A 144,179-nucleotide genomic window follows, 5' to 3' on the forward strand; every position below is an offset into this window, starting at 1 on the left:
TGTGTATTGACATTGCTTGATTCTAAAGTTCAAGGGAAATTTGGGTTTCTATATGACATTCTTGTCTATTGGATTGCAGTCCATTGGTCAGATCTTTTCAACTCTTAAGTTTTAAATTTATGCTTAGGATTAGTCTCTTCATCTCCTACCCACTTCTTTAATTTCAAAATCTCCCCCTCTTTTAAAAATCTTCTTTGCTTGTGTCTTTTTTCTAAACTTTGACCATATTGCAAATTAGAAACCTTGGCCTTATGCCATTGCATTTTCAAACTTTTTCTTAATCAAACTTATAAATAAACTTAATTATACTTGACTTAAAATTTCAAAAGCCAAAAGAACTAACACTCATTCAAATTAGTTTAGGCCCTTTTGTGCCTTTGTTAAACTTAAATTTTTGTTAAAAGCAATATACTCACTTTGAAATTGATACCACGAACTACGAGGTTTTGATCCCTCATTTTTATGTTGGTACGTAGGCACAAGTCCGAAGGTCTTGTCAAACACAAAAATATAATTAATGAATTCTTTTCTCATCCTAACACTCTGTTTTATTTGCAAACATCATTTGTACAAAAAACACATATGCACACAAAAAAGGGCTCCCTAGGGCACTTTGGGTGCTAACACATTCCCTCTGTGTAACCAACCCCCTTACCTGTAATCTCTGGCATTTTATTAGTTTTGATTTGAAAACTTCTTATCTTTTGGGTTTTGTTCGTACTTTCCCTTTTCCCTTGGAAACAATAAAAGCGCGGTGGCGACTCTGGTTTTATTGACGTCTAGCTTATCCATAGCTTGATGGTCATGAATTTACCGCTACAGATGGTTATGTTGTGTATTAGAAGCCCCTTATCCTCTCTTGTGATGTATGATGCCTTGTATGAATGGGTTTATCCCTATAATCTCACGACGAATTAACAAAACTGTTATAGCCATTTCCCTAGGTCCAACATATAAGCTACGGGTAAGGAATCCATATGTGTCCAACATTAGATGAACAGAGTATCTCAAATAAGAAAAATTAAGAATAGGAAACAACTGAATAAAATTATAATTCAAAGGATACATACAAAGTTAAACCAACATATAATGTCAACAAGATTAAATAAGGTTTATCATCACACAACCTAACCATTAGGAGCTTTAGCTGCTCATAATGAAAATTACATACTAATTGAATAAAGAAGAAGAACATAAGAATTACCTTGAAGGATTGGCCTTTAATGACTTCCAATGCTCTTAAAATCACCCTTTGATGCTATAAAATCGTGCTTCCAGTGTACAAATTTGTAACGCCTACGAAACTGCTGAAAATTCCCTTAAAAAGCACTAAGAACGGGTTATAACGCATTAGGTAAAAAAGCCTAGAAAATGCTCCATCGCATGCATTATATCAGCATCGCGCACGCGATGCATCCTAAACAGCCATATCACGCACACGATAGTGTGCATGATTTTTATAGTAGCTGCATCAAAAATCACTCATTTTCACCAGAATTTTCACTAAGTCCTATTCTTCCATACTTGGTCATTTTTCATTCGTTCTTGGGAATTTCTGCATTTTGGCTCATTTTCTCTTGTTTTTCCCTTATTCTTGGACTAATTATATGTAATGACAGATTGTTATCACATCCCCAAACTTGAATCTTTGTTTATCCTCAAGCAATTCACCTGCAACTGCACATTTTAACAAACAACAAGTCGTACAATAGAAATTAAACATCACCATATTTTTTCGTTACCTGACCATTGTTCCAACTTCCAACTTCTATTCGAAAAATTTAGAAAATGTACTCAACATTGACGAGTAATCAACCTAACTCTCAACTTACTTTAATCGCTCAATGGATAGGGTTATCACTCAATAAACATGCAAAATAAATTATACTTAGCTTGATCATGTTATAATATAGTTCATCATATAAATTATAACACACACATATGAGTTCTTTTCGGGTTGTAATTTGACTTATGTTCGGGTAGGATATTTTTAGGAAAGTAGGTTTAAACCTTAGGAGTTACGTTCCTAGTTCTCCTTTTGTTGTCTTACCACTTTATTCCTTCTTGCTGGTACTAGAGTTCCAGTCATTCTTTTTTTTTTCTTTCTCTTTTTTTTTTGAAGAAGTAATTTTTTTCATTTCTTATTTTTTCAATTATTTTGAAATTTTTGATCACTTGAATCTAGTACCTCAATCCCAAATATAGAACTTTGCTCACTTCCAAGAGTAACCCCAAACTTAATCTTTTTCGTTTAACTTTAAGAACCAACATTCTACCTAACTCCAAAGAGAGGTTGCAAATAAAAACTATTTCAAGTCAAATGGTTAAGAGTTGTAGGCTACGTCACCGAAAGAAAGACTTAGTCTCAAAGTGGCTAGCAAAGGATGGTCCTAATACTACAAGGTGTTATTTGAGATCTAGGAAGGCTCAAAGTTATAAACAAAGAACATGCCACAATGTGTGTCAATCAATCTAGAAAACTTAATCGGAAATAGATTAAACTAGATAAAATAAAATTGTATGGATACACTCTAAGAAAGAAAAAGTGAACAATAGAAATATTTTGGCTCAAACCTTACCAGATGAGGCATCTGAAGGTTGAGCACAAGTCCATTGATTCTTTTCTCTTCCTTTGCATTCAAGTTGTCAGTTGCTTTCATCATGATCAAGTCCCCTTTTTGTTTTCTTGGATCATTTGTTCAATGTTAAAGTTAGAACTTGCAATCTAAAAAAAACATAAGCAGCTACAAACTTGTTAATCAAGAACATAGAGATTTTCATGGAAAATTTGATGCTTGAGTAGCTACTTACTCTTAGGCTGGCCTTGAATAGAAATAAAATAAATTTTGCAAAATAAAAACTGATTAAAAAATGATGGGTTGCCTCTCATCCAATGCTTCTTTCATGTCAATAGCTTGATGATCAATGCTCAAAACACATTAGATGCAAGGGATACCCTTATGCCGGTAAAAACTCATTTTTTCATCCTCTTGTGAACTTTACTATCTTTATCTTCCAATTGATAGCATGTCTCAATATCCTCTACATATTATGTCAATTGATATGCATGAAATACCCCATTCTCTTTATTAAACTTCAAAATTAGCTCACCGGTCTCCACATCTATTTTTGCCTTCCCGGTTGCCAAGAATAGGCACCCAAGAATCACAAAACCTTCTGAATCATTTTTCATGTTGATTACCATAAAGTATGCCGGGAAGGTCATACCATTTACATGAACTAGAAAATATTGTATGACACCAAGCGGACGAGTCACAGATGAGTCAACCAAAGTTAGTGTCGTGTTGCTTGGTATAATCTCGCATATCTTCAATTCCTTGAATTTACTCAGCGACATAATATTGATGCTCGATCCTAAGTCACATAAAGCATGTGGGATTTTTCATCTCCCCAATGGTGCAAGTAATATTGAACTCTCCTGGATTATTCATCTTTGGTGGGACTTCCAACGGTTCTACCACTTCCTCTTTTTCAGCCATGTTGACCTGTTCTTGAGTCAACTTTTGCTTTCCTCCTTTAAGCAATGCCTGCATAAACTTAGAAAACTTTGGAATTAATTCTAAAATTTCATTAAAAGAAAGACTTACCTAAAGTTTTTTTAACATATCTTTAAATTTATCAAATAGTCTGGCCTCATCCTCCTTTATCGGTGTGATACGGTGAACTGACTTTGTGTTTTTGCTTTGAAAAGCAATGTTGTGGATAGCAAGAGTCGTCGCCACCGACTTTTCTTTTATCCAATAAGGAAAGGCGGAAAAGAACAGGAAAGACCTTGATTAGATTTTGAGTTCGGGAGGTACATTATACAAAGGGAAGGTGTTAGCACCCTTTGTATCCATGGTTATCCATGGGCTCTTAATTGCTTAACTCACTTATGTTTTCCTTGTTTGAGAAAGTGTTTGAGAAATGTGGTGTGTTTAGAAAATATTTTGAAAGGAGAGTTTAACTTTGTAATGATTCTTGTACGAATGTATACAAAGTGTTTATCTCGTTTGATTTTGAAAGATGTTTAGAAAAATATAACTCGGCGATGATTCTGGTGCGAATGTATACCAAGTGGTGATTTTCTAAAAGATGTTTTGAAAAGTGTGAGGTGTGAAAAGTATTTTAAGCTGTGAGCAAGCATTTAAGAGTTATACCTAACCAAGGTCTTTATAGGTATTTCCTATCCTTAGGAGGGTAAAATTATCCTTACTATTGAGAAGTAAGTAGTCTTATCCTTTGGATGTAAAGGGACATCGTGGGGTCGTCGATTGGTCATTGAAGGCAACATTTGTAAGGATACCTTAGCATTCGAAGGGACGATCATCATTTAATCGTAGGCTACAACGAAGGGTCATCGAGGGACAAAGTCATATATTCGAAGGCAACGTTCGAGGGACAAGGTCATATATTCGAAGGCAATGTTCGAGGGATTATGATTTATCTTTTAGGGACATTGACCTTTTGATCGAAGGGACTATGACTTATCTGTTTAGGGATGATGATGATTTAATCAAAAGGGTCCTTGGTAAGGGTATCCCCACATTCGCGGGACATGACCGTAATATCGTAAGGCAACAAAGAGAGGGTTACCCTAGAGGTGCAAGTGTGGAAATAATTGGATTCAGATATATTATCTTGAATTAATTTATCTAAATTCGATTATTTATCTTTCCATGCAATCCTATTAGCATACATCTAGACAGTTATATTCACAGTATGGAAAATTAAAGTGCAAAAAATAAGACTACGCTATTACATGGCTTCGGGATGGGGGATACATAATTTAAAAGGGGATATAAAATATCTAAATCTTAATTAAGGAGTACAAAATTAAAAGGGCATACAAAATAATAAAACCTAATTAAACTAAAAAGAAAGAAATAAAAAAAAACTAAATAAACTAAATTTAAGAATGAATTAAGAATGTTTTTAGTCTATATATATTAATTAGAAAATTAATTAATGGGTTTTATTTTAATAATAGAAAAATAGTGGTGAATTAATTATAGTGGAAAGGGGGTAAACATATCAAACCACACACATAAAATAAGATCATATGTAATCATCATGCAATAATAAAAATAGCCATGCACAAATCGAGAAACTTATATTATTTTACTCATGTATTAGTTCTCTTTACTGCAAGTGATAATGATAAAACAAACCTTACACATACATGTTAAAGACAACCAAGGATTTATATTATCACCATTATATCACCATCATCATTATTATGTAATAACAACATGTGAAATAAACATAATCATGCTAGAAACAACACTCATATAATAATAATTAAATGGCAGATATAATTCTTTAATCATGCAAACAGAATTTGTCTAACATGCTATGACATATCAAGAACAGATGCATACTTGAATAAAGCAATATCAACATCCACCAAACCATGAATATATCATCTCAGTATAGATATTAAACCAATATTATTCATGCATGAATTAAGGAGTATTGCAAGGTAATCATGCTGGATGCAAATTCCATAATGAACACTTACTGGGGATTTGATTCTTCTAGCTTCTGTCTTGCCTTGTGTATCTTCTTCTGCTGTATCTCTCCTCTTTTTCCCCTTTTCGCCGCATCCATATGAAGTATTTATAATGGTGTGGATTATGGTTTAACCTTGCTAAATATTTGGATCCCTTCCTATACTTTAGGATCTCACCCTATAATTTAGGAGAGTTAACTCTAACATTTTGCATGGACTGGTATTTCAAAAGTTCAAATTCCACGTGAGGCATGGAATACTCATTCAAACTTCACTTTTCTAAATTATAATAAAATGCAATTTAATAATAAACCAAAAATAAAATTAATTTAAAGCTTTAATTGCACAATTAAAATTTAAATTTTTGTTATTAAATTAGAGCCAAAATTATTTTTATAAAACAAAACCATCATATGATAAATAATACTATGATTATTTATATATTTTTGGTATGGATTTGGTCTTAAATATCTATTATTATAAATAAATACTTATTAAATACAAATATTATTATAAATAATGAATAATTTAAATGACTTTTAACAAATAAAAATTAATTTAAACTTTAGTTACATAATTGAATTAAAATTTAAACCTATTTCTATTTTTACTTTCATCATTTAAAAAAAAAAATCAAAATTATTCTTACTTATATCAACCAAAATTATTTTATAATTTATGGGCTTTTAAAAAAATGTTACCCTTATAAATAAATTTTATTAACTAAAAAACGTGAATTACTAAATAAATACTATTTATAAATAATGAATAAATGGAACATGAGTCACTAAATTATAAAAAATAGTTATTATAATTTAATATGCTTTAACAAATAAAATTAATTTAAAATTTTAATTATACAATTAAAATTCAAATCTATTTTTATTTATCATTAAATTAAAACTATTTTATTTATATATATAAAATTTATTTATATATATAAAATTTATTTATATCATACAGATAACCAAAATCATTATTATTTTTTATATCTGTATCACATAATAAATAAATTAAAATTTATAATTTATATGAGAATGTATGCTAATGAATGAATGCAAATGTGAAATGAATGCCATGCATGAATCAATTGATCATAAAAATTAACAGGCAAATTTTGGGGTATGACAGCTGCCCATGTTCAATATTCTTAAACCAAGAGAATTAGAATGGTATGTACGCCATTCGTGATCTGGAGGTGGAAGATTATTGAACACTTAGAATGCCCCAAAAATTTGCACTTGTTGATTAAAAGATAGTCTTGATGGAGATGGGCTTAAAGATACCATCCAGAAAGTTTGATGATGAGAGCTTCAGAGTGCGTCGTACATTAGACCATATCTGAAGACATGGGTGTCACACTGGGTCGTACGCTAAACCGTATAATGAGTCATCCATTAGGTGATATTAGGGTGAGCTGAACCTGATGAGATAAGGATCAGAGTGGGTCATACGCTAGACCGTATCTGAGTAGCAGAGTGAGCCGTCCGTTAGGCTGTATCTGGAGAAATAAAGATCAGAATGGATTGTATGCTAGATCGTATCTGAGTAATAGAATGAGTCGTCCGTTAGGCTGTATCTGGTGATAAAAAGTAGTCGTACGCTAGACTACATTTCAGAATGTACCGTACGCTAGGTAGTATTTGATGAGAAGAGCCAGACTGGGTCGTACACTAGACCGTATCTGAGTTGCAGAATGAGTCGTCCATTAGGCTATATATGAGGATAAAAGATCAGAATGGATCATACGCTAGATCGTATCTGAGTAGCAGAATGAGTCGTCCATTAGGCTGTATCTGATGATAAAAGGGGTAGTCATACGCTAGACTACATTTTAGAATGTACCGTACGCTAGGTAGTATCTGAGGGGATGAATATCCAAATGGGTCGTACGCTACACCGTATTGGAACAGTTGAAGGAACCATACGTTAGGCTGAATCAGAATGAGTCGTACATTAGGCTATATCTGATAATATTTGTATATGTTGTATTTGCAATAAATGTCTGGGATGGGCTTAAAGATGCCATCATTAGGAGGATATCAGAATGCTTGTCAGAATGAATATTCATATGGATTATATCTAAAAGATGTATCTGAATCTTGAATGCAATCGATAAAGATATCCGTCTGAATGAATCTTTATTTTGATTGTATCAGGAGGATAATTAACCTGGAAAAAAAGAGTTAGCCTCATGCCATGTCATGATGCATGAGATGTTTTATGCTCTTGAAAATAAATGCGAACATTGCATGCATGTATATGCTGTGAAATGATGCATGAATGAATTATGCGTCTGAAATTTTTTGCCATGGGAAAATAAATCTCGATATTCTGGTTGAAGATATTTTTATTAATGACCCTTTCTTAGCTGGGGATATTTGATTTCTGTCTGATGGTAGAAATATTCAACAGAACCTGACTGGGGATAAAAGAGATGACTAGTCTGTCTAGTAGTGTCAATTTCTTCTGGGAATAACTGGTTTTGCCGGGGAATAGGATTTGCAACCGAATTTGTTAGAACGCATGGTTAAACCTTATCCTTGATCCTAAAGTCTTTTAGTAATTGCTATTTCTATTTTATGCATGTACTTTCGGTAAACATCAATCATATTCAAATGCATATATTAAGTCGAATTAAATCAATGGACGTTTATGCAAACAAAACGGAGAAAGTAAAACAAAAGTATCTTTTTGGAAATAAAATTGTATTGATTTTGAAAGAGGGCCTATAAACAAGCAATTTTAATACAAGGAGACAGAAATCCTAGTAAGAGGAAATTGTCAAGAAAGCAAAGAAAAAACAGCTATGAAAAAAAAGTCCTATTGATTTTAATTCTACTACTGCTATTATGTCTTCAAGCATCTCATCTCTTGCTGTCGGATAGAAGTGATTGGCTTGTTCAGTCTCTTTGACTTTGGTGAAGCTGACCGAGAACGGGACATAGTCATACGCTTTAATCCCTAATTTTTGCCTGGACCGCCTTTTCAGGTTTTCAGTCCACCAGGATACCCTTTTTTGGCCAAGCCGCCTTTTCAGGTTTTCGACTTGCCGGGTGTACATTTTTATATGTTTATCCCTAATTTTTGCCGGAACCCTTTTGGTTTGCCGGGATGCCCTTACTTTTGCCTAGATATGTCGACCTAGCGGGTCTCTTTTATGCGTAGTATTTTTTAACTATGTCCGCGTTCACGGGATGCGGGAAATCTTCGCCATCCATTGTAGCAAGCATCATGGCTCCACCAGAGAATACCTTCTTAACTACAAATGGCCCTTCGTATGTGGGAGTCCATTTGCCTCTAGGATCACCTTGTGGTAGAATGATACGCTTTATCACCACGTCGCCAATTTGATACACCTGTCTCTTGACTTTTTTATTAAATGCCTGGGTCATGCGCTTCTGATATATCTGTCCATGACAAACAGCCGCAAGTCTCTTTTCATCAATCAAATTTATCTGATCGAGTCGAGTCTGAATCCATTCACCTTCATCTAAGCCTGCATCTTTCATAATTCTTAGAGAAGGAATCTGAACTTCCACTAGTAAAACGACTTCCATTCCGTAGACTAAAGTGAAAGGAGTTGCCCCTGTCGAAGTGCGTACTGAAGTGCGATAACCATGAAGAGAAAATGGTAACATCTCATGCCAGTATTTGTATGTTACTGTCATCTTTTGTATAATCTTCTTAATATTCTTATTAGCAGCTTCTACGGCGCCATTCATCTTTGGCCGGTACGGAGAAGAGTTATGGTGTTTTATTTTGAACTGTGTGCAGAGTTCAGTAATCATCTTGTTGTTCAAATTAGTACCATTATCAGTGATAACTCTTTCAGGGATGCCATACCGACAAATAAGACTATTCTTGATGAACCGTGCCACCACATTCTTGGTGACAGAAGCAAATGAGGTTTCCTCTACCCACTTCGTAAAGTAATCAATAGCAACAAGAATGAAACGATGTCCATTAGAAGCAGTAGGTTTAATCTCTCCAATCATATAAATTCCTCACATTGCAAAGGGCCAAGGGGCTGTCAACACGTTCAATGGAGCAGGAGGTACATGTACTTTGTCCGCATAGATCTAGCACTTGTGACAAGTTCTGGAGTGATGGTGGCAATCAGCTTCCATGGTAGACCAATAATACCCTGATCTCAGAATCTTCTTGGCCATCGTATGTCCACTAGAATGAGTCCCAAAAATACCGTCATGCATGTCTTCCATAATCTTTTCTGCTTCCTTTTTATCCACACAGCGAAGCAAAGTCGAATCATGATTACGTTTGTATAATACTCCATTACTCAAAAATAATTTAACGGAGAACTTCCTGAGAAATTTTCTGTCATTGATGGATGCCCCTTCAGGGTATTCCTGAGTTTCTAAATAGTTTTTCACTTCGTGGAACCAAGGTTTCTCTTCTACTTCATCAGCATTAAGTTCATAACAATATGCTGGTTCATCTAATCGTTCAATGGTGATCATGGGAGCTTCATTGTCCCATCTGACTCTGAACATAGATGACATAGTAGCCAATGCGTCTGCCAACTGATTCTCTCCTCGTGGAATATGTTCGAATGTAATCTCTTCAAAGTATGGGATTAATGTCAACACCCGCTCTCGATAAGGGATGAGATTCGGATGTTTAGTGTCTCATTCTCCTTTGGTCTGACTGATTACTAAGGCTGAGTCTCCGTACACACTCAAAAACTTGATTATTAGGTCTATAGCAACTCTGAGTCCCAAAATACATGCTTCATACTCAACCATATTGTTGGTACAATCAAAACATAGTCTAGCAGTGGAAGGCGTATGACAACCCTTGGGAGAAATAATTACAACACCAACACCATTGCCCAATGCATTAGAAGATCCATCAAAAACCATAGTCCATCGGGATCCCAGTTCGGGTCCTTCATCCGGTCCAGGTTCTTCATAATTAGTAACAAGCATAACATCCTCATCAGGGAACTCAAAATTCATAGATTGGTAATCATCAACTGCTTGATGAGCCAAATGATCAGCTAACACGCTTCCTTTGATTGTTTTCTGGGTAGTATACTGGATATCATACTCTGTTAAAATCATCTGCCATCTTGCTATTCTTCCGGAGAGAGCAGGTTTCTCAAATATATATTTGATAGGATCCATCTTAGAAATCAATAAAGTGGTATGATTCAACATATACTGTCTTAGTCGGCGAGCAGCCCAAGCCAAAGCACAACAAGTTTTCTCAAGCAGTGAGTATCTTGTTTCACAGTCGGTAAACTTTTTGCTAAGGTAGTTAATTGCATGCTCTTTTCGACCAGACTCGTCATGTTGCCCCAACACACACCCCATTGAATTTTCTAACACGGTCAAATACATGATTAAAGGTCTTCCTTCAATTGGTGACATCAAAATTGGAGGTTCTTGGAGATACTTCTTGATTTTGTCAAAAGCTTCTTGACATTCATCATTCCATATTATCTCTTGATTTTTCCTCAGTAATTTGAAGATGGGTTTGCAAGTAGCAGTCAAATGGGAGATAAATCGGGCAATGTAATTCAAGCGTCCCAAGAAACCTCTGACTTCTTTATCTGTACGGGGAACTGGCATTTCTTGAATAGCTCTCACCTTAGCCGGGTCAACCTCAATTCCTTTACCACTGACAATAAAGCCCAAGAGTTTACCGGATCTTACTCCAAAGGTGCATTTGTTCGGGTTCAATCTCAACTTGTATTTCTTCAACCTCTCAAACAGTTTGTATAAATGATCGAGATGTTCTTCTTCAGTATGAGATCTGGCTATCATGTCATCCACATATACCTCTATTTCATGATGGATCATATCATGGAACAAAACCACCATAGCACGCTGGTATGTTGCCCCTGCATTCTTTAAACCGAATGGCATTACTTTGTAACAGAAAGTGCCCCATTGCGTCACAAACGTAGTTTTCTCCATGTCTTCAGGTGCCATCTTAATCTGGTTATAACCTGAGAATCCATCCATGAATGAGAATACCTTGTGTTGAGCGGTGTTATCTACCAGAACATCAATGTGCGGAAGTGGAAAGTCATCTTTGGGACTTGCTTTATTCAAATCTCTGTAATCTACACACATTCGCACCTTACCATCCTTCTTTGGCACTGGTACCACATTAGCAACCCATTGAGGATAAGAAGTAACAGCTAGAAAACCTGCATTAAATTGTTTCATAACCTCGGCTTTGATTTTCTCAGACATTTCAGGATGCATGCGACGAACCTTTTGCTTAACAGGATGACAATCTTCCTTCATCGGCAAACGATGTACTACTATATCAGTATCCAGTCCTGGCATGTCTTCATAAGACCAAGCAAAAATCTCTACATAGTCATGTAACATCTGAATCAATCTTTCTTTGACACTGTTTTCCAAGCCTGCTCCTATTTTGACTTCTTTCCTGTCTACTTCAGTACCCAGATTTACAATTTCAATTGATTCCTCATGCGGCTGTATAGTCTTTTCTTCTTGCAGTAACAGTCTGGCAAGCTCTCCAGGCACTTCGCAATCTTCCTCACTTCTATCCTCGGCTTGGTAGATCGGATTTTTAAAGCCATAATTAACAGTAGCAGAATTATTATCAACAGGATCCAGAGTGGATATGGATCTGCAATTTGTTACGTGAGTGTGTGTAAGAAAACATAACTTATTTGAAAGATGACAGGAAAGATAAATAGCGCAATATTTGAATGCAAAAAGTCCATTGATTTATTGAATGTGAATATGCTTATGAAAATGACAAAACCCTTAACAAATTAGCTATTGTGCCCCGGGCATAAACACAATGCTTTAAGAAGTTCAATTGTTCATAATAAAAATTACAAATTTGAAACACTAAAATAAGCAATAACAATTACTCCTGACTAAAGGAAATCGGGATAGTGTCTTCAGCCTTCCAATTATTGAGTCCGTCACCAATTGTTGGGAAAATCCAGCCATCCAAGTCGCAATCGCTATCAGCATCTTCTACAACATTAATCTGATCTTTGACTATCTTTTCAGAGCTAAACCCCAGGCCAAATTTATCAGACTTGTACGGTACATCGATCAGTTGACCCCAGCCAGTACGACCACCATCTTCAACCACGGCTTGAGCATCTTTCAGAGAAATCATAGCAGGAAGAGCACGAATAACCTTGGGCACACGGGAAGTTGGCTTAAGGACAGGACTGGTCGGAGGAACTACTTCAAATGACTGAGAAGGAGTCTCAAAGAATTCACCATCCATCTCGACGTATCTGAAGGTATGCACACTACTGACAATATACTCTTCTTCTCCACACAAAGTGACAATCTTGCCCTCTATTGGATACCTCAGCTTTTGATGGAGAGACGAGGCTACAACACTTGCCCCATGGATCCAAGGGCGTCCCAGCAAGCAGGAATAGGCAGGACGAATGTTCATTACGTAACAGGTAGTGTTGAAGACTTGAGGCCCTATCTTGATAGGGAGAACCACTTCACCATGGACAACACTCTTCGCACCATCGTAAGCACGCACCACAACGTCACTAGGTTTCAGTTCAATGCTTTTACAGTCAAGCTTATCGAGCACAGCTTTCGGTAGCACATTCAAAGAAGAGCCATTGTCGATCAACACATGAGACAAGGTGATCCCCTTACACTCAATGGAGATATGCAGAGCTTTATTGTGATTCTTTCCTGCTGGTGTCAGGTCAGCATCAGAAAAGCCTATGCCATTATCAACAGCCAAGTTAGCAACATAATTTTCTAACTGATCGACAGATGTCTCCTGAGGTACATGAGCGGTCTTCAAGAATTTTATCAACGCATTGACATGAGATTCAGAAGATAACAACAAGGATAACATCGAAAATTTAGACGGAGTATGCCCCAGCTGTTCTACCACATCAAAATCACTCTTACGGATGATTTTCAGCATTTCTTCCATTTCCTGCTTGGCAACATCTTCGGTAGTAACTTCGACTGGTGTCTTTGACTGAGAAGGATTGATTACTGGTCCCTTTCCTCGGGTTTCAGGGGCGGGAGGTGAGATTTTTGGAGAGAAGATCCTTCCACTTCGAGTAATGTTACTAGTCCCAACAATGTCAACGTCATTAGGATTAGCAGAATTATCATCTTGCTTTATGTCGTGGATGTAAACATCACCTCCATAATTCCACGGAATGGCTTTGCTTGAGGAATACGGTACTAGGCCAGGTGCAGTAATAATTAGGGGAGCTACCTTGGGCTCAGCAGTAATTTTCACAGGCACTCTAGTAGCGGTAATCTTCACTGGAACTTTGGACCTAGCAATCACAGATATTTCTTCAATAGGGTTTTCCACCTTAGGAATCTTTTCAAAGAGAATTATACGATCATCCATCAGCCGTTGAACACCATTCCTCAACTTCAAGCAATCATTGGGTCGGAGTATACAGAGATCGCAATTTTCAGCATAACCTGGAAATAAACCAGCTTACAATAAATTCTTCTTGATGATCAGGAGAGGAGATGCTAAGTCAACTACATTAGTAACGTGAGAATTGTCATCCACAACATTAACAGTCTTGTCATGATTAGGCATAGGAGCAATGATGACATTAGGAGTCTCTGGAGGATCAAATTCAACTTCTCCAGCGTCGATCATATCCTGAATCTTATTCTTCAACAACCAACAATCGTTTGTATCATGCTCGGGGCTATCAGAGTGATATGCACACCTGGCATTAGGATTATAACGAGGAGAAGTAGTGTTGGGATTTGCAGGAGGATCTCTGAGGGTAATTAAATTTGCTTTTAGCATACCCTTCAGTGCTTGTGCTAAAGTCATATTGATATTGGTAAACTGCCTTCTTGGCCTGTCTTGTCTGTGTTGGAAGTTTTGAGATGGCGGTGCTGCAATCGTAACTGCTCCAACAGTATGGTCACGATTTTTCTTGTTATGACCTCTTTGACCGTACACATCATTTGATTCATTCTTCCCCTGATAGGACTTTTTGGTGCTTGCAGAGGTAGCCACCTGTATGTTTCCACTTTGAATACCGCTTTCAACACGTTCACCCGTCAATATAAGTTCAGTGAAACCCGAGGAGAAACTTCCCAATAGATGGCTGTAGAATGGGCCAGTCAGTGTACCCATGAACATGTCCACTAATTCTCGATCAGTCATAGGGGGTTTGATTCTGCCAGCCAAGTCTCTCCATTTTTGAGCATATTCTTTGAAGCTTTCTTTAGAGCCCATAGTCATATTCTGAAGCTGTATCCGAGTAGGCGCTAATTCAGAATTATACTGGTGTAGCGGGGTATTCGTTACCATTAGAGATATTGACTAAATCCAAGGTAAATCATACAAGTCGAGTCGCCACCGCACTTCAATTTATCCAAAGGAATGGTTAGAAAGCGAACAAAAACCTAAAAGTTTTATCGAATAAAAAACTAGTAAAAATGTCAAAGATCTGGGTAAGGAGGTTGGTTATGCAATGGGAAGGTGTTAGGCACCCAAATCATCCTAGGTACTCCTAGGGAGCCCTTTTCACATTTGTTGCAAAGGTTGTTGTTTTTTGTGAAAATTTATTTGTGCGAACATGATTGAAGGGATGAGAAAAACGTGTATGTTTATCTAATGTACTACTTACTGAAAGAAGGGTCAAAAGAAAATGACTCGCACGGATGTCGCATCCACTGCATACGTATCCCATCTGAATCTGAGAATCAGAGTCTTCGTAGCTCGGCTACCTATGGGTTAAGGGGGGAGTGTGCTCGGTAAGACATCGCATCTTATGCCTACATATCTCATCTGGAATGAGAATCAGAGCAAGCCGTAGTTCGGCTAACTACGGGGTAAGGGTTGAATGAAGTTACTACGCAATCTACCGGATGCTCGACCTTTGGAGACTTACTTGCCTGTAGTAGAAGGAGTAAACGTGTTCTTAGGAGAAGAAAAATCAATGAGTTTGGGGTGTTCAGGGATGCTCATGCAAAAAGGCAGTCCTAGATGAAGGAACCGCGCTACCTTAAATGACATGCCACGAGAGGCTATACGAAACCTAAGAAATCGGTAACATGCGGGAAAAGTAAAGGGATCAAGAGATCTACCATACGGATAAAGATCCGAAGTAACAACAATTAGATAAATAAGAAACCTAAAGACTCTTCCAAGCTAAACACCATCAAAGAAAGCGAGTCAGTACAGGTAATCGGAATAGACCTTCAGGTGGTGCCCCACAAATAAAGTGGAACACCAAGCAAGCTATCCCTGCAAGAGTATGTGAGCCCTCACAAAAACTCAACAAACAGGTTAGAGTAATATGACGGAATTAGGAGAAAACAATGCCCTAACAAACACAAAACAGGTTAGAGCAAACGGGAAAAAACAACTACTGTCGCGATCGCTGCTGCATCGCCTAGCGAAAGCTTAGCGAAGCTTCGCCGCGTGCTCGCCTAGCGAAGGTGCTAGCAAGCGCCTGCGGGTTTTGGTTTCTTCATGGATAACAGTATGATCTCAGAAACCCCAAACCCTATGGCATCCATCTCAGAAACGAAACGGTTAAACATTCAAGGTATTGTTTACACATTCATGCATATCTAAACCCGGGGGCAAAACTGAACGATACCTCATACATTCAGAGCATTCAAATTGAAAGTAGTGGGAATAAGGGCAAACCTGATTAGAGAGACCGATAAAAATCGAATGGCACGGCTGGGTTTGCAAGGCAATGTTAGGGTTTACGTGAGGCGGAGGTGAAAAAGTGTGTGAGTCTGGGTGAACTTCTCAGAGCTGCCTGGAGGTTGCTGCAGATTAGTTCGCCTCTCTCCTTCTTTCCATCTTTCTATTCTTTCTGTCCTGTTTTTGTTTCACTAAAGCTCTAGTATTTATAGCCTGATATTGGTGACTTGGTGGGCTTCAAATGAGGGCAACTCAAGCCCATGAGTTTCTGTTGTTTTCTGAAATGCGCGCTCTTCACCTAGCAAAGGATCTGCTTGCCTAGCGAGCATGACAGTTCTCCTCGCTAAGCGAACCACTCTGCTCGCCTAGCGAGCATGACAACTCAGAGACAGACTTTTACTCTTTCCAGATTAGCATTTTGAATGATGAATAGATCCCATTGGAACATGTTGGAAGTAACCCACGTCATTCCCTTGTATTGCCTGATCACCCGAATAGAATCTACGAAGTGTCTTGGATGACACTCAAGCTTCAAACAAAAGATGTTAGTGACACATTTTTGTGCTTTTGGTTAGTAAACAAAAATAAGAGAAACAATGATATATAATTCAAACATGCTTGGTGATCTCAAACCAATCACGAGGAGTCCCACCCAAAGGCAAAGGGAACCAAGAAGCTTATGATCCTTGAGGCTATACAAATGCAATGTTATGATGCCATGGGGGATCTTAGGGTCAAAATTGGGGTCTTACAGATGCCCCTATTTAAGGTCATTCTAGCCGGAGAAGTGAAGGTTAAAATCTTCGTCTCGACGGGGTAGAATGGGCTTAAATAATAACAAAGAGACGAATTTTGGTCCCTAAGAGACCTCATGATGCAAATGTAGATATGAAAAATGGTAACACTCTGTGGAGATATGTGTCCACAAAAGCAAAGAAATCAGAAACCACTGATAATCCATATGAGCAATTCACTCCATGGGACCAAGACCCTGGGGACTCTCCTGGGGATAGAAAAGGGATAAAAATGCGCGAGTAAGTCACGACTCAAAGCTTGGGGAACAGAATTCCAAAGGGAAAAGATCCAATGGAAAGACTCGAGCTGACTCGAAGATGCATGTATTTGGGGAATATGCCAATACAGCAAAAACTATCCACAACGGATACTTCGGATAAAATTCGGATGAACACAATCCACTAAGGGACTTCGCTGGGGATGTCTAAAAAGACTCTCCTGGGGAGGCAGCGAGATAAGGTATTACCGGTTACTGGGTAATAAGCTCAACAAGACATGGGATCTGAACACTGACGAAAGGGCGATAGATACAACATGCTTGGGAAGAATGAGTAACTAAGACCGGTATAAGGGTGAGAGATATCAAAACTTCAAAACATCTGAGGAAAACCAGAAAGGTATACTTCAACTCAGGGATTCTGACTCCACAGGGGACAAAAAGTCATAATAGGGAGCAGAGAGAAAGGAACACCAGGGATACCGGTTACTGGGCATATAATAGGTGACCAACCAAGACGTGAATTAGGGAATATTCCCAAGACATTCATCATCCATAAGAGGGCTAAAAGCAAACTCGATTACAGGATGGATATTCGACTCCACAAAGGGGATACGAATCTTACTCAACTAGGGAAGGACAAAGCTTCGACCAAAGAGTGCATGAGATACATCATCTATTACCGTCAGAACGTAGATAATATACTCGCATGGGCGATTATCCACAACCGGTTACTGGGTTAATAAAGGATGAATCGACCGAAAAGAAAAGGCACTGGGATACCGAAACTAGGTATATAATGATGACCAATTCAAGAGAGAAACAATCGTCACCAACAATAACAGGGTAGACGAGAGATGACCCGCTGGGGATAAATTGCGTAATCAGGGCAATTATCCAAGCAGATGAGGGGATATCATCACCGAATATTGGATGAAGATAACTGTCACCAATTAAAGATGAGCAAAAAATAGTTACTCTGCAAAAAGGGAAGAAATAGGGTTTACAACTACCGGTATGAGGGTAGAGAACCACAGACTCCGTCGGGGATAATAATTACTAATTATTGAGCAATTATTCATTTACCACGGGGAAACAGGAAAAGAGTCTCCAGAGACCGATCTAGAATCAAACTAGATAGGCACACCAAATTAAGACTTGTCCCAGTGAGGATATAACTCAATGGGGAAAACCATCCCAATATATGTGTTGGGAAGGAACAAAAAACAATCAACATCCACGAGGATATAACCCGGTGGGGAATATGGAAGAAAGGATAGACGCTTTCTGCCTATGGAGCTGACTCTATATGGAGAGATCAGACACACACATCTGCTTGGGGAAATATATCACCAAATAGCAGGAGACAACAAACAACGATATATGGCGAAGAATGCAACATGAATATCTGAGTGTTATTATTATGCATGTATATGCGTGGTTTATGTATGATGTATGCTGACAAACAGACATATCTAACACAACCAGGTCCAGGAATCAACCACCCGGTACTACATCTCAAGAGAGAAAGCCAAGTTCACCGGAGAGTATCCAATCTGCTAGGGATCAAAGATACCAGGAAGCAAAGAACTCTGCAGGGGATGAATCATCAATCATTCCAGCTGGGGACGAGAGTTATCACAGACAAGGTCCATCACACCAACAACTCTACTGGGGAATCTATCCGAGGAGATAAAGGATTTATCGGGATCAACCACCAAATACCGCTCTTGCCCAAAAAGAGCCAAGCTGCTGAGGAAGAAAGATTGCTACTCTGCTGAAGGGAAGAGAGGTAACTCTCAACAAGCAACCCACTTGGTAGGATAAACCACAAAAGGTTCCAGAGGGAGGAGATACAGTCATGCCAGGAATATGGACAAAAATCTTACCCTGTTAGGGATCGTACCATCCTTGGGAGAGCACTGAGGATCTCCTAAGTATCCTTTCATCATTGTGAATGTTCACTTTGTTTAAAAACAAATTATGAAAAATTTGATTGTTTAAAACAATGATATTTTCTTAATCAAAACATGCAAAACATTTGTTGAATAGAAACAGATAAGAGTGCCAATAATTGGATAAAAGACTCAAATTTATTTGATAGAATGGTAGTCTGCGAATGACAAGACTCCATAGATCTTTACAAATTTGAAATTGGTGATATATATTGGAAAAGGGCTACATTTAACATAATGACCATTTCTCCACCAATTCTGGATCCGATGTATTTGAAGCTTTGATTGACAATGAGCAAGAATCTCTGACGGACGACAGTTGTAGAACAAAGTCTTGTCAGGATGCAGTTACTTGCCAAATCCCTAATTTTTGCCTAGATTGCCCCAGGATGAGGTACTCAATCTAGCGGGATACATATATCATTATTATATATTTTTTGTGTCTCTAACTTTTGCTTGGATCGCCCTTTCGGGTTTTCAATCCACCGAGACGCTCATTTTTTCCTAAGCCGCCCTTTCGGGTTTTCAACTTAGCGAGCTATTCAGTTTTTTTTATTTTTTTACGCGAAGTATTTCTTGACTGCATCTGAATTCACAGGACGAGTGAAATCCTCCCCATCCATAGTTGTAAGTATCAAAGCACCGCCTGAAAAGGCTCTCTTAACAACATACGGGCCCTCATGATTTGGAGTCCACTTGCCCCTGGAATCGGGTGCGAAAGACAAGACTTTCTTGAGCACGAGGTCACCTTCTCTGAACACACGAGGCTTGACCTTCTTATCAAAAGATTTCTTCATTCTCTACTGATATAACTGACCATGGCACATGGCAGTCAATCTCTTCTCTTCAATCAGATTAAATTGGTCATAACGACTCTGAACCCATTCAGCATCAGTCAACTTGGCCTCCATCAAGACTCTCATTGATGGGATCTCCACCTCTACTGGGAGTACAACCTCCATGCCATAAACAAGAGAGAAAGGGGTTGCCCCTATTGAAGTGCGGACAGACGTACGATATCCATGTAAAGCAAATGGCAGCATCTCATGCCAATCTTTATACGTAACAACCATCTTCTGGATAATCCTCTTGATATTCTTATTAGCAGCTTCAACAGCCCCATTCTACTTGGGTCTATAAGGAGAAGAGTTATGATGCGCGATCTTGAACTCACTACACAATTCTTTCATCATCTTGTTATTCAAGTTAGATCTATTATCAGTAATGATCTTATCTGGCACACCATATCGGCATATGAGTTGATTCTTGATAAACTTCACGACCACCTGCCTGGTCACATTTGCATACGACGCCGCTTCAACCCACTTGGTGAAGTAATCGATTGCTACGAGAATAAATATGTGTCCATTGGACGCTTTCGGCTCTATCATGCCAATCATGTCAATTCCCCACATGGAGAAAGGCCATGGTGATGAAATCACATTCAAAAGTGTCGGGGGAATATGAATCTTATCCGCGTAAATCTGACACTTATGGCATTTCTTCACATACTTGCAGCAGTCAGACTCCATTGTCAGCCAATAGTAGCCTGCTCTCAATATCTTCCTAGCCATGGCATGTCCATTGGAATGAGTACCAAATGAACCCTCATGGACTTCAGTCATTAACAGGTCTGCTTCGTGTCTATCCACGCATCTGAGCAGAACCATGTCAAAATTTCTCTTATAAAGCACATCACCATTGAGGTAGAAACTGCCTGACAATCTCCTCAAAGTCTTCCTATCTTTCATACACACCCCGGGTGGGTAAGCCTGGTTCTGAAGGAAACACTTGATATCATAATACCATGGTTTATCATCTTTTACTTCCTCTACCACAAACACATGAGTTGGCCTATCCAAGCGCATCACGGTAATATTGGGAATTTCATTCCAAAGTCTGACCGCAATTATTGAAGCAAGTGTAGCAAGTGCGTCTGACATCCGATTCTCATCTCGAGAAATATGATGGAAGTCAACCTTAGTAAAGAACATTGAAATCCTCCTCGCATAATCCCTATATGGAATGAGACCAGGCATATTCGTTTCCCATTCACCCTTAATCTGATTAACAACGAGGGCCGAATCACCATAAACATCAAGATGCTTGATCCTTAGATCAATGCATTCCTCCAATCCCATAATACCGGCCTCATACTCAGCCATATTATTCGTGCATTTGAAGGTTAGCCTTGCTGTAAAAGGAATATGTGTGCCCTGAGGAGTAATAATCACTGCCCCAATACCATTTCCGTACTAATTTACAGCGCCATCAAATACCATACTCCATCTGGAACCAGGCTTCGGCCCTTCATCAAGTGTGGGTTCGTCACAATCTTTCATTTTTAAATACAGAATCTCCTCATCTGGGAGTCATACTGAATTGACTGATAGTCCTCAATTGGTTGATGTGCCAAGTGGTCAGCCAAAATACTACCTTTAATAGCTTTCTGAGCTCGATACTCAATATCATACTCAGACAACAACATCTGCCAACGGGCAATCCTTCCAGTTAAAGCAGGCTTCTCAAATATATACTTGATCGGATCCATTTTGGATATCAACTAAGTTGTATGATTCAACATATACTGACGTAAGCGCTTAGCGGCCCAAGCCAAAGCACAACATGTCTTCTCAAGCATTGAATATCGAGACTCACACTCGGTGAACTTCTTACTCAAGTAGTAGATATCATACTCTTTCTTCCCTGATTCATCTTGCTGGCCAAGAACACAACCCATAGAATCTTCAAGAACAGTCAGATACTTGATCAATGGTCTCCCTTCCACGGGCGGAGACAGAATTGGAGGCTCAGACAGATACTCTTTAATACTATCAAAAGCTTTCTGGAAATCCTCGGTCCAATCATGAGACTGATCTTTCCGGAGGAGCTTGAATATTGGCGCACATGTGGCAGTCATGTGGGATATGAATCTGGAAATGTAATTCAAGCGGCCAAGAAAACCTCGGACTTGCTTCTCAGTTTTGGGCGTAGGCATCTCTCGTATTGCTTTGACCTTTGCAGGATCAACCTCAATACCTTTTTCACTGACAATAAAGCCGAATAACTTGCCAGAACGGACTCCAAATGTACACTTGTTGGGATTCAGACGAAGCTTGTACTTCCTCAAACGCTGAAAAAGCTTCAACAGGTGCTCTACATGTTCAACTTCCGTTCTTGACTTAGCAATCATATCATCAACATATACCTCAATCTCCTTATGCATCATATCATGAAACAAGGTAGTCATAGCTCGTTGATACGTGGCTCCGGCGTTCTTCAAACCGAAGGGCATCACTCGATAACAGAATGTTCCCCAAGGTGTGATGAATGTTGTCTTCTCCATGTCCTCGGGTGCCATTTTAATCTGATTGTATCCAGAAAATCCATCCATAAACGAGAAGACTTTGAATTTAGTTGTATTATCTACCAACATATCAATATGTGGTAGAGGGAAATCATCTTTCGGACTAGCTTTATTCAAGCCTCTATAGTCCACACACATCCGGACTTTTCCATCTTTCTTAGGCACGGGCACAATATTGGCCACCCATTGAGGATATGTGGAAGTCACCGGAAACCCCGCATCAATTTGCTTCTGAAGTTCCTCTTTGATCTTCACTGCCATATCAGGATGAATTCTTCTAAGCTTCTGCTTCACAGGCACACACTCAGGTTTCAAAGGTAGGAAATGCTGCACAATATCTGTATCTAGACCAGGCATGTTCTCATATGACCAGGCGAAGACATCAACATATTCTCGTAGCAACTTAATCAACCCCTTCTTAACAGATTCTTCCAGAAGTGCCCCAATCTTCACTTCTCGCACACAATCTTCCGACCCCAAGTTGACTGCTTCCAGATTCTCAAGATGCGGCTGAATGATATTCTCTTCATGCTCAAGTAGCCGGGTGATCTCGTCAGGAATCTCTTCAACATTATCTTCCTCTGCCTCAAATACAGGGAATTCGAAATTGGGAGATGGTGTTGGATCATTATGTTCCATGGGTCTAGAAATCAACCTGCATAATGATTTTGGATATGAAAAGCTTTAGAATTCAAACAAGGAAAATCATTATGCATATGAAAAAGATCGATTTTATTCTATTTTTTTAGGGTTTTATGTGATCACCAATTTCATGCAAAAGCAAAAAGGGAAAATAATTGGAAAACAAACATTTAACATGAATTTATTGAATGAAAATATCATTGTATTTATGTGCCAACAATGTCATCGCTCCTCCTTTTGGCATGGGAGAAGGGTTTTCAAACAAAGTGATTATTACGTTGACTTATGGGCAACTGTTGGAATATCCACAACGACCCAATTGTTGCAGACCCCACCAGGGATAATGAAATTGCCAGAATCCTCTGTATCTTCTTCCAAGACAGAAACAACTTTTTCATCTTGACCAGCGTGGATGAAACCTCCACTCTTGAACAACCCTTGCTTGTTGAAAGTACCAGAAGAAAAACCTATGCCAGCCCGGGACCCGTTGTCTTCTAACTCAATCATTTTTCTTAAATCAGTGGTTGCACCACACTCAATGGCCAGCTTTGCATCTTTGTAGGAAGCAAATGAAGGAGCTCTTTTCTCAATAGGCTCAACAATAGATAACGCTTGGAAAGGAGTTCCAACTTCAACCTCATCATCTATATAAGAGAAGGAAGACAAATGGCTAACCAGGAGAGCCCTTTCTCCCCCTACCACCACCAGCTTCTTGTTTTTCACGAATTTCAATTTCTGGTGTAGGGTGGATGTCATGGCGCCTGCCTCGTGAATCCATGGTCTGCCCAAAAGACAACTATACGATGGGTGAATGTCCATAACTTGGAAGGTAATCTGGAAATCACTTGGTCCGATCTTGATTGGGAGATCAACTTCCCCAATCACAGTTTTGCGAGACCCATCGAAAGCCTTCACAACTACTCCACTCTGCCTCATGGGAGGCCCTTGATATGATAGCTTTGAGAGAGTGGACTTTGGCAATACGTTCAATGATGACCCAGTGTCCACCAGCACATTGGACATGACGTCGTCTCTATAACCCATAGATATATGTAAGGCCAAGTTGTGGTCTCTTCCCTCCTCAGGGAGATCAGAGTCACAAAAGCTCAGGTTGTTACAAGCAGTAATGTTTGCAACAATGCTATCGAATTGCTCCAAAGTGACATCGTGATCCACATATGCCACATCCAACACCTTCTGCAGAGCCTCTCGGTGTGGTTCTGAATTTAAGAGTAAGGATAACACAGATATTTTGGATGGCGTTTGTAGAAGTTGGTCTACAACATTGTACTCGCTTCTCTTGATGAGCCTCAACATCTCATCACAGTCTTCTTTCATATTGCCACTCGGGCCATTAGAAGTAGGAGTTTTCAGTACGGAGGAGGGCTTAACAGCAAGTGCCGGATTCGGAGAATTCACAACGTTCCCAATCGGGCGTTCAACAAAATCAGCATTAATTTGAGGCTTCGGCGGTGCTGAAAATACACGGCCACTACGGGTCAAACCGCTAACATCGGCAATATTCACAACAGAAGAATAGGGCAAGGACATCTCTTTCCCATTCTCTACTGCTACAGCGTTGTAGCGATAGGGAACTGTCTTTTCAGAAGGGTAAGGCACAGGACCAGCAGGCTTAATGATCAGAGCGGGAGAAGCCTTTTGCTTGCTACCATTGTACTTGACGATAACAGGCTCGGGTATCCGGAACACTGGGGCGATCACATTGACCTCAGGCTCATCTTTATCAACATTCCTGTTTTGAAGGATCTCAATGACTCCTTCATCCAGCATTTCCTGAAGATCTTTACGCACCTGGCGACAACCCAATGGGTTAACAGGGCATATTCGGCATCTATCATGGTCATGCTCATAATGACTGTAGTTACATAACAAACGGTGCGTCTCGACCAACGATTGTTGAATATGACTGACATATTTGACCTTGTATTTGCCAGGGCAACCCTGGACCATGTTGACAGATTTCCCATGCTCGGGCAATGGGTTCTTCTTCACATTAGGGCCTACGTCCTCAAAACATAGAATACCACACCTCACAAGATCTTGAACCTTGGTCTTCAAAGGGTAACAATTCTCCATGTCGTGGCTGGGAGCACCAGAATGGTAAGCATAATGCAATTCGGGCTTATACCACCACTGGGGGTTAGTAGGTATAGCCTGTGGGTCTCTCGGAGTAATCAACTTCCTCTCTATCAAAGAGGGATATAATTCTGCGTACGTCATCAGAATAGGATCGAAAGTGACCTTTTTCCTCTCGTAACTCGTATTGGTTTGATTACTGTTTCGAGGTTGGTAGGCCTGCTGTTGCGGACGATGCTGTTGTTGTTGATATTGCTGAGGTGGTTGCTGATTGTTGCTGTGATGCTGGTACTGTTGATTATCTCTAAAGACAGGTGCTATATGAGCCACCTGGTGCTGGTTACTGGCGGGACGCACAGTCTTCCTCCTCACAGAAGGTCTTCTTGGTTTCTCATGGGAGGTCACAGCATGTGCCTCTCCATCTTTCTTCTTTGCAAACGCCCCATAACGTTTGGCCGAAGAGCCTTCTTCTCTGGTTAACCGTCCTTCACGGACCCCTTCTTCTAGACGCATCCCCATATTTACCATCTCGGTGAAGTCAGAAGGAGAGCTAGCAATCATCCGCTCATAATAAAAAGAACTTAAAGTCTTCAAAAAGATCTTAGTCATCTCTTTCTCTTCTAGCGGAGGCACGATCTGTGCTGCCACCTCTCGCCACCTCTGGGCGTACTCCTTAAATGTTTCTTTATCCTTCTGGGACATGGCTCTCAATTGATCTCTATTGGGAGCCATATCCACATTGTACTTGTATTGCTTGACGAAGGCTTCGCCGAGATCATTGAAGGATCGGATGTTCGCGCTGTCTAAACCCATGTACCAACGCAAAGCGGCACCGGACAGACTGTCCTGAAAGTAGTGGATGAGTAGTTGGTCATTATCGGTTTGAGTCGACATCTTCCTGGCATACATGACCAGGTGGCTGAGAGGACAAGTATTTCCTTTATACTTTTCAAAATCAGGGACCTTGAATTTCATAGGGATCTTCACATTTGGAACCAAGCAGAGTTCGGCAGCAGACTTGCCGAAAAGATCCTTCCCTCTGAGAGTTTTCAATTCCTTGCGAAGCTCAAGAAATTGATCATTCATAGCGTCCATCTTCTCATAGACATCTGGGCCTTCAGACGGCTCAGAATGATAGATGGTGTTGTCTACCCTTGGCATGGTATGCACGACAGGAGGAGGAACAACAAGGACCGGGCTAGATGCCAGCATAGAAGCAAAAGTGGGCACAGGACCCTCAGGCATGAAATTGGGAGGCATCCCCCACGGGAACCCGGTTGGCATGGCTGTTGGAACAAAGTGTGCACTGGCAGCAGGCACAGTAGAGGAGACAATCTCGGAGATAACTGTCCTCTGGGGAGGAGTTGAAGATGTCGGAGAAGACTGGCTCTGGGCAGCCGTGAATGACTCCATTAGGGCAGTCAATCTGGCCACTTCCTCTTTCAGTTCGCGGTTCTCTTGCTCTAAGTGATCCATTAGTCTTGAAATATTGGCTCTAGTGTAGTACCGGTGAGTCAGCTTGTCTTCAAAATAAATGAAGGATACAGAGTTAGACCACAGGGCAAGGGACTGGAAACAAAACCTGCTTATGCATATGATGCATGCAATGCTTGTGCATATGATTTGTTTTTTATTTCAAAGGAACTTTAGAGTTTTATTTGCAAATTTTGGAAATATTAAGCATTTTATCACATATGGAAATATCTCATCAAATAATATCAGGGAAAAGAAGTGCATCATCGTAAATCATACACAAGAGAAAAGGAAAATAATCGTCCTATGGATCCCTAGAAACAATCATCTAAAGCTCGGGACACAGGAAGATAAGATGCGCGAAGCCTCTTCACCTCCTTCTCGTAGGCTGCCTCCATATCGGCCTTCTCTTTGGCGTATTGATCATACTTCCTCTTCCAGAACTTAGAAGACTGAGGAAGTAGAGAAGTCCATACATCATCAGGGTCATCAATAACCTGATGCTCAAGAAACTCAATCAACGCATCCTTCTCCTTAATCTGCTGAAGCAACTCTTCACGTTCACGGATCCAGGCACGTGAAGGCCCAGCCATAATCATAGGTGTAGGTCTCGGATACTCGTAAGGCATGAGATACTTAGACGCCCTTTTCCTAACCCAAGCAGTGTAAGGCTCCAAAGCGATGCAATTCTTAGGACCCAACTCTTTCCTTCCTTTCTTATGAATCTTGCGCCAAGCGCGAACCATCCTAGCTTTCAAGTTTTGGGGATCTTTACCCTCCTGAAAGAACACACCCTCTAACAAAATGTTATTAGGTTTATCCTTTAGGGGGAACCCAAGCTGCCGACGTGCCAAAACAGGATTGTAGTTAATCCCACCACATGTACCAAGAAGAGGTACATTGGAGAATTCGCCACAAGAGTCAATAATCTGCACACCGTCATACACACGGTTATACCAAGAGATATCATCATTAGTGAGAGACATAAGTCTCGTGGACCACCGTAGACATTCCTTGTTCTCCTTGAAAGTGATCGTCTTAGGTAAGTGAGAAATAAACCACTTATACAACAGAGGCAAACAACACACAATGGCGCCACCACCCTTCGCATTCCTCATATGCAAAGAGAAATAGGTATCGCCCAACAGAGTCGGAATGGAATTAAGAGTAGAGAAAATCCTAATAGCATTCACATCCACAAACTTGTCGATGTTGGGGAATAACACTAGCCCATAGATGAGAAGTACAAATATGGCCTCAAAGGCGTCCTCACTCATGGCTTTCCCATACATGGTAGCTTGAGCAATGAGGAACTCAGAACGGAGACCTTGAATTCCACCTTTGGTAGTCATATGAGCATCAACCAGAGATTCATCTATGTGTAACATGTCTGCTATCTCTTGAGAAGTAGGAACCCTTTCCAAGCCACTGAATGGCAACTGATCTAGAACAGGTATACCCACAAGATAAGCATACTCCTCAAGTGTAGGCAAAAGCTGAAAATCCGGAAACGTGAAGCAGCGGTACAAAGGATCGTAAAACTACACCAATACACTCATCAATCCTTCATCCACCTGAGTAGTCAGAAGAGGAAGAAGCTTCCCAAAACGAGCTTTGAAACCCAAGGGATCTAGTACATAGGATGTCAAATTCCTTAGCTCTTTCAAGTCTGGTTGTCTAAAGTTGTACTTCTTTGTATTCCTTCTTTGTCTTTCCATGTCTGGAAATTTTGCAAATAAACCCCTTAAGTTCCTTGAACATTTTCTTTATTATTGATGATATGAATGCAAATGGGTGCATGACTGCATGAATGCAACAATCACACTCAAGGATCAAGCAAAACACACCAAACAAAGGTCATGGGATGGATCATGTTATCCTTAATATCAATCATCCATTTTGGTGGATTATGGTTTACACCTTATCGACACCCAAGTTCCATTGATATTAAGGATACCTGAACGGATCAACCATGAATCAGGGTTTGTTGCAAGTCACGAGCATGGAGTCTTGGTTTAGAACCACCCAAAGGAAGTGTACTAAGGTTTAAACCTGCCAAACATGTTCTACAAGAGGTTCCCATATTCATCATTCCATCTTTTGGATATTATCGGAGAAACGACTACTCGTATTCCAAAAATATTCTCAAGAGAGACTCTTATGAGTGTAGTATCGCGTAACAATTGTATCAAATCTTACACTTGAACGACTTTCGCACTACATCCTAAAAATAGGCCAAGATGGGTTTGGTAAACTAAGGTCCTTGGCTTCTAAGGTCTATATTGGAAAGAGTAATGTCTAACCACAACTACTTGTGTGACATTATTGATCCTAACATGACCTCCACCAAGTGAATGGGCTTGCAAGTCAACTTGCTAAGGAATAACTCCACACAAGTCGACAAGACTATGCCATTCTCCTATCCTAAGTGCACTTGAGTCCGGGTATAGAACTCATCTCACAAAGATCACCACGCATACAAGGAATTAATATCAAGCAAATCAATCATTACATACAATACAGTAATCCCAAATTGCACAAAAATATGTCACATAAAAAAAATATACAATATAATACAGCAAATATGAAAAGTAGGCAAAACCTACTAGGATACGTATCCCCAGCAGAGTCGCCACTTTTCTGTAGCGGGGTATTCGTTACCATTAGAGATATTGACTAAATCAAAGGTAAATCATACAAGTCGAGCCGCCACCGCACTTCTATTTATCCAAAGGAATGGTTAGAAAGCGAACAAAAACCTAAAAGTTTTATCGAATCAAAAACTAGTAAAAATGTCAGAGATATGGGTAAGGGGGTTGGTTATGCAATGGGAAGGTGTTAGGCACCCAAAGCATCCTAGGTACTCATAGGGAGCCCTTTTCACATTTGTTGCAAAGGTTGTTGTTTTTTATGAAAATTTATTTGTGCAAACATGATTGAAGGGATGAGAAAAACGTGTATGTTTATCTAATGTACTACTTACTAAAAGAAGGGTCAAAAGAAAATGACTCGCAAGGATGTCGCATCCACTGCATACGTATCCCATCTGAATCTGAGAATCTGAGTATTCGTAGCTCGGCTACCTATGGGTTAGGGGGAGTGTGCTCGGTAAGACATCACATCTTATGCCTACGTATATCATCTGGAATGAGAATCAGAGCAAGCCGTAGTTCGGCTAACTACGGGGTAAGGGTTGAATGACGTTACTACGCAATCTACCGGATGCTCGACCTTTGGAGACTTACTCGCCTGTAGTAGAAGGAGTAAACGTGTTCTTAGGAGAAGAAAAATCAATGAGTTTGGGGTGTTCAGGGATGCTCATGCAAAAAGGCAGTCCTAGATGAAGGAACCGCGCTACCTTAAATGACATGCCACGAGAGGCTATACGAAACCTAAGAAATCGGTAACATGTGGGAAAAGTAAAGGGATCGAGAGATCTACCGTACGGATAAAGATCCGAAGTAACAACAATTAGATAAATAAGAAACCCAAAGACTCTTCCAAGCTAAACACCATCAAAGAAAGCGAGTAAGTACAGGTAATCGGAATAGACCTCCCGGTCGTGCCCCACAAATAAAGTAGAACACCAAGCAAGCTATCCCTGCAAGAGTATGTGAGCCCTCACAAAAACTCAACAAACAGGTTAGAGTAATATGACAGAATTAGGAGAAAATAATGGCCTAACAAACACAAAACAGGTTAGAGCAAACGGGAAAAAACAACTACTGTCGCGATCGCTGCTGCATCGCCTAGCGAAACCTTAGCGAAGCTTCGCCGCGTGCTCGCCTAGCGAAGGTGCTAGCGAGCGTCTGCGGGTTTTGGGTTCTTCATGGATAACAGTATGATCTTAGAAACCCCAAACCCTATGGCATCCATCTCAGAAATGAAACGGTTAAACATTCAAGGTATTGTTTACACATTCATGCATATCTAAACCCGGGGGCAAAACTGAACGATACCTCATACATTCAGAGCATTCAAATTGAAAGTAATGGGAATAAGGGCAAACCTGATTAGAGAGACCGATAAAAATCGAATGGCACGGCTGGGTTTGTAAGGCAATGTTAGGGTTTGTGTGAGGCAGAGGTGAAAAAGTGTGTGAGTCTCGGTGAACTTCTCAGAGCTGCCTGGAGGTTGCTGCAGATTAGTTCGCCTCTCTCCTTCTTTCCCTCTTTCTATTCTTTCTGTCCTGTTTTTGTTTCACTAAAGCTCTAGTATTTATAGCCTGATATTGGTGACTTGGTGGGCTTCAAATGAGGGCAACTCAAGCCCATGACTTTTTGTTGTTTTCTGAAATGCGCGCTCTTCGCCTAGCGAAGGATCTGCTCGCCTAGCAAGCATGACAGTTCTCCTCGTTAAGCGAACCACTCTGCTCACCTAGCGAGCATGACAGCTCAGAGACAAAGTTTTACTCTTTCCAGATTAGCATTTTGAATGATGAATAGATCCCATTGGAACATGTTGGAAGTAACCCACGTCATTCCCTTGTATTGCCTGATCACCCGAATAGAATCTACGAATTGTCTTGGATGATACTCAAGCTTCAAACAAAAGATGTTAGTGACACATTTTTGTGCTTTTGGTTAGTAAACAAAAATAAGAGAAACAATGATATATAATTCAAACATGCTTGGTGATCTCAAACCAATCACGAGGAGTCCCACCCAAAGGCAAAGGGAACCAAGATGCTTATGATCCTTGAGGCTATGCAAATGCAATGTTATGATGCCATGGGGGATCTTAGGGACAAAATTGGGGTCTTACAACTGGTAGTGCTTGTAGAAAGTTGTCGCTAAATCAGTCCAGGTGCGGATGTTAGAGCTCTCGAGCTGATAATACCACTCTAACTGTGTGCCAGACAGACTCTCTTGGAAGAAATGGATCCATAGCTTCCTATCCTTGGTATACGGCTGGATCTTTCTCACATAAGCTCTCAGATGCATCTGAGGACAAGACGCACCATCATACTCAGTGAAAGCGGGGACCTTGAATTTGCGAGGAATGACCACATCAGAGACCAGACCTAAGCTTTCGAAATCCAGACCGGGCGCCTTCTGACCCTCCATAGCTAGCATACGTTCTTCCAGCAACTTATACTTATCATCTTTCGGAGAGTACTGTTCATTTTCATAATTTTCATAGTCGTCCTCAGGGTTGAAGGGATCAACATTCTTATCTTCCGAATCATTTTCTGTGTCATCTTCTTTATCCTTCGGAACTCCAATCTTGACTCCTAGAGCCTGTCCTTTAAGCCTTGTTCTCGGGTTAATGTAACTCACAGATTTCTTGTCTTTCTTCTTCTCGAGCAATAGAGTCTTCAGTTCCTCCTGCCCCTTGGATAAGTTCAAGATCATCTCCTGGAATTGAGTATTCTGAGCCTGGAGATCCTTGACAGTTTGTTCGAGGGCCATTTTTCTGTTTGAGAGGAAGACCGTGAGAACATTGATCCTTTAGAGTACCTGTTATGCAATGTTATGTTATGTTATGCAATGTATGAAATGTTTTCAAGGACTTTTGGAATTTAACTTTGCGTAAACCACCAAAAAGGGGAACTTTTATTAATAATTTCTTTAATCAATGTTCATTACAAGAAAAAATGAAAGCTCAAGTCTCCCAGGGACGGCTTCTTTTTGGGTGGAGATATGCATTGAGACTTCGTTCCTCATTAAGCTGGTTGGTGAGCTCTAATACTTTCTTCCTTTCAGCATAGAACTGAGCTTCAAAAGTATCCCTTTCCTCTCTCAACTGGATCCAAGATTTCTTCAATTCTTCAACATTGGTAGGCATATCTGGATAAGGAATGATCTGAGGGGTACCTTCTTCAACTTTTGGTTCAACAATCAGAGGTCTGATTGCAAGATATGGCATGATAAGCTCACGAGCTCTGGCGCGTACCCATCTGAGATAAGGTTCCATAGGATTAGAGTTTTTCTATCCTAAAGTACTTCTTTTCACCATGCCCCAAGCTCGTACAAACCTTTGACGGAGACCTTGAGAATCGTTGTCATAGTCAAACACAGTACCTTGGATAATTATTTCATGTGGACCATCTCTTCGAGCATAACCAAACTGATGTAGGGCTAAAGCAGGATTATAAGTAATACCTCCTCTTATCCCCAGGAGTGGTACGTTAGAGAATTCTCCACAACGGTCAATGATGATAACATTTTCTTTGGGTTGGGGACACCAATGGATGTCTGAATGGGAGAGCGACATTATCCTTTGAGACCATTTCAAATTTTGCTCATTCTTCAAGACTGATTGAGGAAGGTGCGAAATAAACCACCTAGATAATAAAGGTACGCAACACATAAGAGTCCCTTGCCTTTTCATAGTACGAGTGTGAAGGGAATGCAAAATGTCTCCAAGCAAGGTGAGCACAGGGTTATGAGTGAGAAATATCTTAACAGCATTCATGTCTATGAATTGATCCGGATTAGGAAATAACACCAAACCATAGATTAGTAATGCTAGAACATATTCAAAAGCGTGGACACTCATAGCTTTTAGGAATTCTCGGGCCTTATTTATCAGAAATTTGGCAAGTAAACCCTTAACTTCACTTCTTGTTACCCAATTAGTTTCAATGTCGGACTTTGTCATGTGTAAAGCCGTGGCAACCTCTTCAGACCTCGAAATCTTTTCTAAACCACTGAAAGGTGTTTGATCAAGGATAGGTATCCCAAGAAACCTGGAAAATTCTTCTAATGTGGGTACCAACTGATAATCTGGGAAGGTGAAGCAATGATGTTTAGGATCGAAGAACTGGAATGGAACTCTCATCATATCTTCCTTGAAACCGGTGGTAACTAAATTGAGGAGATAACCATGTTTCTTGATGAACTGAGCATGATCGGGAAGTTCTGACACTAAATCCTTGAGTTGAGGAGAGGTAGCTACAAAATTGATCCGGATGGTCTTCCTGGAAGCCATAGCCCTACAAAACAGAGCAAAGTTAAATCCCTAAGTCCTCGAAATGGTTAGTACAATACCATGATGTTATGATGTTATGATGTCAAGTAAGTAACAAGCACAAACAAGTCACACCACAATCATTCCTAGGTTTTAAGGCTTGCATGAGTTCCATAGGTAAGTACCCTCCCCACTGAAGTTTGGTTGGTTCAACCTGTCCTAGAATAGTAATCGGGTTCTAGAAGGATCTCAAATTATTGACCTTTTCTTAAGTCCACTTCAGTGCAACACCAAGCGGTTGACCAAAATTTCCCTAAAGTCCAATCTCAAAGAGTGTAGTATCGAGTATCAACCAACCCCAGTCGGAACCGAAGTCAGTTATCTCACTACTTTCTAATGGCTAGGATGAGTCAATTAGGGTTCTAAAGGTCTGGTTAATGCTTTGATGACACCACGCAGACGCCAAATTTTTCCTCAAGTAAACATGAGGAACATCAAGACATCCGAAGTGTCACATTAACCGTAGCCATCATTTTAACCATTCCAGTATACGCCGGACAATCGCGATGATCTCTTGCTACTTACCTAAGGTACACTAGATCCGGGTGTAGGATCTTTCACTCAAGCATAGAATACCCAAACAATCCCTTAAAAGTAAATCAGACAAAGAAACAATTCGAAAACATAAGTGCTCTTATCTTTAAGGTAACCTCTCTTTTTAAGATTCCCCAGCAGAGTCGCCAGTTCTGTGATACGGTGAACTGACTTTGTGTTTTTGCTTTGAAAAGCAATGTTGCGGATAGCAAGAGTCGCCACCGACTTTTCTTTTATCCAATAAGGAAAGGCGGAAAAGAACAGGAAAGACCTTGAGCAGATTTTGAGTTCGGGAGGTACATTATACAAAGGGAAGGTGTTAGCACCCTTTGTATCCATGGTTATCCATGGGCTCTTAATTGCTTAACTCACTTATGTTTTCCTTGTTTGAGAAAGTGTTTGAGAAATGTGGTGTGTTTAGAAAATATTTTGAAAGGAGAGTTTAACTTTGTAATGATTCTTGTACGAATGTATACAAAGTGTTTATCTCATTTGATTTTGAAAGATGTTTAGAAAAATATAACTCGGCGATGATTCTGGTGCGAATGTATACCAAGTGGTGATTTTCTAAAAGATGTTTTGAAAAGTGTGAGGTGTGAAAAGTATTTTAAGCTGTGAGCAAGCATTTAAGAGTTATACCTAACCAAGGTCTTTATAGGTATTTCCTATCCTTAGGAGGGTAAAACTGTCCTTACTATTGAGAAGTAAGTAGTCTTATCCTTTGGATGTAAAGGGACATCGTGGGGTCGTCGATTGGTCATTGAAGGCAACATTTGTAAGGATACCTTAGCATTCGAAGGGACGACCATCATTTAATCGTAGGCTACAACGAAGGGTCATCGAGGGACAAAGTCATATATTCGAAGGCAACGTTCGAGGGACAAGGTCATATATTCGAAGGCAACGTTCGAGGGACTATGATTTATCTTGTAGGGACATTGACCTTTTGATCGAAGGGACTATGACTTATCTGTTTAGGCATGATGATGATTTAATCGAAAGAGTCCTTGCTAAGGGTATCCCCACATTCGCGGGACATGACCCTAATATCGTAAGGCAACAAAGAGAGGGTTACCCTAGAGGTGCAAGTGTGGAAATGATTGGATTCAGATATATTATCTTGAATTAATTTATCTAAATTCGATTATTTATCTTTCCATGCAATCCTATTAGCATACATCTAGACAGTTATATTCACAGTATGGAAAAATTAAAGTGCGAAAAATAAGACTACGCTATTACATGGCTTCGGGATGGGGGTACATAATTTAAAAGGGGATATAAAATATCTAAATCTTAATTAACGAGTACAAAATTAAAAGGGCATACAAAATAATAAAACCTAATTAAACTAAAAAGAAAGAAATAATAAAAAACTAAATAAACTAAATTTAAGAATGAATTAAGAATGTTTTTAGTCTATAATAATAGAAACTTTTTTTTTATGAATTTATGGAAAAACTTAGACTAAATTGATAGAAATTTTAAAAGAAAAGAAAAAAATATAATTAGATTTTTATTATTCAAAATAGCCCATTTTAATTAATTAAGTGATATATGAAAATTTAATTAATAAACTAGATTAAATTATATCCGAGTTTAAATAACTAATATAATATATTAATTAGAAAATTAATTAATGGGTTTTATTTTAATAATAGAAAAATAGTGGTGAATTAATTATAGTGGAAAAGGAGTAAACATAGTAAAAACACTGGGGGAGCTACCAACGAGCCATGTTGGTCCATTCATTATTTATTCTCCTTCATTAAAATATATATTAACTCTACATGGATTTTTCCATTTTGACACAACACCACCATGCATGTTACAACTTTCTCTCTTATGGCAAGCTACTTTATTTTTTCTCATGTTGTTTCTTTCATGTGAATACAACAAACCTGTAACTTCATCTTATATCAAACCACATACATAAAATAAGATCATATGTAATCATCATGCAATAATAAAAATAGCCATGCACAAATCGAGAAGCTTATATTATTTTACTCATGTATTAGTTCTTTTTACTGCAAGTGATAATGATAAAACAAACCTTACACATACATGTTAAAGACAACCAAGGATTTATATTATCACCATTATATCATCATCATCATTATTATGTAATAACAACATGTGAAATAAACATAATCATGCTAGAAACAACACTCATATAATAATAATTAAATGACAGATATAATTATTTAATCATGCAAACAGAATTTCTCCAACATGCTATGACATATCAAGAACAGATGCATACTTGAATAAAGTAATATCAACATCCACCAAACCATGAATACATCATCTCAATATATATATTAAACCAATATTATTCATGCATGAATTAAGGAGTATTGCAAGGTAATCATGCTGGATGCAAATTCCATAATGAACACTTACTGGGGATTTGATTCTTCTAGCTTCTGCCTTGCCTTGTATATCTTCTTCTGCTGTATCTCTCCTCTTTTTCCCCTTTTCGCTACAGCCATATGAAGTATTTATAATGGTGTGGATTAGGGTTTAACCTTGCTAAATATTTGGATCCCTTCCTATACTTTAGGATCTCACCCTATAATTTAGGAGAGTTAGCTCTAATATTTTGCATGGGTTGGTATTTCAAAAGTTCAAATTCCACATGAGGCATGGAATACTCATTCAAACTTCACTTTTCTAAATTATAATAAAATGAAATTTAATAATAAACCAAAAATAAAATTAATTTAAAGCTTTAATTGCACAATTAAAATTAAAATTTTTGTTATTAAATTAGAGCCAAAATTATTTTTATAAAACAAAACCATCATATGATAAATAATACTATGATTATTTATATATTTTTGGTTTGGATTTGGTCTTAAATATCTATTATTATAAATAAATATTTATTAAATACAAATATTATTATAAATAATGAATAATTTAAATGACTTTTAACAAATAAAAATTAATTTAAATTTTAGTTACATAATTGAATTAAAATTTAAACCTATTTCTATTTTTACTTTCATCATTTAAAAAAAAATTAAAATTATTCTTACTTATATCAACCAAAATTATTTTATAATTTATGGGCTTTTAAAAAAATGTTACTCTTATAAATAAATGTTATTAAGTAAAAAATGTGAATTACTAAATAAATACTATTTATAAATAATGAATAAATGGAACATGAGTCACTAAATTATAAAAAATAGTTATTATGATTTAATGAGCTTTAACAAATAAAATTAATTTAAAATTTTAATTATACAATTAAAATTCAAATCTATTTTTATTTATCATTAAATTAAAACTATTTTATTTATATATATAAAATTTATTTATATCATACAAATAACCAAAATCATTATTATTTTTTATATCTGTATCACATAATAAATAAATTAAAATTTATAATTTATATGAGAATGTATGCTAATGAATGAATGCAAATGTGAAATGAATGCCATGCATGAATCAATTGATCATAAAAATTAACAGGCAAATTTTGGGGTATGACAATCGGCTTCCTCTTAATGATGGGATATGGTAATTTCAAGTAGTCTAGTAGAGGTGGGTTTAGTTTATTTAGAATTTGACCTTTAGTTCTCTTCCAAGGAGAATTTTTATCAATGAAGTAATCAAGGGCGACTCCTTTCTCCTCTTCATCGCCTTGATTTCTTCTTTCCTCCTTTTCAGTTTCACCTCCCTTTTCCTTGATTTTGTCCTCTTGAACTTTTTCTACTTCCTCCTTTCTAGTAACCAACCCAAAATCCGCTTCCATAACTTTGCAAGTTTCATTCTTGGGATTATCAACGGTGTTCTCGGTAAATCCTCCACTTGATTTTGGCAAAGCCGCTATTTGTCTAGATAATTGACCAATCTGAGTCTCCAAATTCTTGGTTGATGCATTCTATCAAAAATTTCATGGTTCCTATCTGCTTGCTCCAAACCAATCTGAGTGGTCGTCATGAAATTTTGTAAAGTCTCTTCCAATGATGAAGGCTTCTTTTGGAAATTGGAAGCTTGTTGGTTTTGTTGCATAGCTTAGTTACCACTTCGGTTTTGGTTGTTTCTCCAACAAAAATTCAGATGATCCTTCTATTCTGGATTGTAAATGTTGGAATAAAGGTTATTTTTCTAAATATTTGCAAATGCCTCTTCACTTACCCCTTCCAAAGAACACCTTCCGTTTTCATGTCCACCTCCATAAAATTCACACTTAAATGATTTTACCTGGCCCACGTTAGCTTTATTTAAGCAACCTTCAGCTAGCTTCTTATTTAACAATTCAATTTGAGCTAATAAAGCAGTATATGAGTATCAACAATTAACATACCTTTGGGTGTGCCACTAGTTTCAAGCTTAACCAACCTTTCACTTTTAGAACGATACTCATTCATGCACACCTTTTCAATGAGGTCATTTATATGTGGTTTGGTCATTTGTCTAATCGTGTCTCACGTGGAAGCATCTAGAAACATGCATGTTTGACTCTTGAGGCCTTTTATGAAATTTTGTATCTGCTCCATATTGTGTATATTATGATTGGGGCATCTGTGTAATAGTAACCTGAATCTCTCCCAAGAGTCATACAATGACTCAGTGTCTTGTTGCTTGAAATTTACAATTCCAGCTCTCCTCTCAATAAACTGGCTAGTGGTGAATAATTATTCCAAGAACTTATCCTCCAGCTCCTTCCATGTTCGAATGGTTCCATTTGGAAGGCATATTAACCAATCTCTTGCCCTTTCGATGAGTGAGAAAACAAACAATCGTAATTTTACCCAATCGCTTGAGACACCATTAGGTTTTCACATCGAAGCGATTTCATAGAAGCGTGAAAGATGAGCCCATGGATATCTCATAGCGTTCTTGTCAAATGGATTGTCTCTTACACCTGAAAGCACATAATTCTTAGTATCAAAGTTAACAGGGTTTGCCGGTATAAACCCTCTAGAAATTTGTCCTTCATCAATCAATTTGCAATAGTCCCCCATAGTGAGGGGTTATGGTGCTGCCATGTTATCTTCCTATTCAGAAACCGAAGAAAGTATTGGTGGATCTCTTTCGGTCATACTCACTTCTCTAGCTACTTTTCTTTGAGCACATGCAGTTCTTTCAATTTCTGAATCAAATGGTAGTAATGATGATCTTGAACTGTGCATACTGTAACACGGTGGGAGAACTGACTTTAGTTAAATGTTGCGGATAGCAAGAGTCGCCACCGACTTTTATTTTATCCAAAAGGAAAGGACATAAAAGAACAGGAAAAACCTTAAAAAGATTTTGAGTTCGGGGGGTAGGTTATACAAAGGGAAGGTATTAGCACCCTTTATATCCATGGTTATCCATGGGCTCTTAGTTACTTAGCTCACTTTGTTTGTTTGCAAGAGTGTAGTGTGTGATTAGAAAAATTTCTTTAAGTACTTTGTAATGACCCTCGTATGGGTGTATACAAAGCCTAGTTTAGAAATTGTGAGGTGTAAAAGTAATTTTGAAAAGTGTGAGCAAGTAACTATGAGATACCTACCCTAGATTAAGTCTTTCGTGTTCTCGTATATTCTTTCAATGGTAAGACTGTCCCTATTATTAAGGAATAGGTAGTCATTACCTTGGATGTGTTTAAGGGACGGGCGTAGGGTCATCGTATGGTCAATGAAGGCAACATAAGGGGTGTCTTTAACAATTCGTAGGGACTATCATCATATTTACCGAAGGGACAAGATCATTATATTGTAGGCAACCTCGTAGGGACTTGATCTTTTAAGTTTATAGGGACTTGATGATTTTTCTGTTTGAAGGGACTTTGCTTAAGACACCCCTATTTTCGAGGGACTTGACCATTTAAAGAAGGCAACCAAGAGGAATACCCTAGGAAGTACAGATGGCGATCAAAGATCGACCTACGTGTGTGAGTGTTATTTTTCAGATATTTGTCTTGAATTTAATTTTCTAAGTTCAATTATTTACAGTTAGTTTTTTGCACTCCCTAAATTACTAACCACGCAATAAATATTTACAAAAATAAAAGTAAGAAAAATAAATTCCTAAACTATTACATGGCTATGGGACAGATACATAATAATCAGGCGAGAAAGAATAAATTTACAACCTATACATTTGTTCCTAATATTATAAATAAAACAAAATTAAAATAAGGAAAGTAATGAAGCAAAAATAGAATAGATAAAAGCAAATAATAATAAAATAATAAATAAACAATCGTAATAAAGCAATAATAAAATAACAATAATAATAAAGTGATAATAAAAAGGTTAGAATTTTAAAAGAAATTATTTTAGGTTAAACAAGTTAGATTTTTTTAGAAGTTATTAGAAAAATATAAGTTTAAAATAAATTAGTAATAATAAAAGAATTTAAAATACATTAATGTACAAATTATAAAATAAAAGAGTTATATGAAAAATATTAAGTTAGTTATTTACAAAATAAATAAAGATTATAGAAAATATAAAATTATTAGATTAATAGGTTTATTATTATTATTCAATTAGAAAAATGGTCAATTAGATTTTATTTACAAAATATATAAGGATTTATTATTATAAGTAAGTAATAAAAAAAAGTTATTAAAATAGTTAGTATTTATTATTTATTTACAAAAAATATAAAGGTTATATGAAAAATATTAAGTTAGTTATTTACAAAATAAATAAAGATTATAGAAAATATAAAATTATTAGATTAATAGGTTTATTATTATTATTCAATTAGAAAAATGGTCAATTAGATTTTATTTACAAAATATATAAGGATTTATTATTATAAGTAAGTAATAAAAAAAAGTTATTAAAATAGTTAGTATTTATTATTTATTTACAAAAAATATAAAGGTTATAGAAAAATATTAAATACTTAATTTAGTAGGTTTTCACGCCCTACATTACTAAACCACGCAGTTAATATAGGATCAATGGCAGGAATTTAAATGGCAGAAAAATAAATGGAAGAAAAATAAAATGGCAGAAAATAAATGGCAGAAAATAAAATCCTAATTATTACAACGCTTTGGTGCAGTTACATAATAAAGATGGCGAAAAGTAAAACTGAAAATATTACAAGTTAAAACTTAAAATATTACAAGGGCGAAGCAGTTACAGTATATGAATAACATAAATATGAGCGAAAATAGGAAATAATAATAAGGTTTGTTAAGATTTAAGAAAAGGTTTATGGTTGAGAGGAAATAACACGGTTAAAGTTTTAGGTTTGAAATTTAGAGTTTGTGGCGAAATTGTCAGGGTTTAGGAAAAATCAGGGTAGTTAGTTATGAAAAAAATGTGCAGATCTAAATATATGTATATATATAAAAAAATATGAATTAAAAAAAACAACGGCGTTGCTAGCGCAAAATTGCGATCATCGCAACTGGATCGGATAACACAAATGTCACGCCTCATACACGTATATGTGAAAACGGCGTATTGACACGATCCGATCCGAAAACATAATCAAATTATAACATAAAATAGAAATATATATATATTTAACACACTAGTTACATATTATAAATTATATATTATATGATCCATATGCATTTTATTAACAACAAAATTATTATTATATTATATTATATATTATGAGACATGTAAAACTTATATAAAAACAAACACATCAAATACATAATACCATGAACCAAATTATTATACATGTTATACCTATGTGCATAAAAAGCAAAACGGCGATATCCTGATATATTTAACCAAACCGCATGTATCAAACTGTGTGTACAATAGTATAGATCAGCCACTCTCAGTTTCTCTTTTTTGTTCTGTCTTTTTGCCTCCCTCTATCAGTCATGCTAGTAAATATATATAGGAACAAATTAGGTTAATGATAATGGACCTAAGTTTATTTTGAAACCCAATATTAAATAAAAAACTGAATAAAGTTAAATAATTAAAATAGTTAAAATTAAAATAAAAACTAATTAACTTATTTATTTATTCTAGACCCAATATAAAAATAAATAGACTCAAAAAAAATAAAAGTTGGGCACCAAAATGCTCGAAAAAATAAAATGAACACGTAAAAATAATCAGCGCGAAATAAATGACTCGGAAAAATACAGCGTTTGGTCGGATTTTGAAATAAAAATTATGACCGTTTAAACTGCTCAGACTGATCAACATATGACCAAAAATAGTCGTAAAGATATTTTTAGCATGTCAAATTAAACCACGTGAACCGCAGATTAATGTTACCGACATTTGCAAACTTAAACTTGACATTTTTTCGTTGACTAATTTTAGGCACAGTTAAAAAGTTAATTTGACCAGTCTGTTTGTAAATTCCGAGAAATTATTCCGGCTAATATTAAGACAGAAAAAAATGTTATGCTATGAAGATGATGCAAATGAATGTGAAACAAAAAATTGGTTAGAGTTAAAAATAGAGGACAAATTTTGGGGTGCAACAGCTGCCCCTGTTCAATTTTCTGAAACCTGAGGAGTTAGATTGGCCTGTGTGCCATTCGTGACTTGGAAGGTTGAAGGGGATTGAACACAAAAGCCCAAAAATTTGCACTCGCCGGTGCGTAAAGTAACACTGATGACTGGTTGTATATGCTTAAGTGGGCTTGAAGATGCCACTTGGAAGAACTGGAGATGGGCTTATAGATGCCATCCATAATATCAGGAGGTGATAATATCTTGATGTTGATACTGGATATCAGTACTAGGTCTTCGTATAGGCCGTCTCTGAATCGTATCTAAGAACATACTTTTAATTTAAGTGTCAGAACCAAATCTTCGTGGCGATTTCTTTCTGAATTAAGTATCAGCACTAGACCTTCGTATCGATCGTCTCTGAACTGTTTTGAATTGTTGAATAGACCAGTAGAAATAAATCTTCGTGATGATTATCTCTTCTGGAAATATCCTGGATTAGGGAATAGATCTTCGTATAGACCGTTTGCCTACTATCCAAGAACAAAAGAGTATCAGGATTAACTCTCCTGAAAACATCCTGGACTAGGGAATAGATCTTCGTATAGACCGTTTGCCTACTATCCAAGGACACCTTGAGTAATGATTAAGTATCAGCACTAGATCTTCGTATAGATCGTTTCTGACCTGTTGTGAATTGTTGATAGTATTTTATCTGTATATAACCATCCTGCAAGGAAAAGGTTAGTTTATGCAATATGTATGCATGCATGGCATGGTGCATCTAAGTAAATGTATTATGCACTTATGGATATGCCATGGTATGATGTAAATGATGTATGTATGAATCATGCGGCCTGAAGCGTCCGGATATCTTTGTATAACAACTGCTGGCTAGGGAAAATAAATCCTGATTCGTTGCTGAAGAATATGAGGAACTCGTTCCCGTCTTGTTTGATAGTATAGTATTTGTCACTTCCCGTATTCGTTCGTCGTACTTCTATTGAAGGAATAAGTTCCTGAGTATCCCGACTGAGGATAAAAGAGATGGACATAAATTCAAGGGGAGACGTAATTCGAAGCATCTATAAAGATAGATTTGCTCTACTGGGGATTTGTAGTGGGGATGAACCGGCGAAGCTTCGTTGAACTACTACCCTCGTTCGTCCTTAGTAAATACTATTACTGCATTTTATGCATTTCTGGTAAACATCAATCGTATTCAAAAGCATACATACATTCAAACACAACCAATGGACGTTTTCACTTATGTAAATAGAGTAAAAGTAAATCTGGATTCAAAGACGAAATTTTATTTATATCACAAAGTGACCTATACATAGGCAAGTTTGTACAAGGAGACAGAAATCCTAGTAAGAGGAATTCGTCGTAAATTTTTTATAAAACAAAGAAAACAGCTATGTGAAAAATGATCCTATTGAGTTTCAATTCTACTATTGCCATTATCTTCAAATATCTCATCTTCTGCTGTTGAGACAGAAACGATTGGATTGACCTTTATCTGTTTGAACTTGATTTAGGTAGCACCATCAGTTGAAGTTACATGAGTGATCCAAACGAGACATAGTCATACGCTTTAATCCCTAACTTTTGCCTGGATTGCCCTTTCAGGTTTTCAATCCACCGGGATACCCTTTTTTGCCCAAGCTGCCTTTTCAGGTTTTCGACTTGCCGGGTGTACATTTTTTTTATATATATCCCTAATTTTTGCCCGAACCCTTTTGGTTTGCCGGGATGCCCTTATTTTTGCCTAGGCCAGTCAACCTAGCGGGTCTCTTTTTATGCGTAGTATTTTTTAACTATGTCTGCGTTTACAGGCTGTGGAAAGTCTTCACCATCCATAGTAGTAAGCATCATGGCACCTCCTGAGAATACTCTTTTGACCATAAATGGTCCTTCATATGTAGGAGTCCACTTGCCCCTAGGATCACCCTGTGGTAGTATGATACGCTTGATTACCAAGTCACCAGCCTGATATACCTTTGGCTTAACCTTCTTATTGAAATCTTTGATCATCCGTTTCTGGTACATCTGACCATGACAAACAGCTACCAACCTCTTCTCATCAATCAAATTTATCTGGTCGAGTCGAGTCTGAATCCACTCATCTTCATCCAAGCCTGCATCCTTCATGATTCTTAAGGAAGGGATCTGAACTTCAATGGGCAGAACTGCTTCTATACCATAGACTAAGGAGAATGGGGTTGCCCCTGTTGAAGTACGTATTGTAGTACGATAACCATGAAGAGAAAATGGTAACATCTCGTGCCAATCCTTGTAAGTAACAGTCATCTTCTGTAGAATCTTCTTAATGTTCTTATTAGCAGCTTCTACTGCCCCATTCATCTTCGGACGATAAGAAGAAGAGTTGTGATGCTTAATCTTGAACTACATGCAGAGATCAGAAATCATGGTATTGTTCAGATTAGAGCCATTGTCTGTGATAATCCTTTCAGGGATGCCATACCTACATATGAGATTATTCTTAATGAATCGAGCCACAACATTCTTGGTAACAGACGCGAATGAGGCTGCCTCTACCCACTTTGTAAAGTAATCAATAGCAACTAGGATGAAACGATGCCCATTAGAAGCAGTAGGCTTGATCTCACCAATCATATCAATGCCCCACATGGCAAAAGGCCAAGGAGCAGTCAACACATTTAATGGAGCCGGAGGTATATGCACTTTATCAACATAGATTTGACACTTGTGACATGTCCTGGAATGTTGATAGCAGTCAGCTTCCATGGTAGACCAATAGTATCCTGCTCTCAATATCTTCTTTGTCATAGTATGACCACTAGAATGAGTGCCAAAAATCCCATCATGCATGTCTTCCATAATCTCTGTTGCTTCCTTCTTATCCACACAACGAAGCAAAGTTGAATCATGATTGCGTTTGTACAAAATTCCATTACTCAAGAAGAACTTAGCAGAAAACCTCCTCAGAAACTTCTTATCTTTGACAGATTCCCCTTCAGGGAACTCCTAAGTTTCAAGATATCTTTTTACTTCATAGAACCAAGGCTTTTCCTCTCCTCCTTCAGTATCAATCTCATTGCAGTATGCATGCTTCTCAAATCTATCAATAGTAATCTTGGGAGCTTCATCATCCCAGCTAATCTCAAACATAGATGCCATGGTGGCTAATGCATCTGCCAACTGATTCTCTCCTCGTGGAATGTGTCCAAAGGTAATCTCTTCAAAATGTGGGATCAAAGACAACACATGCTCTCTGTAGGGAATAAGATTTTCATGCTTGGTATCCCAATCTCCTTTAATCTGACTCACTACCAGGGCTGAATCTCCATATACGTCCAAGAACTGAATTTTCATATCAATGGCAGCTTTGATGCCCATGATACATGCCTCATACTCAGCCATGTTATTGGTACAATAGAAACAAAGTCTTGCAGTAATTGGGGTATGACAACCTTCAGGGGAAATGATCACAACACCAACACCATTACCAAGTGCATTAGAAGCTCCATCAAAAACCATAGTCCATCGGGACCCTTGTTCAGGTCCGTCATATTGTCCAGGTTCTTTGGTAATGATCATAATGTCTTCATCGGGGAATTCAAAACTCATTGACTGATAATCATCCACTGCCTGATGAGCCAAATGATCAGCTACAACACTTCCTTTAATGGCCTTCTGAGTAGTGTACTGTATATCATATTCTGTTAAGATCATTTGCCATCTCGCTATTCGTCCGGAGAGACCAGGTTTCTCGAATATGTACTTGATTGGATCCATCTTCGAAATCAATAAGGTAGTATGAGTCAACATATACTGTCTTAGTCGGCGAGCAGCCCATGCCAAAGCGCAGCAAGTTTTCTCGAGCAGTGAGTATCTTGTTTCACAGTCGGTAAACTTTTTGCTAAGGTAGTATATTGCCTGTTCTTTTCGACCAGACTCGTCATGTTGCCCCAACACACACCCCATTGAGTTGTCTAATACTGTTAAGTACATAATCAAGGGTCTTCCATCAACTGGTGGCATCAAAATTGGAGGTTCTAGGAGATATCTCTTGATTTCATCAAAGGCTGTCTGGCACTCATCATTCCACTCCATTACCTGATCTTTCTTTAACAACTTGAAGATTGGTTCACAGGTAGCAGTTAATTGGGAAATAAATCTTGCAATGTAATTCAATCGTCCCAAGAAACCTCTAACTTCCTTCTCAGTACGGGGAGCTGGCATCTCTTGTATAGCTTTCACTTTTGCAGGGTCTACTTCAATACCTTTTCCACTGACAATGAAATCCAGGAGTTTACCAGACCTAACTCCAAAAGTACACTTGTTTGGGTTCAATCTCAATTTGTATTTCTTCAACCTTTCAAACAACTTATGCAGATGATCAAGGTGTTGCTCTTCATTCTGGGACCTGGCTATCATATCATCCACATATACCTCTATCTCATGATGAATCATATCGTGAAACAAAGCCACCATAGCACGCTGATATGTTGCCCCAGCATTCTTCAAACCAAATGGCATCACTTTATAGCAAAAGGTACCCCACTGTGTAACAAATGTAGTCTTCTCCATATCTTCAGGTGCCATCTTGATTTGATTGTAACCAGAGAAACCATCCATGAAAGAGAATACTTTATGCTGAGCAGTGTTGTCTACCAGAACATCAATATGAGGCAGTGGAAAGTCATCTTTAGGGCTGGCCTTATTCAAATCCCTGTAGTCTACACACATACGTACTTTACCATCTTTCTTAGGTACCGGTACCACATTGGCAACCCATTGAGGATAAGAAGTCACAGCTAAGAACCCTGCATCAAATTGTTTCATTACCTCTGCTTTAATCTTTTCTGACATTTCAGGACGCATGCGACGAACCTTCTGCTTCTTTGGACGACAATCTTCTTTTACGGGTAAACGGTGAACCACAATGTCCGTATCCAACCCTGGCATATCTTCATAGGACCAAGCAAAGATTTCCACATAATCACGTAACATTTGAATTAATCTGCTCTTGACACCATCTTCTAATTCAGCTCCTATCTTCACCTCTTTCCTGTTTTCTTCAGTTCCCAGATTCACAACTTCGATTGGCTCTTCATGTGGCTGTATAGCTTTCTCTTCTTGTTGTAATAACCTAGCAAGCTCTACAGGTACTTCACAATCTTCATCCTTTCCATCTTCAGCTTGATAGATCGGATTCTCGAAATTATAATTGGCAATAGTAGAACTGTTATCAACAGGATCCATAGTGGATGAGGATCTGCATTTTAGTGATGTGGGTGTGTGTAAGAACACATAGCTGATGAAAATAAAATAAAAGAAAAACAAAGAGCCCAATATTTACGAAAACGAAACGTCCATTGATTTTTATTGAATGAAGTATGCAAATGAAATGACATCCCGAAACAAGCATACCATTGTGCCCCGGGTAAGGCACAAGGCTTAAAAGTTTAATTGTTCAAACTTAAAATAACAACACAGTAATAGTATTTACTCCTGACTAAAGGAGATAGGAATAACGTCTTCAGTCTTCCAATTGTTGAGCCCATCACCCACAATAGGAAAAATCCAGTTATCCAGATTGTAGTCTTCATTATAGTCACCCACAACATTGATTTGATCTTTCATGTTCCCTGGATTGGTGATACGAACAGCACGAGCACGACGAACACCTTCTGGGACTCTGCAGTGAAACCCAAACCAAACTTGTCAGACTTGTAAGGAATGTCGGGAAGCTGACCCCAAATAGTGCAACCACCTTCTTCAACCACAACTCTAGCATCTTTGAGGGAAGCCATTATAGGAGGTACTCTGGTAACCACAGGAACTCTTTTAACCACAGGAGGAGCTTCAGTAGCGGGAACGACCCAAGGAACTACTTCAAATGTCTGGCAAGGAGTCTCAACATATTCACCTTCCACTTCAACATACTTAAATGTATTCACATGACTGACCATATATTCTTCCTCTCCATAAACAGTTACGATCTTTCCCTTCACTGGATATCTCAACTTCTGATGTAGAGTGGAGGTCACAGCACCTGCCCCGTGGATCCAGGGGCGCCCAAGCAAACAAGAGTACGCAGGACGAATGTCCATTACATAGAAGGTAGAATCGAAGACTTGAGAGCCTACTTTGATCGGGAGATCTATTTCTCCATGCACCACTCTTCTTGAACCATCAAAGGCTCTCACCACTATATTACTTGATCTTAACACAACATATTCAGGACTGAGCTTGTTCAGAACCTCTTTGGGAAGTACATTCAATGAAGAGCCATTGTCTATCAACACATGAGACAAGGTAGTGCCCCTACATTCAATGGAGATATGTAAAGCTCTGTTATGGTTTCTTTTGGCAGGAGTCAAGTCAGCATCAGAAAAACCTAACCCATTATCATAAGTCAGATGTGCAACACAATTTTCAAATTGATCCACAGAAATTTCATTTGGTACATGAGCAGTCCTTAAGAATTTGATCAAGGCTTTAGCATGAGCCTCAGAACACAGCAACAAAGACAACATGGAAATTTTGGGGGGAGTATGCCCCAACTGGTCAACAATATCATAATCACTCTTACGAATGATCTTCAGCACTTCTTCCATCTGTTTAGAGAGATTTTCAGCAGTCGGTGCTTTAGCTTGCACAGGTTTAACCACAGGACCTTTGCCTCGAGCATCAGTACTTGGCTCAGAAGTGGAGGTAGTAGTTGGAGGAACTGTATTTTTTGAGGTAGCTGGAGGAGAGAAAATTCTTCCACTTCTGGTGATCTTACTAGATCCAGCAATATTATCAACATCAAGGTTATCATCAGTAACAGGTGTATCAGTCAAAGGTTCCTGCTTAACACCATGGATATAAACATCAGAACCGTAATTCCAGGGTATATCTTTATCAGAAGTATGAGTAATAGGGCCAGGAGTGGTAATAATCATGGGAGGCACTCTAACTTCAGCAACAGTCTTTACCAGGCCTTCAGCAGTAATTTTGATAGGACCCTTGGAAGTGATCTTGACAGGGCCTTTGGAGGTAATCTTCACTGGCACTTTATCAACCATATCCATATCTTCAAACTTCTTACCTCGAGTTAGGTGTTCACACATACTTTCCACAGAAGGAGTTTTCTCAAACAATATAGTGTAATTGTCCATGAGGCGTTGAATACCATCTTTCAACTTCCAGCAGCTATCAGGTTTGTAGGCACAATAAAAACAGTCTTCGTTGCAACCTGGAAAGAATCCAGCCTGCACCAGCTTCTTCTTGATAATAGATAAGGGAGTAGTCACATCTGCTACTGAGGAAACATATGAAACTTCATCAACAACATTAACAGTCTTCTCATGATTGGGCATGGGAGCAGTAATCACATTTGGAGTCCCAGGAGGGTCAAATTCAATCTCCCCAACTTCAATCATATCTTGAATCTTATTTTTCAGCACCCAGCAATTGTTGGTGTCATGTCCCGGACAATTAGAATGATAGGCACATCGTGCATTAGGATTGTACCGAGGAGAGGAAGTATTAGGATTCTGAGGAGGGTCCTTCAAAGTAATGAGTTCCCCTTTCAACATGTGTTGCAAGGCTTGGGCCAGTGACATGTTGATCTTGGTGAATTGTCTTCTAGGCTTCTGTTGATTACTCTGTGGTAGCTCTGGTGTTGCAGGAGTAGGATTAGAAATGTGAACTGTTCCTACGGATTTGTGACTTCTGTTACGGCCAGGTTGACCATACACATCATTAGATTCCTTCTTTCCATTAAGGGGCTTCTTTGCAGTGCTTGATGAAGAGGCATCCACCTGTATCTTACCACTTCTTATGCCACTTTCCACACGCTCTCCAGTCATTATCAGCTCAGTGAAACCAGATGATGAGCTTCCAATAAGGTGACTATAGAAAGGACTATTCAGCGTACTCATAAACATATCCACTAGCTCCCTGTCAGTCAGAGGAGGTTGAACTCTGCCAGCCAGGTCTCTCCATTTCTGGGCATACTCCTTGAAATTCTCCTTAGCACCCATTGACATGCTTTGTAGCTGCATGCGAGTAGGTGCTAAATCAGCATTGTATTGGTATTGCCTGTAGAAGGCCTCAGCAAGATCATTCCAATCACGGATATTGACACTCTCCAATTGATAGTACCATTCCAATTGAGCTCCAGACAAGCTCTCTTGGAAGAAATGAATCCATAACTTCTTATCAGCAGTATGTGGTTGAATCCTCCGGACATAGGATCTTAAATGCAACTTGGGACATGAGATACCATCATACACCACAAAAGCAGGAACCTTGAAACCAATAGGTATAACCACTCCAGATATTAAACTCAGATCTTCAAAATCCAGCCCAGAAGATTTTTGTAACTCCATAGCATTCATTCTATCCACCAGCATCTTGTACTTATCTTCATTAGGATCATGATAATAATTTGCTTCAGAATCAGAATCTCCCACAGTATCATGGGACTACCTCCCTCTTTCTCAGAATTTTCAGACTCATAATCATCAACCTGTTCCTTTGTCTTGATAGGGCCTCTGAATCTTCTTCCCAGATTGATAAGGCCTCCTGATCTTCTAGTCTTCTTCTTCTTCTTAGCCAGCAATGTCTTCAACTCATCTTGCCCCTTGGACAAGTTCAGAATCAACTCTTGGAATTGTGCATTCTGAGCCTGGAGATCTTTGACAGTCTGTTCAAGAGCCATTTCTGCTGAAATAAACAGCGAGAAGATAAGATACCTGTTCATAAGAAACCTGTGATGCAATAATATGGTATGTAGATGCTTATGCAATGTTTTCAAGGACCGTAGGATTTAAATTTGTTTAAACCACCAAAAAGTAAACTTTTATTAGTAATAAACTTGTTTGCCCCTTGGGCTTACAATAAAAATGAAATGAATACAAAAAATGGGGTTTTAAGTCTCCCATGGACGTTTCCTCTTTGTGTTGAGGTATGAGTTGAGATTCCGCTCCTCGTGAAGTTGTTTTGTTAGCTCCAGGATTCTTTCTTGACTTGCCTTGTAATGAGTCTCAAAAGTATCTCTTTGCTCCTTCAACTGGATCCAGGACCTCTGTAACTCTTCCATGTCAGTGGGCATGTCTGGATGAAGAATGATGTAAGAAGTATCTCCTTCAGCAACAGGCTCCATGGTAACTGGCAGGATATCAGGATATGGCATCATAAGAGTCTGAGCACGAGATCGTACCCATCTGAGATATGGTTCCATAGGAATAATGTACTTGGGTTCCAGAGTCTTGCTGTCAACCTTGTTCACTTTACCCCATGCTCGTATGAACCTTTGACGGTAACCTTGAAGATCGTTGTCGTAGTCGAACACAATACCCTGAATAAGCATGTCATGAGGACCATCAGTCCGAGCGTAACCAAACTGATGTAGAGCTAAAGAAGGGTTGTAGGTAATGCCCCCTCTTATGCCAAGGAGTGGCACATTAGGGAACTCCCCACAACGGTCAATGATGGTAACATTCTCCATAGATCTAGAGCACCAATGAATATCTGAATGAGAAAGTGACATAATCCTCTTGGACCACCTGAACCCTTGTTCATTCTTCATCACTGATCGAGGAAGGTGAGAAATAAACCACCTAGATAATAGAGGTATGCAACACATCAGAGTTCCTCGTGCCTTCGTAGTACAGGTATGAAGAGAGTGTAAGATGTCTCCAAGTAATGTAGGCACTGGATTGCGAGTCAGAAATATGTTGATGGCGTGTACGTCTATGAACCGGTCTGGATTGGGGAACAGTACTAAGCCATAAATCAATAGGGCTAAGATCTCCTCAAAAGCATCATAACTCATAGCCTTCAGGAATACTTGAGCTTTCTCCATCAATACCTTAGCAAGAATACCCTTAACTCCACTCCTTGTTTCTAGGACAATGTTTGATTTCTTTAAATGTAAGGCTGCAGCAATGACTTCAGGTTTAGGCTCTTTTTCCAAGCCTGTGAAGGGTTTCTGATCAAGAATAGGTATACCCAGAAGCTTGGAGAACTCTTCCATTGTAGGAACCAGCTGATAGTCGGGAAATGTGAAGCAATGATGTTTAGGGTCAAAGAACTGAAACAGGACACTCATCATGTCTTCATTGAACCTTGAAGTGACTAGATCCAGTAGGTGACCATGCCTCTTGATGAACTGGGAGTTTTCAGAAACTTGAGAGACCAATTCCTTAAGCTTAGGAGGTATTCCTACAAAGTTGATCCGGATAGTATTCCTACGAGCAGAAGCCATGATCTGCAACAAAGAACAAAGATAAATCCTTTGGTCCTTGAAATGGTTAGTGAAAATGCTATGCTTATGATGCATGATGATGCTATGATGTTATGCTCAATCACAAACATGTGGCACACACAAACAAGTCATACAATAGCCCTAGGTTTGAAGGCTTGCATGAGGTTTAAAGGTAAGTACCCTCCCCTGAAGTTTAGTTGATTCATCTTGTCCTACAAAAGTAACCAGGTTCTAAGGGATCTCAAAATCATTGATCCTTCACAAGGGTGGTTGTTCAGTAGGCAACTTACTTGCCAACCAAAACCCTCCAAGTTTAGGATCTCAATGAGTGTAGTATCGAGTATCAACCAGCTTTAGTCTTCACCAAAGCCGGTTATCTCACTACTTTCTAAAGGCCAAGATGGGATGACTAGGGTTCTAAAAGTCAGTTAGTGTATTGACAACATATGGCAGCCTCATATTATCCTCAACTTGCTTAAGGAACATAAGCACCAACCAAGAAGTCACACTAACTATGGCCACCAGATCAACCATATCGATATACGCCGTACAGTTTCCTTGGTCTATTGCCATTTACCTAAGGTACACTAGATTCGGGTTAGGGTCTTTCACATATAAGAGCACCCAACAAATAAGTATAAAGCAAACAAGGCAAACAATTTTAAAGTGATCTAATTCCTAAGGGTACCCCTCTTTTATTAAATCCCCAGCAGAGTCGCCAGTTCTGTAACACGGTGGGAGAACTGACTTTAGTTAAATGTTGCGGATAGCAAGAGTCGCCACCGACTTTTATTTTATCCAAAAGGAAAGGACATAAAAGAACAGGAAAGACCTTAAAAAGATTTTGAGTTCGGGGGGTAGGTTATACAAAGGGAAGGTATTAGCACCCTTTATATCCATGGTTATCCATGGGCTCTTAGTTACTTAGCTCACTTTGTTTGTTTGCAAGAGTGTAGTGTGTGATTAGAAAAATTTCTTTAAGTACTTTGTAATGACCCTCGTATGGGTGTATACAAAGCCTAGTTTAGAAATTGTGAGGTGTAAAAGTAATTTTGAAAAGTGTGAGCAAGTAACTATGAGATACCTACCCTAGATTAAGTCTTTCGTGTTCTCGTATATTCTTTCAATGGTAAGACTGTCCCTATTATTAAGGAATAGGTAGTCATTACCTTGGATGTGTTTAAGGGACGGGCGTAGGGTCATCGTATGGTCAATGAAGGCAACATAAGGGGTGTCTTTAGCAACTCGTAGGGACTATCATCATATTTACCGAAGGGACAAGATCATTATATCGTAGGCAACCTCGTAGGGACTTGATCTTTTAAGTTTATAGGGACTTGATGATTTTTCTGTTTGAAGGGACTTTGCTTAAGACACCCCTATTTTCGAGGGACTTGACCATTTAAAGAAGGCAACCAAGAGGAATACCCTAGGAAGTACAGATGGCGATCAAAGATCGACCTACGTGTGTGAGTGTTATTTTTCAGATATTTGTCTTGAATTTAATTTTCTAAGTTCAATTATTTACAGTTAGTTTTTTGCACTCCCTAAATTACTAACCACGCAATAAATATTTACAAAAATAAAAGCAAGAAAAATAAATTCCTAAACTATTACATGGCTATGGGACAGATACATAATAATCAGGCGAGAAAGAATAAATTTACAATCTATACATTTGTTCCTAATATTATAAATAAAACAAAATTAAAATAAGGAAAGTAATGAAGCAAAAATAGAATAGATAAAAGCAAATAATAATAAAATAATAAATAAACAATGGTAATAAAGCAATAATAAAATAACAATAATAATAAAGTGATAATAAAAAGGTTAGAATTTTAAAAGAAATTATTTTAGGTTAAACAAGTTAGATTTTTTTAGAAGTTATTAGAAAAATATGAGTTTAAAATAAATTAGTAATAATAAAAGAATTTAAATACATTAATGTACAAATTATAAAATAAAAGAGTTATATGAAAAATATTAAGTTAGTTATTTACAAAATAAATAAAGATTATAGAAAATATAAAATTATTAGATTAATAGGTTTATTATTATTATTCAATTAGAAAAATGGTCAATTAGATTTTATTTACAAAATATATAAGGATTTATTATTATAAGTAAGTAATAAAAAAAAGTTATTAAAATAGTTAGTATTTATTATTTATTTACAAAAAATATAAAGGTTATAGAAAAATATTAAATAATTAATTTAGTAGGTTTTCACGCCCTACATTACTAAACCACACAGTTAATATAGGATCAATGGCAGGAATTTAAATGGAAGAAAAATAAATGGTAGAAAAATAAAATGGCAGAAAATAAATGGCAGAAAATAAAATCCTAATTATTACAACGCTTTGGTGCAGTTACATAATAAAGATGGCGAAAAGTAAAACTGAAAATATTACAAGTTAAAACTTAAAATATTACAAGGGCGAAGCAGTTACAGTGTATGAATAAAATAAATATGAGCGAAAATAGGAAATAATAATAAGGTTTGTTAAGGTTTAAGAAAAGGTTTATGGTTGAGAGGAAATAACATGGTTAAAGTTTTAGGTTTGAAATTTAGAGTTTGTGGCGAAATTGTCAGGGTTTAGGAAAAATCAGGGTAGTTAGTTATGAAAAAAATGTGCAGATCTAAATATATGTATATATAAAAAAAAATATGAATTAAAAAAAACAACGGCGTTGCTAGCGCAAAATTGCGATCATCGCAACTGGATCGGATAACACAAATGTCACGCCTCATACACGTATATGTGAAAACGGCGTATTGACACGATCCGATCCGAAAACATAATCAAATTATAACATAAAATAGAAATATATATATATATTTAACACACTAGTTACATATTATAAATTATATATTATATGATCCATATGTATTTTATTAACAACAAAATTATTATTATATTATATTATATATTATGAGACATGTAAAACTTATATAAAAACAAACACATCAAATACATAATACCATGAACCAAATTATTATACATGTTATACCTATGTGCATAAAAAGCAAAACGGCGATATCCTGATATATTTAACCAAACCGCATGTATCAAACTGTGTGTACGATAGTATAGATCAGCCACTCTCAGTTTCTTTTTTTTGTTCTGTCTTTTTGCCTCCCTCTATCAGTCATGCTAGTAAATATATATAGGAACAAATTAGGTTAATGATAATGGACCTAAGTTTATTTTGAAACCCAATATTAAATAAAAAACTGAATAAAGTTAAATAATTAAAATAGTTAAAATTAAAATAAAAACTAATTAACTTATTTATTTATTCTAGACCCAATATAAAAATAAATAGACTCAAAAAAAATAAAAGTTGGGCACCAAAATGCTCGAAAAAATAAAATGAACACGTCAAAATAATCAGCGCGAAATAAATGACTCGGAAAAATACAGCGTTTGGTCGGATTTTGAAATAAAAATTATGATCGTTTAAACTGCTCAGACTGATCAACATATGACCAAAAATAGTCGTAAAAATATTTTTAGCATGTCAAATTAAACCACGTGAACCGCAGATTAATGTTACCGACAGTTGCAAACTTAAACTTGACATTTTTTCGTTGACTAATTTTAGGCACAGTTAAAAAGTTAATTTGACCAGTCTGTTTGTAAATTCCGAGAAATTATTCCGGCTAATATTAAGACAGAAAAAAATGTTATGCTATGAAGATGATGCAAATGAATGTGAAACAAAAAATTGGTTAGAGTTAAAAATAGAGGGCAAATTTTGGGGTGCAACACATACACAAACAAAAAATACCTCATTAGCATTGTGATAAACAAAGAAATAAACAAAAAGTAAAAAAAACTAAGAAAATTAAAATATGTTGCACAAAGTGTTGCCTGTTGCAATCAACAGTCCCCGACAACGACGCTAAAAACTTGATGACTTCTCGGAAAATGTATCAATAGTGTCGTAGTAATAAAAAGATCGAACCCACAAGGACTGTTAGGAGATGTACAGACTGTTAATTTCCTATGCCACTAATCGAGGTCTCATATCCCTGGTTAACCAGCGTAAGTATAATAGTTGCCCTAGGTCCAACACACAGGCTACGGGTCAGGAATCCCTATGTGTCTAATATCAGATTAACATAGTATCTCAAATAAAAAGCATTAAGAATAAGAAACAACTGAATAAAATTATAATTCAAAGGATTCATACAAAGTCAAACCAACATATAATGGCAACAAGATTAAATAAGATTCATCATCACACAACCTAGCCTAGAGGAGCTTTAGCTACTCATAATGAAAACTACAATACCAATTGAATAAAGAAAAAGAACATAAGAATTCCCTTGAAGGATTAGACTCCAATGAATTCCAATGCTCTCAAAATCACCCTTTGATACTGTAAAATCAGGCTTCCAGTGTCAAAATCTGTAACCCCTGCCAAACTACTAAAAATCCCCTTAAAAAGCACTCAGAACGGGTTAGAATGCGTCAGGAAAAAAAGCCCAGAAAAAGCTCCATCGCGCGCATTATACAAGCATCACGCACGCGATGCATCTTGAACAACCCTATCGCGCATGTGATGGAGCGCGATGCCATGCATGATTATTCCAGTAGCTGCATCAAAAATCACCCATTTTCACCAGAATTTTCACTAAGTCTCACTCTTCCCTACTTGGTCATTTTTACTTGTCCTTGGGTCTTTCTTCTTCATTTTGGCTCATCTTTTTCTTGTTTTTGTCTGATTCTTTTCCTAATTACATGTAATTCTGAACTGTCATCAGTTACCCATAGAGTTTAATCAGATTAATGAGGTTATTAAAGAGGAGGATAATGGTTTGGTTAAAGAATTAGCAAACACCAACCTTTGTATTTCTACGTGATGAATAACGATTCTATAGATGAAGATAAGGAAATATTCAAAAGGACTGATTATGGAATGCAACAACACCCGAAGCCCTTTTCATATAGGCAAAGGTCGAAAATGTAGGGATTAATAAAGTCTTTGCCGATGGGGGGAGACAGTCAACCTGGTGCCACATTCTTTATTGAAAAAGATTGGCAAATATGACACTGACCTAAGACACCAAAATATGGTTCTCTCAAACTGTAAGGGAAAAACTAGCAAATCCTATGAATCATACATGTGGACTTTATTGCGGGAACCATTACAAGGCCAACACTTTTTATGGTCATTCCAACAAAGGAAAATTATATTTTATTGTTGAGTCTGTTAGACCAAGATTTTGATTCTGCAATATATCTCTAAGATTTGATGATAACAAAGAATGAAACAATTTGGTACCTTAACAGTTTTCTTAAGTGTGCAGGATTCTAAGTTAAGTTGACTCTGATAAGTCACCTTCTGAATATTAATAAACGAATATCTGGCACCTGAATTAGTCCAGAAGTGCTGACCCAGCATAAAGAGAAATCACATATGACTCTGAACATAATGCATCTGAGGAGCAATCACCTAAAGAATCTGACTTTGAAGTTCTAGCTCTGATGATCTAATTCTAAGAACTTTATATGAAGACTCTAACTCTGAAGACTCTGATCATGCTCACCTCACTTTGACGCATTCTCAAAACACGTTATCAGATGTCACATGGTTAGAAACTTAAGTTGGAAATTGCAGTACAATCTTTTTAAGGAAACTTTTGATTATGCTCCAAGTCTGCTATGGAAAGGACAAGAAATTTACTATATTTATCTCGCATAGCTGGCATGAAATCTTTATTGATTTCCACCCAACCATATTATCTCAAGTGCTATATAAGGGCCTCTTAAACAACTTTGATAAAACAACAGTGTGATACAACTTCCTCACCACTCTTACGAAGAAAAACTCACTACATACAATATTAATTCTTCACCATTATTGTTGTAAGAAAAGATTTCCATAGAAGAGTTACTGCTCAATATTGTGTGGCTATCTTTCATTGTTCTTAAATTGTGTCTATTTCTTATCTAGAAGCATCTAGCGAAACACTTTGTAATTGTTTGTGATTCCTTAAGTGACTTGTTTAGGTATGTAGACTTGAGAGGGCTAAGAGGTTGGTGAACCCTTAGACGAACTTTGTAATCTGTCGAGATTAGTGGATTAAGTCCTTGTTGAAGGCGAAATCACCTTGGCCGGGTGGACTGGAGTAGCTTTAAATTTCAAGAGAATCAGGATAAATCATTTATGTTGTTATTATTTATTATGTGTGTGTGTTGTTTCAAAAATATTTTAATTCCTGTGAAAAGAATTCACCCCCCTCTTGTTTTTCTCTACCTTCAATTGGTATCAGAGCTCTGGCTTTGTTATTGATTTCTAAATCAAACATTTAACCGTTTAGAAAGAAGAGAAAATTCATGGCCATCTCAAATGAAAGAGATAGCTACAACGCAAAACCTCCAGTCTTTTATGGAGAAAAAATTGACTACTGGAAGGACAAAATTGAGAGTTTCTTCCTAGGCTACGATGCTGATCTCTGGGATATGGTTACAAATGGTTATGAGCTACCCATCTCTGCAATTGGTATTCCTATTCCAAGAAGCATACTGAACGACGAACAAAAGCGTGATTTCATTAATCACCATATATCTAGAACCATTATGTTAAACATTATTTCCTACAATGAGTACGAGAAGATAACTAACAGGGAAACATCCAAAGATATTTTTGACTCCTTAAAAATGACGCATGAAGGCAACAACCAAGTGAAAGAGACTAAGGCTCTGTCCTTAATCCAGAAGTATGAAGCCTTCAAAATGGAAGATGCTGAAGTTGTTGAAGTGATGTTCTCAAGATTCTAAACCTTGGTTGCAGGACTCAAGGTTCTTGACAAAGGATATACTACAGTAGATCACGTTAAGAAGATAATCAGAAGTCTTCCCAAGAAATATAGACCTATGGTTACTGCTCTGAAGTTGTCAGAGGATATGAACATCATAAGTCTTGAAGAAATTATCAGCTCTCTTAGAATTCATGAAATAGAGTTAGAAGAAGATGAACCTCAAAAGAAAAGAAAATATGTTTCTCTAAAGTCAAGATGACAAAGAAGATATCCAAAAAGGAACAAAGCCTTTCAAGCTAAAGAGGAAGAAGCTAATGACTATGAGAATGAAGATTCTGATGATGAAGAAGAATTATCTCTTCTTTCTAGAAGAATCAAACAACTTTGGAGAAAGATACAAAACAAATTCAGAAGGCCCAGACAGAAGGGAGACTGTCCAGATTCAACCTCCAGAGACAAACCCAACAAGGAAGTAACGTGTTATGAATGCAAAGAGCTTGGACACTACATAAATGAATGTCCAAGCTAAAGATGGATAGCTCCAGAAAAGAAATCTTCAAGAAGAACTAATTCAAAGCAAAGAAGAAAGGACTCATGGAAACATGGGACGACTCTAAATCTGAAGCTCTAGAATCTGATTCAGAAGAGGAGCAAGCAAACGTAGCATTCACGGCCACTACCTCTGGAAGTTCATCTGAAACAGAGTCTGACTCTGAAGAGGTATTCTCTGACTTTTCTCGTTCTGATCTTGAATACTATTTGTCAGAATATTTGAGCTTATATCAGAAGCTTCGACAAAAATTCAAGAACCTGAAAAAGGTTCATGAAGAGACTGTTGAAGTGTGTGACAAGCTTGAGAAATAAGTTTCTGAACTCAAAGAAAATAATTTTATTCTTGAAAGAGAAGAGGGTTTTTCAACTAAGAAATGTTCAAGACTTGAGGAAACTCTTTCCAAAGCTCTACCTACTTCTGACACTATCATATACAAATATGATAAAGCCTTTCAAAAATTTCTGAACAATAGGCTTGATAGAAGCAGAATGGCTTCTATGATCTATGGTGTAAGTCATAATAGAAAAAGAGGAATTGATTATGACTCTGATAAAGATGATGAGAAACCTTCTATAGAAAACAAACCAAGATATCCTTTTTCTTACCATTATACACCGACACAAACACATAAGTTCAATAACTCTAGAAAACCCAAAGTTCTCAAAAAATATGGGAAAACTAATCCTAAAGGACCCAAAAGATTCTGGGTACCAAAAGATAAAATAGTGTATGTTGCAGATATCCTATGCAGCAGAGTTAAAACATAAGTCATGGTATCTGGACTTTGGATGCTTGCGACACATGACGGGAAGAAAGCACATGCTCCAAGACCTGGAACTTAAAGATGCTAGTTTCGTAGGCTTTGGTGGAAATTAAAAAGGAAGAATCAGAGGATCTGGAATAGTTGGTAACATATCTCTTCCCTCTATTTCTGATGTTCCTTATGTTAAGGGATTAATGCATAATTTGTTATCCATAAGTCAATTAAGTGATAACGGTTATGATATTATTTTTAGTCAAAAAATGTGCAAGGCTGTCAATCAGAAAAATGGCACAGTCCTTTTCACTGGAAAAGGGAAAAACAACATTTATAAAATAAAACTTTCAGATTTGGAAAACAAAAACGTGAAATGCTTGATGTCCGTTAATAAAGAGCAGTGGGTGTGGCATAGACACTTGGGTCACATTAGCTTGAGGAGGATTTCTTAGCTAAATAAACTTGAGTTACTCAAAGGCATGCCTAAGCTGAAGTTTTCTTCAGATGCTCTTTGTGAAGCATGTCAGAAAGGGAAGTTTTCTAAAACCACTTTCAAAACCAAAAATGTTGTTTCCACCTCCAGACCTCTGGAACTTCTACACATTGATCTTTTTGGACCTCTTAAGACAACGTCAGTAAATGGTAAGAAGTGAAATTCTGGTATAGTCAGAGTTCAAATGTTCTACACGAAGTCATGACATCTGATCCAACATTGTTACTAATACAGCAAGACAGTTATAAAAATTAAAACCCAGTACTCATATGCACCCAGTCACAGATGTCAAGACATCTGCTAATATACCACCATGGAAAGAAGAACATCCAGTTTTGTCCATCTAGTGCAAAGACACAGTAGAGATCAAACATAACCCTTATGTTTATTGATCCTGCCCAGTTATCAGCATGATGTCTCAACATTGATTTGAACATCACCTGTCCCAACATTTCAGATGGGTGAACTGTAACAGACCAACCCGTAGATACATCAGTATCAGTAGTCAATGATGAATGTCATAACATTCTGTTTTGCATTCAGACTGCAGGCTATGTGTCAGGTATGTTATTCCCTTCATAGACAGACTAAAAGCAGACTGAGTTATAACAGACAGGATATAGTGTGCAGAAGGTAAAAACACCAGTAATTGTTAACCCAGTTCGGTACAACATTACCTACTTTGGGGGTATACCAAGCCAGGAAGAAGATCCACTACCAGCAGTATTAATTCAGAGTTAAACTCCCCCGTTTACAACTCTTCACTTAATCCCTACCCAATGCAATCTATACCTAGGAACTCCTAGATAGAAACCTCCAGTTTCCATTCCTATCACTACAATTACAATGCAATGCTTAAACAACTTGAACATGCTTCACAACTTCGTTCAACAACATAACAACTCTTGCCTACAGGCTTTAAGTTACAAATAATCTCATGCTTTCAAGAACTGAGAAACACATGGTAACCTTCCCACAGGTTGGGAGGTTTACCTCACACACACCCCTAATTTTTACATTGTTTGAGGCTTGCAAAACCTAGGTTACAATCTACTATTTATAACCTAACCACCCAACTGGATTTGGGCCTTCAGAAATCGCAGCAAGCTTCTCCTTTATTGTTACAAAGCTGGCAGAATTCTTCTGCTACAATCAAGGTCTTCAATCTTTTATTTCCTAAAAGATCTCCATATTTGTAGAAGCATCCAGCTGGGCTTGGACATCTTGAAAACCCTAAATCTATTTTCCAATAAAATCTTTTTATAACAGCTGTTTAGATCTCCTTGGAAAAAAAAAATCTGGTTGTAATCCATGATTGAATGCGCCAGCTAGCCATATCTTCAATCATCCAAAGATTGCCATTAATTGTGCAATCACAAAACACCAGACATTCATACTGGATGTTCTGTGTACAGGATGTCATGACATCGGGTCTGACATCCTAGAAAAATCCTGCATAATCCAATTTCCTTTTATAGCAGGTACAGCCATATCAGATACCATGACATTGTGTATGTCATCTGAAACAATCCTGCATGAACATGTCTTCCATATAAGCTCCAGCAGGTACAACCAATATCAGAAGCCTTGTTATTTTATGTGGCATTCTGAAACAATCCTGCTTGCATATGTTCTTTAACTCCAGCAGGTACATAGGATATCTTATGTTAAGACATCACACATGACATCTTGTGAACACTCTTTGTTTTACCAAAATTGTTGCCAACACTTAGAATCAACAAACTCCCCCTTTGGCAAATTTGGGCTAAAACATATATCTGTCCTTTTTGTTCACAAGGCAAACTATCAACAGTTAAACCACATAACAGTAGTTTAATCAGCAGCAGAAGCAAAACAATTACTAGCTATGGCTACTAGTAATACACACATGCACAAGGGGACTTCTCCTCCCCCTAAATCTGTGCAACAATCAGAATTACTAGTTATGGATGCAACTAGTAAGACACACAAATGCACAGTGCACCAGGGTACTTCTTCTCCCCCTAAATCTGTGCATGCAACAACCATAATAGCTACTGAACTCCAGTACCTGTACCAGCCAGAATGTCATACTGACATCTGCTACAACATCAGCACCTGTGCACCATATCAGACATCCTCTTTGACATCTGCAAACAGAACAACAGAAACATTCTATTTTAACACCTGTGCACTTCTTCCAATAATAGCTGTCCTACTGTCCAGCCACATACAACTTCCATATCATCACTTCTCCCCCTTTTTAGTCAAAATTGACCAAAGGTGACCAATTAGACAAAATAAATGTCTATTAGCCTAGCAAAGAATGTTAGAACAGATGTTATAACATTAAGCATGTTAAAACAAAAAGTCAGGAAGTACACACCACATCCATATTTCCTTATGACTCTAAGTTTCAGAAGGAAATAACAATATTGTCCAAGGCAATGTCATGACATCCGGTCAGACATTCTTCTGCTCACTCAGCCTTGACACACACCACATCATCCAATAACTAACAAGGTGTCATACCTTGTTATTTGAGAACACATAGACCACAAGCTTGATGATTACTTGCAGCACAAAGACATAACTCCCCCTGTCATGAACACCCAACTCTCCTCTTGAAACTTGGAGATCACACATGAACATATCCAACACCCCAAAGTTGGACCTTCACATACTTCCTGATTCAAAGAGAACCTAGACCACTTGATGAATGGAAAACATAAGACGCATCTTCATGTCTTCAAGAGCACACCCTCTGTTCAAACCTCTTGGCTGAACACATCCACACTCTGTGTCAATCTCTCTTCTAACCAGAACAGAAAACCACTTCACAAAATGTTCTCACATTAGTTAGGACATCCTTCACAACATAACAAAGAACACCATCTGATAATCTTCAGATATCACTGAGTCACCAGCTTGATCCAAAAGAACCCAAACATAAATTGAGACATATACATTCTCATCCCATTACAAGAGATAGTCTTCCATATATAGCTCAAAACTCCTTCCACAAGCTCCAAGAGATGACTGGAAAACACCTCCTTTTGTCTTCAACTTACTACTTTTCTGCTCAAAAGTAACTTGTCTCAGACTATCTTCAAGAATAATCAGTTGCCATATGTAGATTATCTTGATTCTTCGAACTCACTTCTGAGATAGACCAAGTGCCACTGGTTGATTACCTCCTTCATGAATCCTCATATGAAAAAGTCAAATGCCATTCTTTTGATCTCTCCATGTTTATCAGACTTTTCCCAAAGATATTCTGACCTTCCAAGTGAGACTTGAACTTCAAGCTACATGTTGAACAAACCTTAGATTTTCTAAGACATGAACATGTAACATCCTCTCCATCCAGCAACTCCAAAGAACTGCAACGAGAACGATCTTTTTGAAGTATCCAATCTACAACCCTGTAGACCCTTCTATCTCAAGTTGATGTGCCACTTCACCAACTAAGAATCTGATGTTGAACCAAATGTCACAACATTGTGTTTTGACATCTAGCTGTTGAATTCAGCTCCTTCTTCTGCCACTTGAAAGAACTTCCTCCCTTCACAGAACAAGAGTTCAATGTTCTCATAGACTTGATTGTGGAACCAAGTTTGAGTAAACAACCTCCATCCTGCAGGTTTGCAGTTAAGTCATCCAAGCTCACACCTTGATGAATCCCTGCTTCTTCTCCAAAGCCATCAGACACTCTAATGCATGAGTCTTCAGAAGGACCAGTTAGAAACTCTCCCTACAGTTATACCAAGGATTCCACTTCCTAAGGTAAGACTGTTTCCATGATGTTAAGAATGCTGCCACTTATTCTTAACTCCACAGTGTGCATTAGCCAATGCACTTCCTTACCTAGATCAGAGGTAAACTGATCCAAGTAACCACCATCAGGACTATGATGTTTTCTTCTTCTTGTACACACCAAGGCTGAACATGTTTCTTGCCAGGAAACCTTTTCAGAGATCATATGCTTTTGCTGCCACCAAAGTGATAGATCATAAACCAATGTACTATCCTTCCTATGATTCTGCACAGGATCTTGAAGACAAGATGTTCCAACATCTTTTAAAAACATCAGTTATCTTGAGTTCCAAGGATAATCAATTAAATACTTGTACTTGGCACAAGTAGACATTGATCTTAAATCCTTTCCCAATTTTCCTTTCAGATACTTCCACCATAAGAATACTTTGAGAATACTCTTCTTGTGTCAACATCTTCTGCTTGTAAGCACCTCAACAGTTTTGAGAATCTTTCCAGATTAAATTCACCCTTAGGAATGAGAGGGATGAATCCTACCTTGCAAATGTGTCACCCAACAACCAGAACCCATGTGACACAGGTCAACAGCCAACCAAACCCTAGGCTGACCAAACGTGAGAAGGTTAACCAAAACTCCCCCTCAAATTAACAATCATGGAAACTTCACACCAATATCCATGCATTGTATACAAATGTCTCAACATGACATACATCACCCCTATCGGTGGCAATTAACTCTATGAGTTATACCTATACATACTTCAATCACACCAATCAGACTCCAGCTGACCATAAGTACTGGTGAAAGAAAACAACACCCATCAATAGTAGCTATGCATTGCCAGAGCATACTACCTCAACCAATCTATGAATCTTCATATTCTCACTCCTTGAAAGAACTATCACTTCTGAGCGTGGTGTTTGAATACCTAGATTCATGGTCCCAATCCTCTCAAATGAAATATCAATCAGGTTACCCCAGTATTGACTTCTAACATCCAGGGGACTTGACTTCCAACACAACATAGTACTTCAGGGAACAACTATCCAATCTTGATCAATCTATAGGAATAAGACAGACAGCAGGAAATTGCACCATGTCACATCTCAACCAGCTTCACTTCTAGAGATCAGACGTCTAAAAGTGACCTTCTTGAGCACACACAAAGTTGACCCTACCCTTGTCAACTTAGCACCCACAGATGTCTCCTCTTCCAGGTCAGGAGTAGGTTCCAAACACAAGTATCCCTTTGTTTGATACCTAAAAACATCTGCTCTTCAACCAGTAGTTGCATACTTATTGAACAACATGTTCTAGCATCGCATAGAACATTAGTTCCACCTCCTTGGGACAAACCCTCCTTGAAAGTCTTCAAGGTCTTCATATACACTACCCAAGAGAGTAAAAGAATCAGTGATCAGGTGATTGTTACCATCCTGAAGTGAGAACGTCATGATTGGTGGACTTGAGGAGACTCAAGTATCTTTGACATTTTCAGTAGATTATGATGACATCTTGAATACAACAGCCTTTCATCCACATGAGGGGAAACTTCATCAGAGTTTGAGTTTTGCAAGGTATTATGCAGCGGAAATCATAATACAACTTAACCTATGACCACACACTTCACCAGATCAGCCTCCAAGAACATACCAAGTTTGAATATGTTTCAATACTAGCACAACTGTTCCACACAAAGGCCAATTGCCAACCTCCAGAGACAGGTACACACAGTTCTTGTCATGAATAGTCCAACCACCTACTTCAAGGGACCATTCAGGGGGAACATAGAACCTTCCAAAGGTTCCACCATCAGTACTAACATAACTCCTTGCAAGATACCAGAAAGTATCACTCATGGATCTTATCCAGAAACAGAACAGGATGCCTGCACTGATACCAATTGAAATTCTGGTATAGTCAGAGTTCAGATGTTCTACACAAAGTCATGATATCTGATCCAACATTGTTACTAATACAGCAAGACAGTTATAAAAATTAAAACCCAGTACTCATATGCACCCAGTCACAGATGTCAAGACATCTGCTAATATACCACCATGGAAAGAAGAACATCCAGTTTTGTCCATCTAGTGCAAAGACACAGTAGAGATCAAACATAACCCTTATGTTTATTGATCCTGCCTAGTTATCAGCATGATGTCTCAACAATGATTTGAACATCACCTGTCCCAACATTTCAGATGGGTGAACTGTAACAGACCAACCCGTAGATACATCAGTATCAGCAGTCAATGATGAATGTCATAACATTCTATTTTGCATTCAGACTGCGGGCTATGTGTCAGGTCTGTTATTCCCTTCATAGACAGACTAAAAGCAGACTGAGTTATAACAGACAGGATATAGTGTGCAGAAGGTAAAAACACCAGTAATTGTTAACCCAGTTCGGTACAACATTACCTACTTTGGGGGCATACCAAGCCAGGAAGAAGATCCACTATCAGCAGTATTAATTCAGAGTTAAACTCCCCCGTTTACAACTCTTCACTTAATCCCTACCCAATGCAATCTATACCTAGGAACTCCTAGATAAAAACCTCCAGTTTCCATTCCTATCACTACAATCACAATGCAATGCTTAAACAACTTGAACATGCTTCACAGTTACGTTCAAGAACATAACAACTCTTGCCTACAGGCTTAGAGTTACAAATAATCTCATGCTTTCAAGCATTGAGAAACACATGGTAACCTTCCCACAGATTGGGAGGTTTACCTCACACACACCCCTAATTTTTACATTGTTTGAGGCTTGCAAAACCTAGGTTACAATCTACTATTTATAACCTAACCACCCAACTGGATTTGGGCCTTCAGAAATCGCAGCAAGCTTCTCCTTTGCTGTTACAAAGCTGGCAGAATTCTTCTGCTACAATCAAGGTCTTCAATCTTTTATTTCCTAAAAGATCTCCATATTTGTAGAAGCATCCAGCTGGGCTTGGGCATCTTGAAAACCCTAAATCTATTTTCCAATCAAATCTTTTTATAACAGCTGTTTAGATTTCCTTGGAAAATTAATAAATCTGGTTGTAATCCATGATTGAATGCGCCAGCTAGCCATATCTTCAATCATCCAAAGATTGCCATTAATTGTGCAATCACAAAACACCAGACATTCATACTGAATGTTCTGTGTACAGGATGTCATGACATCGGGTCTGACATCCTGGAAAAATCCTCCATAATCCAATTTCCTTTTATAGCAGGTACAACCATATCAGATACCATGACATTGTGTATGTCATCTGAAACAATCCTGCATGAACATGTCTTCCATATAAGCTCCACCAGGTACAACCAATATCAGAAGCCTTGTTATTTTATGTGGCATTCCGAAACAATTCTGCTTGCATATGTTCTTTAACTCCAGCAGGTACATAGGATATCTTATGTTAAGACATCACACATGACATCTTGTGAACACTCTTTGTTTTACCAAAATTGTTGCCAACACTTAGAATCAACAAGAAGTTTGTACTTGTCATTGTTGATGACTACAATCGTTGGACATGGGTGAAATTCTTAACGCACAAGAATGAGTCAGATTCCGTGTTCACCAGTTTCTGTTCAAAAGTGCAAAATGAATATGACTCTAAGATTATCAGAGTCAGAAGTGATCATGGTGGAGAATTTGAAAACAAACTTTTTGAAGAACTTTTTGACTCTAATGGAGTATACCATGATTTCTCCAGTCCTAGAACTCCACAACAAATGGAGTTGTAGAAAGGAAGAATAAGACTCTCTAAGAAATGGACAAAAACATGATCAATGAGACTAATATGGCTAAGCACTTATAGGTAGAAACTGTGAATACAGCATGTTACATTCAGAATAGAATCTCCATTAGACCTATTCTGGAGAAGACTCCTTATGAATTGTGCAAGGGAAGAAAACCCAACATTGCTTATTTTCATCCTTTTGGGTGCTCTTGTTTTATTTTGAACACTAAAGACAATCTGAACAAGTTTGGCTATAAGGCACAAAAGTGTATTATGTTAGGATACTCAGAATGTTCTAAAGGATATTGAGTAAACAATACAGAAACACAAATTGTGGAGGAATTAATTCATGTCAGATTTGATGACAAGCTTGACTCTGAAAAGTCAAAGCTAGTTGAGAAATTTGCAGATCTGTAGATCACACTTGCAGGCTCTGACAAAAATACAAATGGTTCTGAAGAAGCAGAAAGAGAAACTTCAGGAGCATCTGAGCGCATAATCAATTAGAAAAAACAAAGAAATAGGCAGAATGTTTCTGAAGAACTAATTCTAGGAAACAAGGATGAACCTGTCAGAACAAGATCAACATTCAAAGTTTCTAAAGAAACACTTCTGGGACTAGTATCTCTGATAGATCCAACATCCTAGGAAGAAGCTCTTCAAGATAAAGAATGGATTATGGCAATGAAATAAGAACTTAATCAGTTTTCCAGAAATGACGTTTGGGATCTTGCACCAAGACCCAAGGGAACCCATGTGATTGGAACTAAATGGGTTTACAGAAACAAGCTAAATGAAAAGGGTGAAGTCATCAGGAACAAGGCACAACTGGTGGCACAAGGTTATAGTCAACAAGAAGGAATTAACTACAATGAAACCTTTGCTCCAGTCGCGAGGTTAGAATCTATTTGTCTCCTTATATCTTTTCCTGTAAATTATTCTCTTAAATTATATCAAATGGACGTCAAAAGTGTGTTTCTGAATGGTTACATTTCTGAAGAAGTGTATGTCCATCAACCTCTTGGCTTTGAAAATTCAAAACTTCCAGAACATGTTTTCCAACTTAAGAAAACTCTTTACGGTCTGAAACAAGCTCCAAGAGCTTGGTATGAAAGACTCAGTTCATTTCTTCTGGAAAATGATTTTATCTGAGGCAAAGTGGACTCAACTCTCTTTTCCAAAAACATCATAAATGATCTTATGATTTGTCAGATTTATGTTGATGATATAATATTTGGTTATGTTAACCCCTCAGTTTGCCAAGAATTTTCTGAGTTAATGCAGGCAGAATTGGAATGAGCTTAATGCAAGAAATAAAGTTCTTTATGGGCATTCAAATCAATCAAACATTAGAAGCAACGTATGTCTATCAAAGCAAATAAATAAAAGATCTTCTAAAGAAATTTTACATGTCAGAAAGCAAGCCAGCTAAGACTCACATGCATCCTACTTTCTTTATGGAGAAGGAAGAGGTAAGTCAAAAGGTTTGTCAGAAACTCTATCGTGGTATGATAGGCTCTCTCCTTTATCTGACTTCTTCTCGTCCTGATATATTATTCAGCATATGTCTGTGTGCTAGATTTCAGTCAGATCCAAAGGAATCTCACTTAACTATTGTTAAGAGAATCCTTAAGTATCTCAAAGGAACACCTAATCTTGGCTTGATGTATAATAAAACATCAGAGTACAGGATTTCTGGGTATTATGATGTAGATTATGCAGGAGATAGGTTATAATGCAAGAGCACATCCGGGAACTGTCAATTTCTGGGAGGAAACCTCATCTCATGGGCAGGCAAAAAAAATCAACCATTGCACTGTCAACTTCAGAAGTAGAATATATCTCAGCTTCACTTTGCAGCACTTAGATGCTCTGGATGAAGAATCAACTTGAGTACTTTCAGATATATGAGAGTAACATTCCTATATTTTGTGATAATACTGCTGCTATTTGCTTAAGTAAGAATCCAATTTTACATTCTAGAGCGAAGCACATAGAAATTAAACACCACTTTATTAGAGATTATGTTCAGAAAGGGACAATTATTTTAAAATTTATAGATACAAACCATCAATGGGTTGATATCCTTACAAACCCCTTAGCTAAAGATAGATTTCTCTTCATTCTGAAAAATTGAAATATGGTAGATTGCCCAGAATGACTTTGAACTTATGTTTATCATCTCTAATGAAAAATTAGACTCTGACTCAAGCATATGATGTTTATCTAATTCTGATTCTGACACTTCTACAAGTTAAAAGATATCTTTATCAGAAACTTCTCTAGTCAGAAACCTTTTGGTATTCTTGACTCCAGATACATCAACATATGGTCTCTCAAATGTGTGGCTCTGGATCCTCTAGACACGTGTCTAGCTCAGAACTCAAGGGCCAAAATGTTGAGATCCCCTCGAGCAATGTGCAAATCTTGAGATTATAACCTCATCATTAGCTCCATTGAATTTTTCCCATGATTGTCAAAACTCGGCTTTAGCAACAATTAATTTTGTGTTCCTTCTCAAGTTACCGTTTGTTTTTGAAATATTTTAATTTTGTTTATATACTTCTGCGACTCCCACTTCACACTTTCACTCTTCACTACCTACACAAACCTAAAACACCAACTTCTTTCTACAACTTCGCTTCATCTTTTTCTCTACAACTTCATCATGAATGCTCAAGAACAACAAGTCTTTGAGTTCTCTCAAGAGATGAATGCCCCAGAACAACAGGTTGAATCCCCATAACAAGTCTCCTCCACTACTGCTCTTCAAACAATAACCTCTTATCAAGAACCCGATGTTCTTGATCGTCCAACCCACACCAACCTATCAACACCATTTGAACAACTGAAAGTTCTTTTTGAGTTGCTGGTGGACTTTGAAAACCTCAAAGACAATGATATGGATCTAACACCAGAATTGAAGAATAAAGGTTAGCTCACCTACTTCAACCATCTATATGGGCATATCTACACAAATATGGTGAAAGAATTATGTAGATTTTCTTATTGCGATGATCACTACATCATCTCTCATGTTCTGGGTATCAAGATAGTAATAACTGAGAAGTCTATTATTGCGCTTCCGGACATGGAGAAGGTTGGGGGCAGAAGAATCTACAACATCAATCATAGGGCTAAGTACATGTCCCAGGAAATCATCCCCACCATATTTTCCCAGAACCCTGAAGGACGAACATCCTCTAAGAATCAAGAGCACCGCAAGAATCTAAGGGTGTGTCTCAAGATAATATTGGGATGAATCCACCACCATCCATCATCTAGCTCTTCTGACTATGTCAACATAGATTATAAGTGCATCCTCTACTGTCTGCACAAGGGTCTGAAGTTCAACCTACCATTTCTCATCTTCAAATACCTAAGAAACTCCATTAGAGACACCAGAAACAACATGAAGTCAAGGAACTATATCCCTCTAGGTAGGTTGATTTCAGATGTTCTGATTGAGAGTGGTCTGTTGGATCATCCTATTCAACTGAATCTGATGGAAGACGTCACAATGGACATTGGGGAGCCCCTAAATGGGAGGAATCTGAAGAGTATGGGACTGATTGACAAGGTCCTTGTCAAACCCACCAGAAACACCTCATGGGAAGAACTGAAGGACAAAAGAGAGAAAGCAAATGAGATGTACCTCTTCACCAAGATTGATCCTCCAGAAGTTATATCATGTTATCTGCAAGATCTGGAAGCTCAAGGCTACGAAGTCTTTGGCTTCAACATGGATTGGCTCCCAGATCATCCTCCTAACTTCTTGAAGAGAAAGAGGGAACCCTCTCAAAAGACTATTGTTCAGAAGAAGAAGATACTTAAGCTGGGAGAGTCTTCAGCGACCAAGAAGAAGTCAGTGCCTCTAACCTCTTCTTCAACACCTTCTAGTAAGATCTCTATCTCAGAAGATCTGAACTCCTCCGACTCTAGTCAATTTGCCTCATCACTTCCTCTACCACCTCCCACACTCTCAACCATATTTACAACTTCGTCCACTCCACTTACCAAACATATTAACGCTCCCACAGAAAAATCAAAATCTCAACAACAAACAACCTCACTCCCTACCTCATCTAAACCAACACCATCCATACCAATTCCTTCTGAAACAAACCCATCTAACCAAACCTTTCCATCAGAACCCACAACCTATGACCCCACCCCTCTCATAACCATCACACTTTCTCCTCCATTACCTCTCGTTAACCTCCAAAGAACCTCCATCCGACACTTTGAAGCCCTTCTATTCAATGAACCCTTATCACCAACCCTCTACACCACCCATAATTCTCCTCCTTACTATGAGCTCACCACAGACTCTGAACACTCTAGTTTAGATTATCCCGACCCAACCTCCCCAAACCTTTAAGACTTTCAAGCCACAACTGATTCAGAAAGAACTCCTTCTATATCAGCAAACCAACCTATTCCTGAACCTTCTGAACCTAAACTAACCCTACCCATCTTTGATGAGGCATTAGCCAAATTCTCGGAAAGTTCAGATTCCAGGTTCAAGAAGCTTTCTGACGAATCCAACACCAGTGAGAATCCTTCTGAAGTAAGGACTAACTGGAACAGATTCATCAGGTGGATGACTTAAGATATCTTCAAGATGAATGGCCTCTCTGAACAAGTCAGAAATGACTTCATCAGAAGTGTCGAGGAAAGTCTAGAAGCTCGGTTAGTGAAGGAAGTGACTGAGATGGCTGAAAGGGAAGCAATTGAGAAAGCTGCCAGGGAGGCTGCTGAGAAAGCAGCTGCAGAAGTTGCTGCCAAGGAGAAAGTTGAGCAAGAAGCAGAAGCAGTAATGGTTGCAAAAGCTGCTCAGAAGGTTGCATCTAATAAAGCTACTGAGGATGCTCTGACTCAAGGAGGGTTATCAATAGCCGATCTTGCCCCTCTGGTCATAAGAACTCTGGAAGAGTTGCAAGAGGAACAACAACTGGTCAGAGCCAGACTCGACAAACAAGATCAAGTCAACACCAGCATTCAGAGCCTGCTAGCTGACTTACTTTAGAGGATGCCTCCACCACCTAAACCTTAGACACTTTAAGATTTCTCTAAAAAAAAATTCTAAGTGTTTTTAGTTCTAAGGCTTAGTTTTTTCTCTTTTCTTGCTGTACTCTTTGAATTTTTTCTTCTGATCAATGAATTTCTAAATTATTTAGTTTTTGAGTCTGACAAAAAGGGGGAGAATTAGATAGAAGTCCTTTGATGAATTATTTTATCTAAATCTCAAAAATGACTGCTTACATTCTGACATAAAATTATTGCATAGTTCTAAGTCAATTCTCAGGACCTATCTGAATCAAGGGAAACTAAATTCTTATCTGAGAAACTAATAAATTAAGTTAAGCAACCTTATAATATCTGGTAAGAAATTCTCTACCCCATAAACCCATATCTGATACTAAACATCTTTAAAAAAAATTCAATATCAGACTTAGGGGAAGATTGTTAATCTCAAGGGAGAGTCACTTTTATATATGACTATGATCTTTTTCAATTTAGTATCTCTGAAAGTGCTTATTATTTCATCAAAATCCTAAGTTTCGTCATCATCAAAAAGGGGGAGATTGTTAGAACAAGATTTTGATTCTACAATATATCTCTAAGTTTTGATGATAACAAAGAATGAAACAATTTGGTACCCTAACAGTTTTCTTAAGTGTACAAGATTCTAAGTTAAATTGAATCTGATAAGTCACCTTCTAAATATTAATAAACTGATATCTGGTATCTGAGTTAGTCTAGAAGCACTGACCCAACATAAAGAAAAATCACATCCGACTCTGAACAGAATGCATCTGAGGAGCAATCACCAAAAGAATCTAACTCTGAAGTTCAAGCTCTGATGATTTAATTCTAAGAACTCTAACTCTGAACACTCTGATCATGCTCATCTCACTCTGTGACATGCTTAGAAACATGTCATCAGATGCCGCCTGGTCAGAAATTTAAGCTAGAAGCATTCAAATTGCAGTACAATCCTTTTAAGGAAAATTTTGAGTATGCTCCAAGTCTTCTATGGAAAGGAAAATAAATATTTGTGTTATTATTATTTATTATGTGTGTGTGTTGTTGCAAAAATCTTTTAATTCTTGTGAAAACAATTAACCCCCCCCCCCTTATGTTTTTCTCTACCTTTAATTGGTATCAGAGCTCCGACTCTGTTATTGGTTTCTAAGTCAAACACTCAACCGTGTAGAGAGACCCTAGGTGAGAAAAAATTCATGGCCAACACAAATGAAAGAGATAACTATAACGCAAAACCTCCCATTTTTAATGGAGAAAAATTTGACTACTGGAAGGACAAAATTGAGAGTTTCTTCTTAGGCTATGATGTTGATCTTTGGGATATGGTTACAAATGGTTATGAGCTACCCATCTTTGCAATTGGTATTCCTATTCCAAGAAGCAGAATGAGCGACGATCAGAAGCGTGATTTCAATAATCACCATATATCTAGAACCATTTTATTAAACGATATTTCCTACAACGAGTATGAGGAGATAACCAACAAGGAAACATCCAAAGATATTTTTTACTCCTTGAAAATGACACACGAAGGCAACACCCAAGTGAAAGAGACTAAGGCTCTGGCCTTGATTCAGAAGTATGAAGCCTTCATAATGGAAGATGGTGAAGCTGTTTAGTGATGTTCTCAAGATTCCAAACCTTGGTTGCAGGACTCAAGGTTCTAGACAAAGGATATATTACAACAGATCACGTCAAGAAGATAATCAGAAGTCTTCCCAATAAGTGGAGACCTATGGTTAATGTTCTTAAGTTGTCTAAGGATTTGAACATCATAAGTCTTGAAGAACTTATCAGCTCTCTCAAAAGTCATGAAATAAAGCTAGAAGAAGATGAACCTCAGAAGAAAATCAAATATGTTGCTCTAAAGTCAAGACGAGAAAGAAGAAATCCAGAAAGGAACAACGCCTTTCAAGATGAAGAGGAAGAAGCTGATGGCTTTGAGAATGAAGATTCTGATGATGAAGAAGAATTATCTCTTATTTCCATAAGAATCAAGTGACTTTATGGGCTTTGTAGTTCACAAGAAAGGCATAGAAATAAACTAGAATAAAACAAAATCTATATTCAATATGAATCCTCCATCAAATAAGAAGAACTCAATTCTTTACTTGGAAAGATAAATTTCTTAAGGAGGTTCATTTTGAACCTAAGCAGCGAGAAAAAAGTTTTTTCTCCCTTTCTACCATTAAAGAAAGAAGAAGGATTCAGATGGGAACCAAAGCATTAAAAAGCCTTTAAGGAGATTAAGATGCACTTGTTGAATCCTCCTATATTGTTACCTCTTGAGAGGAATAAACCAATGAAGTTGTATATTTCTGGATCTGATTCGATAATAAGCAGTATGTTAGCATAAGAAGATGATGATGGTGTCGAAACAACCATTTGTTACCTTAGTCGAGTCTTAAATGATGCAGAAGCTAGATATAGCCCAATAGAGAAATTATGTATATGTTTATACTTTTCTTGTACAAAATTTAAATATTATATAAAGCCAATAAATGTTTTTGTATATTCTCATTTCGACGTTATTAAACATATGATGTCAAAACCTATTTCACATAGTCGAATTGGAAAATGGGATCTAGATTTAACTAAATACTCTCTAACTTATGCACCTTTCTAGGATATGAAAGGCCAAATTGTGGCTCATTTCATTGTGGATCATGCAATAATCGAAGTGACGTAAAGCTATGTTTAGCTAAAACCCTAAAAGTTATACTTCGACAACTCTTAACACAAGAATGAAACTGGTATTAGAATTCTGATTATTTCCCCCAAAGGGATTCCAACCAAATTCAAATTCAAAATACAAGGTTGTTGCTCTAACAAGGTTGTTGCTCTAACTGGTATTAAAATTCTGATTATTTCCCCCAAAGGGGTTTTCGTTACCTTTAGGTTTATTGACTAAACCAAAAGTAAACATACAATTCGAGTCGCCACCACACTTTTATTTGTCCAAAGGAAAGGCTAAAAAGCGAACAAAAGCCAAGTAAGAAGTTTTATCAAATCAAAAACTAATAAAAATGTCAGAGATCTAGGTAAGGGGGTTGGTTATGAAATGGGAAGGTTTTACGCACCCAAAACATCCTTAGTACTTTAAGGGAACCTCTTTTTGCAAAGATGTGTTATAGGTTGGTATTTGTGAAAATATGTGCAAAAGATTGGGGGATGAGAAGAGAATAGATTATATTTACAAATTTTTTGTTTGAATGGATGAACCCATTGCCTATGTACCATCACAAAGGTAGGATCAAAACCTTGTAGTTCGGGATAAAAATCTCAAAGATTAGTGAATTGATTTGATCAAAAGCCTTAAGGTCTTTTGTTATTAAAGGGAGAAAACTCAACCTAAACCAACACTCCACCATGTGAGGAAGGCTTCAACATACTAGTGAGGGGTTAACCCTATAATAAGTATGGAAGACTTATAATCCAATCACTAAGGATAAGGTGAGATTTACGTCAACCACTATGATAACTCAAACCTATGACTAATGTTTATGAAAATGTTTTAACATAGTGGCCATTGGAACCACAAAATCAACTTGAAGTGAGTTGTATTTACAAGTTAAAATTATTTACAAAATGAGTTCAAAGTTGAATTAAGGTTTATTCACAATGAGTATTAATAAAAAGATTTTGAAAAGTCAAAGGCATAATGCCTAGGTTTCTAATTTGAAAACAAAGTCAAAGTTTGAAGAAAAAGATTTTGGCTTGGATTAGAGTGGGGAGAAGAAGAGAAGAGCTAGTCCTAAAGCATATAAAGATAAGAGAGAAGATAAAACCCTTGGAGTTCCTTTTCTTGAAATGATAGAGATGATTCAAGATGCTCCTTTCCCTTGGACTTATCACACAATCAAGCACTCAAACAATTTAGACTCAAGCTTCTAGGATCTCCATTTGGCTTGTCTCTCTTAACTTGGCTACTCATGACAATGGTCCTCTTTACTATCTCAAGATGGAATCCCTATCACACAAGAGCAAACATCAAAAAGTTCACAACACAATAAGAGGAATGGACAAAGAATGAGTTTTGGAAAGAAAGTCCTTTGAAGTCAACTTTGAGTTTTAGCATTCTAAAGGCATGAGGCCTAGTTGCTCTTTAACAAATTTAGCATTCTAAAGGCATGAGGCCTAGTTGCTCTTGAACTCCTTTAAGCATGGGTATGTCCTAATTCTAAGTCCTTTCTCCCTTTTGCATTTGGTTCACACAAACAAACACAAAACAAACACAAGGCAACAATATATTTATATACAATAATGAGCTCAAATGAGCAAAAGGAAAATGACATAAACATAAAATATGTACTCAAGTGAGCAAAATGAAAAGCAATATGAATAAATAAGAAATGAAGTGCATTAAAGTAAAGGGCATGAAATTAAATGCTCAAATTTAAAGTTAGTAATTAGTGAAGTTATGTTAGTTTGTCATAAGACAATTTAGCGCTATGTTAAGCAATCGTAAGTGGACTAATGTAGTAGTCACACCTATCTGAGGCCGGTTAATAAAACTATAGGCAAATAAACACAAGTTAGAGATCATGACTAGTAAGCCAAGCTCCAAAAACTTGCCATGCCAAAAGAAAAGAGAAAGGCCTTGTATGGACTTTAGGTTTTTTGCTTGACCAAGAAGCAACCTATCTTGAACACAAAGCAACTCACTTGATCATGGATCAAGTAGAGTTTGATTTGGATCAAAGAAGGTTAAGCCTCTCACTTGTCAAGACTAACCATAAGACATTAACTCATTGGCCAAAAATAAAAAGAAATGGGATGAAGATGAAATGGATGGAAAGAGAAATAAAGTATCAAACACAATTGGACAAAAGTGAATCAAATCATCATCAACCAATGCTAAACAGAAGAGAAATGAAGATCACAAGTCAACAAGTCAAACATATTTTTTTGGTAATTTTTGAATTAAAAAATAAATGCAAAATAAAATGGACAAAATATGGTCAAACCTCAAATTTAATTCAAATCAACTTCAACAAGTCCAATTAAATTCTCATAGGTCTAACATGGTCAAACAAACTTTGACAAATTTTCTCAATAATTTTTGAAATCAGAAACTATTTAAAAACAATTAAAAATAATGAAAAATAAGTCAATATGAATTAAAATCTCAAATAAATCTCAAATCAATTAAGAAATTGATGAGACTATTTTTCATTGACTTATCATGATCCATAGGTATTATGAAAATATTTTTTGATTTTTCAAATATCAAAAAGTAATTAAAAATGAATTAAAACTATTAAAAATCAAATGATTCAAAAAAATATTAAATGAAATCACAAAAATAATTAAAAAAAATATGAAACTAGATTTTTCAAGAAAAGTTTTGGCATTGGTCTCATATTTGTGTGACTTCAAATAAAATATTTATGAATTTTTGAAAATAAAAGGAATTAATGAAATTAAAACAAAAATAAGAAAATCAGGAAAATCCAGCGCCATCTGATCATCTCATTAATTGACGTGGAAATGATCACGTGACTCAGAGGCGCGGATACACGAAGGACCAAAGTCAAGCGCGCTACATATGGATTTAAAATAAGTCAGCATATGAAATGGCCACGATTAGAACGTTTTATCAAGATCCAAAGGTCCTGAAGCTCCCACGTGGGGATGGTGGTGGAAACCACCATCTTCTCCGGCGATCTAACCAGATCCGACCACCACGCAGAGGGAAATGAAGTTTAATAAAAATGAAAACTGAGGATATCAAAATGAAGATGAGGTGATGTACATCACCCCTGTAACCATTGATCCTCCTCAAAGTTCCTATTTAGAGAGAAACATGAGCTTGAAGATCATGGTGCATGAATTGAAATGGCAGGATTTGCAAAATTTAGACCACCATTGGCCTGCCTCAAGCATGAGGACTTCAGAAAACATCACAAACTAAAGAGATTCACATTGTATAGCAAGATCTAGATCAAGTAAGTTTGGTGATATACCTCTGAAATGGAGCTTCAAACAGCACAAATTATCCAAGCTCTTGATCTAATTTTGATCTGGACGTGTGATGGTGATGCAAGGTTAAGGAATTGAGCTATGAAGATCAACTAATGATGTTGAAATTCAAGCTTGAAAATGAAATAGAAAACTGAAAATTCCTTTGGTGAGGGTTTGGTTTTCAATTCAGCAGCACTTCAGATCTCCACTTGGTTTAAGAATGAAGCTCAAGGCACCTCTATTTATAGTTGTATGTGATGCAATGCAATGCTTGGCTCGTGTGCATGGAATTTGAATTCCTCTTGCATGGGCCTGTACAGGCGCATGTGAGGCCCAAAAATGAATGGAAATCCATGCTGAGATCAAGTATAAGTGAACTGGACGTGCACAAGGCTTGGCATTTGCTTGCACATGAAGTTATAATGTGAATTGCAAAAATGAACATAAACATGAAGCTCTTCGAAACTCCCACATGGAAAGTCCAAAAAATTAATGTGAGTAATGGTTGGAAAGCCCTTGAAATAAGGAACAAAAAGTCATGTTGGGCAAAAATTCATTTGGAGTTTGGAACTTAATGAAAACTGGTTGTGAAGTTTTGGGTACAAAACATGTCTAGGTTCCCTTTGAATGATGCAAGCCTCAAATGGAAAAACCTAAAACATCAAAGTTGTAGGTATTTTCAAGATGATAAATTTGGACTCAAATTTTGCGTCGTTTTCGTTTTTCATGAGAAAGTTATGGGCACTTGAAGTTGGACATTTTTCAAATTCAATGACTTAGGTCCAAAGTGACCTATAATGTTTTGTATTATAAAATGTGTTTCTTTTAGGATTATGAAATTTTTTCCAACATAACATTTGAAGTAGACATCTTAAACTTTCCAATTCATTTGATCTCACCTCAAAATCATAAAAATTAAGGAAGTTAGGTCCTTGGGAAGTTGACCCAAAATTAGGGTTTCAGTCAAAATTACCTATAATGTTTTGAAATGAATGATGACCTTCCAAGTTTAAAATGGAATTTGGATGAACATGAAAGTTGTTCATTTGGTTCTTAAGAATATTTATGTTCTTTGGGTCATCTTCATTTGACAAACACATCACAAGTTGTGTCTCAGTGATCCTCAGTTTAGTCAGATGACTTGACTGGTCAACTTCTCAAGGCCAAACTTCAAATCTTGATGAATGAATGATTGAGGAATGTCACATAAGCTCATATATGCATAAAATAATGAATGAAATAACTTCCCTTGATTAAATTTGATCATAGGTTGAGGTTGCTTCATGAGCAAGGCACAGTCAATGCACAGTTGAATTAGGGTTTCCTTGGGAAAAAATGTGAGAGAATTCTTTACCTTGAATTAATTTTTAATGATAGCAAATTGTGTGATCATCATCCAAATGTTGGTTGTGCATTGCATTACATGATACATTTGTGTTTTTATTATGTTTTCCATCCCACTCTATTGTTACATAACTGTACATATAAACCTACATTGATACTTCCCTTAAAATAACAATTAAAATGCATTTTATGTCAGTATGCATCAATACATAAGCCTCTGCATCGATACATACAGCATGTGATAAATCACAAAACCTTTCTGTTCAGTATGCATCGATGCATACGAGTCATGCATCAATACATGGAAGGCTAAAGACTCTATGCATCGATCCACACGATCCCTGCATCGATACATGACCAATTGAAACAGCCTGTGTATCAATACATGCGCATTAGGCATCGATACATACTAGTGAAATAATCACATGCATCGATACATACGAATTATGCATCGATACATGATTAATAAATTTCACCAAAGATTCACATATCTTACAGTATGCATCGATACACACTCTTATGCATCAATACATAAAGCTGTTTTATGTTATAACAGTAACTGTTTTGCAGCATATATAAGACAGGTTATGACAGCAGTGCAGTTTACGAATTCATTGAGGGAAAACAATCGAACACAAGATCAAAAGCAGTGTTGGAGCAATTGTTTGAGAGCAATTAGAAACCTGAAAGAGACTTCATCTTCTTCATCTTCTCAATCACTTTTCTTCAAGAACATTTACACATAACCATTCTTGTTCTTTGGATTAAAGAAGCATCGAGATAACGTTCAGTGGTACGATCAAGGATCTAGCTGTGGTTTGCAGTGGAACGATCGAGGATCTAGCTGAGTTGAAGATTGAAGGGGGTTTCTAGGAAAAACCTACTGGTTTGTCCTTCAAGAACTGGAGTGTTCTTGAGGGTTTGGGAGTCACGTTTGCAGAACATATTCAGCCGCAGCGTTGCGTTTGGAGATCGGGGGATTTCGCAAGCAGGTCGTGGAACCGGTGAATTGTTTGCAATTTCGTGCAGGAAAATCTTGATCGTGCTCAGATCAAGTGAAGGTTTATACAAGAAGAAGTTCTTAGAGTTTAGAATTCTGTCTTTGTATCATAACCTTGTATCAACGGATTCGGCAAAAATTGATAATCAAAGTTCTCAATTTCATTTGAAATTGAGAGGGAGACGTACCCACACGCGAGGACGACGTGGGGAACTTCCTTACCAAATCTCTGCGTATCGTATTCTTACCTTACTCCTCTTTACGTTTTAAAACTGTTTTCGCAATTTCAGTTAGTGTGTGGTGATTGTTCCTGTTGCAAGACAGCAGTGGCAAGAAAACTTTTAATCAAACTCCATTGCTGTTTATCATCGATCACATACACACCAACTGTTTGACAAAACGGTTAGCTAGATTTTATTCATTGGAAATAGACTTTAATGATAAGTGCATTCAATTAGTTAAAATTCTGGTGTGAATTGTTTCTGTCATTCTCATTAAAATCCAGCAATTAAAGTTGTGTGTCCGGCTTTCTAGTAGCGGTTCAGAATAGACGGAAGTCGATTCGGGACTGATTTTTCCGCCAACTTTGAAAACTCTGATAAAATTTCAAATCCGTTAAATCTCAAAGAGGTGATCTATTCACCCCCCCTCTCGATCACTAGCCACACCGTCTAACAAGTGGTATCAGAGCGCCGGTTCGCTGGTGCTCTGTGGCTGCCTGTAACAGTATGGATTCTGAACCAAAGGGGGCGTATAATAGAGCGCCTATTTTCAACGGTGAAAATTATGGCTACTGGAAAGACTGCATGCGAGTTCATATAAATTCTGTGGATAGGTTAGTATGGGCTGCCATTGAAAATGGTCCGTTTCAAATTACTATGACAAATGCGGCTGGCGCCATAGTACCTAAACCAGAAGATGATTGGAATGAGAAAGATGAGAAAAAGTGGCCGTGTGATTGGAGAGCTCGAAACATGTTAATTTCAGCACTTGGTGTTGATGAGTATTATCGAGTATCCCATTGCACGACAGCTAAAGAAATGTGGGACGCTTTAGAAGTTGCCCATGAGGGTACTACTGAAGTAAAACAGTCCCGCATTAACACACTCAATCAAGAGTTTGAGCTCTTTCGCATGAAACAAGGAGAATCCATCTCCGACATGCAAAAGAGATTCACTCATCTAACTAACCGATTGAATGCTCTTGGAAAACCTATTTCCAATGAAATTGCTACTAATAAAATTCTCAGGTGTCTTAGCAGGGAGTGGCAACCTAAAGTAACAGCAATCAAGGAAGCCAACGATCTAACAAGACTTACGATTACAACTTTGTTTGGAAAGCTGGAAGAACATCAACAAGCATTGGAAAGTCTTGAAAAATATGAGAACAAAAGTAAGAAGGAAAAGGAGAAGAAAAGAGACAAAGAGGGAGAGAAGAAGCCAATAGCTCTTGTGGCCTCTAGCTCTAAGTCCTCACGAAAAGAGCAAAGCGACAATGATTCAAGTAGTGACAAAGACTCGGATGATGAGGAAATGGGACGGTTTGTAAGGAGATACAATAGATTCATTCGAAAGAATGGAGTCAAGCATTCCGACAAAAATCTCATGAAGTTTCGAAAACAATCTACAAATTCGAAACAAGAAGAGAACAAGAAGAGTAGAGGAAGAGGATCCTGTTTTAATTATGGTAAATCTGGACATTATAAAACGGATTGCCCTATAAAGTATAAGGATCAAAGAAAGGATTCACCAAAAGGGTACAGCAAACAAAGAAGAGCGTACATTGCATGGGAAAGTGATAGCGATTCATCAAGCACACAAAGCTCAAGTGATGATGATGAAGCAGCAAATCTGTGCCTTATGGCTCACACAAAAAATCTGTCCTACCACAAGAAGAAAAACAATGACAAAAAGGTAAAACAAGCCTACTACAATAATTTCTCTTCTATGTCTTTTTTGGAACTAAAAATAGCTTTTGAAAAACTGCATAACGAAGCTGTAGATGCTTTTAAAAGACTATCTTCCGACAAACATATTTTTTCATTTTTGGAAGGTAAAGTAAACAAAGCTGAAATTGAGTTAGAAGCGTTGAAAGCTAGTATTGCAGAAAATTCAAAAATTATTGACATTGACGGATGTAGTAGAGTTAGGTATTGTGACGCTTGTTATATTTGGCAAAAAGAGGTAAACACTCTTAAGGTCAAATTAGAGAAAGCGCTACAACCTAAAGTTACTTATGCCGTTGACCCCAAGTTGTTTAAGAAGTCATTGAATCCTCCATATGCAAAATACTCTTTTATTCTAAAGGATTCAATGAACAAGAAACAACAAACACATCATCATGGTTTATGTCATTATTGTTGCCATGCTGGCCATACCATTGAGAAATGCAAATTTAGGAGATTTCTTGTCCCTAAAGGCATTTATCAGTGGAAGCCAAAAGGCAACCATGTTAGCACTTACCCACTTGGACCCAATGAAAATTGGGTACCAACTTCTCTCTTTTGATGTTGTAGGATGAGTGCCTTGCCTCCGCAGACAGAAGGTGGTTTCTTGACAGCGGCTGCTCGAGGCACATGACCGGTGACATATCGCTCTTTATAGACTTCAAGGCAAAGAAGAAGGGATATGTCACTTATGGAGACAACAACAAAGGAGCTATACTCGGCAAAGGTAGTGTAGGTAATCCCTCCACCACTACTATTTCAAATGTCCATCTAGTTGAGGGACTTAAACACAATTTGTTAAGCATAAGTCAACTATGCGACATGGGCTATAAAGTGTCGTTTACAAAAACTTGCTGCATAATTGAACATGTTGAACAAAACATTGTGTTTAAGGGTGTAAGAGTAAACAATATCTATATGCTTGACTTTTTTGATGTACCTTTAACAAATACTAAATGTCTAGTCACCTTGAATGATGACTCTTGGCTTTGGCATAGACGTTTAGCGCATGTTAACTTCGATTTGCTAAATAAGGTTGTATCTAAGGATCTAGTAGTCGGTCTACCAAAAATAAAATTTTCAAAAGACCACCTATGTGACGCGTGCCAAATGGGAAAGCAAACAAGGGTGTCTTTTAAATCTAAAAATGTAATTTCAACTTCACGACCCCTTGAGCTTCTCCATATGGACCTCTTTGGACCTTCTAGGACAAAGAGCCTAGGTGGAAATTACTATGGCTTTGTAATAGTTGATGACTACTCTAGATTCATTTGGACTATATTCCTTCATAGCAAAGATGAAACTTTTTCTGCTTTTAAAATTTTTGCAAATCTGTCCCAAAACAAAATGAATTCCAAAATAGTTACAATTCGTAGCGATCATGGTGGTGAGTTTCAAAATTATCACTTTGAGAAGTTTTGTGACAAGTATGGTATTGAGCATAACTTTTCAGCCCCTCGCACTCCACAACAAAATGGCGTTGTGGAGCGTAAAAATCGTGTTTTAGAGGAGTTGGCAAGAACAATGCTTAATGAGGGTGGATTACCAAAATACTTTTGGGCTGATGCTGTCAGCACAGCCTGTTATGTTCTAAACAGAATCTCAATTCGCCCTATTTTGAACAAAACTCCTTATGAACTTTTGAAAGGAAGAAAACCAAACTTGTCACATCTTCACGTATTCGGTTGTAAATGTTTTGTTTTGAATAACGGTAAGGAAAACATTGGGAAGTTTGATGCAAAAGCAGATGAAGGTATCTTTCTTGGTTACTCACTGTCAAGTAAAGCATATAGAGTGTATAATAAGCGTTTACTTACTGTTGAAGAATCTGTTCATGTTTCTTTTGATGAGTCTTATCCGAAAAATGTCGGAAAAGGTATTTCTTTTGATGACGCAGGTGTATCTACAGAAGACATACTCAAGGAAGCTGTTGAGGAAACTGATCAGTCCAAAACAGCTGCCCATGAGAAGGAGGAAAATACTAGTCATGAAGAAATTGAGGAAGAAAAGACAGCTGAAGTGAATGATCTTCCAACAGCTTGGAGATCCTCAAAAGACCATCCCATTGACAACATCTTAGGAGACATTTCAAAGGGAGTAATGACTCGTTCTAAGATAAGTAATTTTTGTTCTCACTTCGCGTTTGTTTCACAAGTAGAACCTAAGAATTCCAAAGAGGCCTTGATTGATGAATTTTGGCTAATGGCCATGCAAGAAGAGCTTAATCAATTTAAAAGAAATGACGTTTGGGAACTTGTCCCTCGTCCGCGAGATCATCATATCATAGGCACTAAGTGGGTTTTTAGGAACAAGCTTGATGAAAACGGAGTGATTACTAGGAACAAGGCACGTTTAGTAGCACAAGGGTATAACCAAGAGGAGGGCATAGACTATGAGGAAACTTATGCTCCAGTTGCTCGCCTTGAAGCTATACGGCTTTTGCTTGCCTATGCGTGTTCTAAGGATTTTAAGCTTTACCAAATGGACGTAAAGAGTGCCTTTCTCAATGGTGTCATAAATGAAGAAGTATATGTTTCACAACCTCCTGGTTTTGAAAATGCTGAAAATCCAGATCATGTTTACAAATTAAAACGAGCTTTGTATGGTCTTAAACAAGCCCCTCGGGTTTGGTATGAAAGGCTTAGCAAATTCCTGATCGATCATGGATATTCAAGAGGTAAAGTGGACAATACTCTCTTTATTAAACACAAAGGGAAGCACATTCTTTTAGTTCAAGTTTATGTCGACGATATTATATTTGGTTCAACTAACATACACTTGGTCGAAGAATTTTCTAAGGTTATGCAGGGTGAATTTGAGATGAGTCTAATGGGGGAGCTGAACTACTTCTTAGGACTGCAAATAAAGCAACTTGATGAGGGTACAGCAGTATGTCAAACAAAATACTGCAGAGAACTACTCAAGCGCTTTGGAATGAATGACTCAAAATCAATCGACACCCCAATGCCTACCAACGGAAATCTAGATAAGGATGAGCACGGTAAGTGTGTAGATGTCAAAGGTTCAGAGGTATGATTGGATCTCTCTTGTATCTTTCTGCTTCTAGACCTGACATCATGTTTAGTGTTTGTATGTGTGCATGCTATCAATCAAATCCTAAGGAATCGCACCTAAAAGCGGTGAAGCGCATATTTAGATATCTTCACGGAACACCTAAATATGGGCTTTGGTATTCCAAAGGAAGTGATTGTAGCTTAGTAGGGTACTCCGATTCTGATTTTGCTGGCTGCAAATCAGATAGGAAAAGCACAAGTGGTACATGTCACCTGTTTTCAAACTCCTTGGTCAGTTGGCATAGCAAAAAGCAAGTTTCTGTGGCTTTGTCAACTGCAGAGGCAGAATACGTTGCAGCCGGTAGTTCTTGCGCTCAGATTTTATGGCTGAAACAGCAACTACAAGACTTCAACATTCAACTCAAACGTATTCCTATCAAATGTGACAACACTAGTGCCATAAACCTTACTAAAAACCCTGTTTTACACTCACGCACTAAACACATAGAGATTAGACATCATTTCCTTCGTGATCATGTTGAAAAAGAAGACGTTGTCTTTGAGCACGTTGATTCCAAAAATCAGCTTGCTGATATTTTCACTAAACCGTTGGCAACGGAACCTTTCTTCAACATTCGTCGCGAATTGGGAATCTTAGATCTTTCTCAATTGATGTCATAAGCATGTTACCTCTTAATTATATTATGCCTCACCATGGTTGATAAGAGCTGTTTTAGATGTCAATTATCCATCACAAGAGTTCTCCAACAGAGGTAATATCAATCCTTTCTACAATTTTCTTATTGCTAAGTGATTGTGTATGTTAGAACAAATGTTCTTACTCTAGTTGATATAAAATTTGATTGCATATACTCCTTGTCCATATTGTGTGCACATTAACAATCTGACTTCTGAATCTCTCTTGAGCATAATCATCATGACATAGTGCATAATGCATATTCATACTGCATTAAAATTCATTAAATGCTAGTTCAGCATCAGTATGCATCGACACAAACGAAGCAAGCATCGATCCATACATTCTGAAATTCAAATTTTTTAAAACTGCTTCAGGATGCATCGATGCATCCATCGCATGTATCGATACACATGCCCATTGTGAATATTTGGCATCGACGCATGACCATCTGCATCGATACATACTGATGCTATCTGAATTAAATGCATTTCTTTCTCTCTCATGCATCGACACATCAGCCAATCATATCACTTCCTATCTCAAGACTTCATATCATCTGCCCTCAAAAACCCCAAAACCAGTGGCTAACCCTAATCCTCCTCATCTTCACTCTCTCTCTAAAACCCTAAATCTCACATCACCATGCCTCCACGCACTATTCCAGTCAGAGCCAAAGGAAAAGGAAAGGGAAAGGAAACAGCCGGTACATCTCAGCAACCACCAGACGTTCCTTCAAATGCCTTAGAGCTACTTCATCCTGCTGTTGCTGCTGAATTTGAGGAATCCTTCAAGACAAGGTTAGTCATGAAACCTCACGTCTTTGATAAAACAGATGCTATTCACCTACACCTAAATGAAGTGGTTGAACTCTTACATGCACAAAGACTTGGGTCGTTTCTGTCCACAAAGGATGATTATCATGAGGATTTCATTCGGGTCTTTTATGCTGGCTTACAAACTGGTAGAGGCTATATGTTCCGGTGTTCTATCGGAGTCAGAACATATACCTTTGAAGCCTCTGATTGGGAAACGGTATTTCAAATGCCGCCTCCGTCGATGGCTTTCAAGTCCTGGCATGACCTGCATTTTGATCCTGAATTTGACATGAAGGACTTTACTCCATCTATCCTAAATATAGACAGACCGTTGAGTGATGATGAACACGTCACGTCTGGTATGATCAAGCAAACTCCGCGTATTCTTCACTGGATTATTACACATATTCTGCGTCCAACAAACAGTGGACATTCGCGGTTGGACAGGCCCAGCATACATCTTCTCTACATTTTGCAAAATAAGGTGCTCTTAAATTGGGCTAATTACTTTGTAAAACGTCTATTTTTCGTGCGAGACAGCTCCAAGAATGTGGCTCTAGGTTATGCCTCTAAAATAATGAAAATTCTTAAGTTTTGGAAAGTTGCAATACCTATTGTTCCTCTCCTATCTCCATCTGCTGCTCAAGAGTTTGACTCTGCCACTCTATCGCATATGGGATATCGGTGGGACAAGGACCGAAAATGTTTCTATTTCTTCGAAAGAAAATCCAAAACCAGAATTTACAACTTCGACGTGCCCTCGGAACGCATCCATGTTGCTGAAGATCAGCCTGATGAAGAAATGCAGGATGCGGCTGAAACAGATGCACCACAAGCTGAGGCCAATGCTGGTTGGGGTGATTGGGTGCCACGAAGGTGGTCTCCTACCAACTATGTACCTGAACCTACAGCCCCTCCATTCTCCGGTGGTACTTCAGCCTCAACACCAAATGCGGACATCACTCATATGCTTCAACAGATGGAAATTGTCAACAAAGAACGCCATGAAGAAGCACGGTACTGGCATGTTCAACAATCTGAATGGCACAACGAGCATCGGGACTGGCATGATGAGCATACACGGATGTATCAGAATCAACACGCTTGGCACCAAGACTTGGTTAAATGGCATCAGGTTTTCTACAACGAAATGTCCGGCTTTATGGACGACTGCCGTGAAAATCCTGGTATGGACAGCTTTAGAAGCATTGAAGTTCAGAACCGATTTAGGCAATACTCCTTCATGGGCCAAAATCCAGACACAATGCCTCCTCCTCCGCCTCCGCCAAGCTACAGAGATCCTGACAGACATGATGAGGAGTCCTGTGGTGGCCACAATCCAAATTAACCAACCATCCTTTCATCTCACTGCATTTCATTTCATATTGCTCAAGTTTTATTTTGTTGCACAATATATGATTTAGCTTATGTAACTCTTAAACTCGTTCGTATCTTTAAAATGCTTTTCTATTTCTGTTTATCTCTATTGTTATTGCCCTTATTCGTCATTCTTTGTGAATGATTCTTTACTTTGAAGCTTCATTCTTTGTGATTGATAGCCTGTTATCCATTTTTTGCCATGTCCTGCTACACTATGCTACTTTGATAAATCTGTTTCTTCCTCTTTTTGATGTTGACAAAGGGGGAGAAAATGCAGATATGCACAAACTCAGGGGGAGTATCACACATCTTGCCAAGAATTTGCCATCATCAAAAAGGGGGAGTTTGTGAGAGAATTCTTTACCTTGAATTAATTTTTAATGATAGCAAATTGTGTGATCATCATCCAAATGTTGGTTGTGCATTGCATTACATGATACATTTGTGTTTTTATTATGTTTTCCATCCCACTCTATTGTTACATAACCGTACATATAAACCTACATTGATACTTCCCTTAAAATAACAATTAAAATGCATTTTATGTCAGTATGCATCAATACATAAGCCTCTGCATCGATACATACAGCATGTGATAAATCACAAAACCTTTCTGTTCAGTATGCATCGATGCATACGAGTCATGCATCAATACATGGAAGGCTAAAGACTCTATGCATCGATCCACACGATCCCTGCATCGATACATGACCAATTGAAACAGCCTGTGTATCAATACATGCGCATTAGGCATCGATACATACTAGTGAAATAATCACATGCATCGATACATACGAATTATGCATCGATACATGATTAATAAATTTCACCAAAGATTCACATATCTTACAGTGTGCATCGATACACACTCTTATGCATCAATACATAAAGCTGTTTTATGTTATAACAGTAACTGTTTTGCAGCATATATAAGACAGGTTATGACAGCAGTGCAGTTTACGAATTCATTGAGGGAAAACAATCGAACACAAGATCAAAAGCAGTGTTGGAGCAATTGTTTGAGAGCAATTAGAAACCTGAAAGAGACTTCATCTTCTTCATCTTCTCAATCACTTTTCTTCAAGAACATTTACACATAACCATTCTTGTTCTTTGGATTAAAGAAGCATCGAGATAACGTTCAGTGGTACGATCAAGGATCTAGCTGTGGTTTGCAGTGGAACGATCGAGGATCTAGCTGAGTTGAAGATTGAAGGGGGTTTCTAGGAAAAACCTACTGGTTTGTCCTTCAAGAACTGGAGTGTTCTTGAGGGTTTGGGAGTCACGTTTGCAGAACATATTCAGCCGCAGCGTTGCGTTTGGAGATCGGGGGATTTCGCAAGCAGGTCGTGGAACCGGTGAATTGTTTGCAATTTCGTGCAGGAAAATCTTGATCGTGCTCAGATCAAGTGAAGGTTTATACAAGAAGAAGTTCTTAGAGTTTAGAATTCTGTCTTTGTATCATAACCTTGTATCAACGGATTCGGCAAAAATTGATAATCAAAGTTCTCAATTTCATTTGAAATTGAGAGGGAGACGTACCCACACGCGAGGACGACGTGGGGAACTTCCTTACCAAATCTCTGCGTATCGTATTCTTACCTTACTCCTCTTTACGTTTTAAAACTGTTTTCGCAATTTCAGTTAGTGTGTGGTGATTGTTCCTGTTGCAAGACAGCAGTGGCAAGAAAACTTTTAATCAAACTCCATTGCTGTTTATCATCGATCACATACACACCAACTGTTTGACAAAACGGTTAGCTAGATTTTATTCATTGGAAATAGACTTTAATGATAAGTGCATTCAATTAGTTAAAATTCTGGTGTGAATTGTTTCTGTCATTCTCATTAAAATCCAGCAATTAAACTTGTGTGTCCGGCTTTCTAGTAGCGGTTCAGAATAGACGGAAGTCGATCCGGGACTGATTTTTCCGCCAACTTTGAAAACTCTGATAAAATTTCAAATCCGTTAAATCTCAAAGAGGTGATCTATTCACCCCCCCTCTCGATCACTAGCCACACCGTCTAACAAAAAATCCTCAAGCCCTTTGGGTTATCTTGATCAAATTGGCAAATTGAGATACTTGGGAGACATATATGATGATTAGGAACTTTGTGGACCATTGTCAAGCTTTTTCTCATCCTCATCTAGCCACTTCATTGAGCTTAAGAGTCTCCTAGGAGCATTGGAGCACATGATCACTTGAGCTTCAAAACAAAAAGAGTTAGTGACATATTTTTGTGCTTTTGGTTAGTAAACAAATAAGAAAAGCAATAATATATAATACAAGCATGCTTGGTGGTCTCAAACCAACTCACACAAGTCCCAATCCTAGGGTTAAGGAGCCACACATGCTATGATCCTTGAGGCAATGCACCGAGAAATGATATGATGCCATGAGGGATCTTGGGGTCAAAATTAGGGTCTTACATTAAGATCTTGATAGACTTGAAGGAAAAAGGAGTCTAAATTAAAGGCGACTCAGAGTTGGTTGTGAAGAAATTGACAAAAGAATATAAACGCATCAAAGAGAATCTATTGATGTACTTCGTTCCAGGAAATTCATTATTAATTTTTTTTGATTCAGTGGACATCAAACATGTTCCTCGATAGGAAAATAAGAGGCTAATGCTGTGGCACAAATTGCTTCAAGTTATAGAGTCTCCAAGGAAAAGTTGGAAGAATTAATCGAAGTCAAATAAAAATTAATTTTGACTAGTATTCTCCCCCCAAAATTGTCAAAGTCAAAACATAGGGGGGGGGGGGGGAGGAAGGGTTGAAAGATTAGCAAAATTCTTTGAAATTTTTGCCATTGAAGATTTATCGAATAATGATTGGAGAAAATCAATTATAATTTTTTTGGAAGATTCAACAGGAACGACATATCGAAAGATCAAATACAAGGCATTGAGTTGTTTAAGAAGACACCTAGAGGAATTCTACTTAAATGCCTTAGTGAAAGCAAAGCGCATTTGGTATTTTTAATGTCCATAGTGGATCATGTGGCATTCATCAAGAAGGTCACAAGATGAAGTGACTCTTGTTTCGACAAGGTGTGAATTGTCCTACTATGTTGAAGGATTATATCGAGTTTTTAAAAGGTTGTCAAGACTGTAAAAAACATGCAGGTATTCAACATGTCCCTGCAAGTGAATTACATTATATTTATAATCCTTAGTCATTTAGATGTTGGGCGTTAGATTTAATTGGTAAAATTCGACATGCATCATCAAAGGTTCAAAGTTACATCTTGGTAGGTGTTGTACCCCAAAATTTTCCCTCCACTTTTTCATCTTCTCATCCAACCAAAACCCTAATCAAGGAGGTAATGATCTTGAGGGACTTTGTGGCTTGACTTTCAATCTGGTGACATCTAAAACCCTAATGGCATCCACTTTTCACCCATTATCATTCCATCTGATCACCTCAAGTAAATGGTCTAATCTTGGTTTGGTTTCATTTGGTCATTGGTCTTGAATTCAGTCCATCTTAGTCTCAATGTCCTCTTGTTGATGCATTCATGATCTTGCCTATCCAAGCAACCAAAAGCCTATTGTATCACAATAAAATTGGAATTTATGCCTAGTGATTCATGTTCAAGCCTTAGTCTTATTTCATCAGGTCATATCTATGTTCTTGAGCCATGTAATGTGTTTATTCTATTTACAAGTCAAGTCTTGTTTATTTTAGTTCAAAATCAAGCATACATGTATAAAGAGAAAACCATTTTCAAACCATTTTCAATCCATTTCAAGCCAATTTCAAATCATGTTGATCAATTTCAATCCATTTTTAACCATTACAAGCCATTCCATTAATCATTACATTTTACAACTTTGACCAAGGGTTGACTTTGGTCAACAATTGACTTTTTTTTGTCAACTTTGACCAAAGTCAACTCATCCATTTTTGACCACCTAAGACCTAATCTAGTCTTTTTGCCTAGATTCATCATCCAAGAGTCATGTTTGATGTGTTTGGCTTTGTAGCTTCATTTCCAAGTAACTTGGCTCATTTTCAACTTCATCTGCACCATGCCATGACTTGGTCTTTTGGCCTTGCCAACCATGGTTCCGCATTGCTAACATAGTCTTGCATTCACCACAACCAAGCATCATAGTCACCTGATCAAGATACTACACTTACATTGGCCATTTGGACAAAATAATGCTTTGAGTTTGGTCTTAGACTCACTATGACAACCATCCTGCAATACCATGGAAAACCTGCAAAAGAAAGGAACTCAACATCCTTTATCTAAATTCCACAAATCCATCAGTAGTGCATGACAACAACATAAATATTATGTCATCTGGTGCACTTACTGCATAGTGGGATGATGATTGCAATGCAGACAAGTGCTAATTGGAATTCAGGACAAGGGAGTACAAACCCATCTAAGGATCTCATGGCAGGCTCATATCTTCACAAGTTGTTGTAAATGTAATCCACCAAGTGATAGGTCCCTCCATCCAGGTTCTGCTATGCTTCAACATCAGCATCCTACAACAAACAAGGTTTAGAACTGAAGGCAATTCATATCTAGCAGTAAGGCAATGTGAAACTAACTTACACTACATATGCCTGCAAAGCAGATGCCAAATGACCTGCAGTGCAACCACTAAAACCATGACAAGCCTTACTTTTGCATCCTGCCATTATCCTGCAGCAGCCTAAAAGAAAACCAATTTGGCACACTATTAAGCAGAAACGGGCCATTGATTGCATCCATCATCCAAAGAGCATGAGCCAATGGAGAAGGTCCAACTGCTACTTATCCAAGTCAGGATGAGATCCCCTTGCAGCAAACCATATGCCAAGTGATGCATCAAGAACCTAGCAGTTTGATCCATCACCTTTGCTCCACGAACCTCTTGCAAGGAAAAAGTTACATATGGATTGCATCAGGTCAGCATATCAAACCTGCTTCAAATTCAAGGACCAATACATGGGTCAACAACAAACAGAATTGCATGCAGCAGCACACCAATGACCTGCATTGTCATCTTGCCAGAAGTTAGATCCTGTAGTTATAAAACCATTTCAGTTGATCTCATGTTAAGAGGCAATCTGCAATATGCTGCAAAGCCAAATCAATTCACACTTCATCCCTTTCAATAAGGCCTTGCATCTTTTCCAAACAGAGAAAAAGACCATTACAAATGCAGTACATTCACTTGTGCTTTGGTCCAAACTAAACACCTCGAGACTAAGTGCAGAAAAATTACATTGAATTCCACCAAACCTGCAATTGAGAGAACTAATCAAATTTGCTTGCAATTGAACTATTACCTACATTTGTAGGGCATCCTTGAGTTACCAGCAGCATCTGCATCATCCAACGGGAACCAACATCCTGCAACATATTCAAAACATTGTCAACACTTTGCATCAAGCCAAAGCACACAAATTAATACTGCTACATCATAACCCACGAAAAATCATGATGCAAAAGTTTCAACATACATAACTCAGGAAGCCACAACTATCAAGTACATTTCATGTTCAAATTAGAATATGTATGTGCAAATATTAGAAGACAAGAGCATGTATTGACTTGCAAATGAACCAGGAACACATGTACACATAACATTACCTAAATCCTATTAATAACCAAGATGTTAAAGGATACATGTACAATAGGTCATAAACCAAGCTTCAAGACCAACTCTATTTAAGCTGCAACCTACAGTAGCCAGTTAAACTTGAAATGGGAACTAAATCCAATAACATTGAGAAATAAATAACTAACCAAATTGAATTGAACTAACTAACTTCTAACTCAGTGAGTTAACAAACTGAACTCACCGAGTTCATTCTAACTAACTCCCAAGCAATCTCCAAGCCTAACCATAACTAATTCCAAGCCATGTCTCCTCCAAACCTATCATCTATAAATTGACATCTCCATCAACATTTCACTGCTCTTGAGCTTACCACATCAAAATCACTGCAATTTTCTCTCACTTCCTCTCTCACCCTCACTATACACATAGTCCCAAGCTATTGAAGCTCACCATTAGAGCTTCAATATTGTCGTGCTAAAGTTCCTCACAATCAACACCAGTTCACACACCTCGGAATCCAGAAAAAAGTAGAAGAGTTGGAAAGAAGATTCAAGGAAGAAGAAGGAATCAAAGTTATCACCTAGAATCAGAAGTTCATCAGCATCATTATCTTCGTATTTCTCCGACCACGGTAAGTCTCAACCATACTCCTTTCCTTACATTCCATTTACTAATATGTAGAAGACGTTGAGAGGATTCAAAGCCATCGCCCCTGGGGATTTGAATCAGTGAGGATAGAATTTAATTGGAGCTTTTCATGTTAGGGTTCTTGGGATGTTTGGGCTCGGTTAAGGACTTAGAAGCTCTATTATGTGAAATTGATCGTGGATTTAGGTAGAGCATGGATAGACGGTTATTTTGTCATCTCCATTGTTGGTTTTGGTGGCCACCGCCGCTAGGAGCGACTTCCAGTGTGGTGGCCCACGGTGAGACTCCGTTTCAATTAGGCTGAGGCAGGCCAAATGAAGAGCATGTTTTTGGCTGGATTCGAAGAGTGTTGACTTTGGCCAGGTCAACACTCTCTTTTGGATTGGTTTGTGATCGGGCCTATGCCACGCAAGCCCATTGGATTTGGGCCTCACGCTCTGCCTTTCCTTGTTGCACCCCCTACCCTAAGCCACCGCCAGTGGGCTCTCAGGACCATGTCCATACGCCTGAACTCCTTTTCACACCACGAGTTTCATGTTTTGCACCCCGTGGCCCATTTAGCATTTTATTGCATTTTTAATTTTCTTTTCTTTTTATACATTTTGTTTGTTGCTATATTGTTAATTGTTTTGGATATTAAAATCATATTTAGATTTAATTAGGTATTAAGAAGTAATTGGAATTTTGTATAGTTTTAATTGAATTTTTTAACATAGTTTTAGTTAGGTTATAAATTAGAAAATAATTAGATTGAACATTAGGTTAATTTTAAAATTTAGGAATTAATCAATTAGTAGGCCCTAATTAGATTTTAATGGGAATTAATTTGTATTCACAGTTGGTCATTTTTGTGAAAAGACCATTTTACCCCTTAGGGGTTATGTTGGGTATTTTGACTAACTATAACATGCTTCCTTTGTATTTTTAACATAGAATTTTTAATCAACTTTGATTAACTATAGCATGATCCCTTAGATTAGTTTGATTAATTCTAACCATTAGACTAGATTTTGACCTAGTTTTCTAATCAAACTTTAACCCTCCGATTAAATTGATCAAAAGCAATTTTGATCGATTAAATCCTTTGAACTTGTATAATCCCACAATATAATTTTGAGTGACCAAAAGACCCTTAGTCACCTAATAAGACTTTTTCTTCTAAGTTGTGGAGCTCGAAGCCTCAAGTCAAGATTCTCAATCAAGGCAGCCTCAGCCACATCAGGCAGCGGGTTATACAAGATAAATCAAAGGTCCACACTTGGTAAACACGATCCAAATTGTACGAGCCTTAAGTAATAGGGAATGATGAGATGGAGTTTCTACTATCCTTGTCTATAGAGACTTTGCATATGGGGCGTAGGCCCCAAATATTCAAAGCGTTCGCCCTTACTCATAGATATTAGTAAAATATGAATCGATTAAATTACCAAGTCTTCTTCATGCAAGATAATATCATTACAAGGATCAACAATGAAGATTCTTAACCAACAACTTATCAGTTAAAAGAAGTATCATGCACTACGAGCCTTAAGTAGTAAGGAATGATGAGATGGAGTTTCTCCTATCCTTGTCTAGAGCGACTTTGCGTATGGGGCGTAGGCCCCAAATATTCAAAGCGTTCGCCCTTATTCATAAACTTTAGTGTGATTCCTATCAATCGACTGTCAAGTCTATTCTTAATTCATCGTTCATTCTAATCATTTCAATTCAATCATTCTATCATCTCTTCTTGCCTACTTAATTATCTTGGTTTCATCCCTAGTGGGTTGAACTACGAAAGCTCTGATTTCCTTATTGCACTATAAGGATACGTAGGCAGGAGAATTCAAATTCTTCATGAGCTACCTTATTTATTAATCCATCCTTCATTCCAATCATTCATTTCTTTTGCCTCACCAATCATCTCGCTTTCATCCATAGTGGGCTGAACTACGATAACTTCGATTACCTTATTGCACTATAAGGATACGTGGGCAGGAGAACCCAGTTTCTTCACGAGTTACCTTATCTATTTCTATCCTATTTATCAATCAATCATTCTTCATTCATTCCATTAATACCATCTTTTTGAGATTAACCATACTTCTCCTTGTCTATCCTTTTAGGATGATTTAACCACATTCCACATCATCAATTGAGAGTTGTTTGGGACTATGCCCAAACACTTAACTCAGTCTTTATTTTTGGCTTTACCATATAGCGGCAGCCATGCTAGCCCACATATTGGTAAATGCTTACCTTTCTCTTTGATTCAGAGTCTATCTCCTTCTTGGATCCAAGATATTATCCTTCTTTGATCTCTAACTGTTTGTTCCCCATCCAGTGATATACTATTTCCTTGTACAAAACAATACTTTCTCTTGGCCCCCGCTTATACCCTTTTAGGACGATATAGCGGCAGTCCGTCTTGTGAATCAAGAGTTGTTTGGGAATGTGCCCAAACACTAAATCCAGTCTTTGTTTTTTGGCTTTACCTACTAGCGGCGGCCATGCTAGCCCACGTATTTCTAAATGCTTGTTTACTCTTTGATTCCAAGTTCCATCTATTTGTGGGTTCCCTTGATACCATTCTGTTGGTACAAGTTATACTTTCCATCACTGTATATCTCTCTCCTTATTCTCGTGGTCCCACGAACTACGATTGCTCTGACTTTCTCATTGCATGATGAGAATACGTAGGCACGAGGATGTGAACCCTTGGCGAGCATACTTTTAATTATTCCTTCTTCTGCCTTAGGGAACCATTCATATCTTTCACAATCCATTATCTACCTTCGATCATAAATCATTCATCCAGTGACATATTATTCCTTTGACATCGAAATATATTTTCTTTTATATCCATATACACCCTTTTAGGACGCCTAACGAAAAGTCCGCATTTCTACCTAGAGTTGTTTTGGGACTATGCCCAAACACTTAAATCAGTCTTTATTTTTGGCTAATCACCCTATAGTGGCAGTCATTCTAGTCCACATATCGGTTAAAGTTGTTTCCCTCTATGGTACAAATCCCATTTCTCTTATGGATTCCAATACACTTTCACCTTTCAGTTTCAAATAATACTCCTTCAGTCACTTGTCACCAGACATTCAATTGTGTGACTTTGGTCACTTCATCCCGTTCATCTCCATGATACACTCATATTCTACCTTCCTTCACTCCATGTGATATACCAGTTATCTTTGAGCCAAACACATTACCTCTTTGTGCTCCTTTTTGCGTCACCTTGTGAACCAAGAGATGTTTTGGACTATGCCCAAACACCTATTTCTTCGTCTTTTTGGAATTACCCTATAACGGCAGCCTTGCTAGCCCACGTACTGGTAATAAGAATCTTACTCTTGGGTTTATATTTTCACCCTTGTTGGAGTTAAAAACACTATTCTTTGGTTCAGACCATACCTTGATCACACTTTTTTTCATCTCCCACCACTAGTTCTTTGAACTATGGAGCTCTGAATTCCTCATTACACCATGAGGATAAGTAGGCATGTCGACCTCAATCCTCACCGAGCACTTTATCTATTTCTCTCTTCCTTTTCCCATTCTTTTGTGAGCAATCTTTAGATATCACACCTATTTGAGCGAGAACAATCAAAACAGTTCCAATAGAGTACCATGGATGTTTGAGGTGCTAATACCTTCCCCTTGCATAACGACTTCCTTACCCAGCATATCTATTTCCCCCGGGTTTTATCGATGTTTTCCCTTTCCTTCGGGAATAAATAAAGTTTAATGTCGACTCTGTTGTATGTTCGAGCGTGGGATACATTCGGGTATATTTCCGCTAGCTTCAGTCGGTGACTCTGTTGGGGAGTTTGCTTCTTGGAGCATTTCCTAGTCGCTAAAAGGAGTCAAACCTAGTTTTGATTGCTTCTTCGTTAGCTTTTTAGGTGTTTACCTTTATTGATTTACTCGCTTTATTTATCGCTTTCCTTATTGCTTTAAATATTAGTTATATTGGATATTACCTGTTATACTCCCTGTTGGGTTTGGATAGATTACATGAGAGAGAAGCTCTATACCCGAGCTTGAGTACATATATAGGATATCAATGTGACTAGTGTCGTGTTTGACCTCCGTAGAGTTATTCAGTGATTATAGTTAACATGAGACATCACACCTAAAGTAGATCCTTTTGGGAGCATCATTGTCCGATGAGTCATTCGTCTAAGGCAATGGTATCTTGAAATGGGTCATTGGCTCTAGGGACCTTTTTAGGATTACCCTTTGAAGACTATAACCTACCTGTGGGGGGGATATGGGATTTTTCTACAGGAAACCATAGACTCTACATACCTTATTCTCATGGACGTCGTACCTTTGATCCTGCATTAGGCAGTATACACAGATTATCCGGATTATTGGTACTGTTAATCTATGTTATTGCATTGCTGCACGTATGTTGGAGCTTGGAACTTGGGCGGCTATACCACCAAGGCTTTGAATTTATGGATGCTGCATAATTATTTGCATTTCACTCCCAACATGTGCATTCATTTGCATTTCATGCATGTTAACCAGAAAACTCACCCTATCCATTCCCCCGTCAGAAAGACAACGATTCACCAACACCAGTCATCCAAAGATCATGGAAGAGACTAAGAGCATTGACAGAGCTGACATGATTATGGGGTTATCCTTGGATAGCATGACAACAGACTTTCCAAATCAGGTTGTGATTGGTGAACAAACTGAAGACAGTCTAAAGAAATATAAGAAACTGAAGGTGGCTGCAAGCGTCCTACCACTTCTTCCTCAAGAACAATGTGTACTTCCACATTAGAGGCCTGCTCAAAACAACCAAAAATTGAAGCAGAAGTAAATCAGTCAGAAGAACAACGATCAATAAAGGAGACGTCCTCACTATGATCCAATTCCTATGAGTTACGCACATCTGCTACCTATACTGGTTAATGTTGGGGAAATTATGCCCAAACAAATCGAGCCTGCTAGATTTATCTACAGTCATAAACATGACCCTCATGCTATATGTGGATATCATATCGGACATGTAGGGCATTCTATAGAGAATTGTTACCCTTTCAAGGCCAAAGTTCAAGAGCTCGTTAATCAGAAGTTATTGAGCTTTACACATGTAACTTCTGAGGCGCCGATTGAAAAGAGGTTTGAATACAAGGGTCCTCCAATTCATGTGTAAGTTCATCCGCCTGTGGTCCATCCTGTTGTGTAGTATCTGAATCAACGATACCACCATGGAATGTTGTTAGCCTATCCTGGGGCATCACCTACTGTTGTGGCACCTTTGTACGCCTATACTGGGGCACCCCATATCCCATTTGGAGCTCATCGTGGTCAGACTTCTCATCAGACAGTCAGTCCTGGCTTGGTACACTCTGCTTAAATGTTCCGACCAATGGTTATTCCTCAGATTCACCTTCCTTTGCAAGTACCTTGGATTCCTATGCCATGTTACTCATACCTATATGGTGTCATGTCCCGGTATCAACAACCTCCTCGGGGTCAAATTCTCAAAAGTTGACAAATTGTGCCACGTAACCATCGAGGGCAGAGGAAAACCACACATCACAAAGAGAAGTATCCTCAGCACGACCAGATCCCTGTATCATATACTCAATTACTTCCATATCTTATCCAGTAAGGGGCAATCGTGCCAATGGAGATTCCTCCTGCCACTTTCCCGTATCACGCAAGGCACGATCCAAATGCCTCATGTGCTTATCATGTTGGGCATAAGGGGCACTCTACTGAGGATTGTTGGAGTTTTAAAGTTAAAGTGCAAGAGTTAATTGATCAGAAGGTCTTTTCATTCACCGAGGAAGGACCCAATGTCATAACCAACCCGTTGCCAGACCACTATGGACAAGTTGTGAATGCAGTTAGTGGTGATGTTTGCTCAGACTCAGTTACTTCTTCAGAAGAATATCAAGGCTAGTGATATCACATTGATTCAATCATGTCTCATTTGTAATATTTTCTTGTTTTTCATATGTAGTTCATTTGTAAAACTTGTCTGGTTTTCAGATGATAATAATAATGAAATAAACATGCATGTTTTGATTAAATCCATTTGTGTTCACTCATACTTTATTTTATCAGTATCAAACTGCTTGTCAAATAAAATCAAAAGAGAATGATGCAAATTAAAATACGCAAGATCGTTTCCTGTATGCTTTTGAATAAGACTGTGTTGATGGTGTAAGGCATTGTTCAAATCCCTAAACACATGAGATATAAGGAAGTTAATCCCTAGTCAACCCCTTTGGGCCTTGAAGTAGGAGTTTCTTTCTTTATACACATAAAACCCTTATGTTAAACCAGGGGTAGAGTAGTCTTTAGTCAGCTTGAACTTGCATTCAAATTTCAGAAAGAGAATATCTCATCAAGTGATCAATCATACCATATCCCTCTCAAGAGGATGGAATCATAAATTCACAATTATTATCCCTTACCCATAAAAGGAACGAGATAGTCATGAATCTTGCGACAAATCGAGAAAGTAGTGTCACGGAATTTGCTCCAAAAGAAAAGCTGGAAAAAATTAAATGAAACGCCTGCTAAGTCAAAAACTTGAAAACAAGATTGACTTAGGCAAAAATTAGGGTATCCCAGCGGGCTACAGATCCAAAGGATCAGCCTAGGAAAAAATCAAGGAATACAAAACAAAAGAACAAGAGGACCAATACCAAAATCCTCAGCAAGAGAAAATCTCCGTGACTGCAAACAAAAGCAAAAGGTGAGTGGCTATCACTCCAAACTCTCATGGGTTTCATAACCATCATTGCTGACATTCCAAATTCTTTTTTGAAAGATGGATGCTTGTTTTAAGATAACTGAATGTAGGACTAGAAAACATCACAAAGAATGGGCGAGTTAGAATAGGTTTCGAGCCTTATATCCTTTCTTTCTGAAACTGTGAACCAGACCACGTTACAACCCTCAAAAGACCTAATTGAAGCAGGGTTTATTCCAAAAGCATACTATGGTAAGATCGTGTTAAGTTGACTCCTAAAGATTTGATTGTCATCTGTATTGATACTGATATGACATTCTAAGAAATGATTCATTCATTAGATGTCATAATCTTAGTGAACACACTTGAGTTTTCAAAACTTGCATGCGCATGACATTACAATTATCATTTTCAAAATGAGCATTTCACATGTGAACAATTGTTTGACATCAAGGGAGCTTACATATTGGGAAGGTTGAACAAATTCTTGATATCCCTTAGCTCGTTTCTGTGAAGAGAATAAATTATATTTACAAATTTGTTGTTTGAATGGATGACCCATTGCCTACGTACCATCACAAAGGTAGGATCAGAACCTCATAGTTCGGGGTAAAAATCTCAAAGATTAGTGAATTGATTTGATCAAAAGCCTTAAGGTCTTTTGTTATTAAAGGGAGAAAACTCAACCTAAACCAACAATCCACCATGTGAGGAAGGCTTCAACATACTAGTGAGGGGTTAACCCTATAATAAGTATGGAAGACTTATAATCCAATCACTAAGGATAAGGTGAGATTTACATCAACCACTATGATAACTCAAACCTATGACTAATGTTTATGAAAAGGTTTTAACAGAGTGGCCATTGGAACCACAAAATCAACTTGAAGTAAGTTGTATTTACAAGTTAAAATCATTTACAAAATAAGGTCAAAGTTGAATTAAGGTTGTAGCGGTGTATTCGTCACTTTATGATTTATTGATTAAATCAAAAGCAAAGCATACAAAGAATCGAGTCGCCACCGCACTTTTATTTATCCAAAGGAATGGCTAAAAAACGAACAAAAGCCTAAGAAGTTTTACACATAGAAAACTAATGAAAAGATCAGAGATCAGGGTAAGGGGTTAATTACGCAATGGGAAGGTGTTAGGCACCCAAAACGTCCCAGGTACTCCTAGGGAGCCCTTTTCACAACTTGTTGTATGAAATGTTATTTGTTTATGAAATATTTATTGTACAAACTTGGATTGAAGGGATGAGAGAAAGAATATACAATTTTTTATTGTTTTTGTGTTTGAACGGATGAACCCGTTGCCTACGTACCTTTCCATGGAAGGTAAGGATCAAAACGCCGTAGTTCGGCTAAAAGATTTCCAAAAGTAAGTGAATTGATTTTAAAACAAAAGCCCTAAGGTCTTTCGTTATCCACGAGAGAAAACTCAACCTGTACAACCACAAGTCCACCATGTGAGAAAAGCTTCAACTTGCTAGTGAGGGGTTAACCCTATAATAAGCAAGGAAGTCTTACAATTCAACCACTAAGGACAAAAGGTGAGATTAACATCAACCAACTAGGATAAATCAAACCTATGGCTAATGTATGAAAACTTATCAAGAAAGTGGACTTGAGCCACAAAACAATTGAATGAGTGGAATTAATCAATTAGAATTTATTCACAAAAGATGGTCAAAGTATGATTAGAATTCAATTCAAAAGAAGTATTATGAAAATGAAGTTTGAAAAATCAGAGGCCTAGGGCCTAGGTTTCTAATTTGAAAAGAACAAATGAAAATGTTTGCACAATAGTTTTCAGGTTTTGGGTTAATATGCAAATGGAGGTTTAAAGAAACAAAAGGTGGGAAGGTTAAGGGAGTAAAAACTTCTTAGATGTTCACCTCTTGAGATCATATGTAGATGATTCAAGTGATTCCTTTGGAATAAGGCAACAAGCAAATAATAGATGAACAAAGTAAATGGATACCGGATGCCAATCAATGGACTTATTCCAATCTCACAAAACAAAATGGATACCGGATGCCAATCAATGGACTTATACCAATTTCCTAAAGAAACATGGATACCGGAAGCCAATAAATGGACTTATACCAATCTCCTAAAGAAACATGGATACCAGATGCCAATCAATGGACTTATACTAGTCTCACAAAACAAAATGGATACGGATGCCAATCAATGGACTTATTCCAATCTCCTAAAGCAAAGAGCAAACATGGATACCAGATGCCCATCAATGGACTTATACTAGTCTCCTACCATATCATGGGAAACAACTGCCAAGCAATGGACTTATGCTTGCCTCCTCCATGGACAAAACAAAATGTTACAAAGTGATGAACAATGTTTATGAAATGATATACAAGTAATGATGATAAATGCACAAAGGCACACATAAGCAAACATGTACAGATGAATCAGGTAAGCAGACACACAAGTCAATTAGCACACACTATATACAATCAATTAGGCTCAAGCAAGGTTAGGCTTTACAGCCAACTGGAATGGGGTATTCTGTGCTCTTAACCCTAACATTGAGAGTTAGGGTGAAGCAGATGAAAAGGAGATGAGGGGTGTGCCTCATAGCTCTTATCCCTGGTCAGGGAGAGCTTTGATCAATGGAAAGTGTGGGAGTTCAGAAAGTAGGAACTCTTCTCCACAAATGATTGACTATATAAGATCTTGGGTTCTTATTCACAATGCATCAACACATGGTGTGAGCAAAGTGAATGACACACTGAGTAGCAGGAGATGGATTACACATCTCTTTTATCTGCCAATTGCCTCATAAGAGGACTTTACCGGCTTGGCACAAAAATTAAACAATCACAAGCATTGCCTCTTAAGGAGGGCTTCGGACAGGTGCCTACCAATAACAGTAGGTCTTCCAAACTACATGAAGATTAGGGATCATACCTAAGTGGTTAAGAAACCATGCAAAAGCAAAGTTCAAATGAACTTAAAGCAACTTAGGTACCTGTGGAAACACTAAACAAATCAGTACAATGCTCAGACAACAAGACAACAGTCAATAAGCAACAGACAATCCCAATGTACAAGATGTGTAAGCCATAAGGCAAACTCAAATGAGTTAGCATCAACCTACAAAACACACAAGTGTTAGCAATCAAAAGCAAATATCAATATTCACATGATTGAGCATCATCAACCATGGCATTTGGATGATTAAACCTGAAATCAAAACTCACAAGTAAGTAACAAACCACTAGGTCAACGCCTAGGGTCAAAGATGGAGAAAAAATTCAAAACAGGGGCTGAAATTTAACACAAAGTAACTTCACACACATATTGACATATCCTAGAAAGGCTCACATCAAAATCAATCACCAAAAGCATTTCATGATCAAAAGAAGTTCAAGGCAATTTCAAAGCTCATATGTGATCAACATGAATGAAAAATTCAAATCAAAACAGAAATGATTCAAATAAATCTGGAAAAATTCATGCACATTCAAGACATCCACAACATCCATCACATAAAAAATCAGAAACATTGGAGATCATTTGGCATAGAAATCAAGTTGCACAAGCTGGACAATCAAAGGTGTGACACAAATTGTCACACCAAGTTAGCACAAGCATAAAACAGCAAGGGAGCATAGGAAAAATACCAAACCAAAACCAAAATGTCAAGCAATGTGTCTAGATTCATCATGCAAAATTTCAGGTTCATTGGATAAGAAACAAGCATTTCACAATGAGATAAGCAAGGCAAGGTCAAAAATGCATATGTATTCAATCATCCTAGAACAAATTATTTTTCCAGCCAGGAACAACTTGCAAATTCATGCTCATAAAAAACTAGACAGAATAAGGAGCATTTTGCAAAAAATTGGGATCAAATTGGATGAGTTTTCAATTTGTTATGATTTTTCTAAGTTCATGAAAAAATTTGAAATCAAATGAAACAAGCATGGCCAAATATGGAGGGAAAGTGAATAAAATGGAAGGCAGTTTGAAAAATCTCGCTCGCTCAGACTCGAACCCGGTGCATATTTGAATTTGCGCGCTCAGCATCAAAACGACAACGTTTAACTAAAGCCCTAAGCCTGGCAGCGCGTTTTCCAGAATTCGTAGCTAATTCAAAATTTCGTAGCAAATCCGTAGCTGGACATGAACAATTCGTAGCTAAACCTGGAAATGCTATGAAGTTCATAGGTTGAAGATGAAGATGAAGATGATCTTCATCTGAATTTCCAGAAAATCCAAAAAGTGTCCAGAAATCAACAAATTTAACACCAATCAACTCATCATCTCATGCTCATGCAAGATCAACCATCATTTAAACATAAAACATCATACATCATCCAAATCGAAGGAAGGAAAAATTTACATCAAAACTTGAATCATGCATAACTTCATCAATATTGCGCCATTTCACTCAATTTTCATATTAAAATCATCACCAAGCCAAGATCTACACAAATATCATAATAAGTTTGAGAATTAGAGAGATCGAATCATGACCTCTTGAAGAGCAGCAAGCTGGAATCGTGTGCTACAAGCTCAACAATGCCTCAAATCTCCTCTACAATGCTTATGGAGTTGGTTGATGGAAGGAATGAAGCTCAAACGCACGTGAATCCAGCGGATTTTGCAAACTCCATGGATGCTTCAAGCTTTGAGTATGGTCCAAACTGACACGATTTGCTTCGAATTCACGTCCAATCTTGCTCAACAATGCTTCCTGATCATGAATCCATCAAAAGAAATGGCTCTTGTATGAAGAATTTGGAAAATATTTTTGAGAGAAAATTTTGGATGATTTTTGAATCTAGATCTGAAAATGAATGTTAATGATGAAAGCAGTTATGTTTAACCTTATATATGCCATGCTAATCATGCTGAAAACCTGTTTAAGCCAAATGCAATTAAGATTAGCAAGTTATGAGGTGTATGTGCAAAATGGTATTTTCACCTCATGTACTTCATGCATGCGTGAACAATGTACAATTCTGGCCCAAATCCACTTAATCAATGCCCATGCAAGCTTTAGGATTGGTATTTTATGCCCATGATTAACCAAAATGATTTTAGAAATTTTCCTTCACAAAACTTCATGAGTGAGCACATGACTATGCAAGGGAAATTCAATCCATATAATGGATGTTTTGGAAAGTACAAGTCATGATGAACAAAATGCAAAAAGAACCACCAAAATTGGAGCTTTGGTTCAAAAGTTATGCCCATTTGAATCTTTGAACACACTTTGCCATGATTTGATCATATCTCCTCAACCACACATTAGAAATTCATGATAATGGACTTTTTGGAAATTGGAGAGAAATATCTACAACTTTCATGTTCAACAAAATTTCATTTGAAGCTTTCTTGATGATGTAATATTAAGTTGAAGTTGGTCCAAAATCTTTCCATTTTTGGAAAGTTCAAATTATAGGTCACTTGCTATTTTTGGAAATTCTTGACCTGACTTCAAATTCTTCAATATGAGTGTTTGAAATGTCAAATGAGACTTATTTGAACATGAATGAAGTATTTCTAATCACTTTCCACCTCCAAATCCATAGTTGACTTTGCAGTTGACTTTCTAGGTCTTCAGATGACCTGAAAATGTTCTGATGAAATTCAAGCCTCTACCACTTGGGATTTTGCTTCAAAATGAAATCATAACTCATATGAACTCTTGTGAATGATTGTGGGGTCCAAATCTCAAGAATGACCATCATCTATTGCTCAATGAATGCCTTTGATTGCCTTGACTTGTTAATGCTTCATCTGCAAGACAAAGGTTAGATGACATATTTTTGTACTTTTTGGTTAGTGATAAAAATAAAAACAATGATATACAAATGCAAACATGCTTGGTGATCAAGAACCACTCTCAAAAAGATGACCCACCCACAGGGAAGGAAGCAAGGTGTCCAATGATCCTTGAGGCAATGCAATGTTATGATATAATGCCATGAGGGATCTTAGGGACCAAATTGGGGTCTTACAAAGGTTTATTCACAATGAGTATTAATAAAAATATTTTGAAAAGTCAAAGGCATAATGCCTAGGTTTCTAATTTGAAAACAAAGTCAAAGTTTGAAGAAAAAGATTTTGGCTTGGATTAGAGTGAGGAGAAGAAGAGAAGAGCTAGTCCTAAAGCATATAAAGATAAGAGAGAAGATAAAACCCTTGGAGTTCCTTTTCTTGAAATCATAGAGATGATTCAAGATGCTCATTTCCCTTGGACTTAGCACACAATCAAGCAATCAAACAATTTAGACTCAAGCTCCTAGGATCTCCATTTGGCTTGTCTCTATTAACTTGGCTACTCATGACAATGGTCCTCTTTACTATCTCAAGATGGAATCCCTATCACACAAGAGTAAACATCAAAAAGTTCACAACACAATAAGAGGAATTGACAAAGAATGAGTTTTGGAAAGAAAGTCCTTTGAAGTCAACTTTGAGTTTTAGCATTCTAAAGGCATGAAGCCTAGTTGCTCTTCAACAAATTTAGCATTCTAAAGGCATGAGGTCTAGTTGCTCTTGAACTCCTTTAAGCATGGGTATGTCCTAATTCTAAGTCCTTTCTCCCTTTTGCATTTGGTTCACACAAACAAACACAAAACAAACACAAGGCAACAATATATTTATATACAATAATGAGCTTAAATGAGCAAAAGGAAAATGACATAAACATAAAATATGTACTTAAGTGAGCAAAATGAAAAGCAATATGAATAAATGAGCAAGAAATAAAGTGCAAGAAATTAAATGCTCAAATTTAAAGTTAGTAATTAGTGAAGTTATGTTAGTTTGTCATAAGATAATTTAGCGCTATGTTAAGCAATCGTAAGTGGACTAATGTAGTAGTCGCACCTATATGAGGCCGGTCAATAAAACTATAGGCAAATAAACACAAGTTAGAGATCATGACTAGTAAGCCAAGCTCCAAAAACTTTCCATGCCAAAAGAAAAGAGAAAGGCCTTGTATGGACTTTAGGTTTTTTGCTTGACCAAGAAGCAACCTATCTTGGACACAAAACAACTCACTTGATCATGGATCAAGTTGAGTTTGATTTGGATCAAAGAAGGTTAAGCCTCTCACTTGTCAAGACTAACCATAAGACATTAACTCATTGGCCAAAAATAAAAAGAAATGGGATGAAGATGAAATGGATGGAAAGAGAAATAAAGTATCAAACATAATTGGTCAAAAGTGATTCAAATCATCATCAACCAATGCTAAACAGAAGAGAAATGAAGATCACAAGTCAACACGTCAAACATATTTTTTTGGTAATTTTTGAATTAAAAAATAAATGCAAAATAAAATGGACAAAATATGGTCAAACCTCAAATTTAATTCAAATGAACTTCAGCAAGTCCAATTAAATTCTCATAGATCTAACATGGTCAAACAAACTTTGACAAATTTTCTCAATAATTTTTGAAATCAGAAACTATTTTAAAAAAATTAAAAATAATGAAAAATAAGACAATATGAATTAAAATCTCAAATAAATCTCAAATCAATTAAGAAATTGATGAGACTATTTTTCATTGACTTATCATGATCCATAGGTATTATGAATTTTTTTTTTTGATTTTTCAAATATCAAAAAGTAATTAAAAATGAATTAAAACTATTAAAAATCAAATAATTCAAAAAAAATATTAAATGAAGTCACAAAAATAATTAAAAGTCAAAATATGAAACTAGATTTTTCAAAAAAAGTTTTGGCATTGGTCTCATATTTTTGTGACTTCAAATAAAATATTTATGATTTTTTGAAAATAAAAGGAATTAATGAAATTAAAACAAAAATAAGAAAATCAGGAAAATCCAGCGCCATCTGATCATCTCATTAATTGACGTGGCAATGATCACGTGGCTCAGAGGCGCGGATACACGAAGGACCAAAGTCAAGCGCGCTACATATGGATTTAAAATAAGTCAGCATATGCAATGGCCACGATTAGAACGTTTTATCAAGATCCAAAGGTCCTGAAGCTCCCACGTGGGGATGGTGGTGGAAACCACCATCTTCTCCAGCGATCTAACCAGATCCGGCCACCACGCAGAAGGAAATGAAGTTTAATAAAAATGAAAACTGAGGATATCAAAATGACGCTGAGGTGATGTACATCACCCCTGTAACCATGGATCCTCCTCAAGGTTCCTATTTAGAGAGAAACATGAGCTTGAAGATCATGTTGCATGAACTGAAATGGCAGGATTTGCAAAATTTAGACCACCATTGGCCTGCCTCAAGCATGAGGACTTCAGAAAACAGCACAAACCAAAGAGATTCACATTGTATAGCAAGATCTAGATCAAGTAAGTTTGGTGATATACCTCTGAAATGGAGCTTCAAACAACATGAATTGTCTAAGCTCTTGATCCAATTTTGATCTAGAAGTGTGATGGTGATGCAAGGTTAAGGAATTGAGCTATGAAGATCAACTAATGATGTTGAAATTCAAGCTTGAAAATGAAATAGAAAACTGAAAATTCCTTTGGTGAGGGTTTGGTTTTCAATTCAACAGCACTTTAGATCTCCACTTGGTTTAAGAATGAAGCTCAAGGCACCTCTATTTATAGTTGTATGTGATGCAATGCAATGTCTGGCTCGTGTGCATGGAATTTGAATTCCTCTTGCATGGGCATGTACAGGCGCATGTGAGGCCTAAAAATGAATGGAAATCCATGTTGAGATCAAGTATAAGTGAACTGGACGTGCACAAGGCTTGGCATTTGCTTGCACATGAAGTTATAATGTGAATTGCAAAAATGAATGTAAAAATGAAGCTCTTCGAAACTCCCACATGGAAAGTCCAAAAAATTAATGTGAGTAATGGTTAGAAAGCCCTTGAAATAAGGAACAAAAAGTCATGTTGGGAAAAAATTCATTTGGAGTTTGGAACTTAATGAAAACTGGCTGTGAAGTTTTGGGTACAAAACATGTCTAGGTTGCCTTTGAATTTTTTTGCCAAAAGTAAGCATCTCCAAGCCTTCTGTTTCAATGATGCATGCCTCAAATGGAAAAACCTCAAACATAAAAGTTGTAGATATTTTCAAGATAATAAATTTGGACTCAAATTATGTATCATTTGGATTTTTCATGAGAACGTTATGGGCACTTGAAGTTGGACATTTTTCAAATTCAATGACTTAGGTCCAAAGTGACCTATAATGTTTTGTATTATCAAATGTGTTTATTTTAGGATTGTGAAATTTTGTCCAACATAACATTTTAATTAGACATCTTAAAATTTCTAATGCATTTGGTCTCACCTAAAAATCATAAAAATTAAGGATGTTAGGTCCTTGGGAAGTTGACCCAAGATTAGGGTTTCAGTCAAAATGACCTATAATGTTTTGAAATGAATGATGACCTTACAAGTTTAAAATGGATTTTTTATGAACATTAAATTTGTTCATATGGTTCTTAAGAACATTTTTGTTCTTGGGGTCATCTTCATTTGACAAACACATCACAATTTGTGTCTCAGTGATCCTCAGTTTAGTCAGATGACTTGACTGGTCAACTTCTCAAGGCCAAACTTCAAATCTTGTTGAATGAATGATTGAGGAACCTAAAATAAGCTCATATATGCATAAAATAATGAATAAAAGAACTTCACTTGATTAAATTTGATCATAGGTTGAGGTTGCTTCATGAGCAAGGCACAATCAATGCATAGTTGAATTAGGGTTTCCTTGGGAAACAATCCTCAAGCCCTTTGGGTTATCTTGATCAAATTGGAAAATTGAGATACTTGGGAGACATATATGATGATTAGGAACTTTGTGGACCATTTTAAAGCTTTTTCTCATCCTCATCTAGCCACTTCATTGAGCTTAGGAGTCTCCTAGGAGCATTGGAGCACATGATCACTTGAGCTTCAAAACAAAAAGAGTTAGTGACATATTTTTGTGCTTTTGGTTAGTAAAAAAATAAGAAAAGCAATAATATACAATACAAGCATGCTTGGTGGTCTCAAACCAACTCACACAAGTCCCAATCCTAGGGTTAAGGAGCCACACATGCTATGATCCTTGAGGCAATGCACTGAGCAATGGTATGATGCCATGAGGGATCTTAGGGTCAAAATTAGGGTCTTACAGATGCCCCTATTTAAGGTCATTCTAGCCGGAGATATGAAGGTTAAAATCTTCGTATCGACGAGGTAGAATGGGCTTAAATAATAACAAAGAGACGAATTTTGGTCCCTACGAGACCTCATGATGCAAATGCATGTATGCAAAATAAAATCTTCATGGTGAATAATTGCCACGAAGGAAAAGAAATCGGGAGAAACTGAAAAATCCATAGGAGTAACACACTCACTGGGGAGACAGAGACTCTAGGGGAAAAAGGTAAAAATGCGTGAGCAGATCACGACTTGAAGACTTGCTTGGAGACACGAAGGGATTCCATGAAAATAAATCGATGGAAAGACTCAAGCTGACGCAAAGATGCATGTATTGGGGAATATGCCAATATAGTAAAACTATCCACAAAGGATACTTCATATGAAAATCCAGACTCAAACGGGGATGTCCACAAAGGACTCAGCTGAGGAAGAAAAACGAGATATTACCGATTACTGAGTAATAAACTCAAAGCGAGACATGTTAACAAAACACCGGTTACTGAGTGAGAGAACAACATGCTCAGGGAGAAATAATATCTAAGACAGGTATAAGGATGAGAGATATCAATCATCCAAAACATCTAAGGAGGACCCGGAAGGCACATCTCAACTCAGGAAAATCTGACTCCACAGGGGACAAAAGTCATAATAGGGAGCAGAAGGAAGGAACACCAGGGATACCGGTTACTGGGCATATAATAGGTGACCAACCAGGCGTGAATTGGGAACATATCCAAAACACTCATCATCCGAAAGGAGGGCTGAAAAAGCAAACTCGACTTACAGGATGGGCATTCAATTCCACAAGGAAATACGCATCTTACTCAACTGGGGAAGAAAAAGACTTCAAATGAAGAGCGCATGAGACATATTATCTATTACCGTTATAACGTAGATAACATAATCGCATTGAAGATTATCCACAACCGATTACTGGGTTAATAAAGGATAAATCAACCAAAAAAAGAAAAGACATCGGGATACCGGTTACTGGGTATAAAATGATGACCAATCAAAAGGAGAAACAATCATTACCAAACAAGAGTAAATAAAAGATGACTCGGCGGGGGATGAATTGCTTGATAAGAGAAATTATCCAGGAGATATATCACCGGTTACTGGGTGGTATACTCAAAACGAAGGAATATCAATACCGGTTACTGGGTAATGATAACCAACAAAGAGGGGATTACATCTACCGGTTACTGGGTAGAAAACCACAGAAATAGGACTTACAACTACCGGTTACTGGGTAGAAGGCCATAAGATCCACTGGGGAAAGGATGAACAATTACTGGTTACTGAGCAATTGAACAACTAAACCACATGGAACTGCAGGGGATAACAAGAAAGGAGTCAATCTAGGAACAAACTAGAAAGTAACAATTAAACAAGACTCAACCCTATGAGGATATAACTCAGGGGAGTAATTCCATCCCGATACATAACTAGGGAGGAATCTGAAACAATAATCATCCACGAGGACATAACTCAGTGGGAAAGAAAGAAGGAAAGATAAACACTTTCTGCCTATGGGGCTAACTCTATATGAAGAGATTTGACACAAACATCTGCTTGGGAAAGAATATTTCACCAATAGAAGGAAATAACAAGCAAATATATATGGCAAATAATGCATCATGAATATCTGAATGCTATGATTATGCATGCATATACGTGATTTATGTATGATTAATGCTGACATACAGACATATCTAACACAAACGGGCTCAAGAACCACGAACGGACATCCGGTGCAATATCTTCAAAAAGAAAGATAAGGCCCACATGAGAAATAAGTTCTGGAGGGGATGATCTAATACCAGGAGACATAGACCACCGTTGGGGATAGGCAAAGTCACAGCTTCCAACCGCCAGGGATTTTCCAACAATTCTCGGGGACAGGTGACTAAATACCAATAAGATCCGCTGGAGAAGAAACTCTACTAGGGGAGCTTATTAAGGGATGATGTGAAACTCTGTGGGGAACAACCGCCAAACAAATACTCATCAATCAAAACACTCCCTCTTATCTGCTGGAGAGACACCTCTGCCAAGGGGAGAAAGAACAATTTTCTCCGCTGGGGGAAGGAAACAACATATCTTCCTCATCATCTCGATATACTCAAGAACAATCTTCAGCCACGAAGAGGAAACAAATTCATCAACCCGGATCAAGCAAACCTGCAGGGGATGAACTGTAGGCAACCCTATTGGGGATAAACTGCCAATATTCTCAAAGGAGATACCTCGGCTGAGGGAAACGGAAACGAATCCTTCGTCAACACGTGCCAAGTTGGGGATGAAAAGGGACTCAAGCCCTTCACCAAATGCTCCAGGAAACTTCTCGCTGAGGAAACAACTGAAGCTGATGAAGAGGATATGAACATGTCAGAATATGAATAAATGTCTTACCTTTTTGGAAATCGTACTATCCTTGGGAGAGCACTGAAGACATTCCATTTATCCTTTCAGCCATTGTGAATGTTCACTTTGTTTAAAACAGTTTATAAAACTTTATTTGTTTAAAACAATGATATTTATCAATTAAAACATGCAAACATTTGTTAAACAGAAACAAGTAAGAGTGCCAAGAATTGGATAAAGGCTCAAATTTATTTAATAGAATGGTAGTCCGCAAATGGCGAGACTCCATGGATCTTTACAATTTTAAAATTGGTGATATATATTGGAAAAAGGGCTACATTGAACATAATGACCGTTTCTCGACCTACTCTGAATCCACTGTATTCGAAGCTTCAGTTGACGATGACTGGACGAGAATCTCTGACAGAAGACAACTATAGAGCAAGGTCTTGTCAGGATGCAGTTACTTGCCAAATCCTTAATTTTTTCCTAGATTTCCCCAGGGTGAGGTACTCAATCTAGCAGGATATATATTCATTTTTATGTCTCTAACTTTTGCCTGGACCGCCCTTTCGGGTTTTCAATCCACCGAGACGCTCATTTTTGCCTAAGTCTCCCTTTCGGGTTTGAACTTAGTGAGCTATTCTGTTTTTATTTTAGGCGAAGTATTTCTTGACTGCATCTGAATTCACAGGACAAGTAAAATCCTCCCCATCCATAGTTGTAAGTAACAAAGCACCGCCTAAAAAGGCTCTATTAACAACATATGGACCTTCATAGTTTGGAGTCCACTAGCCCCTGGAATCGGGCGCGAAAGACAAGACTTTCTTGAGCACGAGGTCGCCTTCTCAGAACACACGAGGCTTGACCTTCTTATCAAAGGCTTTCTTCATCCTCTGCTGATACAACTGACCATGACACTTGGCAGTCAATCTCTTCTCTTCGATCAAGTTCAACTGGTCATAACGACTTTGAACCCATTCAGCCTCAGTCAACTTGGCTTCCATCAAGACTCTCATTGATGGGATCTCAACCTCCACGGGGAGCACAACCTCCATGCCATATACAAGAGAGAAAGGGGTTGCCCCTGTTGAAGTGCGAACGGATGTACGATAACCATGCAAAGCAAATGGCAATATCTCATGCCAATCTTTGTACGTAACAACCATCTTCTGAATAATCTTCTTGATGTTCTTGTTAGTAGCTTCAACATCCCCATTCATCTTGGGTCTATAGGGAGAAAAATTATGATGTGCAATCTTGAACTCGCTACACAACTCTTTCATCATCTTGTTGTTCAAGTTAGATCCATTATCAGTAATGATGACACACCATATCGGCATATGAGTTGGTTCTTGATAAACTTCACAACCACCCGCCTGGTCACATTCGCATACGATGCCGCTTCAACCTACTTGGTGAAGTAATCAATGGCTACGAGAATAAAACGGTGATCGTTCGATGCCTTTGGCTCAATCATGCCAATCATGTAAATTCCCCACATAGAGAAAGACCATGGTGAGGAAATAACATTTAGAAGTGTCGGGGGAATATGAATCTTATCCGCATAGATCTGACACTTGTGGCATTTCTTCACATATTTGCAGCAGTCAGACTCCATTGTCAGCCAATAGTAGCCTGCTCTCAACATATTCTTCGCCATAGCATGTCCATTGGAATGAGTTCCAAATGAACCCTCATGGACTTCAGTCATCAACAAGTCTCCTTCGTGTCTATCGACGCATCTGAGCAGAACCATGTCAGAATTCCTCTTATAAAGCACATCACCATTAAGGTAGAAATTGCCAGATAATCTCCTCAAAGTCTTCTTATCTTTAACAGATGCCCCAGGCGGGTAATTCTGACCTTGGAGAAAGAACTTGATATCATAATACCATGGCTTATCATCTTTCACTTCTTCGACTGCAAACACATGAGCTGGTCTATCCAAGCGCATCACAGTAATATTGGGGACTTCATTCCAATATTTCACCATAATTATTGAAGCAAGCGTAGCAAGAGCATCTGCCATCCGATTGTCATCTCGAGGAATATGATAGAAGTCAACCTTAGTAAAGAAAGTTGAAATCCTCCTCGCATAATCTTTGTATGGGATGAGGCCAGACTGATTCGTCTCCCATTCACCCTTAATATGATTAACAACAAGGGCCGAATCACCATAAACATCAAGATGTTTGATCCTAAGATCAATACACTCTTCCAAACCCATAATACAGGCCTCATACTCCGCCATATTATTCGTGCATTTGAAAGTTAGCCTTGATGTAAAAGGAAAATGTGTGCCTTGAGGAGTAATAATCACTGCCCCAATACCATTTCCATACTAATTAACAGTGCCATCGAATACCATACCCCATCGGGAACCAGGCTCTGGCCCTTCATCGAGCGTAGGCTCGTCACTATCTTTCATCTTCAAATACAGAATTTCCTCATCAGGGAAGTCGTACTACACAGACTGATAATCTTCAATTGGTTGATGTGCCAGATGGTCAGCCAAGATACTACCTTTAATAGTTTTTTGAGCTCGATACTCAATATCATACTCAGATAACAACATCTGCCAACGGGCAATCCTCCCAGTTAAAGCAGGCTTCTCAAAGATATACTTGATTGGATCCATTTTGGATATCAACCAAGTTGTATGATTCAATATATACTGGCATAAACGCTTAGCGGCCCAAGCCAAAGCACAACATGTCTTCTCAAGCATTAAGTACCGAGACTCACAATCAGTGAACTTCTTACTCAAGTAGTATATTGCATATTCTTTCTTCCCTGATCATCTTGCTGACCCAATGCACAACCCATGGAGTCATCAAGCACGGTCAAGTACATAATCAATGGTCTCCCTTCAACAGGCGGAGACAGAATCGGAGGTTCAGACAGATACTCTTTGATACTATCAAAGGCCTTTTGGCAATCCTCAGTCCAGTCATGACGCTGATCTTTCCGGAGGAGCTTGAATATAGGCGCATATGTGGCAGTCATGTGGGATATAAATCTCGAAATGTAATTCAAGCGGCAAAGAAAACCTCGGACTTGCTTCTCAGTTTTGGGCGCAGGCATCTCTTGTATTGCTTTGACCTTGGCAGGATCAACTTCAATACCTCTTTCACTGACAATAAAGCCCAATAACTTTCCGGAACGGACTCCAAATGTACACTTGTTCGAATTCAGGCGGAATTTGTACTTCCTCAAACGCTGGAAAAGCTTAAACAAGTGCTCTACATGTTCAACTTCCATTTTTGACTTTGCAATCATATCATCAACATATACCTCAATCTCCTTGTGCATCATATCATGAAACAAGGTAGTCATAGCTCGTTGATACGTGGCTCCGACATTCTTCAAACCGAAGGGCATCACTCGATAACAAAATGTTCCCCAGGGTGTGATGAATGTTGTCTTCTCTATATCCTCAGGTGCCATTTTAATCTGGTTATAACCGGAAAATCCGTCCATGAATGACAAGACATTGAATTTAGTTGTATTGTCTACCAGCATATCAATGTGTGGTAGAGGAAAATCATCTTTTGGACTAGCTTTATTCAAGTCATGGTAATCCACACACATTCGGACTTTTCCATCTTTCTTAGGCACAGGCAAAATATTGGCCACCCATTGAGGATATGTAGAAGTCACCAGAAACCCCGCATCAATTTGCTTTTGAACTTCTTCTTTAATCTTCACTGCCATATTAGGATGAGTTCTTCCGAGCTTCTGCTTCACAGGTACACACTCAGGCTTCAAAGGCAAGAAATGTTGCACGATATCAGTATCTAGACCAGGCATGTCTTCATACGACCAGGCAAAGACGTCGACATATTCTCGTAGCAACTCGATCAACCCCTTCTTAACAGACTCTTCAAGGAGTGCCCCGATCTTCACTTCACGAATACATTCTTCAGACCCCAAGTTGACTGTTTCCAGATTCTCAAGATGCGGCTGAATGATCTTCTCCTCGTGCTCAAGCAGATGGGTAATCTCATCAGGAATCTCTTCAACATCAAATTCTTCTACTTCAAATACAGGGAACTCAAAGTTAGGAGATGGTGTTGGATCATTATGTTCAATGGGTTTGATCAACCTGCATAATGATTTTGAGTATAAAAGAGATTTCAGAATTCAAACAAGGCAAATCATTATGCAGATGAAAAGATTGATTTTATTCTCTTTTTAGGGTTTTATGGTGATCACCAATTTCATGCAAAAAAGCAAAAAGGGAAAATAATTTGGAAAACAAACATTTAACATGTGATTATTGAATGAATATCATTGTATTAATCAAATTATGCCAACAATGTCATCACTTCTCCTTTTGGCATGGGAGAAGGGTTTTCAAACAAAATGAACACATTACGTTGACCTATGGATAACTGTTGGAACATCAACAATGACCCAATTATTGCAGATTCCTCCAGGTATGACAAAGTTGCCAAGATCTTCCTCTTCATCATCTTCAACAATGGCAGCAGTTTCCTGATCTTCAACAGTGTGGATGAAACCTCCACTCTGGAACAGCCCATGCTTATTGGAAACACCTGAAGAATACCCTATGCCAGCTCGGGACTTGTTATCTTCCAACTTGATCATTTTCCCCAAGCCAGTAGTTGCACCATGCTCAATGGCCAACTTTGCATCATTATAGGAGAAAAATGAAGAAATTCCTTTCCTTGTATGCTCAGCAATAGACAAGGCTTGGAACGGAGTCCCAATCTCGTCCTCAGCATCAATATAGGATAAGGAAGATAAATGACTGACCAAGAGAGCCTTCTCTCCTCCTATCACAACCAACTTCTTGTTCTTCACGAACTTCAACTTTTGGTGTAGGGTGGATGTCATAGCGCCTGCCTCGTGAATCCATGGTCTGCCAAGAAAACAGCTGTGTAAGACCCTAATTTTGACCCTAAGATCCCACATGGCATCATAACATTTGCATTCGCATTGCCTCAAGGATTATAAGCATCTTAGCTCCTTACCTTTAGGGTGGGACCTCTCTTGTGAGTGGTTTGAGATCACCAAGCATACTTGTATTATATATTATTGCTTTTCTCATTTGATCTACTAACCAAAAGCACAAAAATATGTCACTAACATCTCTGGTTTATAGCTTGAGCAGTCACAAGGTCTAAAAGCTTCTAGGAAAACCTATGTGCATTGATATGGCCAAGAGAAGGTGAAAGCAAGCATGGAAATAGTTCCCAAAGCTCTCATCCATCAAATATGCCTCCCAAGTATCTCAATTCATCATTTTTCTCAAAGCAAATCAAAGGGTTTGAGGTTTGTTTCCCAAGGAAACCCTAATCCATCTGCTCATCAACTATGCCTTGCTCATGAAGCAACCTCAACCCATGGTCAAATACAATCAAGGAAAGTTCTTTAATTCATCATTTCATGCATATTTGAACTTATTTGAGTGTCCTCCATCATCAATTCATTAAGATATGAGTTTGGACTTGAGAAGTTGACCAGTCAATTCATCTGACTATTTTGAAGTACACTGAGACCCAACTTTTTATGTGTTTACCAAACAGAGATGACCCAAAGATAAATAATATTCTTAAGGACTATATGAACAACTTTCATGTTCATCAAAAATTGATTTGAAGCTTGGAAGGTCATCATCCATTCTAAGACATTATAGGTCATTTTGACGGAAACCCTAATTTTGGGTCAACTTCTCAAGGACATAACTCCCTCATTTTTCATTATTTTGAGGTGGTACCAAAAGAATTGGAAATCTTAAGATGTCTATTTCAAATGTCATGTTGAGATAAATTTAAAAATCTCAAAATAAATACATGTGATAATGCAAAACATTATAGGTCACTTTGGACCAAGTGCATTGAAATGTGAAAAAGTCCAACTTCAAGCGCCCATAACTTCTTCATCAAAAATCCAAATGATGAAAACTTTAGGTCAAAATTGAGTGCCTTTAAAATATATACAACTTTCATGTTGAATATTTTGTCATTTGGAGCTTATATCATTGAGACAGAAGGGTTTGAACTTTGGCCAATTTTGAAAATCTCACATATGCATGTTTTGCACCCTACACTTCAAGTTCAATTTTCATTAATTTCCAAGGCCCAAATGGAGTTTTGATCAACATAACATTTGTTCCTTATGCAATAAGCTTTCCAACCATTACTCATAAGGTTGCATTTCAATTTTGGACATGGCATTTTCAAAGACTTGAATGTTGTAGTGCATTTTTGTAAAATCATTTCAATTGCCATGCATGAGCTAATACAGTCCAATCTGCACGTCCAATCTACTTACATCATGCATTGGCTTTCATTTCCAGGTTAAATTGGGCCCTCCATGCGCCTGTACAGGCCCATGCATGGAGGCCCTTTCCATTCATGCAAGCTTTGGTTCATGCATTCAGCATTGCTTCTCCTATAAATACAATGCCTTGGCTTCATAATTTCTCAACCTTAAGGCGCCCCAATTGCTGCTAAACTGAAATCCTAGCCATCACTAAAGGAACTATTTCATTTCTCTTCAAATTTTTCAGATCTGAATTTTGATTTCATTGATCAATCTTCAGATCTCAAAGTTCCTAAACCTTCTCTTCTTGATCCATAGTGCCTACTGTAAGCAAAAGCATCCAAAGATTGTGACTCAAAGCCTTGCAATTCAAAGGTTTACTTCAACTGTTATTTGCTTCGAACCAGCTTGTATAGTGCTCTATTTGCTTTGTTATTGTGTGATCTGAAGTTCTCTACATAGAGGCAACATTGCTATGCTTTCAATTTTTGAAAATCATGAAGTTCATATGAACACCACCGAATTTCCACTTCTGATTTCTCTCTATCTAGAGATCTAGAATGGAATTGAGTGGTACAGGGGTGATGTACATCACCCCAGCTTTCGATTGATGCCTGGATCGTGCATTTTGGTTGCCATTTTTATTTCTGCAAATTGTGATGTGGCCGGAAGTTGGCCGGAGAAGACGGTGGCGTTGGCCACTGTCTGGTCTCCAGATTCAATCAGGATCGTCCATTGTGTTTTCAAGATGCAATCTCAGTCGTGCCATGTTATGACTTATAATAATGCTACATGTGATGCATTGACCAAGGAACATGGTAGACGCGCGCATTTGGGCCTCATGATTTGCCAACTCAATTAATGAGCTCAGATCCAATGGCTCACGCTTTTTCCTATTTTCTAATTTCTGATTTTAATTTCTTTTAATTCTATTTCACTTTAAAAATTCATATCTCTCTCATTATTGGTCCAAAAATTATGGGACCAATTTCATTCTTCTCCTTTTAATTTCTACTTTCTAGAAATGATTTTTAATATTTTTTATTTTATTATTTGATATTTTTTAGTAATTTTCTATTTTTTGGTTATTTTTAATTCATTTAAAATAGTTTTTGATATTCAAAAAATACAAAAATATTTTTCCAACCTCTTTGGATGATGATAGATCTATGAAAAATATTCTCATCAATTTATTAATTGATTTGAGATTTATTTGAGATTTTAGTTCAATTAGGTTATTTTTATGCATTTTTAATCGATTTAAAATAGTTTCTGACTTCTAAAAATGCTGAAATTTTTTGTCAAACTTTGTTTGACCTTGTTGAACTTGGGATAATTCACTTGGACTTTTCAAAGTTGATTTGAAGTGAATTTGAAGTTTGACCTTTCTTTATTACTTTAATTCAAGTTTTATTATAATATTAAAAAATGCCAAAAAAAATTTATTTGTTTCTTGACTTCTAATCTTCATTTTGCTTTTGTTTTCTATTGTTTGACCTTGATCTCCTCTATCTTTGGTCAATGCTTGTTGATTATCTCATACCATTTCCATTAATGCACTTTAATTCTTCATCTTCTTCTTCTTCTTCTTCTTTTCTTTATTTTGATCAATGAGTTAAAGATTGGTGGTTAGCATTTATACATGGAGGTTTAATCTTCCTTGATTCAAATCTAATTCATCTTGATCATGGATCAACTGAATGACTTTGCATTAAGGATAAGTTGCTTCCTAAATCATGCAAAGAACCTAAATCAATACAAGATCATTTCTCATCTTCTTTTTGGCATGGCAAGTTGTTGGAGTTTGATTCACTAATCAAGACCTATAACTTGTGTTGTTGCCTACATTATTATTGACCGGCCTCAGATATTTGTGACTTCTATATAAGTCCAATTACGATTGCTTAACATAGCGCTAAATTTGCCTTATGGCACACTAACTACTAACACTAACCATTAACCATTAACATTTACTTTTTGCTCTTTACATTTATGCAATTTACTATTCTTGTACATATTATTCATTTGCTTTTCCCCCTTTTCTCATTTGAGCACATGTTTATGTTAATGCAATTTGCCTTTTGCTCACTTGAGCACATAATTGTGTATATATCATTGTGCTTGTGTTTTGTTTTGATTGTTGTGGACCAAATGCAAAGAAATGGACAAATGGACTTAGTTTTTAGGACTTTCCCTATGCAAATTGGAGTAAAAGGACTTTAAATGTTGAAGATGGATTAGAAGGACCAAATCTCTAAACTCACTCTTTTCCATTCTTGATTTACTTCATGGAGCTTTTGATGTGTGTGTTTTTGTGCTAGGGAATCCTATGAGAGCTCAAATTGAAGAATCATTGCCATGTTCATCCAAAGTGAAAGATACAAGATACATTGGGAGATCTCCTAAGAAGCTTGTGTGATTGTGTTGTTTGCTTGAGCTTACTATTATTTTGCTTGCATATTCCAAAGGATGGGAGCTACTTGGATCATCAATATGATCTCAAGAGAGGAACTCTATTTGTGGTCTTGTTTCTTATCCCTTATCTCTTGTATGATTAGGACTTTAGCCATTCTTCTTCTTCCCTCCACTCTAACCCAAGCCAAAACTTTTGTGCAAACATTTAACACTTCTTTTCAAACATTAGAAACCTAAGCCTTATGCTTTTGATTTTCAAACTTTCTTTTCATAACACTTATTTTGAATTGAACTTCTAAGTCAACTTTGACCATATTTTGTACATACTTGTCATTGGTAAATATCACTCATTCAAATGCTCCTTTTTGTGGTTTCAATGGCCACTTTCTTAATCAAAACTTTTCATAACCTTTAGCTATTAGGTTTGAGTTATCCTTGAGGTAGATATAATACTTAACTATATCCTTAGTGATGGACAATGAGTCTTCCATGCTTATTATAGGGTTAACCCCTCACTAGCATGTTGCAGCTATCCTCACATGGTGGATTTGTGGTTTTTGGTTGAGTTTTCTCCCTTGGATAACAAAAGACCTTAAGGCTTTTGGACCAATCAATTCACCAACTCGTTTTGAGATTTTTACCCCGAACTACGAGGTTTTGATCCTAATCTTTTTTAAGATGGTACATAGGCAATGGGTTTATCCATCCAAACACAAAATGTAATTAACTTGTATATTCTCTTTTCATCTCTTCAATCATGTTTGCACAAACAAATTTTTCACAAAATACCAACCTTACAACAAAATGTGAAAAGGGCTCCCTAGGAGTACCTAGGATGTTTTGGGTTCTTAAAACCTTCCCATTGCATAACCAACCCCCTTACCCCAATCTCTGACATTTTTACTAGTTTTTGATTCGATAAAACTTTTAGGTTTTTGTTCGCTTTCTAACCATTCCTTTGGATAAATAGAAGTGTGGTGGCGACTCGACTTGTATGGTTTACCTTGGATTTAGTCAATATCTCTAATGATAACGAATACCCCACTACAAGCTGTAAGATGGATGAATATCCATGACCTGGAAAGTGATATGGAAATCACTAGGTCCAATCTTGATTGGGAGTTCTAATTCGCCGATCACGGTTTTCCGTGATCCATCAAACGCCTTCATAACCACTCCACTCTGCCTCATGGGAGGCCCTTGATAAGAAAGTTTAGCAAGAATGGATTTTGGCAACACATTAAGCGATGATCATGTGTCCACCAACACATTGTACAAGGCATCATCCTTACAGTTCATAGAGATGTGTAAAGCCAAATTGTGGTCCTTTCCCTCCTCGAGAAGATCAGCATCACAGAAGCTCAAATTGTTGCAAGCGGTTATATTTGCAACAATGCTATCAAACTGCTCTATTGTGACATCGTGGTCCACATATGCCACGTCCAACACCCTCTGCAAAGCTTCGCGGTGTGGCTCAGAATTCATCAACAAAGATAAGACATATATCTTTGATGGAGTTTGTAGCAGCTGATCAATAACATTGTATTCACTCCTTTTGATGAGCCTCATCATCTCATCACCATCCTCTTTCAAAATGCCAGACTGGCTAACCAAGATAGGAGTATTATTATTCTTAACAACAACAGAGTCAGCACCCTTCAATAACATTGTATTAGAAGAAGAAGTCCCCACGGGACCGGCAGGATGAACAACAGTTCTCTTCATGACATCTTCATGGGGTTTCGACAGCGCCGAGAAAACACGACCACTACGTGTCACACCACTAACATCAGAAATGCTTACCACAGAAGTTGAGGGCAACGACACCTCCTTTCCATCTTAGAGCATGACTGTGTTATATCGATAGGGAACAACTTTGTCTGATACATATGGGACAGGGCCCGCTGGCTTGATCACAAGAGCTGGTGATACCTTCTTCTTGCTGCCATCATACTTGACGACAACAAGCTCATGAATTTTAAACATTTGGGTGATAACATCAACTTCGTCCTCATTATGATTCTGAAGTATTTCGATCATCCCCTGATCAATCATCTCTTGGATGTCCTTTCTTACTTGTCGACATCCCCTCTCATTGATAGTGCACACCTGGCACCTATCATGGTCATGCTCATAGTGGTTGTGTTCACACAAAAGCTTGTGCATCTCGACCAAAGATTTCCTTATGTCATTCACATACAGGACTTTATATTTGCCAGGGCATCCCTGAACCATGTTAATAGATGCTTTCCCATGCTCGGGCAATGGGTTCTTCTTCACATTCGAACCTACGTCCTCGAAAAATAATATCCCACTTCTCACAAGGTCTTGCACCTTGGTCTTTAATGGGTAACAGTTCTCCACGTCATGTCCGGGAGCACCAAAATGATATACACAATGAAACTCAGGCTTATACCACCACTAAGGGTTGGTTTGTACAGCGGGAGGGTCTCGTGGAGTGATCAGTTTTCTGTCTATCAAAGAAGGATAGAGCTTAGCATATGTCATCGGAATCGGGTCAAAAGTTACCCTCTTCCTCTCGTATTTGCTGGTGCTGGTGTTATTATTGTTGCGAGGCTGGTAGGCCTGCTGATGTTGACAATGTTGTTGTTGTTGTTGATGTTGAACTTCTCGAAAAGCAGGTGATATATGAGCCACCTGGTGTTGGTTGATGGCATGACGCACATCCTTCCTCCTTACATAGGGCCTTCTTTTGATATGGAAGGACACAACATGGGTCTCTCCCTCCTTCTTCCTAGCAAAGCCTCCATACTTCTTTGCTGAGGAATTGTCATCTCTAGACAAACGTCCTTCGCGGACCCCCTCTTCCAATCTCATCCCCATATTCACCATTTCGGTGAAGTCTGAGGGAGCACTGACGATCATCCTTTCATAATAGAAAGAGCTCAAAGTCTTCAAGAAGATCTTTGTCATCTCCTTCTCTTCTAGGGGTGGCACTATCTGAGCTGCCGACTCTCACCATCTCTGGGCGTACTCTTTGAAGGTTTCCTTATCCTTCTGCGACATCGCCCTCAATTGGTCTTTGTCCGGAGCCATATCCACATTATATTTATACTGCTTGACGAATGTCTCACCTAAATCGTTGAAAGAGCGGATGCTAGCACTCTCCAACCCATATACCACCGGAGCGCAGCACCAGTCAGGCTATCCTGAAAGTAGTGGATCAACAGTTGGTCATTATCGGTCTGTGTTGACATCTTGCGAGCATACATCACAAGATGGCTGAGCGGGCATGTGTTTCCCTTGTATTTCTCAAAGTCAGGTACTTTGAATTTAACAGGGATATTCATGTTGGGCACTAGGCACAACTCAGCAGCACTTTTACCATAGAGGTCCTTACCCCTCAAAGTCTTCAGTTCCTTGCGCAACTCAAGGAATTGATCTTTCATCTCGTCCATCTTCTCATAAACATCTGGACCCTCATACGGCTCGGAATGATAAATGGTGTCTTCAACACGGGGAAGGGTGTGCACAATGGGAGGTGGCACAGATAGGACCGGGCTAGATGCCAACAAAGAAGCGAGAGTAGGAGAAAAACCCTCTAGTACAAAATTAGCAGGCATTCCCCGCGGGAACCCGGATGGCATAGACGGAGCGAAGTGGGCTGTTGCAGTAGGAATTGTTGAAGTCGCTACCTCGGATATGACAGTCCTCGTCGGAGAAGTTGCAAGAGTTGGCGAAGCTTGGCTTTGGGCAACCAGAACTAACTCCATCATAGCAGTCAGCCTAGCGATCTCTTCCTTCAAGTCCCGGTTCTCTTTCTCTAAATGCTCCATTATCCTCAGATGATTAGCTCTGGTATTATACCGGTGCGTCAGCTTATCTTCAAAATAAATAAAGAGCAAAGAGTTAGACCACTGATCAAGATCTCATAACAAAACCTGCTTATGCATATGATGCATGCAATGCTTGTGCATATGATTTGTTTTTTATTTGAGGAACTTTATAGAGATCTATTTGCAAATATTTGAAAATATTAATCTTTTAAGACATATATGGAATACTCATAGCAATAATATTTGGAAAATTTTTTACACCAAAGAAGTAGTACAGTTTTGGTAACCAAATACAATACAAGAGAAAAGGAGAATACACATCATATGGAGCCCTAGAAACAATCGTCCAAAGCTCTCGAGATCAGAAGATAAGTTGCACGAAGCCTCTTCACCTCTCTCTCATAAGCTGCTTCCATGTCGGCCTTCTCCTTGGCGAGTCGTTCATACTTCCTCTTCCAAAACCTAGATGACTGAGGAAGAATAGAAGTAACCACATCACCAGGCTCATCAATAACCTGATGTTCTAGAAATTCTATCACTGTATCCTTATCTTTGAGCTGCTGAAGAAGTTCCTCACGCTCACGAACTCATGCACGCGACCGGTCTTCATCTCTCAACTCCTCTACTCCTTGATTAGGGAGGGTTGAAGTCCCAACCATAACCATAGGGGTATGTCTCGGATAATCGTAGGGCATGCGGTACTCAAGAGCTCTCTTCCTCACCCAAGCAGTGTAGGGTTCCAAAGCAACACAATTCTTCGGACCATTCTTCCCTTCTTATGAACTTTGCACCAGGCGCGAACCATTCTACCCTTCAAGTTCTGGGGATCTTTACCCTCTTGAAAGAACACACCTTCCAACAAATTGTTGTTAGGTTTATCCCTTAAGGGGAACCCAAGCTGACGGCGAGCCAAAGCAGGGTTGTAGTTAATTCCACCACACGTACCAAGAAGAGGCACATTGGATAATTCACCCCAAGAGTAAATAATCTGAATGCCATCGTAAACACGGTTATACCAAGAGATATCATCATTAGTGAGAGACATAAGTCTTGCAGACCACCATAGACATCCCTTGTTCTCCTTGAAGGCAAGCGTCTGAGGCAAATGCGAAATAAACCACTTGTACAACAGAGGCAGATAGCACACAATGGATCCACCACCCTTTGCATTCCTCATATGCAAAGAGAAATATGTGTCACCCAATAGAGTCGGAATGGGATTAAGAGAAGAGAAAATCCTAATAGCGTTCACATCCACAAAACTATCGATGTTGGGAAATAACACTAGCCCATATATGAGAAGTAGAAACATGGCTTCAAAGGCATCCTCACTCATGGCCTTCCCAAGCAAAGTAGCTTGGGCAATGAGAAAATCAGATGGGAGACCTTGAATTCCACCTTTGGTAGTCATATGAGCAATAATATCAGATACATCTATGTGAAGCATATCAACAATCTCTTGAGAAGACTGAACCTTCTCCAAACCACTGAACGACAACTGATCCATGATAGGTATACCCACATGATAGGCATACTCCTCAAGTGTAGGAAAAAGCTGGATATCCGGAAAAGTGAAGCAACGATACAGAGGATGGTAGAACTGCACCAACACACTCATCAGACCCTCATCCACCTTGGTAGAAAGAATAGACAGAAGCTTTCCATGGAGAGCTTTGAACTCCAAAGGCTCTAATACATAAGATGTCAAACTCCTTAACTCTTTCAAATCGGGTTGTCTGAAACTGTACTTCTTCGTATTCCTTCTTTGCTTATCCATGTCTGAAAATTTGCAAATAGACCTCTAAAGTTCCTTGAAAATTTTCATTTTTGATGATATGGATGCGAATGAATGCATGAATGCATGAATGGATGGATGCAACAATCACACTCAAGGATCAAGCAAGTCACACCATACAAATGTCACGGGATGGCTCAAGTCATCGTCAATATCAATCATCCATTTTGGTGGATTATGGTTTACACCTTATCAACACCCAAGTTCCATTGATATTGAGGATATACGAGAACGGATCAGCCGCGAATCAAGGGTTTGTTGTAAGTCACGAGCATGGAGTCTCGGTTAAGAACCACCCAAAGGGAGTGTACTATGGTTAAACCTGACAATCATGTTCTAAAAAGGTCCCCATAGTCATCATCTCATCTTTCGTATATTATCGGATAAAACGACTACTCATATTCCAAAAATATTCTCAAGAGAGACTCTTATGAGTGTAGTATCGCGTAACAATCGTATTAAATCTTACACTTGAACGACCTTCGCACTACGTCCTAAAATAGGCCAAGATGGGCTAGGTATCTAAGGTCCTTGGCTTCTATGGTTTCTATTGGAAAGAGTAATGTCTAACCACGACTACTCGTGTGACATTATTGATCCCAACAAGACCTCCACCAAGTGAATGGGCTTGCAAGTCAACTTGCTAAGGAATAAATCCACACAAGTCAACAAGACTATACCATTCTCCTATCATAAGTGCACTCGAGTTCGGGTATAAAACTCATCTCACAAGAGACCATCAAGCATACGGGCAATTGATATATCAAGCAATTCATACATTACAAACAATACAGTCATCCCAAATTTGCACAAAAATATGTCACCAATAAATATAAACATACAACACACATAGGCAAAAAGTAGGCTAAACCCACTAGGAAATTCTTTCCCCAGTGGAGTCGCCACTTTTTTGTAGCGGGGTTTTCGTTACCTTTAGGTTTATTGACTAAACCAAAAGTAAACATACAATTCGAGTCGCTACCTCACTTTTATTTGTCCAAAGGAAAGGCTAAAAAGCGAACAAAATCCAAGTAAGAAGTTTTATCAAATCAAAAACTAATAAAAATGTCAAAGATCTAGGTAAGGGGGTTGGTTATGAAATGGGAAGGTTTTACGCACCCAAAACATCCTTAGTACTCTAAGGGAACCTCTTTTTGCAAAGATGTGTTATAGATTGGTATTTGTGAAACTATGTGCAAAAGATTGGGGGATGAGAAGAGAATAGATTATATTTACAAATTTTTTGTCTGAATGGATGAACCCATTGCCTATGTACCATCACAAAGGTAGGATCAAAACCTCGTAGTTCGGGGTAAAAATCTCAAAGATTAGTGAATTGATTTGATCAAAAGCCTTAAGGTCTTTTGTTATTAAAGGGAGAAAACTCAACCTAAACCAACAATCCACCATGTGAGGAAGACTTCAACATACTAGTGAGGGGTTAACCATATAATAAGTATGGAAGACTTATAATCCAATCACTAAGGATAAGGTGAGATTTACGTCAACCACTATGATAACTCAAACCTATGACTAATGTTTATGAAAATGTTTTAACATAGTGGCCATTGGAACCACAAAATCAACTTGAAGTGAGTTGAATTTACAAGTTAAAATTATTTACAAAATAAGGTCAAAGTTGAATTAAGGTTTATTCACAATGAGTATTAATAAAAAGATTTTGAAAAGTCAAAGGCATAATGCCTAGGTTTCTAATTTGAAAACAAAGTCAAAGTTTGAAGAAAAAGATTTTGGCTTGGATTAGAGTGAGGAGAAGAAGAGAAGAGCTAGTCCTAAAGCATATAAAGATAAGAGAGAAGATAAAACCCTTGGAGTTCCTTTTCTTGAAATAATAGAGATGATTCAAGATTCTCCTTTCCCTTGGACTTAGCACACAATCAAGCAATCAAACAATTTAGACTCAAGCTCCTAGGATCTCCATTTGGCTTGCCTCTCTTAACTTGGCTACTCATGACAATGGTCCTCTTTACTATCTCAAGATGGAATCCCTATCACACAAGAGCAAACATCAAAAAGTTCACAACACAATAAGAGGAATGGACAAAGAATGAGTTTTGGAAAGAAAGTCCTTTGAAGTCAACTTTGAGTTTTAGCATTCTAAAGGCATGAGGCCTAGTTGCTCTTCAACAAATTTAGCATTCTAAAGGCATGAGGCCTAGTTGCTCTTGAACTCCTTTAAGCATGGGTATGTCCTAATTCTAAGTCCTTTCTCCCTTTTGCATTTGGTTCACACAAACAAACACAAAACAAACACAAGGCAACAATATATTTATATACAATAATGAGCTCAAATGAGCAAAAGGAAAATGACATAAACATAAAATATATACTCAAGTGAGCAAAATGAAAAGCAATATGAATAAATGAGCAAGAAATGAAGTGCATTAAAGTAAAGGGCAAGAAATTAAATGTTCAAATTTAAAGTTAGTAATTAGTGAAGTTATGTTAGTTTGTCATAAGACAATTTAGCGCTATGTTAAGCAATCGTAAGTGGACTAATGTAGTAGTCACACCTATCTGAGGCCGGTTAATAAAACTATAGGCAAATAAACACAAGTTAGAGATCATGACTAGTAAGCCAAGCTCCAAAAACTTGTCATGCCAAAAGAAAAGAGAAAGACCTTGTATGGACTTTAGGTTTTTGGCTTGACCAAGAAGCAACCTATCTTGAACACAAAGCAACTCACTTGATCATGGATCAAGTTGAGTTTGATTTGGATCAAAAGAGGTTAAGCCTCTCACTTGTCAAGACTAACCATAAGACATTAACTCATTGGCCAAAAATAAAAAGAAATGGGATGAAGATGAAATGGATGGAAAGAGAAATAAAGTATCAAACACAATTGGTCAAAAGTGAATCAAATCATCATCAACCAATGCTAAACAGAAGAGAAATGAAGATCACAAGTCAACAAGTCAAACATATTTTTTTGGTAATTTTTGAATTAAAAAATAAATGCAAAATAAAATGGACAAAATATGGTCAAACCTCAAATTTAATTCAAATCAAATTCAACAAGTCCAATTAAACTCTCATAGGTCTAACATGGTCAAACAAACTTTGACAAATTTTCTCAATAATTTTTGAAATCAGAAACTATTTAAAAACAATTAAAAATAATGAAAAATAAGACAATATGAATTAAAATATCAAATAAATCTCAAATCAATTAAGAAATTGATGAGACTATTTTTCATTGACTTATCATGATCCATAGGTATTATGAAAATATTTTTTGATTTTTCAAATATCAAAAAGTAATTAAAAATGAATTAAAACTATTAAAAATCAAATAATTCAAAAAAATATTAAATGAAGTCACAAAAATAATTAAAAATCAAAATATGAAACTAGATTTTTCAAGAAAAGTTTTGGCATTGGTCTCATATTTTTGTGACTTCAAATAAAATATTTATGAATTTTTGAAAATAAAAGGAATTAATGAAATTAAAACAAAAATAAGAAAATCAGGAAAATCCAGCGCCATCTGATCATCTCATTAATTGATGTGGCAATGATCACGTGACTCAGAGGCGCGGATACACGAAGGACCAAAGTCAAGTGTAACACCCCGATAAAAATAAGATAATTATTTAATTTAAGTTAATATTATATTTATTAATTTAATTAAATAATTGGAATTATTGGATTATTATTATTATTATTATTATTATTGGAATAATAATTATTGGGAAATATATATAAGTTGGAAATAAGAAAAAGAGTCCCATTTGGTAAAGAAAGGGTTTCACGTGAAAAGCAGAGAAGCGGCTGAAAAGAGGAAAAGGGCAAAGAGACAGAGCAAGAGGAAGAAGGTTGGAGAAGAGAAAAGCTTGAAGCTTAAAGATTCGCCGGATTAACTCAGGTAAGGGGGGTTTATCGTCGTTTAATGGGTATTATGGGTTAACATGTAATGGGTAGTGAGGAACCGTTGATTTGACCCTAATTGGGATGTTGAATGCTGAAAAATTGTGTTGGATAAGTTGTGTTAAAACTGAAATTGAATCTGTAATTGGATGAGTCTTGATTTCCCGAAAGTGTAGCTTTTTACGGAATTGAAATCGGAGATCCGGAAGTCCTCCAACGGCGGAAAATGCGGAGAATTCTGCATTCTGCTTCGTGTTAGCGCAGGAACAACTTTCTGTCTTGCGTTAACCGGTTAACCCAGGGTGTTAACCGGTTAACACTGTTAGGAATTGTGAAGTATTGCTGTTTTGCTTGCGTTAACCGGTTAACCCAGGGCGTTAACCGGTTAACACTGTTGTGATTTCTGAGAAATTGCTGTTCTGTCTGCGTTAACCGGTTAACCCAGGGCGTTAACCGGTTAACACTGTTGAGTTTTGCCAGAAAGCATGTTCTGTGTTGCGTTAACCGGTTAACCCAGGGCGTTAACCGGTTAACACTGTTGGAAATTGGAAAAATTGATATTTTAATGTTGTGAACATAATTGGTGATTGGCCTATATGGGTGTGTGATATAGTAGGGATTATTTCCCGTTGTTTTGAGTAGGATAGGTATTAGTAGAGTGTGCTAATACTGTGACTGAATTATTTGGCATGACATAACATGATTATATGATAAATATGCTGATGATGTGTGGAAATATGCATAATGTTGTGAATGTATATATTATGTGTGTAATTGTGGATGGACTGTTTTATGGCTTAGAGTGTGAGCATATGTCCATTGTGGATTGTTGTTGATGTTGCATGCTAGGTGATTTGGCATAGCATAATGTGGCCTTTATGGTGGTAGCTAATTCCCATAGTGAGGAATTAGTGAGTTAGTCTTTATGGACTGTTGTTGATGTTTGCATGCTAGGTGAATTAGCGTGCATAGCATGGCCCTTAGGGGGTGGTAGCTAATTCCCGTGGTGAGGAATTAGTGAGTGAGTCACTAGGTCTCAAATGAGTGGGACTAGTGGACTTGGTAGCCGTATCTGGATTTGATCGGTGAGGTGAACTATATGTTCACAAATAGTCGGTACCGCATGCATGGAGTCTCATTGCATAATGTATGTATGACGTATAATATGAATGGATGTATTCCAATATTATACGTGTGTTTGTGTTAGCATTGGGTATGAGTATGAATTGTGTTGGTATTGAGTATGCCATTTGAGTTGATGTGCCGTTACCGAATGTGTGATATAGTTAGGGTGATTAATGTGTTATTTACTTAGCATTACATGATATTTTATAATGCTTATTATATCGATTGAGGAACTCACCCTTACAACTATTTTTCAGGTAACGAGCAGTGATTGAGTAGAAGCTAGTGCTTGGAGTCTAGTGTAGTCTCCTTAGTGGGTCATGCTCTGATAGATGTAACATCGGGACGGGATGTTTTACCTTGTTGAATAATTTTACATGTAATGTGTTACATGTTTTGCATGATTGATTCGATTTCTATCCGCTGCGTATTGTGCAAATGCTTTATGTTTGGAATTAATAAAAGAGCATGACAGTTATTATGGTGAATGGTGTGAAATGATTGTGTGACACCCTTAATTGCATAATTACTCTGATTGATATATTGCTATTTTAATTAAATATTTGGGGTATTTTAGAAGGGTGTTACATCAAGCGCGCTACATATGGATTTAAAATAAGTCAGCATATGCAATGGCCACGATTAGAACGTTTTATCAAGATCCAAAGGTCCTGAAGCTCCCACGTGGGGATGGTGGTGGAAACCACCATCTTCTCCGGCGATCTAACCAGATCTGGCCACCACGCAGAGGGAAATGAAGTTTACTAAAAATGAAAACTGAGGATATCAAAATGAAGATGAGGTGATGTACATCACCCCTGTAACCATGGATCCTCCTCAAAGTTCCTATTTAGAGAGAAACATGAGCTTGAAGATCATGGTGCATGAACTGAAATGGCACGATTTGCAAAATTTAGACCACCATTGGCCTGCCTCAAGCATGAGGACTTTAGAAAACAGCACAAACCAAAGAGATTCACATTGTATAGCAAGATCTAGATCAAGTAAGTTTGGTGATATACCTCTGAAATGGAGCTTCAAACAGCACGAATTGTCCAAGCTCTTGATCCAATTTTGATCTGGAAGTTTGACGGTGATGCAAGGTTAAGGAATTGAGCTATGAAGATCAACTAATGATGTTGAAATTCAAGCTTGAAAATGAAATAGAAAACTGAAAATTCCTTTAGTGAGGGTTTGGTTTTCAATTCAGTAGCACTTCAGATCTCCACTTGGTTTAAGAACGAAGCTCAAGGCACCTCTATTTATAGTTGTATGTGATGCAATGCAATGCTTGGCTCGTGTGCATGGAATTTGAATTCCTCTTGCATGGGCCTGTACAGGCACATGTGAGGCCCAAAAATGAATGGAAATCCATGCTGAGATCAAGTATAAGTGAATTGGACGTGCACAAGGCTTGGCATTTGCTTGCACATGAAGTTATAATGTGAATTGCAAAAATGAACATAAACATGAAGCTCTTCGAAACTCCCACATGAAAAGTCCAAAAAATTAATGTGAGTAATGGTTGGAAAGCCCTTGAAATAAGGAACAAAAAGTCATGTTGAGAAAAATTCATTTGGAGTTTGGAACTTAATGAAAACTGGTTGTGAAGTTTTGGGTACAAAACATGTCTAGGTTCCCTTTGAATGATGCAAGCCTCAAATGGAAAAACCTCAAACATCAAAGTTGTAGATATTTTCAAGATGATAAATTTGGACTCAAATTTTGCATCGTTTTCGTTTTTCATGAGAAAGTTATGGGCACTTGAAGTTGGACATTTTTCAAATTCAATGACTTAGGTCCAAAGTGACCTATAATGTTTTGTATTATCAAATGTGTTTCTTTTAGGATTATGAAATTTTTTCCAACATAACATTTGAAGTACACATCTTAAACTTTCCAATTCATTTGATCTAACCTCAAAATCATAAAAATTAAGGAAGTTAGGTCCTTGGGAAGTTGACCCAAAATTAGGGTTTCAATCAAAATTACCTATAATGTTTTGAAATGAATGATGACCTTCCATGTTTAAAATGGATTTTGGATGAACATGAAAGTTGTTCATTTGGTTCTTAAGAACATTTATGTTCTGTGGGTCATCTTCATTTGACAAACACATCACAAGTTGTGTCTCAGTGATCCTCAGTTTAGTCAGATGACTTGACTGGTCAACTTCTCAAGGCCAAACTTCAAATCTTGATGAATGAATGATTGAGGAATGTCACATAAGCTCATATATGCATAAAATAATGAATAAAATAACTTCCCTTGATTAAATTTGATCATAGGTTGAGGTTGCTTCATGAGCAAGGCACAGTCAATGCACAGTTGAATTAGGGTTTCCTTGGGAAAAAATCCTCAAGCCCTTTGGGTTATCTTGATCAAATTGGCAAATTGAGATACTTGGGAGACATATATGATGATTAGGAACTTTGTGGACCATTGTCAAGCTTTTTCTCATCCTCATCTAGCCACTTCATTGAGCTTAGGAGTCTCCTAGGAGCATTGGAGCACATGATCACTTGAGCTTCAAAACAAAAAGAGTTAGTGACATATTTTTGTGCTTTTGGTTAGTAAACAAATAAGAAAAGCAATAATATACAATAAAAGCATGCTTGGTGGTCTCAAACCAACTCACACAAGTCTCAATCCTAGGGTTAAGGAGCCACACATGCTATGATCCTTGAGGCAATGCACCGAGCAATGATATGATACCATGAGGGATCTTGGGGTCAAAATTAGGGTCTTACATTAAGATCTTGATAGCCTTGAAGGAAAAAGGAGTTTAAATTAAAGGCGACTCAGAGTTGGTTGTGAAGAAATTGACAAAAGAATATAAACGCATCAAAGAGAATCTATTGATGTACTTCGTTCCAGGAAATTCATTATTAAATTTTTTTGATTCAGTCAACATCAAACATGTTCCTCGATAGGAAAATAAGAGGCTAATGCTGTGGCACAAATTGCTTCAAGTTATAGAGTCTCCAAGGAAAAGTTGGAAGATTTAATCGAAGTCAAATAAAAATTAATTTTGACCAGTATTCTCCCCCCAAAATTGTCAAAGTCAAAACATAGGGGGGGGGGGGGGGGGAGGAAGGGTTGGAAGATTTGCAAAATTCTTTGAAATTTTTGCCATTGAAGATTTATCGAATAATGATTGGAGAAAATCAATTATAATTTTTTTGGAAGATTCAACAGGAACGACATATCGAAAGATCAAATACAAGGCATTGAGTTGTTTAAGAAGACACCTAGAGGAATTCTACTTAAATGCCTTAGTGAAAGCAAAGCGCATTTGGTATTTTTAATGTCCATAGTGGATCATGTGGCATTCATCAAGAAGGTCACAAGATGAAGTGACTCTTGTTTCGACAAGGTGTGAATTGTCCTACTATGTTGAAGGATTATATCGAGTTTTTAAAAGGTTGTCAAGACTGTAAAAAACATGCAGGTATTCAACATGTCCCTACAAGTGAATTACATTATATTTATAATCCTTAGTCATTTAGATGTTGGGCGTTAGATTTAATTGGTGAAATTCGACATGCATCATCAAAGGTTCAAAGTTACATCTTGGTAGGTGTTGTACCCCAAAATTTTCCCTCCACTTTTTCATCTTCTCATCCAACCAAAACCCTAATCAAGGAGGTAATGATCTTGAGGGACTTTGTGGCTTGACTTTCAATCTGGTGACATCCAAAACCCTAATGGCATCCACTTTTCACCCATTATCATTCCATCTGATCACCTCAAGTAAATGGTCTAATCTTGGTTTGGTTTCATTTGGTCATTGGTCTTGAATTCAGTCCATCTTAGTCTCAATGTCCTCTTGTTGGTGCATTCATGATCTTGCCTATCCAAGCAACCAAAAGCCTATTGTATCACAATAAAATTGGAATTTATACCTAGTGATTCATGTTCAAGCCTTAGTCTTATTTCATCAGGTCATATCTATGTTCTTGAGCCATGTAATGTGTTTATTCTATCTACAAGTCAAGTCTTGTTTATTTTAGTTCAAAATAAAGCATACATGTATAAAGAGAAAACCATTTTCAAACCATTTTCAATCCATTTCAAGCCAATTTCAAATCATGTTGATCAATTTCAATCCATTTTTAGCCATTACAAGCCATTCCATTAATCATTACATTTTACAACTTTGACCAAGGGTTGACTTTGGTCAACAATTGACTTTTTTTTGTCAACTTTGACCAAAGTCAACTCATCCATTTTTGACCACCTAAGACCTAATCTAGTCCTTTTACCTAGATTCATCATCCAAGAGTCATGTTTGATGTGTTTGGCTTTGTAGCTTCATTTCCAAGTAACTTGGCTCATTTTCAACTTCATGTGCACCAAGCCATGACTTGGTCTTTTGGCCTTGCCAACCATGGTTCCGCATTGCTAACATAGTCTTGCATTCACCACAACCAAGCATCATAGTCACCTGATCAAGATACTACACTTACATTGGCCATTTGGACAAAATAATGCTTTGAGTTTGGTCTTAGACTCACTATGACAACCATCCTGCAATACCATGGAAAACCTGCAAAAGAAAGGAACTCAACATCCTTTATCTAAATTCCACAAATCCATCAGTAGTGCATGACAACAACATAAATATTATATCATTTGGTGCACTTACTGCATAGTGGGATGACGATTGCAATGCAGACAAGTGCTAATTAGAATTCAGGACAAGGGAGTACAAACCCATCTAAGGATCTCATGGAAGGCTCATATCTTCACAAGTTGTTGTAAATGTAATCCACCAAGTGATAGGTCCCTCCATCCAGGTTCTGCTATGCTTCAACATCAGCATCTATAACAAACAGGTTTAGAACTGAAGGCAATTCATATCTAGCAGTAAGGCAATGTGAAACTAACTTACACTACATATGCCTGCAAAGCAGATGCCAAATGACCTGCAGTGCAACCACTAAAACCATGACAAGCCTTACTTTTGCATCCTGCCATTATCCTGCAGCACCCTACAAGAAAACCAATTTGGCACACTATTAAGCAAAAACGGGCCATTGATTGCATCCATCATCCAAAGAGCATGAGCCAATGGAGAAGGTCCAACTGCTACTTATCCAAGTCAGGATGAGATCCCCTTGCAGCAAACCGTATGTCAAGTGATGCATCAAGAACCTAGCAGTTTGATCCATCACCTTTCCTCCATGAACCTCTTGCAAGGAAAAAGTTACATATGGATTGCATCAGGTCAGCATATCAAACCTGCTTCAAATTCAAGGACCAATACATGGGTCAACAACAAACAGAATTGCATGCAGCAGCACACCAATGACCTGCATTGTCATCTTGCCAGAAGTTAGATCCTGTAGTTACAAAACCAATTCAGTTGATCTCATGTTAAGAGGCAATCTGCAATATGTTGCAAAGCCAGATCAATTCACACTTCATCCCTTTTAATAAGGCCTTGCATCTTTTCCAAACATAGAAAAAGACCATTACAAATGCAGTACATTCACTTGTGCTTTGGTCCAAACTAAACACCTCGAGACTAAGTGCAGAAAAATTACATTGAATTCCACCAAACCTACAATTGAGAGAACTAATCAAATTTGCTTGCAATTGAACTATTACCTACATTTGTAGGGCATCCTTGAGTCACCAGCAGCATCTGCATCATCCAACGGGAACCAACATCCTGCAACATATTCAAAACATTGTCAACACTTTGCATCAAGCCAAAGCACACAAATTAATACTGCTACATCATAACCTACGAAAAATCATGATGCAAAAGTTTCAACATACATAACTCAGGAAGCCACAACTATCAAGTACATTTCATGTTGAAATTAGAATATGTATGTGCAAATATTAGAAGACAAGAACATGTATTGACTTGCAAATGAACCAGTAACACATGTACACATAACATTACCTAAATCCTATTAATAACCAAGATGTTAAAGGATACATGTACAATAGGTCATAACCAAGGTTCAAGGCCAACTCTATTTAAGCTGCAACCTACAGTAGCCAGTTAAACTTGAAATGGGAACTAAATCCAATAACATTGAGAAATAAATAACTAACCAAATTGAATTGAACTAACTAACTTCTAACTCAGTGAGTTAACAAACTGAACTCACCGAGTTCATTCTAACTAACTCCCAAGCAATCTCCAAGCCTAACCATAACTAATTCCAAGCCATATCTCCTCTAAACCTATCATCTATAAATTGACATCTCCATCAACATTTCACTGCTCTTGAGCTTACCACATCGAAATCACTGCAATTTTCTCTCACTTCCTCTCTCACCCTCACTATACACATAGTCCCAAGCTATTGAAGCTCACCATTAGAGCTTCAATATTGTCATGCTAAAGTTCCTCACAATCAACACCAGTTCACACACCTCGGAATCCAGAAAAAAGTAGAAAAGTTGGAAAGAAGATTCAAGGAAGAAGAAGGAATCAAAGTTATCACCTAGAATCAGAAGTTCATCAGCATCATTATCTTCGTATTTCTCCGACCACGGTAAGTCTCAACCATACTCCTTTCCTTACATTCCATTTACCAGTATGTAGAAGACGTTGAGAGGATTCAAAGCCATCGCCCCTGGGGATTTGAATCAGTGAGGATAGAATTTAATTGGAGCTTTTCATGTTAGGGTTCTTGGGATGTTTGGGCTGGTTAAGGATTTAGAAGCTCTATTATGTGAAATTGACCGTGGATTTAGGTAGAGCATGGATAGACGGTTATTTTGTCATCTCCATTGTTGGTTTTGGTGGCCACCACCGCTAGGAGCGACTGCCAGTGTGGTGGCCCACGGTGAGACTCCGTTTCAATTAGGCTGAGGCAGGCCAAATGAAGAGCATGTTTTTGGCTGGATTCGAAGAGTGTTGACTTTGGCCAGGTCAACACTCTCTTTTGGATTGGTTTGTGATCGGGCCTATGCCACGCAAGCCCATTGGATTTAGGCCTCACGCTCTGCCTTTCCTTGTTGCACCCCCTACCCTAAGCCACCGCCAGTGGGCTCTCAGGACCATGTCCATACGCCTGAACTCCTTTTCACACCACCACTTTCATGTTTTGCACCCCATGGCCCATTTAGCATTTTATTGCATTTTTAATTTTCTTTTCTTTTAATACATTTTGTTTGTTGCTATATTGTTAATTGTTTTGGATATTAAAATCATATTTAGATTTAATTAGGTATTAAGAAGTAATTGGAATTTTGTATAGTTTTAATTGAATTTTTTAACATGGTTTTAGTTAGGTTATAAATTAGAAAATAATTAGATTGAACATTAGGTTAATTTTAAAATTTAGGAATTAATCAATTAGTAGGCCCTAATTAGATTTTAATGGGAATTAATTTGTATTCACAATTGGTCATTTTTGTGAAAAGACCATTTTACCCCTTAGGGGTTATGTTGGGTATTTTGACTAACTATAACATGCTCCCTTTGTATTTTTAACATAGAATTTTTAATCAACTTTGATTAACTATAGCATGATCCCTTAGATTAGTTTGATTAATTCTAACCATTAGACTAGATTTTGACCTAGTTTTCTAATCAAACTTTAACCCTCCGATTAAATTGATCAAAAGCAATTTTGATCGATTAAATCCTTTGAAATTGTATAATCCCACAATATAATTTTGAGTGACCAAAAGACCCTTAGTCACCTAATAAGACTTTTTCTTCTATGTTGTGGAGCTCGAAGCCTCAAGTCAAGATTCTCAATCAAGGCAGCCTCAGCCACACCAGGCAGCAACGGATTATACAAGATAAATCAAAGGTCCACACTTGGTAAACACGATCCAAATTGTACGAAATGAGCCTTAAGTAATAGGGAATGATGAGACGGAGTTTCTACTATCCTTGTCTATAGAGACTTTGCATATGGGGCATAGGCCCCAAATATTCAAAGCGTTCGCCCTTATTCATAGACATTAGTAAAATATGAATCGATTAAATTACCAAGTCTTCTTCATGCAAGACAATATCAATACAAGGATCAACAATGAAGATTCTTAACCAACAACTTATCAGTTAAAAGAAGTATCATGCCCTACGAGCCTTAAGTAGTAAGGAATGATGAGATGGAGTTTCTCCTATCCTTGTCTAGAGCGACTTTGCGTATGGGGCGTAGGCCCCAAATATTCTAAGTGTCCGCCCTTATTCATAAACTTTAGTGTGATTCCTATCAATCGACTGTCAAGTCTATTCTTAATTCATCGTTCATTCTAATCATTTCAATTCAATCATTCTATCATCTCTTCTTGCCTACTTAATTATCTTGGTTTCATCCCTAGTGGGTTGAACTACGAAAGCTCTGATTTCCTTATTGCACTATAAGGATACGTAGGCAGGAGAATTCAAATTCTTCATGAGCTACCTTATTTATTAATCCATCCTTCATTCCAATCATTCATTTCTTTTGCCTCACCAATCATCTCGCTTTCATCCATAGTGGGCTGAACTACGATAACTTCGATTACCTTATTGCACTATAAGGATACGTGGGCAGGAGAACCCAGTTTCTTCACGAGTTACCTTATCTATTTCTATCCTATTTATCAATCAATCATTCTTCATTCATTCCATTAATACCATCTTTTTGAGATCAACCATACTTCTCCTTGTCTATCCTTTTAGGATGATTTAACCACATTCCACATCATCAATTGAGAGTTGTTTGGGACTATGCCCAAACACTTAACTTAGTCTTTGTTTTTAGCTTTACCATATAGCGACAGCCATGCTAGCCCACATATTGGTAAATGCTTGCCTTTCTCTTTGATTCAGAGTCTATCTCCTTCTTGGATCCAAGATATTATCCTTCTTTGATCTCTAACTGTTTGTTCCCCATCCAGTGATATACTATTTCCTTGTACAAAACAATACTTTCTCTTGGCCCCCGCTTATACCCTTTTAGGACGATATAGCGGCAGTCCGTCTTGTGAATCAAGAGTTGTTTGGGAATGTGCCCAAACACTAAATCCAGTCTTTGTTTTTTGGCTTTACCTACTAGCGGCGGCCATGCTAGCCCACGTATTTCTAAATGCTTGTTTACTCTTTGATTCCAAGTTCCATCTATTTGTGGGTTCCCTTGATACCATTCTGTTGGTACAAGTTATACTTTCCATCACTGTATATCTCTCTCCTTATTCTCGTGGTCCCACGAACTACGATTGCTCTGACTTTCTCATTGCATGATGAGAATACGTAGGCACGAGGATGTGAACCCTTGGCGAGCATACTTT

This window comes from Lathyrus oleraceus, chromosome 4 (genome assembly GCF_024323335.1).
Source record: "Lathyrus oleraceus cultivar Zhongwan6 chromosome 4, CAAS_Psat_ZW6_1.0, whole genome shotgun sequence".
NCBI lineage: Eukaryota > Viridiplantae > Streptophyta > Magnoliopsida > Fabales > Fabaceae > Lathyrus > Lathyrus oleraceus.